At 36.8% G+C, this 144,179-nt stretch overlaps 6 protein-coding genes across 8 annotated transcripts; 5 read left to right on the top strand and 1 right to left on the bottom strand.

The window, feature by feature from the left end:
* Positions 1 to 24,887: 24,887 nt before the first annotated feature.
* neurog1 (neurogenin 1) lies at positions 24,888 to 25,741 on the bottom strand. The gene has a single exon (XM_058397924.1). The coding sequence runs from the start codon at positions 25,636 to 25,638 to the stop codon at positions 25,018 to 25,020; it is 621 nt and encodes a 206-aa protein (XP_058253907.1). The 5' UTR covers positions 25,639 to 25,741; the 3' UTR covers positions 24,888 to 25,017.
* An 8,996-nt stretch (positions 25,742 to 34,737) lies between these two features.
* LOC131357394 (DNA-directed RNA polymerase II subunit RPB7) lies at positions 34,738 to 37,537 on the top strand. The gene is made up of 8 exons (XM_058396361.1): positions 34,738 to 34,868; positions 35,094 to 35,203; positions 35,291 to 35,450; positions 36,209 to 36,259; positions 36,426 to 36,491; positions 36,587 to 36,658; positions 36,765 to 36,798; positions 37,041 to 37,537. Exons 1-8 carry the CDS (start codon positions 34,857 to 34,859, stop codon positions 37,052 to 37,054), a joined length of 519 nt encoding a protein of 172 aa, XP_058252344.1. The 5' UTR covers positions 34,738 to 34,856; the 3' UTR covers positions 37,055 to 37,537.
* A 3,148-nt stretch (positions 37,538 to 40,685) lies between these two features.
* LOC131357342 (DNA-directed RNA polymerase II subunit RPB7-like) lies at positions 40,686 to 43,543 on the top strand. Its single transcript, XM_058396269.1, has 8 exons — positions 40,686 to 40,833; positions 41,084 to 41,193; positions 41,288 to 41,447; positions 41,964 to 42,014; positions 42,181 to 42,246; positions 42,342 to 42,413; positions 42,520 to 42,553; positions 42,796 to 43,543. Exons 1-8 carry the CDS (start codon positions 40,822 to 40,824, stop codon positions 42,807 to 42,809), a joined length of 519 nt encoding a protein of 172 aa, XP_058252252.1. The 5' UTR covers positions 40,686 to 40,821; the 3' UTR covers positions 42,810 to 43,543.
* A 1,721-nt stretch (positions 43,544 to 45,264) lies between these two features.
* Positions 45,265 to 51,054, top strand: eef1g (eukaryotic translation elongation factor 1 gamma). Its single transcript, XM_058397365.1, has 10 exons — positions 45,265 to 45,336; positions 45,981 to 46,139; positions 46,239 to 46,302; positions 46,983 to 47,125; positions 47,236 to 47,379; positions 48,644 to 48,773; positions 49,256 to 49,478; positions 49,642 to 49,814; positions 50,367 to 50,491; positions 50,754 to 51,054. Exons 1-10 carry the CDS (start codon positions 45,325 to 45,327, stop codon positions 50,910 to 50,912), a joined length of 1,332 nt encoding a protein of 443 aa, XP_058253348.1. The 5' UTR covers positions 45,265 to 45,324; the 3' UTR covers positions 50,913 to 51,054.
* Positions 51,055 to 66,144: 15,090 nt separating this feature from the next.
* Positions 66,145 to 102,870, top strand: ahnak (AHNAK nucleoprotein). Of its 2 annotated transcripts, XM_058397241.1 has the most exons (6): positions 66,145 to 66,416; positions 73,084 to 73,135; positions 76,556 to 76,618; positions 80,271 to 80,427; positions 80,547 to 80,752; positions 81,457 to 102,870. In XM_058397241.1, exons 4-6 carry the CDS (start codon positions 80,271 to 80,273, stop codon positions 101,971 to 101,973), a joined length of 20,880 nt encoding a protein of 6,959 aa, XP_058253224.1. In that variant the 5' UTR covers positions 66,145 to 66,416; positions 73,084 to 73,135; positions 76,556 to 76,618; the 3' UTR covers positions 101,974 to 102,870. The 2 variants fall into 2 exon arrangements, with proteins under 2 accessions (XP_058253224.1, XP_058253225.1); XM_058397242.1 differs by lacking the exon at positions 73,084 to 73,135.
* A 153-nt stretch (positions 102,871 to 103,023) lies between these two features.
* On the top strand, positions 103,024 to 129,622 carry klhl4 (kelch-like family member 4). 2 transcript variants are annotated; one of them, XM_058397245.1, is made up of 11 exons: positions 103,024 to 103,184; positions 118,312 to 118,479; positions 118,945 to 119,081; positions 119,364 to 119,560; positions 121,125 to 121,337; positions 122,381 to 122,567; positions 123,246 to 123,470; positions 124,994 to 125,156; positions 126,941 to 127,153; positions 127,748 to 127,919; positions 128,415 to 129,622. In XM_058397245.1, the coding sequence occupies exons 2-11, from the start codon at positions 118,337 to 118,339 to the stop codon at positions 128,472 to 128,474; spliced, it is 1,710 nt and encodes a 569-aa protein (XP_058253228.1). In that variant the 5' UTR covers positions 103,024 to 103,184; positions 118,312 to 118,336; the 3' UTR covers positions 128,475 to 129,622. The 2 variants fall into 2 exon arrangements, with proteins under 2 accessions (XP_058253228.1, XP_058253227.1); XM_058397244.1 differs by having other exon boundaries at positions 103,024 to 106,348.
* Positions 129,623 to 144,179: the final 14,557 nt, after the last annotated feature.

Genomic DNA, 144,179 nt, shown 5'->3' with positions numbered 1-144,179 from the left:
CTTTTACCTGGAAACCTACAAGGTAGAGCAAATTCTATTCTATGAGTGATGTCTTTTTGTAACCACATAGAAGAAACAGTGCCTTAATTCTATGCCAGTTTAAGACAGTAAATAACAAGCTCTGATTTATCATTAAATGAATTTAATCACATTTAAAAGATTAAAAAGAAATCTAAATTTATTGTATTTGAAATGTTTTTCATATTGAAATGGTACAAAAAAGTCAGATACCTGCACACTTGATTGCTTGTAGCTGATAAACTTTAGTAATATTTTTTCTGGCTATACATTTATGAAAAATGTTGGACATTATTGGTTAAGTGTCTAGTGGTTTAATAACTGGAACGTACTGTTAGGTCCAGAGGTTTGTGTTTTTCACTGGCTTTCATTTATCAGTTATAAAAAAGCTATATAAAATATATATTTAAAGTTATTTAAGCAAATGGTGTGTAAATAGGAACAAAAAAAAACTATAAATATATTTATACATCTAAAAAATATAACCAACAATGTGTCTATGTTTAAAATAGCGCTTTATTAAATAATATTTTAATATTATTTTTTGAATCAGTTTTACAAATAATTTATTGAATTAAAATAGTTCTTGGTAGAGTTTGGATCCTAAAATAATCTTTTTTTAATTTAAACATCTCTGAAGTAATCCAAAAATGATGCTAATGGCATCTGTTTTTCCGAATGTCCTTATTCCATCTGTCCAAAACCAATGCAAGCTCCAACTAAATGTGCCTCAAATGTTGTATGAGGACTGTTTTTTTTCCTTTTCTGTTTTAAATTTCTTTTAAAAAACAGACTGGGTGTGGGGGGGTGCTCTTTGAGTTTCTTTGTGAGGTTGGGGTCCAAGGGAAGGAGGGAGAGCACAGACAAGCCCCAACAAGAGCTTAGGGGATTAAGTTCATTCTCACTGCCACTTCATCACCTCCTTGCTGCCCTCTGCCAGGGCTCTCAATGTGCTTCAGTGTTTTGTGATGGCTGATTCACGCCACTGAACAATTATAAGAACCATCGACTCCTCCAAAGGCAGCAGGAAAAATATCCTCAGGGTTGTACTCGCTCACGGAGAACAAGGGCAAAAAAGCTCTAAATCATGAGCTGGTGTGTGAGTTGCTTGGCTGCCAATGAACACTGAGTATAAGACCACTATAGTGTGCAGTTGCCCCTGCAGTCTACATGAACTTTTACATTCCTGACTATTTCATAGGCTCAGTTTTGTAAAGGCTTATTGTTCTGAATTGGTGTATTTGTATTACTGAGTTTCTGATACATTAGAGCATGGATGTCTCACAATGTGCCAGTAGAGGGTGAGTAGGTATTAGAGAAGTTAGAGAAAACAGACCAGTCAAAAGCAATTGTATTTGGACACAAGTGGCACTTGTCCTGTCTTGTCTTTGATTCCTTTCAGAATTACTTTACAAAGACACATGTTGAGATGATGGACAGTTGTCAAGTGATGACACAAAGTTGGGCCTTCTCATACTAGGCAACCTCTTGTGAGCAAACACTTGTTAAATCTGCCTGTGTATGAGTACCCCAGCTCTGAAAAGCTTCATTGAGTCCATGGATGAGTAACCTCACACACTTTGTGAACTGCCTGTGCTCTCTTCAAAAGGATCCACTGGTGTCTCTTTGAAAGCGGACTCCCTTGGCGGCAGCACTCCACACCCATTTGACTGTATGTCAGGAGAGAGCCTCACACTCAAGGTGCCTTATCCAATGGGGAGCTACAAAAAGGTGACGAAACCACAGGATTAACACCAAACAGGATCTCGTTTCAGTCATGACGAGGCCAATGGGGAGTAATTGGGACTGTCTAAGCTAACTTTTTTTTTTTAAGACAAGATGTCCTACCAGACAACCTCCATTATAACTGTGCGTTGGCTTGGCCATATTGAGATTCACACAAGAAACAAACCATTCCTTGACCTTTTTAAGTTGATGCAATAATGTAGGATAACTTGGCTTTTTGGGTTTTTGCATATTTATTCAAATAAATAGTATACAAACTCATCTCAAATGGACTCCTATAATTCTCATTACATACAGTATTATGCATCATCTCAAGTATGATCTGTTCTAGCAGCTAGAATGTCCTTAAAATCTCAAATGAGCTAAAATATAATGTTTGAATGCTGTACATATTTGATTTGATTACAACCAAAAGAAAATCAATTGATTTGACAGTATAGATCTAAAAAGGTTTTAGCTAAATCCACAGGCCCATGTGTTATTATTCTGTCCTTTGCACGTGTTAATGAGTGTATGATTTGTTCCTAGTTAGTTGCCCAAACAGTTACCCACTTAGACAACAATTGCATCCTGTTGGTTGCCCCAATTATTTAAAACAACTTGGGTCTGATTAGATGAGATTGAGTTATGCAAATCTGCTGTGGACTGGCATTGTTGCACACATATCCCAGGAGAGGTGCCCCTGTAAACACCATAGAGGCATTCTTCTCCTGTCCCAAATATCCCCCCAGCACCCAGTCCATAAATAAAGGCTACGTTAAAGGGGTCTAATCCCAGGGATGACCTCGCTTTGTCACGTCACCTCTACAGAGCTGGGGGGTGGGGTGGGGGGGGAGTTAGGACAGAGGACAAAACCGCCAAAAAAAAAAATGGGGAGAAGCACTCCACATTAAATCCACAACAGTGAACAACTAAGCTGTCACCTCTGTAAATGACCTCAGGGTTCAAATGGGGGAAGATGCGAGAAAAGGATACACTTTATAACTCAGTTTTTAGGATAGACTTGAGACTTGGATGGCCCCTTCTTGTATTTTGGCTATGCGGATGGTTGTTGGTGGCTTCTTCTACGTACATTAATCTTCAGGACTCCCCCTTCCATCCCCACACACACCCAGTGTGCCCCATCTCTTCTTGGCTGGCTTGCTCTATTGTAGCCAGCCTCATTGTAATGTGAGCCTGACTCCATCTCTATGCACCGGCAGGCAGGACTGTCTTTTCCTCTGTCCTGCAGTCCTCTCCTCCCCCCTCCTTCACCATTACCCTGCCTTAATTGCCTCAGACCACCAGTATGTAGCGGCTGCAGATGTCTCGCTCCTTAATTTGCGTAGAGAGCACAATCAGCCCCATCTGCTGCAGTTTTTACTTTCCACCACCAACTCCCCCCTCTACCACCACCAAAAAAAAAAAAATCACCTCGGCACTCCCTTAAATCTCTGCAGTAAGCCCACCCACCCACCCCCCGTCCCCCTGCCTGATCACTGAAAAAAAAAAAACACAACTCCTACTCCTCCCAAAGAAAACCTTGTCAGTGGGGCTGGGATTGAAAGCCTATCAAAAAGCTATAGAAGAGTGCTTTGGTTTGGAAGGGCACAATCGAGGATTGGTGCGAAACGAAGGCCCCCTACCAGTTTACTGTTTGCGGCAGTGCTCCCTGTCAGGATTCTGAAAAGAGGCTCAGGCCACAGAATCAGAGGACAGATGGGAGGACTTTGGGGAGGAATAATCAGGCTGCAGCACAGCCGATAAAGGTAATGCGTTTCGCCGCTGTTTATACAAAACAAAATAAAATACACAAGCATGAATCTCTTGAATGGCCTACGGCAGCCTTCCCTTCTTCAGGGTCTGTGGCTTCTACTGTGTAAAAGAACATTTTAAACTACCAACCATCATATGTCATATATGAGGGTTGCTCATATTTTTACTTTTTCACCAAACTTTGAAAAAGTGTGAATCAAATATATATCACTTTTAAATATAATAAAACTGATTATGAAATGTCATAAAACTCTTACACAGACATAGTCCAAAATGATGGATACAGCGATTACTCTTAAAGTGACACATGAACAGGATGGGCATTTGGATTGATGTCTCAAGCTTTTAAATACCTTTAGATTGCTTTAGGCTGGAGACTGAGGCCCAAGGAATGATTGATGGTGCATTGGAAGGCAATAGAACTTCTTTTTGGCTCATTTTCATAATTTGGAGGGGAAACTTTTGTTCTCTCAATCCCATTTCTTTCTATTTTTAAGCCTTTGTCTACAGGCCAAAATAAGGCAGTGAGACGAGTAAGGCCACTGACACCCGCTCCAGCCTACATTGTGGAAGACTCAATGAGTATTCAAGTTAATTCATGTGTGTACTTATCCACGAGTTTCTTTCTTCTCCTTTTTTGTCCTACTACATTTTCTGACTACCTTGCAAAGCTACTAATAATATTTGATAAATGCTTTTAATGATCGCTACCGATTTCAAAATGTTTTCTTGATGTTTAATAAACAAGACTGTAATGTAATACTTTAGCTACACATTATGTTCAAGGAGGAAAACTAAGTAAAATCTGGTGTAGGTAGAGGTGGATTTTCAAAACGGGAACACTTGCGCATTTAATCCCAATGTCAAGTCTAGACTCCGTTTTTTAAAATGTGATAATAAATCACATTGTAGAAAAACTGAGATGTGAAAAACGATGGTCACAATTGCTCCCTGTCTGTGTCGACCGTAACAGTCCATTGACTGTGAACTGTGTGTGCTAAAGGCAGTGAAAGGCCATTGTGGATGTCTGTTTCGCATGTTATCTGTGGCAGCCTCTCATGTCAGTCAGCCGCCCTGAAGAGCACGAAGAGTCTCAGCGTCAGGGGCCCGGAGCACGCCTAGTTACCCATCTCTCAATGCAGCACCCACAAGAACTGGAGTGCAGCCCGCTATGGACCGCCGTCATGCCCCTCTCCAATTCAACGACAGTTTGTTCTCAATTACATTGCTTTGTAAAAAGGTGAATGCCTTTTTTTCTAAATTCCTTGCTGCCATCTGGGGAGGGCTTTCATGGGTATAAAAGATGGCATTCGCAGAATAATACAAATACAAATGTTTTGTCTCAAATCCCAATCCTTTTGGCTAAACTAAACAAAATACATTTCCTAGGGGAACAAACACAGAATTGATGAGTCCCTTTATTATAAAAGTGAACTGTGTTTTGGAGTACTATAATTTGGAAGGCTAGAACGGTGTAAAGCATACAGATTCCAATCTTACGCATTATTTTGGTGCCTATATTGACATTCACTAAACAGTTTAGTCTGGCACAGCAGATGATTTATGCTGCTAAATAAACATCAAATTAAATTCCTATACTATTAATCCTCTCACCATCCTCATTTAATACTCCTTATTTTTGTAATGTGTTATTCCTTCCAGTGTATCTGAAAAGAAGTAGTACTTCCCATATTCCTTGAAAACTTTAGACAACTCTAGGCATTCTTTTACCCTCAAATCACTGCATGCCAGGCAAACCAAATAAGCAAGTCTGTATGTTCATGCCTCAACAGACATAATGTATCTGATAAGGTTTCACAGTGCATTGACATTAGAAATATGTACTGATTATCTGTTTTTGCAGTTTTCAATTTGATATCCTTACATAGCTAGAGTGGATAGAGCAATGGGTTAGTGTATATGCACAACAATTGAACAGAAATATTAATGATGCAAAGATATGCAAACACATGTTCCTGTCATGAGATCACAGAAATTCTAAGGATTTGTTTCTCAGCAGTGTTCTACTGGGAGTCATTATTACATGATCAAGGTGATAATTGTGCCAAAGCTTCTGGATTCCCTCTGAGCTAGTGGCAGTCTGGCAGGTGACTGCATAGGTGAGACACCAGCACAATTGTCATGGGGTTCCGGGCGCCTGGCCTGCTCTCAGGATGTGAACCCCCCACAGAGCATGCTTTGCTGTGAAGCACCGCCTTTTGTTTGCCATTTGTTTACCTTGCTTGCCCAAGCCATAGTGGTGAGCACAATGAGGTCTAGATCAACAGCTTCTTGAATAGGCAGCGGCTTTTTTATCCTCGCTCTCAGAACACTGGTTACCTCGGAGAGGCAGTGATTAAGAGCCCGACGGGCTATCACCAGTTCAAAAGCACAAAGGCACTCCACTTATCCAATAAAAAGAGTCCAGCACTCTGCACCCTGATGCTGCATGCCCTCAGAAAGAGCGGCATGAGCTCCGTTTAACAGAGTGTGGTTTTGGATTTCACTAACTTTGCCTTGAGCAGCATAAATGTAACTGAATTCTTCTCTGGGAACAGATATGAAGATATCTGGAAATTGTTATAAATATTCATTTGAATGATAACTTGCATGCCAAGAAATTTTTCACTTCAACAGTGAGTTTTGTGCTGCCTCAATTTGGGGGTTGGAACAGCTACATGGGGTTTAGAGGAGGTTTGGGAGCGAGATGCCAAAACCAGCTGCATGGCAAAAAATGCCGCCCCTTCCCTGCTTCCCAACAAAAGATGAAAGCATATCCTGCTGGGTGGCATAGACTCCAGGTGACTAGAGCAACCTGATGGGTGAAGCCCAGGGATTCCTAAAGCAGAAAAAGCAAGATCGAGTTGTATGGCAGCCATTGATGTCTTCTAAAAAAGGGGGTTGGTTCTCCAGCCTCTTTAAACACCAGCACATAATCCTTTCCTTCGCCAAACACACAAAGGGGTGGTTTTAAGGTGGCACCTCTGTACCCTTATCCTAACAAGGCAGGGAATTCTGGACCACTGCACACAGATTAAGTTTCACTAGAGAAATCAGGTTTGCTGATAGCTGCCTATCTGACATTTTGTCTTTTGAGTTCATATTAAGGGAGGAGACACAATTCAACAAACTGTGTGGATACGCTGGAACAGCACCCGTTTTATTTTTATAAGACACACAAAAATGTGTTTTGGAGTATTTTAAAATATTTCAAATACTGTATATTTCTTGTCACAGGATAAACCCAGAGGGAGCACAAAATAGGTTTGCACAAAATATTAACAAAATGTCGCATTTAAATATGAAATAAATAAATTGGTCTTCATTTCAATTATATACATTTTCAAAAATCATGTTGTTTGGTTACACTAAAACATGACACTAAAGGGCTTGATTTTCCTTCTCGCTCAAATGAAATAAGTTTTTATATAATATAATATAATATAATATAATATAATATAATATAATATAATATAATATAATATAATATAATATAATATAATATAAAACATTTTAACACACCCCTCTTTGCACTGTGCTGCTCTTTGGTAGCTTATACTAATGGTATAAGAGAAGTACATAATGCTAATGCTACTTTATTTATCTATAATGATGATGCTGCAAATAGAGCCCCAAATTAATCAACTTTAGAAGCAATAATGTTCACAAAATTTGCAAGAACAGACACAACTTAAAGGGAACATTCTACATGTTAAGGTCAAGGTGAGCAACCGACTTTTCTGTTTCATTGTGAAATTCAATGAAATATAACAAATTAAAATTCATATTTAATGAGATTGAAACTTTGCAGCTTTTTCTTCTGTATGGTATTCTATAGACATTACATTCACTATATCTCATCCCATTTAAACACCTTTTTGGACCAGTGTGTTAGAGAGCCCTGTCCATCATTACTCTTTTGGGTGAATGCTTTTTATCCTTCCAGTACAGTTCCGAAAACGTATAAAATGTATATAACATGTATATATGTATGTAATACCTCTGGAGGAATTTTGGACTATAGCTGCGTGAAATGACTGTACATTTCACTTCTAAAGAAAACACAAATTGTTCTGTTTTTCTCGAAATTGAATTACTCTTCAGACAAATCAATACCATTATATACATATAAACATAACAGAGTGAACAAATTGCTCTTAAGTGTGTACATCTGAATTACAACAATAAGGGTAGCTACTGCAACATTAATTAGTGCTAAAATATAAGTGTTTGCATGAAGGGTCTACCCAAAGTCTAGAAAACAATTTAATTGATTTAAACCTTATCACATTTCCGAAATCCATATTATTTTAAGGCAATTTGAATGTAAGTATATTTAAAGTATTGGTTCTTTCAGGCCAGATTTAAATGTATAAGAATAGTTCATTTTGGTCCTCTGAATTTACTGGATGATGCATTTTAAGAGTGTTTATATTTAGTACCACTCTGCTTCTGTGTTCACTACATAAAATTCTAATTGTATCAATAGTTCATTACATTGAAACCATTACTACACATATTATGGGCTGACAGTCAGTCTGTGTATTGCATGGCAGGATATTTAAAAAGTAAATAATAGGTTAGAATGTTTTACTGGGTGAACGGGTATTTTTTCCTTTTTTTTTGTTATTCAATAAAAGGGTTATGGCCTGTTCCTCAAATATAGGCTATAAATGATACCTTAAAGAAGATTATTTATAAATTGATGACATGCTATCAGACAAACAAACAAATTAATATAAGTTGCAATTAATACAGTGCCTCCTTATTATCTCACAAGTGGTGTCCACCAGCGCATCCTAGTGTTACCATGATCACAGGCAGCAAAAGTCTTCTAGCCACAGGTTCTTGCAGCTACCTTTATAAATGAAGACTTGATCATGGTTTATTCAAAATCAGTCCACGTTGTACATTAATATCACTTTATCGTAGTATTAAATGCTAAATAACACTGTGGAAAATATTAACCCTACTATATTATTTGCTGGACTGTTTATTAATTTGTACGGCCTAGTTTCCCCTCCAGTCAGTAAGTGGAATTAAGCTCTCATGCTCACTATTTTCTGAGTTTCCCTTGACTAGTGGGTCTGTGGCTAAAGTTATTTTCTCACTTTTGATGGCATCAGGCAGCAGTCATTATTATACTAGTTGATCAGATTCAGGTAGGCCACCATGTGTGGTACTGACTGTAGCTGAGGATGCTAGGAATCATAAACACAGCAGGTTTTTGATCAGCAAGCCACTCATTGCCCTGTGATCAGCAGTTTTCATCAGAATTTTTACAGTCTTCATAGTCAGGAGTGGTCATATTCTGGTGGTTTATGCAATTGGAGGGGTATTTGAGGCCAACTAAAATCACAACAAAATTCATTCTGGGTGGACTGTGAATGTGTCAGTGGTCCAGTAGATGGAATTTCTGGAAGATGGAATTATATATACAGAATAGAAGTTGAATGGTCAAATTGAATTGTATTTATATGTCAGTTCAGCTCACAAATTAGTATCGGTACAATAATTACCTGAATCCTCCTCCTCCTCCTGTAAACGAGAACAGGCAGATCTACTTAGGTTTTTTTTGGGAGGGGGCATAGTAAAGTGTGTTAATCATTTTCCTGGCAGAGCCATGGTATGAGCCAATAGAAAATCACCCAGTGACAGCTCTTCAGGACTAATGATGAATGCTTGGCCCACTCCAAGCCTGCAGGAGAGTGATCAACGATCTCCCCTGGTCCTACAATGAGCACAGGAAGCCCAATCTGCAAGAGAAGTGTTACGCTGAGAGTGAAGTGAGCTCCTCAGCCATGAATAAGAAAGAGTGTGAGAAGGATTGATCAGCAGCGTTATTGATCACTGCTCCCACTGCTTCTCCAGACAGGAGGCGTCACAGAGACAGCTGAGACACTTCACACTCGTCACACCACAGGTAGAAACAACACTAGTATTAAAAGTGTTGAAAACACCATTAGCTTGTGAGGTATAAAAAACAATATTATTATGATTACCAATTAGTCTAAACGCAAACAATTATGACTTGCATAACAAATGAATCAGAAACATGAACCTAATATTATTATATACTTTAATGTAAGTTAAAAATTGGGTTGTATTCTATGACGCCACCAAAATTCCAAAGTTAATTGCCTTCTGCATATCATAAGGTATATACATGTACTTTGTGTGAAAACCATTTCCCTCCTACATAAATGGCCCTGTTGCACTCATCAGCCTCCTCACTTGCTACCCTGCTGGCATCACAAGGCTTGCAATTATTTCAAATTTTCTAACTTCCCCTGGAACTAATGTGATAAAATTAAAGAAGAAGGCAAGGTGCAAAAAGGAGAGAGACGTCGCCCTGGGCAGGATAGCCACCAAAAGGTCTAAGCCAAGGCAGCAAGTTCCTTTTGGAGCTAATGGGATTTTCAGGGGCTTGCATTGATCTCCTGCATGCTTATTCAGGCAGTCCTTTTGCAGCCGAGCGGCACACTTCGGCCCCCCAGATTTCCTGGATACCCGCAGAGAGCATTCCACACACAGAGCAGCAACTTCTGAAGATGCTTCTGCAGGTGACATTTACAGACAAGGAAATGTCATTAAAACTGAGTTCTGTATGTATGGAAATGCAGTGAGATTCAAGTTGCTGCTACTCTACTGACAGACTACAAAATATCTCTTACAATATTAAGAATGTCATGATGTCAAGTGAAGTCTGATACTTTGTGTATGAACTGAATTCAAGACTCTATTACAGTAAATAACTTCCACTTCTGAGTTATGCCATAATGATGTTATACAGCAAATATAATTTATATATTAAGGGGAAAATAAAGTAAATAAAGTTCTAATGTGCAAATGATCACTCAAAATGATTATAATTCTAACATTAAATCTTTAAAAAATATAGAGTCAAGGCACAATGTAACATGTTATATTTTGTTATACGCCACATTTTAAGGATTCTTTTTATTTTTCAACTTTTATCTTTGACCTGTAGACATGAACCAACATGATTTGGGATTAAATCTACAGTCATTATGCTTGCCCTTGTTTGTTGTGCCCTATTACTGTATCTGAAGTACACACTTGTTCAGTCATCTCCTCTGCCATCTCTGTTACAATACATACTGTATACTGACAAATGAGTGCTTACTCTTCAGTGAGGGGCTTCTTTGTGTTCCAAACAGCTAGAACACACAGAGACAGAAAGAATGAGAGAGAGCGCTCCAGGGCTTGGTTTGAGGGTGGGCAAATCTGACAGCAAGCTTTGAGTCTTTGGGATGAGGAGAGAGGAGGGGAAAGGGGGCCAGAGCTCTGTCAGGCAATCTTCAAGTGGCAAAGCTTTTCAAAGCTTTGTTATCCACTTTGGGTTGCCCCTTCTGACCTTAGAATGGACGCGCTTAGCCCTTCAAGGAAATGGAGAGGGGTCTCGGGCATGCTGTATTGTAGTGCAGGGGAAGCAGGGTTCAAACGCACATGACCAGCATTCCCCAAGGAACGGTAAGGGTGAAGACCCAGCACAAAGGTGAACCAGGGGATTCGTCATCGGACACACGAGAGAAGCAGAGATGTGGAGAGATTTAATGTCCACAGACGACCTCCTTGTTTGGCAAGGCTGTAATACACAGTTCCTATTCTCTCTTTGTCTTTGTATTACTTTCCCTTTAGGGCCAGATCTTGCCTTCCATCGTATTCTGTCCAAACAACGACCTGGTTTCGGACTATTGCACCTGCATTTTATGCTTGGTACATATCTGGATGAAAATGGACTGTTTAGTATTATATTTTGCACATTTTTGGTGTTGTTTGTGAAAAAAGACATGATGCTTAAAGTCCAGATAGGTCAAATGTGAGAGAAAGAAAATGTCTAGTTTTTTGGAATCAGAGTTAGATAAAAAAAAAAAAAAAAAAACAAGCAAGCAAAACACAAGTCTCCTGATGTAATATATTATAGCCATCAGTTTCTTTAGGTTTATGATGCTTACTGTTATTTGGCAATTTCTCAGAACAAGCAAGAGATATTTCTCAGGGTGAGGAACCCCAGGCAATTGGATAACTGATGTACAAATTTGAATCCCAACAGAAAACCTGACCTTTGTGTTGATAAGTACTGTTTTTATTGCTATGTCATGTTGGAACAATGGGATCTTTTTAATCCATCCAAATTGGTCTAATTTGATTAGTTTAGCTTTTAGTTGCCTGAAGGTATTGTCTTATTCGTAAGCTAAACAGACACTCCAGTAACAAAGCTTGCCTTGTAAGTTTCCTTCTTTTTTTAATTTATTTTTTTTTACTCACTGATTTCAGAGGAGAGTTCGCAAATGTACCATGGCTTCAAGGTGTCTAATCCATGCTTTATAGCAATACATACTAATGTTTTAAAGATATCAGTAAAAGTAGATAGAATTCAAATTTAAAGACAAAATGAAACAGTAATAATTTCCCTACAACATCACATGTTTAGGAGAAATATGTGGCAGCATTTTGGCTTTGTCCACTCAGGTTGAATTGGATTTTAGAAGTTGAGTGCTCGAAACAATCTACAGTTTTGGTTTGATGACATCCAGTTAAATTATATGAGTTTGATAGGTAGAAATACTTTAGTCATTTTGTTGATATATCTACAGTATATATGGTAAATAAATAGATAGATAGATAGATAGATAGATAGATAGATAGATAGATAGATAGATAGATAGATAGATAGATAGATAGATAGATAGATAGATAGATAGATAGATTACTATACTGTTATACTGATTACAAGTGTATAGAAATGTTTAAACAGGAGTGCATCATACTGGGAAACATCAATGTAGCTATAATACTGCTTTATTAACCCCATATCATGACCATTGCTGGCTGTGTATGTGAGGATTGGATTAAAGCAGGTGTTCCACAGTTTTAACAATTTTCAGCAAGACACAAAGATGCTACAGAAGAAAATCCCAAATCCAATGGTGGTAAATCCGACTACTTCTTAGTGCAGTGATGAGAAAAAAACGAGAAAAAAACCTTGTGATCCATCTCATCTTATCTTTGACTTAACCTTTGCTTTCAGATACAGGCTGGTGTATGGCTCATCTCTGGCATGGCTGTGACTGAATACAAAACGCAATTAAAGGAAACTGGCTTCTCTTACGCTGTCCCAGACACTTTCACTTGAGGCTTAATCTAAACCCCAAGCTCTAAGACCTTTATGTGATCCAGGACACACGGCTCCTATTCACACTGCTTCATCCCGCTCTTTTGTGTTCTTAATCGTTCGTCGGTATTAAGCAGTGTTGGCAGCCCAATCCCCTTACTAACACTCAGCCATGGCGCTTTGTTACGGCTAGGCCTCATCTCCTCTGTCGCCTCCAGCACTGGAGCCGCACACTATCCCTCTGTTGTCTTTCTCTCGCCTATGAGCCAGCTCAACCCATGTTCCTTCACGTGCCAGTTGTGTACCAGCACACACTGAGCAGAAGACCTGATCTCCTGAAATTGTCCTCCTCATATGGTTGTTGCCCATGAGTCATCACAAGTTGTTATGTCATTATAATATTTTCTGGATCATGCACTTTTTAGTGACATACATTAGAATGCAGCTTTATAATAGGTAATATTTTAGATAATTTAGATTATAGATCGAAATTGAAACATTTTATGGGAACAGCAGCAACTGATTTGTTCAGGGTAAACTTTTTATCTGTATTCAAAATTGTTGCAGTAACATTTTTCACTTCAGATTAAATTGTCCAGGTTTCTTATTTTGAATCAATAACAATACCACTATAACTAAGGATGCATTATAATTCAGCACTTATACTCTTAAAAAATTACTCCAATATCAGCAACCAATACTCAGTGATACTGTGAGATGTAAGGCTAGTGTATGTTGTCAAATATAGAAGAGAAAATGACAGAAATCTCTGTTTAGGATTAATGCAAGCAAAGCAAAGCAGACTACAAACTGTCAATATCAAAAATATCTAAATTATTAAAAAATAAAATTTCAAGAGGAGGAACTACTGTATCTTACTACAATTCATGTAATCTGCTGAAACATCATAAGTATAAAACTCAGCATGAGGAGTTAATAGTGGCATTTAGTGGCAAACATTTAAATTTTTTGGTTTTAATTTTAATGTTCTAAATGTGAAAGTATCCCCCTAACCCTTGATATGACTGGAGATCCTGGGCCTCAGCCCATCCCTGTGTCAATGGGTTTCCAACTTCCTGACAGACAGACCACAGGCAGTACTCAGCACTGGAGCCCCCCAGGGTTGTGTTCTGAGCCCCCTTCTGTACTCACTGTACACCTACGACTGTGTGGCCAAACATCATTAAGTCTGCGGACGATACTGTGGTGGTGGGCCTGATCTCCAACAATGACGAGACGGCCTACCTAGAGGAGATTGGAAACCTGGAGACATGGTGCCAGGACAACAATCTCCTCCTGAATGTCAGCAAGACTAAGGAGCTGATAGTGGATTTTAGTATGAAGCAGGAGAGGAATTACCAGCCCCTCACTATAAATGGGACCACAGTGGAGAGAGTGGACAGTTTCTGTAACCTAGGTGTTCACATTACACGGTACCTGTCATGGCCTTGTCACGTTAACACCCTGGTGAAGAAGGCCCAGCAGCGTCTTTACCATCTCAGACGCCTAAAGGACTTTAAACTGCCCTCAAAGGTGCTGAAGACATGCTACACCTGCACTATTGAGAGCATCCTGATGGAAAGCATTACAGCCTGGTTTGGAAAAAGCACCAAGCAGGACAGGCAAGCTCTCCAGAGGGTGCTGCGATCAGCTGAGCACACCATCCGCACCGAGCTTCCTGACCTGGAGACTATATACAGCAAGCGGTGCTGGACCAAGGCCAGGAAGATAATGAAGGACCTCAGCCATCCTAACAGTGGGCTCTTCTCTCTGTTGCGGTCAGGGAAACATTTACGCTCCTTGAAGGCAACCACAGAGGCCATTCGGGCCTTCAACTAGAATACCTAGGCCTGGACTTTGTGGACTTCCTCACATATCATATTCTACCTCAGCAGATTGTTGCACACACATAACTGCACTACTCTGTACAGGTCACACTTTGTTTTGCACTATGAATTGGATATTCATATTTATGTCTTTTATATCTATATATATTTTATATCTATCTCATGTACAGTATATATATATATATATATATATATATATATATATATATATATATATATATATATATATATATATATATAAAACAGAATAAAAATAAACTTAATGCTAAAGTTCATTATGAAATTCTATTCATGGTAAATTAGAAGTCTGCAGTATAAACAGATTTCTTACAATATTTTGTCATTCAAAGGGATTATGACATAATATGTTTTTTGTGACAGTATTTCATATTATACTGCTGTAACAAAGGCTTATTTTTCTATACTACATAAGAGGGCCATGCATTGTTATTAGGATCTGAGTTTGAATCCCAACAATCCAGCTGTCCTTTGTGGCTGAATTATAGTTCAGCTCTACTGGATACTGTAAGCTCACAAAAAGTACTGGGCAGTGTGAGATCCCTGTAGTGCCCTCATCCTCCTGGTGTAACTGGAAGAATCAGACAGTCAGAGGGTATTGGCCACAATCTACACTGCAGAAATGACTTAGCAAAAATTAAACAAGCCAAGCGAGAACTTGTGTTGGTTCCATCTGAGAAGCCTTGTTAGAAATCTCCTGCTGCATTAAGGTACATTTTGTCCACCTGCTTCAGAGTCTTATTGAGGTCACCATTTGAATGTGTCTGTCGGTCTACACAGCGCATGATGGTACATGTAAGTGTTTTAGTGTCTTTTGTTAGTACACACTATTAGAAATGCTTCCTCTTAGTCTGCACATGAATGACACCTACAGTAATTCTCTGCACTTTAAGTAGAGAGGCAATGGGCCCATTTTTCACTACTTTCTCTAGCCGAAAGGAAAGAAAAGGATACCCCCCCTTCTTGTCCAGTAATTCCAGAGACTTAAGGGACAAGCATTTCTATATTATTAGAAATGCTTACTCTTGGTAAGCACATGAATGACACCTACAGTAATTCTCTGCACATTAATGTCCGCATGCCCACACTTCCCCACACATCCCATTCCAGACTTTAATAAGTGGCATTTCATTGATGTTGCTCTTTCTCCTGGCAAAAGCTCAAACAAAAATACAGCTGAGATCTATCTATACCAAAAAATTAATAATGATCATATTCAGTCTGAGCACAATAGTAAACACATTACCTTCGTCAGAGTCACAGTAGATCTGGAGCCTACACCTTGGATGAGACTGCAGTCTGTTGCAGGGCATCATGTACACATGCATGTGCAGATTGAAATGCAGACAACTATGTAACAGTTCATACATGTACTGATTTGCACTTTAATATGCTCTTATATAAACCCACAAACTCTGGTGACCGGCAGACAAGTTTTTAAGGACTTTTTGAAGGACTATTTGCTTCACTTAACTTGTTATTAATAATTTCCAAATACTAAAATGCATTAAAAAAAATTAATCAAAAAGAATTTACATCTGAGCATCATCTGAAATCTGTATATTAAAATGCCACTATGGTGAATAATAATGCTCATTATTAAATTTCATATTAAAATTAAATGAAATATATAATATTAATATAATATATAATATAATATATAATAAATATATAATTATTAAAATATAAATAAAAATTAAATATTGTAATTATGGAATCAGTTGATTGTTTAATTTTCAATCATTTTAGTGATTTGGGAATTGAGATCAATGTTGCAAAAATGCTATTTTGGACTGTTAATATTGAAAAATGTTTTCTAATATTTTAGAAAGAAAAAAACATTTTTATATTAGGTACATTATAAGATTATGTTCTGTAGGTATGATGTACATTTCCCGATAATAAGACCATGGTATTGCATAGTGTATTAATTTCTTTTAATCCATTCTACTTTTTGGAGAGTTGTTAACTTCAACAAGTAAGAAAAACAGAGGACATTCTAAAGACCATTAAAAGAATATTTTACCCTGTCTTTGTTTTTACTTCTCTCTGTCTGAGTGCTTCTCAACCCTGCCCTGATCCACACAAACAAATGCAAATCGCTCTGAAAACTTTACATAATGTAACTTGGACCCATTTTAGAACTGCAGCTGAATGGCTTTTAAGGGGGGGGTCTAATTAATCTAAGTATAGAGGCAATGGGCCCACTTGGAATTTTTTCACTTCTTTCTCCAGCCGAAAGGAAAGAAAAGGATCAAGCCCCCCTTTTTTATCCAGAGAAAGGTCCGCCTCATTGCACTATTTATGTTAACATTACACAGTTTTATACCCCGTGAGTGAAGGGAATCAATCACATTATCTCAGCCTTCGCTCCGCTTCAGCTTTTAGAAAATGTGTGATAAGGAGTGTTAAGGAGTAATTCCAGAGACTTAAGGGACATCGAGAAATATGCGCCGTTATTTCAGGCCTGCACTTTTTAAGCAGCTCCGTAAGCCTGGTACTAGAGTTGTCAGGTGCTTGGCTAACTAGGCAGAACAATAGGGAGAGGAGAAGCAGAAGGCTAGAGATGAATGCTTTGGGTAAATCAGTAATGGAGCTAAAGGGCATACGCCTGTGGGGAATTTGCTGGCTTATAAAAGAGCTTTAAGAGGCCCTCATTCATATGGACCCAAAGAGATTTGAATTGCCCCCTTCACAATCACTTGAAAGGCTGAGCTCAGGGTGTTCCGAAACAAAGTGGAAATCACGCTGCCTTTCAATGGTTCTAATAAGCTTTTAACTATTTTACATTATGGCGTTACCCTCTTCTTCTCCTCTCCACAAGGCATTGTTTAGCCGTGCAGCAGGCCAGTCTAAATGTCTGATTTATACTTTTCTTCATGGTGAATTTAAACCAAAAAACTTTCAAAAACTGAAAGAGAAATGAATGGGAGGCATTCACTGTTTTTATACAAGGTATAAAATGGTGTTCATTATTGTTCATGTTTGGACATTCATTGAAAAAAAAGAGTGTGAAGCTGGAATAGCTTTTAATATTTCAATTGAATTTTATTTCATTTATATTTAATATTTAAATTTACTAATGCAGCTTGATGAATCCCTGTTGCATAGTTTTGCATAGTTAATGAGTTTTTGGAACAGACATTACTGTTCAGATAGTAAACTGTATAAAATGTTTTTCTTTTTCAAATCTTATTCATATCCTTTTCAACATCATACTGTGAAATGGTACTAATAAATTATGTTTAATGACTTCACTGAAATAACTTCTTAAGGATTCTGGTGACTTCAAGGCTGAATCTGGCTAAGCTACAGGCAGCATCTTGGTTGCCATGGCTATTTTTACTGCCCTGGAAATTGCTGCCATGCGCAGGCTGCAGGGGTCATGAGTTCATCAGCAGCCTGCTTGCACCATCCACCTTAACTCAGTGGGGCTGAGTGTGGTGGGTGGAGAGGAGGGGAGAAAGAGAGGTGCACAGCCAGAGCCGTCGCCCTCTGGATGACACCCCAAAATTTGGGGAACCCTCGGCAGTGTGGACACTAGGAATTTCATGGTAATTGTTCAAGACAAGGAGGAGGGCTTGACCTTCTTTGCCCTGATTAAGTTCTCATGAAAAAAGTCATGGCCTGGCCCCAGTGATGACCCAGACAGTAAAACTCAGATGACTCCTCTGAGGATGGTGAGGCAGCAGGCACTAGCGGCAGCAGACCTCCTGCATTGAGAATCCTGTTTGTACTGGATGATAAATACACTTATACAGTATCATAAAAACAGTGAGGAGCCCTATAAAAATTATACAGAGTATATTGTAAAATGCACACTAACCCACATCTGCTTACAAAAGGACAACTCAATAACCTGCCGCACACTATGAGAGGCTACTTAAATTGGAGAACGCAACATCCTAACAAATTGTATACACTATCTTAATTACCCTCACACCAAAGTTACATAAAAGTCTCATGTGACTTCATGCAAGTTTTCACAATTGCATGTGCTTTTATTTTCATGTGTGATTTTTTTTCTTTCTTACACATGATTTATTTCTTAGCTTAACTTTTTAATGCAATTGTGTTTCAGATGCTTTTCCCTATATTATTCACATAATCACATGAAAAACTTGTCTGAAATGTGTGTGCTTTTCATGTAATAGTAATATTATCTGTAGGATTTTAATCAAACCACCAAGCGGTATGTCATTCATGTCTGCATTCCCTCAGATGCTTCTTACCATCAGCCAATTTTCTTTTCTTTCTTTCTTTTTTTTCTCTTCTTTTCTTTTTTTTCTTTTTCATTTTTAAAAAAATTCCATCACACAGTAGAAACGCACAGGATCTTGTAAGTAACTCCCTTTGCTTGAGTGGGCATTTTTTGTAATGGAATCAATCAAGTGAATATTTCTCTGTCTGTAATTATAGGTCACCAGAGACCAGTGCAGAGGGGAAGCCATGTCATCAGTCTTGTTGCAAGTGGTGTCGATACAGGTGCAGAGCCACTGCAATAGGGAGAGAGAAGGGGAAAAGGTTATCTTGTTTTTCAGAGAGAGAGAGAGAGGGAGAGAGAGAGAGAGAGAGAGAGAGAGGGAAAAATCACATCTGTTTGTCTAAAGCACAAGCTTGGATTGAATTTCCCTGATTTTTATCAGCAGTCTCTGAGGAACTGCCTCCCCAGAGTGGGGAGTGGAGCAAAAAAAGCCATCTATTTACAGGGGCAAGTCCATATAGTGTGCATAAGGGGCATCTGCATGGCTACCCTTTTGATTGACACTTTCCTGCCACGGCGAGCACTGGGGCATCTGCTTGTTCCTCTTGGCCCCAGAGAAAGGTAGTGCTGGAGGGGGGACAGATTGGTCGGAGGTGACAGTGCATAGCGATCCAGGTAGATGGTGCTCCACCTTTGTCAGCAGTCCTACTCTCCAAGCCACTCCAGGCTAATGAGACACCACTTAACATGCTCCACAGCACTTGTAACCTACTGCCAACCACTTTAAAGCCACTTTTGACGAGCATCACACACACACACACAGACACACACACACACACACACACACAAACACACACAAACACACACACACACACACACAAATACACACACACACGTTTGTCTAACTATCACTATCCTTGTGAAGAATGTCCACTGGCATAACTAAGTATTAATGCAGTTAATTAAAGCTATGCCTTTAAGTAAATCTTAACTTAACCTCAGTAAACCAAAGGAAGTATTTAGCCACTTTTTTTCACTTGTTGAAATAAATGTTGCCGTTTTGGCAAATGTCTCCACAAGGTCAAAAGTGTTAAACCTTTTGGGGACACACACATAGTTGGGCACAATACAATTCGATTGAGGTTTTTCAGAGTCATTCAAACTCTTGATCATTGCAGGAGTATTTTGCTCAAGAAAAAAAAAAACCAATACCAGTAGATCCCTTTTCCTTTTCTTCACACACAATAGTTTACCTATAAATGGGGAATACACAGTGCACGGGCAGTTATACAAAGGAAAAGTTGAACTATTGAAATGCGTGTTTGTGTGAGAGAGTTAGGAGGCGGAGGCTGGCCGTAGGTGTGTGTCAGTGGCTTTCCATTACAAATGAAGACAAGGTATCTTTACATACTGCAGGCAGCCACCCGGAACAGGCTGCCCTCAGGCAAGTGCCCTCTGTGTCTTTGTCTGCCTCTCGTTCTAAAGTGGATATTTTTAAGCCTCAAACCAGAGGGCTGGCCTCTTCCTCAGGTTATGGATGACATATGCCTAATCTGCTACACAGGAACATCTGCACTCACAGTACAGGTGGATGTGCTTCTCAAATGACTGAACCAGTGATGCAGCTAGTGGAGCAATGCATTATGGTGTAACTAAAGCACCAGAAACACATAATCAAACCACACTGCAAGTGAAGTGCTACATGAGTGACTTTTTCTATTTCAGTGCTCAGCTCTCTAGAAGGTAACACCAGACAAAAAAGTTAAACAACACAATCCTGCAAACATTACAAATAATGATCCATGCAATATCTGATTTTTCAAATACATATCCCCCTGATATCTGTTGATATTACACCTTGTATTTTGACATCCCCCATCTCAACAATGTTTGTTTATTAATTCATTTGCAAATAAAAAAAGACCTTTTCTTATTAACATCCCAAACACTCTTGCCAAATTGGAGAGCATGCAGTATGCTTTAGGCCAACATGTGCTATCCACCTTCATTGCAGAGCAAGGTGTAAAACACTAATTGATCCATTTCCACCTTCACACACACAGCAAGCAAGGACAATGAAATCTTGACTGTCTATGCTGAAGAATGCAGATTAGGGGGAGACTCATGGCAAAAGAGGAAGAAGCCCCTGCCATCACACTGAAGAGACCCAAGGGGTCTTTACTCTTAGCATTCCTGGCACACTGTGGTTCCACTGCATGGTCAAGAGAGCACACAAAAAAGGTTTCTGTATCGTAAAACTGACTGTAGGAGGGTTGTGAAGCAGGGGGGACTTGAGATGAGGGCATCTTTAGTTCTATCAGACAAAGAATCTAAAGTGGGTGTACAAATTGAGAACAATGTTAAGGAATTTACAATGAGATCAATACTGTTCTTTTGTGCAGACTAAAAGAACAGATTAAAACCTCCCTGTAATGTTACAGTTTGTACCTCACAGATTAGGGAAGATTTCTGGAAATAATACATGTCACCACTGGTCGTATTTCTGATCTAAAATTAATTAGTGCATTTTTCATTATTTTATTCATATTTGTATTTTATTATCCCGTCATTTATTTTCATATTTTTGTGACACATCATTCAAATTTGTACATAAATTATGTAAAAACAGTTAATCGCTTGGGCAGTGCCAAATAGTATGTGTCAGCTGTATACCCAATTACACTCAAAATAAGCCTCTATTTCCCCAACAGATCATTAGTCACCTTAATCACTCTGCACTGCTGTCAGAAGCTCTTTCAGGTTTCTTCAGGAGTCAAGGTGTGAAGCTTTCTGTTTGCTAAGGGGAAGGATTGTACTGATCTGAAGGTGGATTTTGTGGCGGGCAGGTCTAGGGAGTTGTCAGCACTCATCGACTAATCCCTGTTTAAGATAAGGCCAGAGAATTAGGCTCAGAAAAGAATCCAGGCATGCCACTGTTTCTACTGTCATCCAAAGCACAGAAATGTCTATTTGCATTAGCCAGCTCTTGATGTCAATAATAATTAATAATAAAAATAAAATAAACAGAACAAAAACACTGACACCTTGAAACAAACTACTACTATAATATGCTTCCTGCATTACATTATTTGGAAATATTAAAGCTTTGAATTATTGATTTGCTCTATGTTGTCTTGTGTATGAGCTTCTATAGGATTAATAGAAGTCTACACACATCACTTATTACCCTACCATCCCACCTTCTGTTGGTCATTAACTTGTAGTTATTGTTTAATTGGTTTTTCCATTGAGCTTTTCGGACTACCTTGTGACACTCTGGGTGTCTTAGGATTGCTCATCCATCTTCTGTCCATTCTTTTTAATCTCTCAGAAGGAGTCACTTTTCAGGCCCAGAGTGCTGTTCTTTGCATCTCTGGCTGAAGGAGAAGAGGAAGACAATACATTTAAATCATTTATTTGTAGTTGCTGTTTCAAAAGTGTTGCACCATAATCAGTGAATATATTAAAATGTCAAAAGAAAATATAACTAAATATTTTACTCATTGTTTAAAATGCATCCTTTTCCTGTGAGCAAGACCATCTAAAGATGTGCTTCAAATATGCAAAAACAAACAAACAAACAAACAAAACATGTAGTAATCACAACTTTATCTTTTTTTGTGAACACTGATTATGTTTGAATTCTTGCTGAATAGGTCAAGTCAGTATGGATCCAGTAATGTCAGTGACTGAGTGGGAGGTGTAGCTGTGTGCTCATGGCTGTACAAACATGAAGGACGTTTTGATGTTTTTATGCCCAGTGACATGAAGGCCATCTCCTTGGGATGTGAGAGGTCCCTTGCCCCTAAATGACCTGTGACCCATGTGAGTCTTGCCACACTGATACTGGTTTTCAGCCCTGAGGGGATGAGGGGCCTGGAACAATGCACAGTTATGAGACTCAATTGTAGGCATTTTATTAATCTTTCAACAAGCAAACATTAAAAATGATTATTTGAAATGCTTAAGACTGTATCAGTGTAGAAATAAAACACATTAATTAAATAATATTTAAATAATAATTCTAAACGGAAATAATGTGTGAAATAGTGGAGTGAGTTATGGTGATGAAGAGGATCCAATCTGAACTTGACGAGTATAAAGCAGTAACAAAGTCACATCCAGATAAATTTAGTAGTATTTATTTATTTATTTATTTATTTATTTTACTTTATTTAACTGTATATGTAGCAAAAATGTGGTTATTATCTGCTTGTAAATTTTGATCCTGTTGTTGTTGTTTTTGTTTTTGTTTTGCCTTAAGCTGCCATGTGCCATGACCAGTACTGGCCAGTATGTACTCTTTTTCTAATGAGCGTAGTTTACTGGACTGGTAATAATGTGATTGCAGATGCGAGCTTGCAGTGAATTTGATTCATGCTGAAAATTATTATGGCTCTGTGCTTGGGAACAAAGACACACAAAGCTCTTCATTAAGAGCGCACTTTTATCACCACGCGTCGCCGTGATGCAGGAAGCATCATTATGGAGCCTGAAATACTGAGGGAAAACCGCAACAGGTGCCACTGCTGTAGTGTTGCCAATGTGCTGCCTCCAACCATGCAAACTGTCTGTATGTATACGGCTTTGGTGCCTCAGTGCCGTGGGCTTGGGTCTTTACCCTTCCCGAACCACCTTCTGTCTTTTATCCCGATGTGAGGGGGCATGCGCGTGTCCCGGAGGCTTTGAGCGCGCGGTATTGTCCCCGCCGATCCCCGACACGTGCAGTTACAAGAGCCCTGGCTGGACCTCACGCGGAACTCACCAATAGAGGATTTAACCCGAACCCCCTTCCAAATCCACACAGCCGCCTTCACAAAGCGCTTCTGAAAAGCTCAGACCCGAGCCTGTGTTGCTCTCAAAAGCCTCAAAAGAAATTCTAATTCTAAAAATAAAAATGGGATATTATAAACAATATCAGATCAATGTTGAATGTTGCATTTTATTAACGATTTATTATTTATAATAACGAAAAAATTATTATGCCTTTTTATTTAAATCAATTACTGGATTTGACTCGCTCCTATAACGAATAATCTAAAAACATTTTAATCTTAATTTAAAACGCGAAAATACCTGAAATTTCCTTTTAAATAAAGACCAATTTTTTGATCAACGACACTTAAAACAACAAAACTTCAGTTATGTTATTGGCTGGATTAATTTGAAATATTCTATATCCAAATCCCTTTAAAAATAAGATGCAATTATTCTGATATAGAAATGGGAAATGGTGTTTAAAGTAGTAGGCTAATAGTAGCTTTTGAATATTTTTGTGCTTATATTTATTTGATTTTATATACATTAAGCTGAATAATTTTAGCCTGTGATTAAACTAATTATTTTATATTGCACTGATATTTGTAGAGATTAGATGCAGTTATGTTGGATGATGGATGATGTAACGCTTCAGTTAGCATAAAGCTTCATCACCTGCTGCATATGGACGCTGTGACCGTTATTAACTTCTGAATGCGTCATGACGCGTCTTTGTCCCGTCGCGCGCAGGGAATCGGAGTGACGCTCCAACAGCCAAAAAACTCATTACCAGTCCGACAATTTGTGTTTGAAGGATGTGTGAGTTAGTTACTGATTGCAAAGAAAACACCTAGAAGTATGCATGATCTTTGTAAAAAACAATTATATTTATTCGTACAAAAAAGTACTGTAACAACTTATACTTTGAGGTAAATACATAATAGAATAAATCTCTTTATATACAATAAAAATACAATATCATGAAAGCAATGGGTTTAATAAATAAAAAAAAATGTAACGGTAAGAATTCTTCCCTCGTGTAAAAGGGTCTTTCTGTACACTGAAGAGAACAGTATTTCCTGGGGTCAAAATACATAATGCATAAGGCCAGTTACTTGTCTTTTTGACGGCCTTTCATTCTATTGTCATAGCGTTCAAACTGCATTTTCACGCTCGCTTTTCTGCTCTATCAGCCTAACAAATTGTAAAATTGACTTTTCACCTCTGACGGCTAAAAGCAAATCTGTCTTCTCAGTTCACAGCATCATTTTCCTGACTGGCACTGAGGTCGAGCTGGAAGAAAGAAAGGTGGAAAAAAGTGCAAAGGTACGGGAACCTCTTAAGTTCAGCAATACAAAACGTACAAAAATAAGAACATTCTCATTCACGAAACTGGCGGTAGTTAAGGCAAACAGTGAACATCTAATCTGTCTCTGTCTCTGCCTCTGCACTCTTGCTTCTAATAAAGGGCAAAGGAAATGTCATTTTGCCTTATTAGGCTAGCTACAGAAGGTTTGGGACTAAAAGATAGCTTAATAAATGCCAGGGTAGCTGTGGTAGCGGTAAACGACGTCTGCTTGCAGAAATCCATAATCGTCCATAGCCTCCGGGCTGCCGGGGTTAGAAGAGCTATAGGATGGAGAGGAGGCGCTTGATGCCCATGAACACGCATCGCTCCCTGGGCTCGGTACTTCCGCCATGCAGTTTACGGCCGCTGAGGAGTCTCTCGCTTTGTTCCCGCGCTGGTCCGCGATGCGGATGGTTTCGGACAGTGCCCAGATGTAGTTGTGAGCGAAGCGAAGAGTCTCGATTTTGGTGAGCTTGGTATCGTCCGGGAAGGCAGGCAGCACACTCCGCAGAGCGTCCAGCGCATCGTTCAGGTTGTGCATGCGGTTCCTCTCGCGGTCATTGGCTTTCAGCCTGCGGTTCTTCTTTACCACGTGAACGGCGGCCTCGCTGCGCGCACGGCCTCTGCGCTTCTTTTTCTGCTGCAGCTCACCGGCGTCCAGTGCGTTTCCCGATGAGGCAAGCGAGGATGCAGGCGAGGCGGCATGCATGCTGCCGCGAGAATCCTCATCATCCGTGTGAGGAAAGGAAAAGTCGCAGCTGGAGCTGTCCAGATCAGAGAACGCACTCTCCATTGCGGTGCACATCGTTCGCGATCTATGGAAAATGCACGAAAGAAACGATTAGTACCTTATCCAGATTAACTCCTGCTGGGGCACACTAGACTGAAGACATATTCTGCATCGCATACATACCTGTTGACAGTTCGGGAGGTACGTTAGAGGGTCAGAGCTCTCGCTGGGAAGCCAAAGTCGCACAGATAAGTTTGTGTTGAAGTTTTACGGCACGCGTCCGTCTCGTTCTTGCTCTTCAATCAGCTCGTGTGAGCCAGTGAGCCTGGCACACGACTGACCTCAGTTACCTTATATACCCTGATAAGACAATGAACGCACCCCCCGCGCTTTGGCATTTCGGTGAAGGATGGATGAATGGGTTGCATCAGGTCTGCCCCGTGCCGCACGGCGATCTCATTAGCATAATTTATGCCAGTTGTTTGTTCACCCTCTGAAGCGTGCCTGTAATCACCGCTGGCCAATCAGAGGGCGAGAACGCTTCGAGCCACGCGAGCTCCACTGTTGCTATCTGTCCTCGGAGGAGTAAGTCCGCTTTAAGTTAAACCTCTAAAGGAAAATGAAAAGAAACCCATAGCCAAACTCAGTGGAGTACATAGACCCCCGGGCTAAGGCACACGTCCTTAGATTGGCAAGACTTGTTTTAGTATGGTTCGTACCTTTAAAAAAAAGCAGGCTACTGATCTCTAGAAGTTATTAATAAATATATCTTAACCTGACATACACTGTTATGAAATCTGTAAAACTACACTATAAAGAAAGATGTCAAATTATTCTATTTAACGTGATTTTCTTGCTTATAAAACATGACCTGCGTTTGGCACCGGATTAATAAAGAATGACATTATGTTTTATGTTGGAAAGTTTGTCATGCAAAAGAATTTAGATACTTTTATTTAAAGACAGTTAAAAAATAAATAAATAAAAATGTAAGATTCAGTGCTGCAGGTCGATGTAGTTTTGTTTTATGGTTTCTATTTTGCCCATGAAAAAAAAAAAACAGATGTGGAAACACACTGTCCAATAACGCAGTGTTACAACTCCACAAGTGTTGCACTTAATCCACTTTTCTCATTTGAATTTGAGCCAGATGAAAGACGCCGTTAAATCATACTGCCCCGCTATGCGCAATTTCTTAAGGTTTATTTAAAGACATCTTTATGAGACAGCCATACAATTGACCATTAATTATTCAATTTATTCAATCGCCTGCATCTTGCGCCCCCTTTAGAAAGAAATAGAAAGGGGGCACTATTTAGGAATAGTTGGAGGAGAGACCTGCAGCGCTTTTCTCCTTGCGGTATTATGAGGACAGGGGGACAGTCATTTATAAATAATTACACAATGTTTAGAGTCTTCAGGCATGTATAATATATCAAAGCGATTATAAGGTGAATTGTTCCATTGTGCGTGTCTCCCCGCTCTCCTTTTCAGCTCTACACGCCTTGTCCCCCGTCCAATTTTTGCGCCTCTGCGCTTTTGTCACTCATTTTCTCCTCGGCCTGCAACACTCCAATAGCATTATTCTCATTCAAATCGTCCCAGCATGAACAAAAACACCCTGCGCTCAGAGGCACTTCGGAGCTTTTGCTTCGTGGCCTGAAGTTAGTGCCAGTTTTAAAAACGTATATGTGATATAAGAGCTAGGCCCACATCTTCAACGAATGGAACGAGACTAGGTGGGATTTTTTTCTTTAATCAAAATCATTGTTCGAGAGCCAATAGATTTCTCTTTCCTTTCAGGCTCTGTGCTCTAGGCTACTGCACTAGCAGTGAACTTGTTTTATTGCTTTAGTTTTAAAGGGGCCTCCGGTGGCGCTGCTGCATCTCAGACACTCCTGTCGGAGGAAGAGGTCGATTTTATTATTACAACACCAACCTGTCAGCAATAACTTCAAAGACGCAAAACAGCTTGAATGCCCATTCGGCTTACTTAGGACATTAGTGATCTGCCTTAAACGTGCATCTTATTGCACATATAAAGCGACTTATTTCCATAAAAGTGATGGATGGAAAATGGGTTTTGCAAGGAAGGGAGTGGTGGGGGTGGAAGGGTGGAAGTTTTTTTTGCCCACAGTTGAGAGGGGTTGCCAAGGAGATTTTGACAGGATTAGGCACAAGTGCACGGGATCTTATTGCATTTCAATAGCAGAAACACGTGAGAAAATGAAACAAGCGCATTACTCAAAGAAGCTTTGAGCTGCTCCTCCGAGGCAATCTTTACACACAGCTTAAGATGCAGACAAAATGTAGACTAAAATCGCTAGATAATCAATGGCTAATGCAAAAAGTCTTATTCACACTTTAACACGACACCTCCATTGATCTAAAGGAGAAAAACGCACAAAAAAAAACATAACGTTATAACGGATATATATGATTTCGCATGACAGGTGCGCGGGCGCGCGCGTGTGTGTTTGAACCTTCACCTTCTCGTCCCAGGCAGTCCAGTGTCACTTATTAAACACTGCAATGGGACGTGTGTGGGAGAGACATCTTTTTTTTCTTTGCCTCTCCATTTATTTCATATCTATGTGCGCAACTCGAATTAAAATTCAATTTCGGGTCTGGCCCAGCATTAATCCCCGGGTATTAACGCGATTACTGTTCGCAAAGGGTCTTTGAGTCAGAAAGTCTGATAGAAGTTTTCACATGGTAATCCTACGAATAATCCCTTCCCCTCTCCTGAAGCCTGTGGACCCTTTTCTCCTGCTTCCAGACCCAGGCAGTGTAGAATAGGGCCATTACTCTTGAATGATAATTCATTCCTTACTCCAGTGCCTCAATTGTACCAAGACACCACTCCTCACAGCAGAAAATCACCCCCCTACACACACACACACACGAAAAATGAAAACAACTTTGTCATCAACTTTGTCACTAACTTGTTGTTTATCACTTGCTGTGTCACTAATTTTAACTTTCTGTAGCTAGCAGTGATTTATTATGTTATGTTGCCTATGCAAGTATGTAGTTATGTATTTCGTTATAACAGCCTTATACATATTTATTTATTTATTTTTTCATTCAAATTTTCCTATTACTATTATTAAAATGGAATAACATTAATATCCAACTCATAAAATATAATAAATTATGTTTACAGTATTATTTCTAATAATATTATACTTTCTCAAATTCACTCAAATTTATCCTCAGTCATCATTTGCAGAATTAGTAGACAACTGTCTTGGGCAAAAAAATTTAAATAAATTAGGTTCTCTTTATAGATCAGATATCATTCTCACCCATGAGTTTCACTTCATCTATTCAATCAATTTATTTCCTGCATTTACATCCTTTCAAAACAGGTGCTATTATTAAGATGTTTTGGAATCTCATTACAGGCTATCTAAATGCTAATTTGAGGTCTGTATTGTCAACTGGACACAAAATGTACCAGTATGTGAACCTTACACTATCAATCAGGTGCCAGAGTTTAAAGACAAACCCTGCAGCGAGGCATTCACTTGTCTTTGCGTGTTTGTGCAAGTGCATAATTTACCTCTAGTTTACCCTGCATTAGTACTCACAATAAGACCTGTGTCTCTAAAGACTTTATCATTCAAAGTAACCAGGGCAACTACTTGGCAAAATGTGAAGAAGCTTTGCCTACGTTATACCATCGTTGAAAGAGGACAAACGCACTGTGCTGCCCTGATTAATGATAACTACCCACACCTGACCTTGCAGGACTAACACATACATTACAGGGGGCTTTCAGCAGCCTAGTGAACTGTAGATGTGTAACTAATGGCACGTTCTCTACTTCCTATTTTGGTTCCTTTTATTCTCCCCAGCCTTGTGCACTGGACTGTCTGTATGCACATCTCATTATGTCCCACTTGCTTTAATGCTTTATTAGCTATAATGCTGTTTTAAAATCAAGCATATTTAAATGAAAACTAAATGTAGTATCACCACACTGAAAACATATTCTGTAATTTCTTCATAAAATATTATGTTCAGACCAATATATCTTCCCTTGTGTTTGCCATGTGTGTTTTTTACTATAACCCACTGCTATTCTGGGTAAACATTCACAGTATTCAGATTATAATGGATCAAAGAACCTTACAGTGTAGCTTCAGATTTATTTCCTTGACTATTCCATAATAACACAGTGAATAATACAATATGATTTCCTGTACTTTAAAACTGTGCCAAAGCATTTTTTCATTTTATTACATCAGTTGTCATTTTAAACATTAAAAGAAAAGCACAGCTTCAATTAATTGAGCAAAGTAGTGTAAGATTAAAGAAGGCGTATAGATAACTAACTAACTAACTAACTAATTCAGTATATATTAATTATATTATATACATGGCAACACTGCTGCCAGTATCATTCATGATACTTTTTTTTTTAGTTCTTGAAGCATTCGAATAATTTTGAATACATACAAAAACATACACAGATATCCAAAAGGATTTATAATGTTGTAAATTTATTAATCAGAATACCTTGACTAGTACATTATGAAACACCTATTTTTTAATTAGCTGTCAGTAATTACAAACAGGCATCACATATTTTTTAATAACAGGCCTCTGTAGTCCCACCCTCGTTGTTTTGATTTGTTGTCAATGCCCACTTCTCTAACTAACTGAGGCATGAAGCTGGGTGATGGCATCACTTGTAGGTGCTCAAATAAGCCATATGGTTTGAAGTGCAATAACTTGAAGCTGGAGGCAACAATGGAGTAATTGAGAAGGGGAAGAGGTCCGAGCTTGACTCGGCAAAGCTGCAAAAACTCCTTCTTTCACCCTAATGAAGCTGTTGTCTGGAGATTCTGCATTGGGTTGGGAGGATGGTGCTGGACGTGATTTGTCATACAATCTGAATCTTTAGGAGGGCCAGAGAAAGACCTCCTCTCCATATGTCTGCTTATTTTGCATCTGAAAGCTCCGGGTGGAGATGGGGGCAGAGAAGGGGACAGAACGGAATGAATTGAAGCACTGGACTAGGACTTTTCTTTCAGGCAAATCAAACCAACATTAAACATAGAATGTGTTGCTCTTAGCATAAAGGACATTAGAGAGGTTTCTGGTAACTTTATATTCACACTAGGACATATATTCTGGAAATGATACACATGTTCAGTTAATAGATTAAATGGGTTTAAATGCATATGCTGTTTGGTTACAGTAGATTTGTTCTTAAATGAGTAAGCATTTATAAACTAAGCCATTATAAAATAGAAACAAAGAAAGAAAGAAAGAAAGAAAGAAAGAAAGAAAGAAAGAAAGAAAGAAAGAAAGAAAGAATAGAGAATAGCCATGTTGTATTTACATATTGTATAACAGTGTAATGCTTATTTTTATGATGTAATATAATGACTTTTTAATTATTTCAAATATTACTTTTGCAACCCAACTATGCTTATCACAGGTGTCTTCAACTGATCAAAGAAAAACAACATGCCCTTGCAAGACTAAACCAAACTCAGAGCAAAACAAGAACCACTTGAAAGAATGTGACCACACAATGAGGAGCTTGGAAACAATGGCAGCACTTTTGCGTTAGGTGTCACTAGTAGAGAATTCGGACCACCAAGTAATGAAAGAGCACTGGCACTATACAAGTGCAATTATGCCAGGACAATAGCTGTATTGCTTCCCTCAAGTCAGTGGGCATAGTGCTGTGCACTGGAATGGTAATGGTCACTCTGAGTATACAACATCTTTGAGAACAGGTGTGAAAGACAAGAGTGCAGAGGTTACATTCACTTCTACTGTGTTAGATCTGTTACTTTGGAAATGCTTTTTATTTTCCTCTCATTTTGTCTTTCAGCCTCTTTAGATTGAAGTGGTCTAGAGATGTTCAAGAGAAAGGGAAATTCGAAATCTCCTAGTACTGCTGCATTTTAAAGCAGAAATCATTGTAATATCAGTAAAAGGAGGTTTAAATGGGAACCATCACTGAGAATGACAAAGCAAATGCCTTGGTTTTCAAATCTGTGAAGCATTTTGTAAACCCTGATACTTTGTTAATGTACATTCAATTCAATAAAAAAAAAAAAATCTGATGCAGATTAAATGAAAAAATTAAATAAGAATAAGAACAACAACAAAACTATTAACGGTAGGGAGTACTAGTGCAGAAAAATAGTTTTCTATTTTTAATTCTATTCTATTTTTTTAAAAGTATTTTCTTTTGGTGAAACAGCATGAATGACATGACAATTCAAATAAATACAAAACAGTACATTTATTTATGCATAGTTATATCGTTTGTTCATGAAATAGTCTGATGAGTTTACTAACGCCTTATGCTCCTTTACACTATTGCCCCTAATGCCAAATTATTGAACTAATATTACAGTATAAAAGGGAGTACTGGAAGTGTGAAGCCACCCATGAGTCTTAATATAGAATACAGCAACTGGAACTGATTTTATCTATGAGCAAGAATGAGATAATATTTGGGGTCTAGTCTGTATTCAAAGACAAAGAAGAGTCTGCTGTACACAAGAGTTATGAACTTGTCACTGTAGAGACATCTGAATATGTTTTCACCCCCGCCTGCTCTGATATCACGGTTAATGATATAAGTGCCTCACGCTCTGCAAGAATGCAGAGCAGAGAAAATGAGGAAGTCCCCAAGGACTTCCATCAGTTTGGACAACTCATTTTAATGCAAAAACCACGCACTGCACTCAGATATTCGTGGACATCTGCCCAGGCTCATCAACATGCATGGCCTCAGTTTCAGGCTATCTGACCTGCCTGAGCAACAATGGCGTTGCAGTCTGATCTATGGCACACCGCTGCTTCTGCCTTTATACACTTGTCAAAGAAGAGCTTTTAAAAACTGGCCTTTAATGCTAGGAAAACCTGCTACGGTACCACAAGGGATATAAAGAGTGTTTCCGCTTCTGCCTTCTCAGACCCTTTCTTGCATTGCCACATGCAATTTCTCTTTGTCATTGTCTTTTAGTAACTCTTATTATAGAGGAGCGTCAGGGCTAAAGGAAAGCTTTCTGGAAAGAGGCCCTGGTTTACTTACTTGTGAGGTGCATTCCAAACACACAGATTTGGCAAGCTTCACTTACATCATTTATTCATTTGGCACATGCTTTTATCCAAAGCGACTTACAATTGGGGAGATACAATCCAACCATATGGTTGTTAACAGAGGAGCAAAACTAAATTTTCAACAATAGACAAGAAACAAGTAATACATATTGCAGGAAGAACAGAAAGACACACCATGATGGATGGAGGCAGTTCTATCTGGTCTTATTGTATCTGGTCTTAAACTCCATATTCAGGTACAGTTGTGGCCCATAGCTGACCCAAGATGAGGTCTGTGTTTACTGACTGTGTGTGTGTGTGTTGATTCAATATTTATAATGGAAAAATATATAAATATCTGTTTCATTTATGTAATCCCAGTGTAAACGGACTAGTTTTGTACATACTGGTATTATTTTTTCACATACGCTACAAAATGAATCTTTTTCCATTCTAACATAGTCAACAGTTTCATTAGGAAAAAAAAATCTAAACTGCGTCTTAGCGCACAGGACTATCGATCTTTTCTGCCATCTTGTGGCCAAGCAAGGAAATACAGTTGGTAAACATTAAATTTGTTATTGCTGTTGTTGACATTTACAATTTTACCGTGTTACTAAATTGAGTCTTGATATAACTATACATAACCACACAATTAAGCCACAATGATAACAGTATAATTGTAGGAAATAAATAATGAAATAATTAATATAAATTCATATTATAATATAATTTGTGGCGAATAATACCTAAAAAAGGGTCAGAACAAAAAAGTAATGGCTTGACCACCTTAAAGCTAGTCTTATAATATCTTTCAATTTGACATTAAAAAGACATTAAATGCTACGATGCTATAATAAGATTTGTAACAGAATTTTCTACTGTAGGTGGAATTTATTTAAAATAAACCATTAAAAAAATAAACTTTAAACAAAGAAAATAGGATAATAATAATAATAATAATAATAATAATAATAATAATAATAATAATAACAATTATTATTATTATTTTTAAAAAAAATATAATTTATTTAAATTGCTGAAATTGAAGTTGACATCCATGTCTTTCAAGAAATTTTCAATAATATATACATTCCTATTCTGGCCACTTGTCTGATTTATATTAATAAACACTTCCCTCTGGTGTCTATGTAGCGTTACTACAGTCGGGGAAGGCCGTGTATATTCAGTCTAGAAAAACACGTGAAATTTTCAGTGTCATAATCTAAAATTGGTTATAACCTTGTTTTATTATTTATAATTTTAAAACTACTTGTTGGAATTTCATATCAGAAGATTAGACACAAAATTAGCTAAAAGAATAAATAAACGCCGTTTAAAACAAGGTTAATTTAATTATTGAGATTAAATAGACAGTAAATACTGTCTAACAGTAAAAAAAAAAAAAAAAAAAAAAAAAAAAAAATATATATATATATATATATATATATATATATATATATATATATATATATATATATATATATATATACACATCACGTTCTGGGCAGAAAACGTTCAGCTTTAAGGAAAAAAAACTGACATAATGACACGAGTGACTCTTACTCCAGATTAGTACCAAAATGTTGAATGTCTTACGTGATAGATAGATAGATAGATAGATAGATAGATAGATAGATAGATAGATAGATAGATAGATAGATAGATAGATAGATAGATAGATCTCATCAGGAAAATTTTTCAATTTACATACACTGCATTTCTACATACACATTCTAAAGATAGTAAATCTCAGTTTTTCCAAATTCCACACATTCCATGTTCTCATACTTTCTTTGGCATGTCAATTAAAGCATCTAAATATCATAGATGATTTTTAAATAGTTAGAGTTTTATTTCAGGTTAAATTCACTATAACAGAATTCTAGTGGGTCAACATCTACTGTGTGGACCAGGGACCACATACACTATATCGTTCATGAAGGATGCATAAAAAAAAACCTCTCAAGATAAAGGGTCAACTGCACTATAGATAGAGAAAAATATTTATTTAATTTCATATTTATTTTTAATATGTTATATTTCAGATGAGGTATAATTTTGGAATTCAAACTAAACGCTTTTATTTTGAAATCGCCTTCACCCGGAAGTGCGACAGATTTCTGCTTTGTTCGGGAGCTTGGGGTTCTAAGGCGCCTAAATACAGCCACTTAATAATCTTTACACAGTTTTAAGGGTGTACCACGGATTAAGATATGTTTTATCACGTAAGTTGCCAATTTATTGATCGAACTTACTATAGATTGATCCACTTTACTGACTTAATGTACTTTTGCAGCTCGTTAATGAAGTGAAGTGGCTAACGCTCGTGCGCTGCCTGCTCAGCTGCTCAGATAACTAATGTGGTTGATAATGTAGCCATGTATATGTAGTTGAAAAGATACTGAAGGGTAAAAATTGCTGCCAAAAATGACGTGATTTTTATTTTTTAGATCTCTCTGGAACATGAGATTCTCCTCCATCCTCGATATTTTGGGCCAAATCTGTTAAACACAGTCAAACAGAAGCTGTTTACAGAGGTGGAAGGCACGTGCACGGGAAAGTAAGTCCTGACCAACTCCTCAGTGGAAATGAGTGTCCCCTCTTGTGTATGGTATTTACTGGTGTCTCTTTTTTCCCCTTGTTGTAGATATGGCTTTGTCATTGCAGTGACGACAATAGATAATATTGGAGCAGGTGTTATACAGCCCGGCAGGGGTTTCGTCTTGTACCCTGTCAAATACAAGGCCATTGTGTTTCGTCCTTTTAAAGGGGAGGTTGTGGATGCAGTGGTCACTCAAGTAAACAAGGTAAACTTCTTTATCAAGGCTCTCCTTTATAATTCCAAAAGATGGATATAGACAGATTTTACAGCACAGTAAGGTTGAGATTTGTTTTATTTGTTATTAATACATAAGACAGAAAAGAGAGAGAGTCTGATGAGGGAATGTGTATTTATAGCTGCAATAATGTGAGTGATAACAGGACCTTACTGGTTTTACAGACCTTCCACAATGTAAAATGGAACTATAAGTGGATGAAAAAAACATTTATTGTTGTTCAGTAATAAGTTTAAACATGTAACTGATAGCAAATGTCTGTAGCATAAGGGGAATAAAACACATTTGGATGTCTTGGTATAGGGAAATAATCACACCAAACTTCTGTTGATAACACTATGTAACAAATTTTTACTTTTTTCTTGTTCCTGGGAAGTAAGTGTTATTTCCCCATTCTTTGTAACCCAAATAAAGAGAAAAAAACATCTTAGCCATGAAAGTTTGGGCTAGTTTTGGGCAGTTCTTTTTGTAAAATGGACTAATTTTGAGGTTTTTGTTCTCTTAAAAGCACAAACCCAAACTTTAAGGGGCTTAATGGCTTTTTTTTTTTTTTATCATCATTGTAACATTGGAAAATGTCATTCACTACCCAGAAACAAAATTTGTTACATAGTGTAATTTTCTTATGCACATCTGATCTTGTGTTACATATAATGTGCATAATCGCAGCAATTTTGTGCTTCAGAATTTATATTTAGTATTTGAAAATTCGTGTCATCTTTTTACAGGTTGGACTGTTTACAGAAATTGGCCCAATGTCTTGCTTTATCTCCCGTCATGTAAGCTGAAAATTTTACTACTGCTACAAGTGTTTTGAATACCTCAGTATCTTTCATGCAGCCTTGTAGACTCACAACATTAAGTTGTATATGATTCAGATATGAACCCAGTCATAACAGTCAACAGCCCACTATCTTAATATTATTCTGTCTTCTTTTTGTGTAGTCTATACCATCAGAAATGGAATTTGACCCAAACTCTAATCCTCCCTGCTACAAGACGGTGGATGAGGTAAAGTGGAGTAGAGATTTTAATTCTACATTGTTTTAAGGATTTATTCCGTCTTTTATTTTGTAGTTTACTTGTAAATGTTATTTCTTATATAGGACATTGTAATCCAACAAGATGATGAAATTCGACTGAAGATTGTTGGTACTCGAGTAGACAAGAATGATATTGTAAGTAAATTGTTATTTCATATTGCTATAAATCCAGCTATATTAAATATTGGTTGTTTTTTACCCTCTGTGTAGTCACTATTCATTCTCATTTACATTTTTTTAGTTTGCCATTGGATCCCTCATGGATGATTACCTTGGTAAGTATTTTGGATACTGTTTCTGAATAGTTGCTTTTCTAGAGCTAGTTTATTCTTGGTGCATTAGTGGTACTCTTAAGTCTAACTGAATGGACTAATGGTCTTCATACAATGAATGTTAATTAAATTGGACAGGCTTTTCCCTAATGTCAAGGATAGTTGAATGTTGGTTAAAAATAACTTTAGTAGTTTGACATGTATTGCTAAAATGAAAATAATGTGCCTGTTTTTTGTCTTTTCAGGTCTTGTTAGTTGATCTGTCTAAGAGCAGTCATCTTGCAATGTGCTTGTACATATATATTTTTTTTTTGTTTCACTGCATTTTTTAGATTGAAGTGGTCTAGAGATGTTCAAGAGAAAGGGAAATTCGAAATCTCCTAGTACTGCTGCATTTTAAAGCAGAAATCATTGTAATATCAGTAAAAGGAGGTTTAAATGAGAACCATTTTCACTGAGAATGACAAAGCAAATGCCTTGATTTTCAAATCTGTGAAGCATTTTGTAAACCCTGATACTTTGTTAATGTACATTCAATTCGATAATAAAAAAATCTGATGCAGATTAAATGAAAAAATTAAATAAGAATAACAACAAAAAAGCTGTTAACAGGAGTACTAGTGCAGAAAAATAGTTTTCTATTTTTAATTCTATTCTATTTTTTTAAAAGTATTTTCTTTTGGTGAAACAGCATGAATGACATGACAATTCAAATAAATACAAAACAGTACATTTATTTATGCATAGTTATATCGTTTGTTCATGAAATAGTCTGATGAGTTTACTAACGCCTTATGCTCCTTTACACTATTGCCCCTAATGCCAAATTATTGAACTAATATTACAGTATAAAAGGGAGTACTGGAAGTGTGAAGCCACCCATGAGTCTTAATATAGAATACAGCAACTGGAACTGATTTTATCTATGAGCAAGAATGAGATAATATTTGGGGTCTAGTCTGTATTCAAAGACAAAGAAGAGTCTGCTGTACACAAGAGTTATGAACTTGTCACTGTAGAGACATCTGAATATGTTTTCACCCCTGCCTGCTCTGATATCACGGTTAATGATATAAGTGCCTCACGCTCTGCAAGAATGCAGAGCAGAGAAAATGAGGAAGTCCCCAAGGACTTCCATCAGTTTGGACAACTCATTTTAATGCAAAAACCACGCACTGCACTCAGATATTCGTGGACATCTGCCCAGGCTCATCAACATGCATGGCCTCAGTTTCAGGCTATCTGACCTGCCTGAGCAACAATGGCGTTGCAGTCTGATCTATGGCACACCGCTGCTTCTGCCTTTATACACTTGTCAAAGAAGAGCTTTTAAAAACTGGCCTTTAATGCTAGGAAAACCTGCTACGGTACCACAAGGGATATAAAGAGTGTTTCCGCTTCTGCCTTCTCAGACCCTTTCTTGCATTGCCACATGCAATTTCTCTTTGTCATTGTCTTTTAGTAACTCTTATTATAGAGGAGCGTCAGGGCTAAAGGAAAGCTTTCTGGAAAGAGGCCCTGGTTTACTTACTTGTGAGGTGCATTCCAAACACACAGATTTGGCAAGCTTCACTTACATCATTTATTCATTTGGCACATGCTTTTATCCAAAGCGACTTACAATTGGGGAGATACAATCCAACCATATGGTTGTTAACAGAGGAGCAAAACTAAATTTTCAACAATAGACAAGAAACAAGTAATACATATTGCAGGAAGAACAGAAAGACACACCATGATGGATGGAGGCAGTTCTATCTGGTCTTATTGTATCTGGTCTTAAACTCCATATTCAGGTACAGTTGTGGCCCATAGCTGACCCAAGATCAGGTCTGTGTTTACTGACTGTGTGTGTGTGTGTTGATTCAATATTTATAATGGAAAAATATATAAATATCTGTTTCATTTATGTAATCCCAGTGTAAACGGACTAGTTTTGTACATACTGGTATTATTTTTTCACATACGCTACAAAATGAATCTTTTTCCATTCTAACATAGTCAACAGTTTCATTAGGAAAAAAAAATCTAAACCGCGTCTTAGCGCACAGGACTATCGATCTTTTCTGCCATCTTGTGGCCAAGCAAGGAAATACAGTTGGTAAACATTAAATTTGTTATTGCTGTTGTTGACATTTACAATTTTACCGTGTTACTAAATTGAGTCTTGATATAACTATACATAACCACACAATTAAGCCACAATGATAATAGTATAATTGTAGGAAATAAATAATGAAATAATTAATCTAATATAAATTCATATTATAATATAATTTGTGGCGAATAATACCTAAAAAAGGGTCAGAACAAAAAAGTAATGGCTTGACCACCTTAAAGCTAGTCTTATAATATCTTTCAATTTGACATTAAACAGGCATTAAATGCTACGATGCTATAATAAGATTCGTAACAGAATTTTTGACACACCTTCTAATTCCATGGTCTTTCCTGATGTTTATTTCTTTCTAAATTGTAAAACAATGCTGAAGGCAGCCGAAATACACAATAGTGTCCTTTGAACAGTTGATATTGAGATATGTCTGCTACTGATGCTCTGTAAAGCCTTCATAACCGCTCTAATCTGAGGTGCTGTTAATTGGTGATTTCTGAGGCTGGTAACTCTAAATGAACTTCTCCTCTGCAGCAGAGGTAAGTTTTGGTCTTGCTTTCCTGGGATGGTCTTCATGTGAGCCAGTTTCATCATGGTGCTTGATGGGTTTTGCAAATGCACTTGACAATACTGTTCTTGCAAGATCTATTCCAGAACACCTTGACCTTCGTGTCTTAAAATAACAACTGACTTTTTTTTGTTGTCATTACATATGGATTACTTAAGTCCATGTGTGTTATTTCATAGTTTTGAAATCTCCAGTATTGTTCTAGAATGTAGAAAATAAATCCCTAAACAAAAAACACTGAATTAAAAGGTGTGTCCAAACTTTTGACTGGTAGTCAAAAGTTTATATATATATATATATATATATATATATATATATATATATATATATATATATATATATATATATATATATATATATATATATATTATTTATTCCTATTCGGGCCACTTGTCTGATTTATATTAATAAACACTTCCCTCTGGTGTCTATGTAGCGTTACTACAATCGGGTAATGCCGTATATATTCAGTCTAGAAAAACGTGAAATTTTCACTGTCATAATCTAAAATTGGTTATAACATTGTTTTATTATTTATTATTTTAAAACTACTTGTTGGAATTTCAGAGGATTAGACACAAAATTAGCTAAAAGAATAAATGCCGTTTAAAACAAGGTTAATTTAATTATTGAGATTAAATAGACAGTAAATACGGGCTAAATAAAATATAGCATATATATATATATATATATATATATATATATATATATATATATATATATATATATATATATATATATATAAGAAAACTTTCAACTGACATAATGACATGAGTGACTCTTATTTTTGAATGTCTTACGTGACGATAGATAGACTATATTGATCTTATGAGGAAAATTTTTCAATTTACATACACTGCATTTCTACATACACATTCTGAAGCTAGTAAATCTCAGTTTTTCCAAATTCCATGTTCTCATACTTTCTTTGGCATGTCAGTTAAAGCATCTAAATATCATAGATGATTTTTAAATAGTTAGAGTTTTATTTCAGGTTAAATTCACTATAACAGAATTCTAGTGGGTCAACATCTACTGTGTGGACCAGGGACCACATACACTATATCGTTCATGAAGGATGCATAAAAAAACTCTCAAGATAAAGGGTCAACTGCACTATAGATAGAGAAAAATATTTATTTAATTTCATATTTATTTTTAATATGTTATATTTCAGATGAGGTATAATTTTGGAATGCAAACTAAACGCTTTTATTTTGAAATCGCCTTCACCCGGAAGTGCGACAGATTTCTGCTTTGTTCGGGAGCTTGGGGTCCCAAGGCGCCTAAATACAGCCGTTTAATAATCTTTACACAGTTTTAAGGGTGTACCACGGATTAAGATATGTTTTATCACGTAAATTGCCAATTTATTGGCCGAATATAATATAAATGGATCCACTTTACTGACTTAATGTACTTTTGCAGCTCGTTAATGAAATGAAGTGAAGTGAAGTGAAGTGAAGTGAAGTGGCTAACGCTCGTGCGCTACCTGCTCAGCTGCTCAGATAACTAATGTGGTTGATAATGTAGCCATGTATATGTAGTTGAAAAGATACTGAAGGGTAAAAATTGCTGCCAAAAATGATGTGATTTTTATTTTTTAGATCTCTCTGGAACATGAGATTCTCCTCCATCCTCGATATTTTGGGCCAAATCTGTTAAACACAGTCAAACAGAAGCTGTTTACAGAGGTGGAAGGCACGTGCACGGGAAAGTAAGTCCTGACCAACTCCTCCACTCTTGAGTGTCCCCTCTTGTGTATGGTATTTAGTGGTGTCTCTCTTTCTTTCTTTCCTTCCTTGTTGTAGATATGGCTTTGTCATTGCAGTGACGACAATAGATAATATTGGAGCAGGTGTTATACAACCGGGCGTGGGTTTCGTCTTGTACCCTGTCAAATACAAGGCCATTGTGCTTCGTCCTTTTAAAGGGGAGGTTGTGGATGCAGTGGTCACTCAAGTAAACAAGGTAAACTTCTTTATCAAGGCTCTCCTTTATAATTCCAAAAGATGGATATAGACAGATTTTACAGCACAGTAAGGCTGAGATTTGTTTTATTTGTTATTAATATATAAGACAGAAAACAGAAAGAGTCTGATGAGGGAATGTGTATTTATAGCTGCAATAATGTGAGTGATAACAGGACCTTACTGGTTTTACAGACCTTCCACAATGTAAAATGGAACTATAAGTGGATGAAAAAAACATTTATTGTTGTTCAGTAATAAGTTTAAACATGTAACTGATAGCAAATGTCTGTAGCCTAAGGGGAATAAAACACATTTGGATGTCTTGGTATAGGGAAATAATCACACCAAACTTCTGTTGATAACACTATGTAACAAATTTTTACTTTTTTCTTGTTCACATCCAATTTTCTTATGCACTTCCCATCTTGTGTTACACATAATGTGCATAATCGCAGCAATTTTGTGCTTCAGAATTTGTATTTAGTATTTGAAAATTCGTGTCATCTTTTTACAGGTTGGACTGTTTACAGAAATTGGCCCAATGTCTTGCTTTATCTCCCGTCATGTAAGCTGAAAATTTTACTACTGCTACAAGTGTTTTGAATACCTCAGTATCTTTCATGCAGCCTTGTAGACTCACAACATTAAGTTGTATATGATTCAGATATGAACCCAGTCATAACAGTCAACAGCCCAGTATCTTAATATTATTCTGTCTTCTTTTTGTGTAGTCTATACCATTAGACATGGAATTTGACCCAAACTCTAATCCTCCCTGCTACAAGACGGTGGATGAGGTAAAGTGGAGTAGAGATTTTAATTCTACATTGTTTTAAGGATTTATTCCGTCTTTTATTTTGTAGTTTACTTGTAAATGTTATTTCTTATATAGGACATTGTAATCCAACAAGATGATGAAATTCGACTGAAGATTGTTGGTACTCGAGTAGACAAGAATGATACTGTAAGTAAATTGTTATTTCATATTGCTATAAATCCAGCTATATTAAATATTGGTTGTTTTTTACCCTCTGTGTAGTCACTATTCATTCTCATTTACATTTTTTTAGTTTGCCATTGGATCCCTCGAGGATGATTACCTTGGTAAGTATTTTGGATACTGTTTCTGAATAGTTGCTTTTCTAGAGTTAGTTTATTCTTGGTGCATTAGTGGTACTCTTAAGTCTCACTGAATGGACTAATGGTCTTCATACAATGAATGTTAATTAAATTGGACAGGCTTTTCCCTAATGTCAAGGATAGTTGAAAGTCGGTTAAAAATAACTTTAGTAGTTTGACATGTATTGCTAAAATGAAAATAATGTGCCTGTTTTTTGTCTTTTCAGGTCTTGTTAGTTGATGCGTCTGTCAAAGAGCAGTCATCTTGCAATATGCTTGTACATATATATTTTTTTGCTTCACTGCACTGCTCATCTTTTAAGCAGTGTAGAGCTTGAATAGATACTTTTTTATTGTCGTTTTCCTACAGAACATGTTTAAACATTATTTTTAAGCTGGACCCTCAAACAAAATTGGAACAAGCTGTAAGTAAAGGAACCTTTTAACTGAATTTCAGATCAGCACATGCAGTCTACAATATTATTGGACTTGGCTATAACCTGGAAAAAACTAATGAGGGTCTACATAACTGATGAGTAAAAGAAAGCATTTTGCCATCTATGCATTTTGATGATCAGCTGTAGTCAAGTTTATTCTGCTGTCTGTTAAAGACATCTTTCAGAAAGCTGAGCCTGCTTATTTGCTATATGTATCTTTGGTTTAAATGCCCATCAACATCTGTGTCCATCTTATGACTGTGCTCTACCAACTAAACTGGTATTCTTATATATTGCATCATTTGGTGACTGTAGGCTTTGTTGAAATACAGAATTGATTGTATATACTTATATATACTTATAAACAAGTTGTATATACTTATATAACCTTATAAACAAGTTGTATATACTTATATAACCTTATAAACAAGTTGTATATACTTATATAACCTTATAAACAAGTTGTATATACTTATATAACCTTATAAACAAGTTGTATATACTTATATATACTTATAAACAAGTCTTGTGACCATAACTGTTTTATTGTCATATTTTTTTGCAAGTTTGCTTAATCAAATCATTTCAGAAAATGTGTTATTTGGGTGAAGTAAAATCCCAGATGGATATACATTTATCAATAAGGTGAAAGACTAGGATAATGTTAGTCCCAGTCTATTCCATCAGAAGAAATATTCCACTAAAATGAGCAATGTCCTGTATATACTGTACATGAGGTATAGAAGTGGAAAATGGTTTTAGTTTGACAACATGCATACGAATACAAACTATATTCAGTCTAATGCACAAAATAATGATCTAGGTATTAGTGTTTGTGAAAGCATGAAATTATACTTATTTACTTATACAGTGTAGTGTAAATACTGTTATTCATTTCTTTATGGTATCTTACTTATATCTTTGAAGTCTTCAGTGAGTCAAATTATTTGGCTAAACTTGTTCATAGGTCAACTAAAATGTTGTGATGTTAAAGTTGGTATGTCATGAGGATGCTAGATATGACTTAATATGGTAGTTCACGAGGTTGCTACAGCTGAGGCTGAGATTCATAGATAGATAGATAGATAGACTATATTGAACTCATCAGGAAAATTCAATTTACATACACTACATTTCTACATACACATTCTAAAGATAGCAAATCTCAGTTTTTCCAAATTCCACACATTACATGTTGTTATACTTTCTTTGGCACATCAGTTAAAGCATCTAAATATCATAGATGATTTTTAAATAGTTAAGAGTTTTATTTCAGGTTTAATTCACTATAACAGAATTCTAGTGGGTCAACATCCACTGTGTGGACCAGGGACCACATACACTATATTGTTCATGAAGGATGCATAAAATAAAAGGGTCACCTGCACTTCAAGACAACACTAAAGGAACTTGTGACAAAAATAGTACTGTTTAGCTGTAATGATCAGTGTTCTATATGAAGAAAAGGTGAGGCTTTTAATATGAAAACACTTAACTAAGAAGGGGTTTCAGGTTTTCCCAGAAAAAGGGCTGGTGCGTTTCAGAAAATACTGATGTCATAAAAACCTCATCCATCATCCTAAAAAAATCTAATTTGTTTGCAGCTGGGTCTTCTAGGAGGACCGGACAGTTGAAGACAGGAAAAACATCAGTTAAAATGACCGCTTATTGTGATGTAAAAATAAATAAATAAATGATCAACAGAATTCAAGTGAAAAACAAATAGAAACATTTTAGAAAAAGAAAAATGATCTGGTTCTGTAGGTGCATATACAATTTCATTAATATTTTAAATGTTTTAAACTTTGTTTAAGCACATTTGGGTTGTAATACAGCTTTTGGTCATTTTTATATGAGTTTACCAACCCAGCATATCTTGTGCAATTGTAAAATCAATTTTCCTTGCAGAAATGCTCCAATTTTATCTTCCTTCTTCTTTCTCTCTGTACAGCTCGCTTTAAGTCCACGGGTTTTCATAGTGTCCATTTGTGATGTGTACAATTTTATTTTGCAAAACACTACAGAGTATTTTATTATAGAATGGTATTGAGTTTGATCACGAATGGGTGTTTAGGTGGATGACTCAAATAAATTAATTCACATTATATACATTTTACTATATATATATATATATATATATATATATATATATTTTTTTTTTTTACTATATATATATTTATATATAGTAAAAAAGTCATAAGCGCGATTACTAGGATAAAAAGACCTCTTGTCGGCTTAGATGACGCATTATTTCAGCGACCTACCTCTGCTATACGACATCAACGCGCGCCCTCGCTCTTTCTTTCTCTCTTCCTGAAGATGGCGGCAGGGGTGAGTAAGATGGAAGAAAAGCCGTTTTTCGGAATAGCCTTAAACCTCCCTTTACAATCTTACAGTTATCAGCTCCATCCTCATTCCTGCTGAGTTTATTGTCTTGAAATTACTTTTTGTAAGGTCTATTTAAGCCATAGCACTGTTTATTTTATTATAAAACGCTGCCCATGGCGTCAGTAGTATGTATTATGAATGGGTAGCTGGATGGGAGTAGCACTGAGGCTCTCGGTTTGTGCCACGTTACACCATAACACGCATGTAACGCTTCTTTATCACTGCGGACTCCATCTTAATTCGAATTTATACAGTCTTTAGACATCATAATTATGGTTTAAACCTAGTAATAATTTTGTTTTATTAGTTGACTTGCTCTGTTTAGGTTTGGATGCTAGTTGGATAACGTTAGCTGTGTCAGACTATGGCTGTGTACCAACTGGAGCAATACTACCTAAGCAAGTGCTCTAAAATATTTTACACCCTGTATAATTAACTACATGCCTAACAAGGAGCCATCTGGCTTTACATTAATGCATTTGTAGTCATGCCCCCAAAGATATGAGTTTATCACTGCATAGTTTTTTTTTTTTTCCCCCTGTAAAGCTCATGTTTGCTTTGTGATACTAACATACTGTTGTCCACAGACTCTCTACACGTACCCTGAGAACTGGAGGGCTTTTAAGGCCCAGATTGCAGCCCAGTACAGTGGGGCTCGCCTGAAGGTGGCAAGCTCCCCCCCTGCCTTCACCTTTGGGCAGACGAACCGCTCCCCTGCTTTCCTCAGCAACTTTCCCTTGGGCAAGGTTGGCACATGCTCTGTCTTCAGCCTGTTTGAATGTTCTCTACAACGGATTTATTTTAATTTCTTACTTCATTTGTTTACTGTTTGCCTTTGTCTTTAGGTTCCAGCTTACCAGGGTGATGATGGTTTCTGTCTGTTTGAGAGCAATGCCATTGCTCATTACTGTAAGCATCATCTTACATTTATATTTGACATTTGGCAGACGCTCTTATCCAGAGCCATGTACAAAAGTGCTTTGAAGTCTCTATCAATGAATACATTAACACTGGTTCAGTAGGTCACAGAGGTAGGATACCATTAGCCTAAAAACTGAGTTGGTTTTAAGAATGGAGTAGCTCTGAACATGTGTAGCTAAAATTGTTTTTTTTAAATGTCTTTTATTAATCTGTGACAACCTCTTGCCTGACATCAATTGGTTTAAATGCATAATTATACAAACCAGGTTTTGTGTCTGTAATAAGATTTTTGTTTTTCATTGATGCAGAGTGGACAAGTAGGATAAAGTTCTCCTCCCTATTGACATTCTCAAACAAGTTTTTTATTTGGTTTAAACGTTTTAATTGTTTGGCTGACTAACTAGTTCTTCTAATTTAGATAATTACTGTCTCCTGCATTGTATGTAGTTGTTTGTCATTCATTCACACTAATAATTCAACCTAGTAAGTAATGTTCTACCACAGTTACTTGAGCTTCAGGAATGAGAGTGAGAAACACAGATGAAACTAAATGCAGCTCAGAGCTTCCAATTGTCTGCATCATGTCCATGATGTACTGAAATACTGCTATTTATCTGGGCATGAACAGTATTTTGATGTTTGTATTGTCCATTCTGCTTCTCTGGTAGTGAGCAATGATGCCCTCCGTGGCAGCACTCCTCAAGCGAGTGCCCAGGTACTGCAGTGGGTCAACTTTGCTGATTCTGAGATCATCCCTCCTGCCAGCGCCTGGGTCTTCCCAACACTGGGCATCATGCAGTTCAACAAACAGGTCTGTAGTTTTTGCTGTTTTGCTTCTGGAATTAGATTAATAATAATTCATACCACCTTATTCCAGTTTTATTACAAATTGTTCCCTTTCCTGGGTTTCTATGTGTCTAGGCCACAGAACAGGCCAAAGAGGAGGTGAAGCGTGTGCTTACTGTTCTGAACCAGCACTTAAACACTCGCACTTTTCTGGTTGGCGAGAGAGTCAGTCTGGCTGACATCACTGTGGTGTGCTCTCTACTCTGGCTCTACAAGCAGGTAAAGTTTATAATGTTTTCTTTAAGGTTTCTTTTGACTTTTTATGCGCTTGTAGAATGTGTTCAGTTTCTCCAATTGGCTGTGCTACAGGCTGTGCTAGAAAAGCATATTAGACATCTGTACTCTCACCTGGCAATCTCTGGTAGAATAATTCTAGTTAGCTAGTTTTGCATTGGACAGTATGGTGGACAATACTGACTAATCTGAACCCAGGACTATGTATCCTGGCTGAGTGTGTTTCCCATAAATACTATGAACTTTGTGGTGGATTATATTTGCTCTAAAGAAAACTCAAGCTAAGTTGTAAAAATGAGTAGCATCATCATCCTGCACATGGTAGTATGTTGATCATGAGATGATTGATGATCTTGGTAATGAATGTCCCCCAGTGCAATATAACAGGCTGTTTAGGTTAATTTCAGTCAAAAGAATGCATATTTAACAATTTTGTTTCTGTATGGTCTGAACACTGTCATTCCTGTGACTGGTTCTCAAAATGCTGTGTATTGTGTAAACTATGTTGTGCTGTTCTTATGCCCTCTGTAGGAAATGCATTGATTTAAGGCTTTAGAATCTTGTGGAAATTGTTGATGGGAACAAGTAAAAAATAGATTTGGATCAGAATATGGATGGAAACAGATCTGAATCATACTAACTGTAGATAATTTATTTCAGGGCTGAAGCCTTTCGTGCAAATATTCTGCTACAAATAGTCAAATAAGGCAGGAGTTTGAGTTCTGTTGAGTAAATAATACTGGGAGAAATTATATTCACAGTTAAATTTCAGGAAATACTGCAATACTTGTTTTATATGGATGGTGAGGTATATTGTGCATTTTGTTTTGTGTGATTAACTCTGCAGAACATTTTTATAAAATCCTTCTCATCTAGAAGTTTTGTGGTGTCAAATTGATATCCATCATCTGGGCTGTTTGGGTTTTTAAAAAAAAAAAATTTTAAAACCATAACTGTTCTGTTATGAAATTTTTAAGCTGTGAGCCAAACTAGTATTAATTGCTGTTTCTGCTCTGAGTCTGTTCCTGTGTAAAGAATGCTTGCCAGCTTCCCATACCCAAGAGGCTAGGACAGATGTAAAAGTGCTGTGCTGTTAAACCTGTTAATACACCTTTGAACATGTTCAGACTGACTTGCTTTGCTTAATTAAAGGATATGGTCCAGAACTGTGGGAAGATATTCATTTCCAGGAAAAGTAGTCACAGTTAGGGTTTACAGGCAACCATTTGATATTTCTTGCTTTTCATAGGTTCTTGAGCCTGCCTTCCGTCAGCCCTACCCCAACGTCAATCGCTGGTTTGTGACCTGCATCAATCAGCCCCAGTTTAAAGCTGTTCTTGGAGAAGTCAAGCTCTGTGAGAAGATGGCTCAGTTTGATGGTAATATGCTATGTCTGACTTGCAGTCTTAGCTGACCTTAGCTGGACACTCAGTCTATTTAGTTTTTATATGATTATTTGATCCTAAGAACTTTTATTTAAAAATGATGCTTGCATTCCTGTTTCAGCAGCATGGTCAATTCTGCTGGAGTAAAAACAGGAATTTACACATACAGGCAACTGGCAGATTGCCTCAGATAGCAGTTTTCCCCCCTTTATTTTCTTTCTTTCTTTTTAAACTTTGCGTTCATTTTTTTTCCCCTCACACTGTAAACACAAAATGCGTACAGCATGGACTGGAGGAAAGTTTTATTGCTGTGGGAAAATGATGGTTAATTGTGCCACACAAGATCTTTGTTAACTTGTATATTCATTATTAAAAATTAGTTGCAGTTTAGCTGACCTAGCCCAACTAAAATTGCCCCTATGTTTCACTTTAGGCTGGAGAATTGCACTCAATTTTTGGTTCTGTTTTTTTTGTAGCTAAGAAATTTGCAGAGAACCAGCCCAAGAAGGAGGCTCCATCCAAGAAGGAGAAAGCTGGAAAGGAGGCTGGTAAGCAGCAGCCCCAACAACAGCAGGAGAAAAAGGAGAAGAAGAAGGAGGAGAAAAAACCTGCCCCTCCAGCTGAGGAGATGGATGAGTGTGAAGCTGCACTTGCCTCTGAACCAAAAACCAAGGACCCATTTGCTCACCTCCCAAAGACGTAAATTAATAATTTTGTTTTTGGCATATAAATACTCTAAATATTGATTTTGAAATACAGACTGGTATAGGAAACATTGTGTAATACACTAATATGAAATGTATAGTGGTACATAATTCAGGGTTTTTGAAGCCTGACCCACTTTTGTTTTATTTACCCCCAGCTCATTTGTGTTGGATGAGTTCAAGAGAAAGTACTCTAATGAGGACACACTGACTGTGGCTATCCCGCACTTCTGGGAAAACTTTGACCGTGAGGGCTTTTCTATCTGGTATAGCGAATACCGCTTTCCAGAGGAGCTGACCATGACCTTCATGAGCTGCAATCTTATCACGGGTATGTGCAGGGCATGCTGACAGCAACTTCATGTTTTTGCTGAGCTTTGAATGTTTCTAGTTTATATCAAGTCACTTGAATCTCCAGATTCTACCAATTAGTACTGTGAAACTGAGACTTTGCTTGTTGTATGTCTTGTAATGTATGTCTCGTGAATAGGGCTGATCAAGGTGATGCAGCATTAATGCTGTGATCAATAATGTATACTTTTGAGATGGAGACAGTCAGTGGGGAGAAAATTGCTTGTAATTTAAGAATGTTATATTGTATTTATGACCACAGTGGTGCTTTCCTTCTTTTTTTCATGTTTATGTAGAAATAAGATTCATCACTGAACTTTCACATGTCAGAAATGCCACTGGGGTTGAAACAAAAAAAGGCCTTCCATTAATTTGCTTCACATCACTTGAAATGTTATCTTAATGGCATTTTGCACTGTTAATATGTTGGTATTGATTTATTTATTTTTTTTAATTTTTGGGCATGACCTGTGTGCATGCCCTATTGGATTAATAACATGTGATTTAAGTCACCCTGTTTGTTCTGTTTTAGGAATGTTCCAGCGGCTTGATAAACTGAGGAAGAATGCTTTTGCTAGCGTCATTCTGTTTGGCACGAACAACGACAGTTCTATCTCTGGCATTTGGGTTTTCAGAGGCCAAGATCTAGCTTTCACAGTAAGTCACTTCACTTTTTTTTTTTTTTTTTTAAGTTTTGGGATTATTTTAGCAGATTGCTTCATCTGCAGCAGTGATATTTGCAATGTTCTTCCTAAAAAAGGCTTTTTGGTTTTGCTTGGTCTGTTTTTATAGGTTTACCGCTTGTAGTATTGCATCTTGTGGTGTGTGTTGTGAATTTTAATTTGTCCAGTTAATGGTATGTCTTATTCATATAAATGAGCATTCTTAAAGTGCTTATTCCCCTTTTTTCTTGTTTCAGCTGTCTGACGACTGGCAGATTGACTATGAGTCCTATAACTGGCGTAAGCTGGATGTGGACAGCGAGGAGTGCAAGACCATGGTGAAGGAATACTTTGCATGGGAGGGCGAATTCAAGCATGTAGGCAAACCTTTCAGTCAGGGCAAGATCTTCAAGTGAGCTGTGGTGGCACTTAGCAACTATCAATACCTGAATCAGAGGACATGGGGGGGGGGGGAAGGAGGAACTGAAATATCAAGTTGGAGGGTGTTGCATTCTAAGGTGTTGAATTGAGGAAAAAATAAAAGTACTTTTCACAATCCCATTTGGTTTATTTATTTCTTTTTATACTTTTATAGTTTTGTTGCATGCTACTCTAAAAGGGCTGAATGTTAAAACTGAGTGGAGATGACTGTGAATATATGCATGTGGCAGTGTATATAAGGTAGCAGGTTGTTTGAGTATTGCAAGGCTTTTTTAATTTGTTAAATAATTGCAAAGGACATGTAATTGGTCAAATATGTGAAACATGTAACTGCTGACAAATTCTGTTGACGTTTACTAAACACCCCTTATAAAACTAAACACTTAATGCTATGTAGTGGCTCAGCTTGGTACAGGTTTGTAGCAATTTTTGCACTACACAGTTGCAGCTTTCCATCTGCTCAGCTTTGCTCCTCTCATGGCTGTTTACTTTCCAAAGAGTTAACACAGATCATGTGTCATGCGAGTCATTATTCCTTTCCCAGTGCACACCCATGCTTAACCACACCCTACCTGCTTCAAGGGTATTATAACATAATTGTAATAAAATGGATATGTTTCTGTAAAGCAGCAGAGGGCGCTCAAAGCTGCAAATAGGAGGATGCGTCTCACGCTCCTAAAATGGAGACCAGCTCTTAAGAACTAAAGTTACTGACTTTGTGTTCTTAAAATGGAGTTCATACATGGCTTTTAAAAGTCGAGAAGCATTTTTAACTTTGCAAATGTATTTAGTCTTTTCAAAGCTATAAGTGAAAGGTTAATGGATTCTTGTGAAGAGTAAAATTGATCTTTTTCAACAGTGAAGCTTTATTTTCTGGAAGCATGAAATGAGCTATGCTTGAATATGGGACATAGTTGTTTTAAAGGTTATGCACATAACACATTAATCAGGCTTTGTGATAGTTTTATTAAATGTTGCACAAACATGATACAAGCTGTGACAAGTATCCCCATCTCCACACTTATTCATGATTGCCACCTTGAATTATTTATTATATAGTCCTCTGTATGTGTTGAAATGTGTGCATTGTAATTACTACAATTTAGACCTCCCTAGGATCAAAATAATTCACTTTGTTTTTTCTTGTCCCCAAGGCTGATGGGACACACCTAAATTAAGAAGTAGTTACCTGAATCACATGTCTACAGTGCTGATAAAGAATTAATGTTTTATTGGAGTGACAAACAAAAGCTGATATAAAAAAAATCCAGTATGCTCCATATGCCAGACATTAAACCAGTACAAATACAATAAGTGTTCATGGTGGAGTTGGGTTGCCCGTTTACCCCCAAGCATAGAGTAGTTTGCATAAAACAGGCATGTCCACTGACACACCCTGGAGCCTGGTGGAGTCACAAGTAAGCCTGCAAACCACAGGAATAAGATTCCCATTCCTTCAGGACTGGTGTACATGTATGCATATGACTTGTAGACAATATACATTTACTTTTCTGTCAGTTTGTCATTTGGAGCAAGAAAGAAAAAAAAAACTGTTATTGCAAGTGCATATGGTGTACACATGGGGGTGCAAGAACTTGGAATCACTGATGTTACTTTAGTTTGCACACCATTTTATACCTCTCCAGGTATGCTTAAATACTTGCTTACACTTTATTGAAATGCTTTCTTATACACTATACCACCTTATCCTGTGAATGTGAAAGCCTGTCTGTATTTTTAGGTTTGTTCAGAAATGCTGCAAGCCTTCTACATGTCAAAGCTGATCTCGTGATGGGATTAGGAATTACCATAACTTTTATTCATTGTAAATGCACAGTAGTTTAACCCATTTTCATTGCCACATTAAAGGGGAGTCTATGTGAATGGCCAGTGCTGAACAAACATTAAATCAATTCATTGAGATGAGTGTTAGGAAGTCGTAATCCTGCACCTGTAATCACAAAAGGTCAGTTCTGTGTGTTGATATAATTCTCAGGAGGTGGTGTGTTTCACAACCATTTGGCGTGCAGGGAGGGACTGGATTTCATCAGCTGTAGCAGACTCTTTGAAAGGTAGAGCTCTACCTTTACCATAAATAATTTCAATGGTTATCAAGGCTGCAAGCTTTATGCCATACTGAGATCCAGATTCTCTATGAACAGTAAAAGCAGAGATCATTCTACAGGATTGCTGCTAAACCCATCAGTTGAGTTTCATGAATTCAGTCTTCTCAATGTTGTAGTCTATAAGCCTGAATGTATGTTGAGATCTATTGAGCAAGATTTGAATTAGGGCTCTCCCCACCAGAATGAATAACTTTGCCTTGGCACTCTCTTAAGGTGGGGCTGAGATGATGTCAGAATATCTTGCAACAATAGACGTTCCAAAATGCAACACAGTCACCAGAAAAGATTTCCCCCATTAATTATGTCTAATGGTATGCAGACTGTTTCACTATACTATAAATCTAGGCATCTCAGCAGCTGTAGCACTTCCACCATACTTTAAATTATTAACCTTTTGAAACTGTAGCCGAAAATGTGTATTCTGTAGACACTTCAGGACAAGGCTAATCAGTAGCAACACTTCTTACCTTGTGACTACATTTGGGAGGAACCTAAGTACCAGGAGAAACTAGATTAACCTGGTAACTATATTCACCTAAAGGTTACTGCACTATATATTGAATGTATACTTTATAGTATTTAAGTACTTTAAGTAATAATTAACAGTGTACTATAAATGGCATAGTCCTATTTGCACATTTAGCAATTATTTGTGAAAAAATGAACTGCTCCAAACTTTTTTAGGGAGTTTCCTGTTAGCTGTGGAGCCTTGAGCAGCTTCTTATTTCACTCATTAGGTAAAGCATATTTAATCAGTACCTGTGTGACTATTGGTTAAAGAAGTCTGAGACACATCTAATTGTTCATTGAAGGCCAAGATTAACTGATTAACCTGGAGTCAGGTGTGGCTCCTTATTGGTTGGACCAAAAACCTGCAGCCAACTTTTGTGGAAAACTTTGGATGTCACTCTAGAGCAGGTTGTGGTAAAAAGTACCAAGAGATATAACCAGTCAATTATTGCATGGGTGGCTGCAGGTTTTTATTCAAACCAGGCAGGAGCCACACCCAATTCTACTTGTTTAATCATCTGGTCTCTATGTTCAGACCAGTAGATTAGATTTGTTTGGTGTGTGCATGCTTTGCCTACAAACCTACAAACAACATTGAACACATCTAGGTTAGTACTGTAACCATCATTTATCACAAGGTTTACAGATGATCCTCCTTGCTTGAACTTGCCAGATTTCTAACAAAACTGCTAATTAAACTAGATTATGATTTGAGAGACTGTCCAGTATCATAAACCTTATTTTGTTCTGTCTAGTTAAAGCCAGTAGTGTATGGATTGTCTTTAATTTAGAAGTTAAAGGCAAGTCTCATTCAATTTGTTATTTGATTCTGGGGTTATATAGAACCTCAGGGGAGGGTGGAAACCTGTGAACAGCAAGGGAAAAAAAAAAGAAAAGGGGAAGTGAGTGATGGAACATATGCCAAAAACTCCCTTGGTTTTGGAAAGCTGGTCATGGCTTCCTCTCTGCTTCCTTTGTATTTGTTCACTCACTTCAGAGTTTAAATGGCTTCTAAAAAAATCTTCATGGCTTGTTTGAGTTATAATCTTGAATTTCTCACCTCTATTCCCATATCTGTCAAACATGTGCACACACACGTACACACAAGCCCAACCAGTTCCCTTCTGCCTTCTTGGCTGCATGAGGTTGTCCCCGCCCATCTCTTTCCCCAGCACATACCTCCTGTCTGAGATCTGCTGGTCTGCAACAGGCTGGTGCTAGGAAGTATGACACTGAGTGAGCATGACTAAAGCTGTCTGAATTATACATTCACTTTAAATATGTCCCACGTGAAGGCACAACTGTGGTATGCATATGTTTGACACATCTAAAAAGAGAGAGGTCATGGACAACTTCAGAACTTACAATGCCTATTTTGAATTACGTGGAGAACTATTTTATGTTTACAGTGTAGTTAAGTTACACTTTTTGAACGGCAGCAGAGCTAAAGCAGAGATGACATTCCTCTTGATTTTTCTATGTACCTTAAAAATAAGCAATTATTAAAAGCAAATTTTAGATTCTTGGAGCTGTTTAAAGTGCAGGGGGAGGGGGGTGTATGAGAGGAGAGTCTACATAGTATATTATCTCTGGAAGTAGTTTGCACTGTGTTGTTCTGATATTGGGATTTTCCCCTAGAGTCAGTCACCATGCTGTTCTGCCAGGAAAAAATAACAAGCCTTGTTTGGAAGCAGGTCAAGAAAAACTGTGTTGAAAAAACATCTCTCCAACACTCCTGTTTAGAATCAGATATAAACCACCTAATCTTATATACAGGCTTTAAATTGTGTTATAGTATACATTTCTCTGGTGTTAATGTTAAGACTGTGTGCTGTGCAAAAGTCATGTTTGTATATGCGGATAAACAAGGCAGAAAAAATGCCTTTCTAAAATATTTTAAAATTCCAGAAAAGGGGTTGGAGGTCAGGGTCCTGCAGGGAAATATGTGGAAGGCAACTCAACTTGAATCGTCCCCTTCCATTAAGCAAATGTTGAGTTTTCAAACACTTTGGCTTACATTTTTAATGTTATTTTGATGCATGGCAAATGCTTTGTAGTGTTCACCCCTAAAAAAGGATTTTGCTGGATGATTAGAGGCATTAGAGAGAAGAGAGAAAACAGACAGCCCCTGCATGTTGGGACTTGAGACCCCATACATAGCTGTTTAAGCTCAGATTACCAAAGGGGGAGGTGGCGCACAAGAGTGCGTGGTCCTATCCACAAAACTTCTACAATACATCAAATTGTCAGAGAAGAAAAGTTGAAATTGGCTAAAAAGATGTCTTGAACTTTATGCTGGTCTAATCTGTGATTTAATAAGCAAACAGCAGCATATTTCTTGAGTATTCACAATGTACATCATAGGTGCACACACTCCCATCTCAAATATTTGCAGCCAGAACCCCTTAACTGTAAAATAAACTCCATTAATCCCTTCAAGATTTATTTTATGAACGTAACCTATTCAAATACTATGTTTCTTACTTAAATTTGATAATTATTTGATATTTGATAATTATAATAATTTGGAATATGATTTAGGTCCTATTAGAAATGGCCATTACATTGCAACCTTGTACATGAGGCACACCTTCTCAACTTTATCATTGTCACAAAAGCTTGACAATAGTGTAAACACATCCATCATGATTTAACCCAGCATGTGCCAGTATTTTTGTGGTATGAATGCAGAGCATGTCAAGAACAGCATTACATAGGCTAATCAGCAAACACCTGCATGTATGCTTTTACAGATTTACATCTGTAAATAAGCATAATTAGACTTTTTTCACTGTAGGGTGGTTGATTATCATCTGACTCAGTGACAGATTAATACTTTAAATAATTTTGTATGTAACCAGAATAGTAATGTAGTAGTTACCTCACGCATTTGCCAAATCAAAACGGTCACAATCCAAAAATGAACATGTGTAGAATTCCCAGTTCAATATAACATAAAATATCAAGTGAAATGATTCCTTCTATCATGTTGTGTCTAATATGAGGTGCGGTCCAAAAGCTGAGCACGCTGTATATTTTGAGTTGAGATATTGTTTACTTTACCACATTGCTTCAATAAGTGGTTAGGCAAGTTACTGCCCAAGGATATATGCTACTCAAAGCATAGGGCCTGTACCAACAGAGTACCATGTGAACATGTAAAACTTCTTATTAAATGAATACAAAGTCAGTCAAATGAATACTACTTCCTATTCTTGCCATTTAAGTTTTTTCCTTTCACTATTTCCTAAGGTTTATCTTTGTTGTAGACGATGCAAATACAAGTACTTGGGAGGTTGGGTGTGGCGCTGATTTAAATGGGTCACATTAACGTGATCTGAAAGTCTGACTTCCTCTTTTGGGTTTTGTGTAAACTGGTTTTTGGAAGCTTTGTTGTCACTCCATAGCAACTGGTTTTTATCATTGAATGCAACTTTAGTACAAAACACATTAGCAACACATTACAGCATATTCATATCAGTTAGGATGGTGGTGGTGATGCTGGAATTGGGGTGGTACTAACCTGAACATAAAATTTATTAAAAACCCTGAAGTGATTTAAAATGTATTTATTTATTTACTTATTTATTGAAAAATAATTTGACATCATTGAATCTAAAAAAGCAAGAATTCAACAATTCAAGAAAAAAACTTGAATAAAACAGTAACACATTTGAGTTTCAGCAAATACACAAAATATTTTTAACTACCATGCATATTAAATATTAATTTTAAATGCATAATGCATATTAATGCATATTAAATTTAAAAATTAAATCAATTCAAATTAATTTATTTATCTAAAACATGCATGCAGATTGTTGTGAAGGACACTACCTAAAGTATTCACATTTAATATCACCGTGACACACGACACCCCAATCGTGGAATTGCCCGTGACAAAATAAAAGGAATCTGAAACTGCTGTATACTTAGTAGCTTCCTTTTTCAGGATTATGGATGAATCATTCTGTGCCACTCAGCATTTACCACAACTTTCAGAATGTCAGATTTTTGTCTAAATTTGTTTGCATTGTTTCTTTCTACTGGAACAAAGATTGAAGGACCTGCTCAGGTTTTTAATGAAAGGCATTGTTCTTATGTTTTATGTACTTAACAGGGTGAAACCTAATTGATGATGTTTTTAGGCTCATCAGTTTATCCTTGCAAGTTTAACCAGTTTCTCAAAAGATTGGCATACCAAAATCTTGTCAGTTTGAAATGATTATCACTCTGTATGCTTCTGACGTAGTGCTCAAAAACTAAAACTTTGATAAATATCAGAGTTCACCACTTAAGTCTTCAAATGTCCTGCACTGATCTCACACTACTCTGTATTCACATTATGTACTCCTGTGTCCCATGTAGTATGTATTGCACCATGATCCTGCAAAAATGGCATGCCATTCGACATGTAATATACAAGTCATATGAAAGTTATTTAATGTTTACAGCAGCATCTTTAGATAATGTTGACAATTTTGATGACGTTCTCTGTCCTTAGACTAACGTGCCTTTTCAAATGATACATTGTAAGTCTTGTGTTAACCTGTGCAAGATTTGAGGTGTATACCATTCACAGCAGATTGAAACTGTCAAAATGAAACTATGGCTGGAATGGAATGCTCATAGGAGGCCTCTTGTTAAAAAGAAAAAAAAAAACGAAAAGGGAGCAAAACTGTAAATAAGAGGCAGTCATATACTGACTGCTTATATTTTATTTAAGAAGAGACTAATTCTCTTGGTACTGTTTAAAGGTCTTAAACCACACAAGTGTTTTGCTGTACAACATTGTAGATTAATTACTATTCAATATTAATATAGTAACAGTAACAAAATAAAAGTGCATTTTGCAAGTTATTATATTTTGTGTGATTCCTAGAAGAACATGTTTGCTTTGCAACCCTCTGCTTAGGGGAAACTCAGCTGTTCTTTGCGTTTGTTAAATTCCACCACCATCTCATCACTCACTATTCGTTGATGAAGTACGTCAGGTGTGTTAGTGCTGCAACATTTGTTAACTGGATGGAAATTACAAATACCAAGGTGTCACGCAAAGAGGTTTAAAATGACAAAGCCAAACATTTGTTGTTATTGTCCGTGATAAACAGTCAATCAAACTAAACATTTACAATGTGATATGTAAATGACCATGCAGAAATTTGTGAAAGTTGTGTGTATATAATGTAGCATAAGACCCCAAAATGTCCTGAATCATAAATTTAATCATCCCTTAATTTCCATTAAAAGACGGTAAGAAATAAGTTGCTTGCTTAGCATCTTGGCATCATTTTTCCTTGTTAGGAAAAGTATCAGTATGTCAAAAGAATCAGAGAAGAACCCTACTCCCTTTTGTGAAAGGTTTTGTGAAACACAGTTTGTGGGTGCATTTCAAACCTACTATAATTTTGTTTCACCGATGTCCAAAGCAATGGAAAAATTCTTACTTTGCATTATTTATTTAATTCGCTCAATAATAACAATATATAAATGTTTTTTTTTTTAACAGACTCCATAATTATTTAAATTTAGGCCTCTATCAAACAGCTGCCCTATCGGCTTGAGTTAAGTTAAAAAAAAATTGTTAATGAAATATAGTGACTCTACCAAACGGTCACACAGAACTTTAAAGGGTTAATGTAGGTGGTACATTAATGGTTGATATAACCAGATGATCTGGACAAAACAATGATTAATATTGAGGAATGAAAATATAAAATTTAGGTTATTTGTGCTGTACCTTTAGAGAAGCATCGACTATTAAAACAGTTTTCACCACAGTAATGTCAACCACAAACATGCAACCAGCACAACATAAGATCTATTTAGAAGTGTGATGGGGCACTTAGAATGTTAAATGAGACTGTGGGGTACCACGGACAGGGAAAAAACAGCCAAGTCCTTTATGCTTGGAGGAATTTACCACAGCTCTATACCCTTTGGGGAAGGGTCAATCAAGAATTTTTAACGGTTTTTTGGTTTGTCCATGTGGACAATCCTTAATGTTTCTATGTAAACCCCCACAGTATCATAGAAAAAGATGCTTAAAAAATAGGATTAATCACCCAAAGAAATCTTGAGGACCTTTTTTCTAAGAGTTGCACCTTTTAATAGAAGCTGTATAAATACTTTGAAATAAAAATCTTTTAGTGTTGTATTAACGGTTATTTCTGTCTATTCTAATGAATGTAAGCTATGAAATGGGATTGCCTTTAACTTTCTCAGGTGCCTTAAGATGTTTTCACAGAATCTTTTATTTATTTATTTGTGGTGTAAACTACACTTGCTATTGTATTTTCATGGCTTTCAGAGCAAATATTAAAATGGAAATGTACATTAGAAGTTATTTGTAGGAATTCAAGGTGCAACAGCTGTTGAGCAATGTGCTGATAATAACTCTTTCGTGTTAAGAGAAGTGCTACATTGTTCTGTGCCACTCGGGCAAAATTAGAGATGTGAAAGTTCTTAGTTGAGTGAGATAAACGGCATATCAGTTCAACTCGGCTGTTATTGTAAATATAGTAGTCATCCACAATGGCTACAGCAGTGAAGCTTGTATTGCAGACTAAACATGCTTTACGGAAAAAGTTGTAAGAAAAGTTTTAACTTGAAAAGACTCTTGCAATCATCCCTTAAGCACCACAATGCATTTGGCTGCACAGTATCCAATTTTTACTACTTCTGACCTAGTGTTTTGGAATCCTACATTTATACACACACACACATACACACAGGCCATTGCTATGGAAACATCTAGTCAAAAACCCTGCCCCTTTGCTTATTATGTTGCCATGGCTGCCATCCCAGAATAGTCCTTTTTTGGCCCGTCCCTCCCTCGTGTTGGTGAGTCATAATCTGCAGGGGAAACCACAATTCAATCCATCTGACATTCTACACTCTTCTCTCTTTCCTCTTTTCTTAGTGGACGTTTTGGAAAAGCTATACCAAATCACAAGATTTTGATCAGAGGAACCCTGGGGTAACAACTTGCGAAACACTGTGGTCATAGCAACGGCCAAGGTTAATAAGCACTTCTGTTAGGGACAGCGTGGCCAGAGGTTTGGCATCCCACTTTAATTAAAATTTAAACTACTTATATAAAGCTTACAGTAAATTGGTGTCTCTCTGATAAAGCAAACAAAATATGGAAGGGAGTAACAGAAGTATACATTCTCTTTTTCACAAAAGGCATGTGGTAAAGGAAAACCATATCCTTATGTACAAATTCCTCTACTCCACCTATATGTGTAAGTGAATAGAAAGGTACATACCAGTGGTATAGTGAGCATTCTTCTCTGAAGCAGTAAAAATGTGCTTTACTCAGTGAAGTTGATTCAAGTATTACAAAAGGTGCTAAACCAGAATTCAGTTCTCAATTAAGTTTTTGCTAAGAGCTCTTTTGAAAACAGTCATTTGATGTTCTGGCTCCTTTGTCCAATTCAAAAGGCATGTGATGGCCTGATTCCACAGTTCTCCTGTTGTTCTCAGGAAAAACAACCAGCTAATGAAATTCACATGTGGCCATGATGACAGGATACAATATGGCCAAAAAATGTACATCACAAGAAAAAAAAATCAAATCTATTTGTCACATAACAATGAAATGGTCCAAAGTTTGGTTGGCTGCCTCAAGTTGGAAAAGATCATTAATCAGGAAAATGTCAAAACACATATCTCTTCTTTGTAAAAATGTGCAGAAATTATGGCTTTGTTTTTTGGTTGTTTCTCGGTGATGTTAGGACAGACGGTGATGATATATCCCATGATATATCAAATGATATGAAACAGCAGCACATGCTCCTCCTGTGCAAATACAGTGCTTGCTTTGTTGGTGAGGACAGGAATTTGTTTTGCACTGTCTTTGTGTATCATTATGCCTGGTGAAGCCGTTTCAAGTTACAAAACAGGATTTGAGTATAAACTTTCTATACTTATTCTTTTTTTATTCTCTATTGTTTATCTTACTCTATGAAAAAAAAAAAACTTTAAAAGTTGTTCCTCTTATCCTGTGAAGTTGATCCTAGGACACACCCTAAATATTCAGCCTTCTCTGCCCCTCCTTGTTCTTTTCCTTTGCTTCGCTCTCTGCACAAGTGGCACAGCGTGTATTGTAGTCATACAGGATGACTCATCCTGACACACCAACATTTTGCTGTAGTGCACACAAGCAGACACACCTATGCTCTGCTCACCAGGAAACACACCCTTTCCCACATATAAGTATTAAAATATTTGAGAGGTTTAGTTATTTAGTTACTGCTGAGCTTTATGTACATTATGTGCATACACAGTTTGCAAGAGCTAAAAGCATGGATTGCTTGGAGTGACGAATCTCTTCGAATTGCCCCAGAGTGCTCATTCTTCCATTTGCAATAGCCTGAGTGAATCTACTCAACACCATGCTTTTGAAAAAAATTTTTTTGAATGTTTTGTTCTCTGGCATTTTCCCCCCCCATTTTGTAATCCACATGATGGTATTCTCAAGAGACAAAAGTTTAAAGTATGAAAAAAATAAACTAACAAAGAAATATTCATACAGCGCCAACTGTTGCTGGCTTACATGCAGGATGAAGTCTTTTTCTCTGATCTTTGAAAGCAAACCTTTTCAAGGTCTTTTTGAAGGATAAGAAATCTGCCAAGAACATTTCTTCATTTTGTTTTTCTTCACCTATAGGGCCTGCCACGCCCTGTTGTTCTCTGCGAGGACAGGCTGTATAACAACTCCTGTTTACTAAATTCATCTGCTGTTTGCTACTTCTCTTGTGCTGAATATGGGTGTGGCATGGATTTGTTGAAGGAGTGCCTTTATTCCCCTTTCTCTCTTTTCATCTCTCACACACACATTCTCTCTCTCTTTCTCTCTGTCTTTATCTCTGTCTCTCACTAACTCACTCACACACACACACAGACAGAGACATAACCGAGAAGAGTACTGTATGTCTGTATATGTATGTCTCCTGTAATGTGTCGGTATCTGGCCAATAAGTGGTATGAAGTTTCTTCTCTGCTCTGCAAGTACTACAGTATGACGCAGCAAAATGTTTCGCAAGACCATTAAAATTTTGTCTTCATTTTTACAAGAAGGCATGCTTGAGAAATGGATATATTGAATACGTACTGCTGGGTTCAATGTACTTTGTAGAATTTGTAGTAGGCTCTGTAACAAATTTTTGCATTGTTTTTGCACCAATTTATCTGCACATTGTTTGCATATAAAACATTTAGCTGGACAGAAAGCTATAACTGTTTTTTAAGGAAGGTTGGAACAATGGAACAATCTGTTGAGGTTTTGAGAAAGCAGCAATAAGGCCTTGATGAAAGACTAGTGGAAGCAGACAATGTGCTTGGCAGCTTGAAATGGACAATAAAAAGTACAATGTAGAGGCGGCTGAAATGTTGACTAGCTTTACAGATATGTATCATTTAGGTATATAAAACTTTTAATGTACAATCCCTTGTACTTTAATGTACGCTGTGTTGGACTGTTGACTTTTAGTTTTGCTTTGAGTGCAAGAGTTCTCAGTATATTTTTGTCAAACGATTGTTCATTTCAAATATTGCTTGTGTTTAAAAATAATACAACCACTTCAAAAAGTCCTCATAAATCCTGTAGACCTTTCAGTTCATGTTCAATTCTAAAGAAAACGATGCTCATATTTGTCATAATCGCATATTCCCTATTTTGATTATTATATGAAATAACTGTGTTAAAATTTATATATGTTAAAAACCACTTTATGTAGCTGCTGGTTATGTTGCAAATTAATATCTGATGCCAAGAGTGAGAAAAAAAGAAAAGAATACTTGTAATAAAAAAAATCACTGTCATTTGAATTCTCTCTCTAACAGGTTATATGACTTATTGTGCTTAGGGAAAGTTACCTCCAGATAGGGGAATGCAGGGTGCATTAAAAGGATCTGGCAGAGTGGGGTTTTCTTTGTTTCAGTATTTCTCTACAAACAAGTGTAGGAGTGAGGGTTTTTTGATTATTAATTCATGTTAGTTCTGTATGAAAAGATCAATAATTTAACCTATTGTTTTCACTAGTTAGCAAAAAAGGATACTGACAAAACCTTTATAATACAGTATACCAATGCAATTTAATGTACAGTATACCAATGCCTTTTTAAAATACACAATGGCAATAAGATTATGAGGAATAAGAACATTTATTGAGCTTTGGTATTCCTGGTGATACTCATCTTATTGCAGAATAACTGTACATAACCTGCATGCTATAAATGCAACTTAAAAAATAGAGAAAATTATACATAACATTTAATCCATTAAATGTAATTGATAATTTAGACTCATACTTGGGCACAAGGGTAAAAAACTTTTGTAATGTAATCCAGCTGTTTGTTGCATGCTATTTCACAAACTGTATTAACATTACTAAAAAAAGTAAAATATGTAAAATACTTTTAACACATATTGTACAAACTCATTGCCACATCAGCGTTCACTTGTTTGTCTGTGATTCCATATGCTGATATATTTCCTTCTGAAACTAAATTAGGGTCTTGGGGGGTTTACATATTTCAACAACTGATAACAGCAGAACATGCAATGACTGGGTAATATGATGAATTACTTGTGGAGTCCATTGTTAAATACACAAACAAGTAGCTGATTTGATGGCAGTTCTTTTTTTTGGTTTTACAAGTAGATTCATTATGTTTATACTTCTGAATGTTTAACTAGTGATCTTTCTTCAAGTGGCTAAGCAGACTTGAAATGGCAGCACAAAAAAAACCCTGTTGTCATACATACAGTATTTTACGATTGTATTTTTCAGTTGTCCTGTACTGGCCCAGTAGTGCCCACCTCTGGGATAATCCAAACCAAATAAAATAAGGTAATAGTTTTTGTGGCTATGGTCTCAATCTGAATAGTAGTCTTGGACGTAATCTTTTAAATTATAGTTATAAAGATGTTCCATATTTCCACCTAGCTTACAATCTGCCACCTTAGCTGGATATCAATCTCAATTTTATAGGGGATGATTGTATGCAATCAATTTAAAGAACATTTTAGAGGACGAAAATTTACCTTTGACGTTCAACCACAAAGTTGCTGCTATACATGCAATTGTGTAAAGAAGATATCATTTCCTTTCTGAAAGTGTTATAAATAACCAAAACTAAATAGAATGATTTGAAGGCTCTGCTCAGTAACTTAACCACAGATCTACTGATGCCCAATTTAAATTGCAATCATTTGCTGGTTTTGATCTCAAGATACATACACAGGATAAGGTTTTACATTAAATAGCTCCATATACATGCATCATAAATAGAAATAATAAATTAAAATGATCATTATTAAATGCTTAATATTATATGATTAAGTATTAAACATAGATAGATGCACTTTACTGATCAGTGGTGAGCCTTCCAAGTGATAATACAATCCTGTTCCTTTGCAAATTGAATAAAAAAATTCACATAATCAGTCATTAGACTGGATACACCTGCTTAGAAGGGTTTTTACTATAATAATGAAAAGTCACAATAAAATGACAGATGAAATGAAGCTGTATGAAAGAGTGCTCGATAAATCAAGATTTTCTTTTTTTTAAATTTTCAACAGTATTCCTGATGATGCTTTGCACATTTATGGCATCTTCTCAATTAGCATCATGAGACGTGCTCACCCAGGAAACTCTTCTTAAAGTTCCTAAAGCATCTCACTGCTTTTCATTAGTTTTCAATAAATGGCCTGTTTGTTAAAATGCAGTGTTCCCCATCAGTAAAAGGTATTTCAGAAAGTGACATGCCCCTATACTTGATATCCATTTGGAGTGATTTATTAGAAAAGTAGTCTAACTCAAAGTAGAAAAACTAAGCACACATTGTCCATATAACAAATTAAACAAAATTTAAAAAAAAAAAATACCCGGAACTTTAAGTTTAGTGTTATTTGGTTTGAATGAAAGGGTCACAATTTTTGTTGGGTATTTGGAGGAGACACAAAATGAACCAAGTATGACAAATATTGCTAAACCCTAAACGTTTCACTGTTGAGCTATTAATAGATTTTAGCCTATCATGATGGGAATGTCATAAACAGCAATCACTGTTGTCTAGTATCCAAATGCGAGTTTTGTTTACCACCTGAGAAGAAGCAAAACCAATGGTATAACCAACCTTGTAACCACGACAATGGGCAACATAGGCCATTGATTGGCTGTTCAAGCTTCAGTCCGATCTTAACTTAAGATAGTACGAAGAGGTGAACAAAAGCTGGTAGTGCAGGTGAAGTATTTAATTCAGGTGTCTAGCTGCGCAACAGGCAGATAACTTAACTTATTCTATAGTTTTCTTCATATAATTTAGATATGCATTGTTAACACTTTTGTATAAAACTACATATTGTGAACGTTTAGGCCCTAAACTAAGCTTAGTGATTGAGATCATTATTGCAATTCTGAATGCGTGGCGACTACACGGGTGTGAGAGGAGCAGTGGGTGGGCTGAAGCCGACCACTCCCTGCTCCATTTCCCTCCCTCCACTCATCCCTCCCTTCTTCCCTCCTTCCTAGTGAAGAGCTTTGCCGTGCCCTGTACTCAGCCATTCTCCACAGCCCGAAGTTACGACCACACTGCAAAGAGAGAGAGCGGGAGAGAAAAAGTGAGAGGGAGTGCGAGAGAGAGAGAGGGAGGGAGAGAAGAAATAAGAAAAGTCATTAAAGGCAAAGAAAGTTGTTCAAAAACACCACTCGGAGAGCATTGAACAGTTGGGACAGAAAACTTTTCGCGGCTGTGGCAGAAAGGCATGAGCGACGGAGGATGCTCATGCCAAGGTGTTAAACCTTTTTGGAAGCAGTGAACTGCTCCCAGGTAGGAAAAAAAACTCGTGTTTATGTTTCATTAAAATTATAACGACTTTACAAACACCTATGCAGTTTGTAATTCGGTATACATGTGTAGTATGTATGATGTAGCGCAAATTAAGGAGGTAATGAATAGTGCGCAATGAATAGAAAGCTATTCATAAACGCGCATATAGGAAGCCCTCAGGAGGTGCAGCTGTGAACACGAGGGACAGTGGGTGTGTGTGTTTTCACAATTGACATGTTTGTTGCGCACCTTTTTTCCGCCACCTATGCGACTGAAATGAAATTCATTTTCTTTTGGAAACTGTGTAACTTGCAAAAGTAATAGTGATAAAATCCTATTGTAGAGGGAGAATGAGCGCAAGAAGTGCCTTAAAGTTTCTAATAGATGACGAAACGCTTTAAGCAACCCCTACCCAAACATGTGCTTTGCCAACTAATTGTAAGGGAAATTTTTTTTAATACTTTGCATGCCATGCAAATACTGTACCCACACCCCTGAAGTCGGAAAAAAAAAAAAATCCACGTCCAGTAGTTTTCTTCAGCGTGGCGGTGCAACGTGGATGAAGTCGGTGTGGCTCGCGCGAGTTAACTGCGCACGCACTTACAGCTGGGACCGAAAAAAAGTTTATAAACTTTAAAACTCAAGATATTATGTCATATTTCTTGTTTAATCAAAAGCCTGTCTTAAAGCATTAAAAGCGGTGTCTTTATTTCTGTCATGTATAATATAAGCTGTTCACTCGCACAGTTGACCAAATGTGGTTACAGCCCCCTCCCTCCTTTTTTTTTTTTTTTTTTTTGATATTTTTCTATGTTTGGCTAAAGCTAAATACCTTTAAAAGTGTGAAAATAGCCATTGTTTCATTAGCCGTGTCGGTTATAGTATAATACACGTGGAGAGGTTTTGTTAAAACAAATGTAATAAGTGTATTTTAACCGTACCAAAACGGGTGGAGTTTTGATAGTTCTTTCCATTTTATTCCTCGATTCTTCTTGCCTGAGGATTGTGTCCAGGGTGTGGGGAGTGAGAGAGAGGAGGAGGGGCAGCTGGAAGAGGGCGGGTGGGTGATGGAATGTAGTGGTTTGGAAAGACTTACTAATTGAAACCAGGTCTGAAGCACATAGGGGAAAAAAGCACAGCTTGCTAGAAGAAACAAAAATGGGACATTTTATTCACACTTCGCTTTTATATTACTTGAAGTTCAGACAAACTGGCCAAAAGGCAATTTTTAAGTAAGAAATGTGTCAGTCAGCAAGCATAAGCAAGAGAATCAAAATTGCAAAAGTGGTCCTTTTGAAAACGTCAAAAGTCAGTCTGAAATGGAGAATCATTTTTATTTGAAACTATATATACATATATATGTTTATTTTTCGGTAAAATATTGGATCAGCTGTGGAACTGGAAATTCCGATCCCATCCCCCTTCACTGCCACACCCTTGTTCTCTTTTGCAGTCAAACCTATGCTATATTACGATGCCTGCTGACCTGTTAATAGTCTTTGCAAGATAAATAAATTATTTTTATTTCAGAGGGTGATTTTGCAAGAATTTGTCATGGGTAATTTTGTATGAGGTCATATGACAATTAGGGATTCGGTCAAGATTCAACAGTTGCCTATTATTACCCTGATGATATTAGGTTGTTGACTGTTTGTGTCTTAGTACTACAAGATCATCAGATTACATATGATTTATACTGACCTTAAATACTGCTGTTTTAATTCAGGCTCTGAGTTGTGGCTGGAACATCTTTGCACAATGGAACTGCTCTAAGATAGAGTAACCACTTTCTCCTGTGGATAGTATAAAAAGGATGGGTGCTTTTGAGGAGTTTGCTGTACCACTGTGAAACGGAAAGAGTTCGGACATTGCACACTTCCTCTGACATTTCCTTACAGACTTGTAGAGGGTTTGCTGTCTTCACAATTTGGAGAACAGTAGATGAGGTCCAACCCTCTTAATGACTGAGTAGTGTTATTACTCTTTGTCAATTTTTAAAGGATCAGATAGTCCCATGATTAATGGGAAAATTCAGGCATGCAGCCATCTAGAAACAAGTCTTTATTTCGAATATCTGTCTGTTTGCATGTATAAATGTATGGGGATCAGCCAAGCATTTGAGACTTCTGCCATTGTTGCGTTTTTTCACAGTGTTTCTGCATGTCCAGACTAAGCCTTGGTTGAGAAATACTGACTCTGAATGTTAGTAACAGTTGATCATCTTAGTGACTCAGAACCACGCAATTTTCCATGTCCTCACAGTTCTTTTGCAAGCAATAGTCTGGACTGTACGATGGAATAAGAAATTTGAGGATCAGTTTTAAGTACATTTAGTGTTTTTTGCCCCTGTATAATACTCATGGCCAAGGAATGAAAATGAGGTTTAAATGAGACAAAGTGTAAATATAGTATTCTCATGCAGATCATGTAATCTGCTTTAGATCTCATAGCATAGAAAAAGATAGCTAGATACAAACCATTGCATTTATCTGTTTGGTATAAAGGGGTGTGGTAGCATCTTGGGTAGTACAGAATTGTGGGCCTATTCCAAGCAAGAATAAACATGAACAAAAGATTAGAATAGCATTTAGTCCTTCACAGTTAGCCAACATATGAATGTTGTAAAGGATCCACATTAGCTCTTTCACAACTTGCATCATCATGCCTGCCTGATTTATTGACAGAACTGTTGCAACAAGATGAACATAGTATAATGTGTTCAGTGTTGATAGATTCCAGTGGCAGCATGTTCAACACCTTCTCCTTGAAAATCATTTTAGTGGTCCCACTTAATCCACTTTTGATTACTGGATTACAGAAATTGTGTGAGAGAGTATGAAACAATGAATAAAGGTTGTTAGGCACAGAAGTCAGCAGACTTGTTTTGCAGGTCTATGCTGTATTTGCTGTAGGTTATCAAAGCTATGAAAGTTTTATTGAAGAGGTAAAGGACAGGGACTTGTTTACTCTAATTCATAGGCGGTTATCTGTAAGATTTACGAACATTCCATTCACAAAACCTCTGGTATGTACAGAATTAAGTTGTCTGTAATAGCATGGTGACTGACAGTAGGCATGATGGAACAAGTATTTCCTTCTTTTCTTTTTTTCACATCCAGTATTGCAGAACAAAATGGTGCTAAAAGAACCTTTCTGTATATCAGTTATGGTGTAGTTTATAAACATCTAGCTATGGCTAGGTATTTGGCTAATAATAAACTTATCAGCAGTACACATTAAATGCTAACAGTAGTGTGCATTTGTGGTCAGTATTTAAAATATTTGCATGTCTTAGAGACTTTGTTATGATTAAGAATGATGCATTTCACCTTGAATTCTGTATTCTCTTCATTGTAATGATCTATCTATCTATCTATCTATCTATCTATCTATCTATCTATCTATCTATCTATCTATCTATCTATCTATCTATCTATCTATCTATCTACATACACGTGTGTGTGTTCTGAAATATATTTAAACACAAATTTTAATATATTGTGGCATTCTATAGGATCAGTCATAAGATAGTGTTTGACACTAATTAGTTAATGCTAATTAACTGTTCAAACTAGCCTCAAGGCCACTCTGCTGCTCTTCCTTTCAAAAACATTCATTTGGTGGGTTTCACTTCTCTTCAGCATAGTAGTATACATTGTTCTTTTTTAGACTCTATATGTTACTGCCTCAGTAAAATGTTACCTTATGGCTTTCTATGTTTCCTCTGAACTATTTTTATGAGCCTAGTGATGATTGCTGTAGTGCACACTGCATGCACTCTGCTCATTGTTTTTTTTCTATTCTGTGTCTACAGAAGCTCTTTGCAAAGGATGTTGTTGATGTGGGTTAGCTCGTCTGGCAGAGCAGTTAAAGTAGTGATTATTCTTAATTTTCCATAAGTGACTAAGCATGTAATATGGAATATGTCACTGAATTACAGATGCTTTTTATGTCATAGCATTAACATCATAGACCTAGTCTCTTCACATGAGGATGCATGTCTTTCATGGTCAGGTTTTAATAACAGAATAAGAACATCTCATTTTGATGATAGATTTTAACTGTGTAAGTTATCAGGAGTGTAGCACGTTGCTTTTGGATTTGGTTAATGTAGGAGAGGCTGGGCTCTATTCCAGCTGGCCTGACGGCTACATTGAGGAATGTGTGGGACTGGAGGCCTGGGTGGGGCCCTCAACTCTCTTTGCAGTGAACTCTGAATAGATGGCGTGCTCATGGCTGTGCTGTTTTTTTTTATTTTTATTTTTTTTTTTTAAACATGGGGCGTGTTCTACACTTTAGATGCAGGAGGTGATTTGTTGGACCCATCGTCCATTGCTTACATGTCACTTGTTTACCTCTTTATGCAAAATGTGTATTTGACCTTACATTGCCCTATATATTTTTATGTAAGATTTTGCATTGTTGTAATTTTGTTGGCTTTAGCTTTAGAACAGTAGCAGCAGAATTAATATAAATGAGTAGAAGTCTCTAGTATGTCAGTCTTTTGAGTGTACACAGCTGCTCTGCCTCATGTTATTCTATGCAAACACAATGACAAGTTCATCCAGCCTGGCCTTTATCACCAAACATCCATGTCTATTTCAGTCGCGGCTCTGGAATAACTAGCATTATAATGAAATGGCAGTATAGTGAGAGGTTCTGACTGTGGTTTCATAATCATGGATGATATTTAAGTTTGCACAGTTGAGACATGAGCACAACAGGGACATTCCTCTCTGTTGTTGTCGAAGAACAATTTGGAACTGTTGATAGTGCTAACATTTTGACAGCCACCCATTCCATTCACTGAATCTGGATAAGGTGTAAAACCTGATATAACTAATGAAATAGTCCTCATTGCATTTTTCAAAATAAAACAGATTTATATCAGGATTATTAGGTGAATAATTATTAGGATAATTAATTAGCTTATTATAATAATAAGTAATGCATTTAAATTTAAAGAAAACCTATGCAATTATTGTAAACTAAACGGGTGTTTCTATTAATTGTATGTTAAAATTCTAGTATAGGTCTTTAAGAAGTAGAGTATGTATTTAAGGTCATCCAGATTGCTAGTTTCTCTGCATTCTGAATGGTCATTAGGAGGTAAATAGAAACCACAGTGGAGAGACTTAATTACGGTTGTTCTGCAGTACACTCATGGGCAGGTCTCCACTGGCTAATACATGCCTCTGCTGACTGCGGCATTTGTTTTCATTGTCAGTGTATGTTCTGCTGTGTTGTGTCTTTTCTATTGCCCCAGCTACAAAAAAAAATGGAACAGTTGATAAAATGGAACAGAAAACACCATGAAGGCGTCCTTAAAACTTTAATCACTTATTTGTTTGTTCTTAGACATAACAAATGACAAATTACATTTAATATTACCAAAGTAAATATTGTATGCACACAAGTATGAATATATATAAAAGATATGATATACACATATACATACATTACTGGTAGATATAACTATAGCATAATTAAAAGTTTCCACATTACATTAATTTAATCTATAAATAAATTCTATACATTTTTCGAACATGCACTAGCGACAACCACTAGCAAGATTTCTTTGTTGGTGGTAATCATATAATCATGCAATATATATCTTGATCATGTTATATATCTAGCTTATATCCTAACGTGTCAAGTTTTAATTACTAACAACTATTTAAAAAAAGAGCCATATTCACTTGACATTACATTGCCATTTATTGTCACTTCATCTCCCTCTATACCTTATCAACTACTTATGTATAGTGTTTTGTGAAAAAAAAAAAAGTTTCTGTAATCCTTTGTAACTGATAGTCTTTGCTTTGACTAGTTGCTGACGTGGCATTGGTTTTGCAAAAAGATTGGATATGCAAATATGGGATAAGCAGGTTTTGATACGTGTGATTAGAATGATAGGTAACAAGTGATGGCTGTTATATGGAGTTATTGGCTATATTAACTTGAATAAGTTGATATTCGTTTCATGAATTGAACATTAAACAAGTTCTATTAACATTTAACCAGGCTTTATACAGCTTTACACGTTTTTAAGAAACTCTATTCTTAGTCTATTGGTTTTTAATGGGACTGGGTTGTAACCGTTTGCTCTTCTACAATACAACAGGTGAACATATTTATTTATAGGGTGTATTTTAATTTATCTCAGCATTCAAATGTGTTGGTAGCCTGCTTAATAATTAACAAATTATTTATGTGGGAATTTTATTAGTGAAAAAGTGCAACAGTTGTTTCATAAAACATTGGAATGGGATGTTTGGGTGTGGGTATCTCAGATAAAGGCTCAGGGTTGTGTAAAGGAATGCTGTCTGTATTATGTCTGTGCAGGATCTGTTTCAGTCACTGTCGCCCTCTGAGGGCAAAGCAGAGAAAGTGGAGAGCAAAGGGTGGGGTCCTGTTTTGAAGGAAAAGGAAAAAAGTCTGTTTCAGTAGCCTAAAGCACTACAGTATTTTTCAGATTTTTACTGTATGTGCATTATTAATATGAAAAGTATTGATGACAATTGTTTTGTTGATTTCATAAATTCATTACCACATTTTCAACACTGGATAGTAGGGGCATTTTTTAACCTTTATTTTATGCGTAATCTTTGTAATCTCTAAGTGTAATATTATTATTCACATTTTCCTTTTACATTTGTTTTTTCAGAAAACAAGAGAAGTGTGGCAGAGGACAGTGTCTGATAGTGCTTGAGCTCCTGGTACGTTATTGTTTTTTAATATTCAAAAAGCTTTAGATTTTAGAACAGTGGAGTAACAACAGACATTTTGTACCATGTTATAAAGTGTTAAAATCATCTGATCAAGTGTCATGCCACTAAAGCATTTAAAATATCACACAGTAAATCATAGGTTAATTATTAGACCAAAACTTGGAATGTTGTCCATAAAAACCGTATTTGACTGCAGTATAAATCTTGCACTTGGAAATATGACACTTCTTACCCACTCTGCTCCCCCCTGTACTATGACTTAGCCACCTGTTCCAGAAGCTTCCCAATGTGAAACTGTTTGCTTGAACTTAGAATTAAAGCACAATTCTCCCACTTAAACAAATAGTAGAGAACAGTACATGCATCCCAGGAACATCTAGACCTATTCTTTGTGAATTTCATACCATACTTATTCAAACTATTTCTTGTATGTTCTTGTATTTCAAACCTTTTTTTTCTGGCAGTTATTTCTCATTCTTCTTTTTGTTTTCTTTTTAACTCCTCAGTTTCTTTTCATACTAAAATTATTAGCTCAAATTTAGATGATTTAGGGCTTAAATCTCAGTCATGTTCTTATTTCTCCTCCCGATTATAGTACTTGGACTTATTGCCAGGAAATTTTTCAAAGCCATGAAAACATTACGTTGGTTAGAAGAGAGGTGAGGAGACATTCTGGCATTGTGACAAAACATGCTTGAAACAGGAGAGGAATAATAAGCCACCCCTACACTTGCAGGGAGTTGAATTGCAACAGTGCTTGGTTTTGCCTCCTGTTGTTTTTTGTAAATACCCATGCCATACATCAAATAATGAGCCTTACTTCAGATGGGGAATATGCAAATTCCATTGGTTACTTTCAGTTGGAAGATTCTATAGTCTATTATAGTTATTATAGATTATTATAGTTTATAAAATGTTTAATAGAATAGAGAGATCAAAAATAGTTTAGGATGGAGAGTTTATCCATTCTGTAGACTGCAGCTAATTTGCATAGCTTTCACACTAGCATTGCACTAGCATATGTTACAAGATGCCGTATGTTGCTTATTTGTTGTAACCCTATTTTGATGGCAGACATCACTATATTTTGTCTGCAGTCTTGCAGACCTGCTAACCTCCATACATTTTAGATAGGAGCCACAAATATCTCTCTTAGGAAAGTCATTAAAACCGTGAAAAATGACACTTTTGGCATAAAAGGGTGTCTATAGTCTATAAGTTTATAAAACACAACACTACAAAAATTTTAATTGAATTGATAATTATTATAATTTAAAAATGTTGTTTTCACTCAGCATAGTGAGGGCTATTGGGGTAGAAATGGAGTGTGTCTGTGTACAGGGATTTTATGGTAACCACCAGGCCAGGTGCTTGGGGCTGGTAGATATGAGTCTTGCATGTCTGGTTGTTGAGAAGTTACTTGAAGACTTGTTAGTACTATAAATAATTGTTTTATTTTACCTAGTACTTATCAAAACTTAAATAATAGTATTATGGACTGAGATTTGGTAATAGACTTTGACATGTTCCCCAAGTTTGGTTGCTTTAGATTATAATTTACATAGTGGCATGGATTATGACTGACTGGTGCCCTGTCTATTGAGCACTCCTGCCTTGCATCAGTTTTCCTAGCATATGTTCTGGATTCTGACGTCCCAGGTCAGAATAAGTGGTCATTGTAGACTACTGAATGAATGTGCGGTACATGTTAAGGTGTGATGCAATAATTGAAACTTTTGTTCGTCATCCTGAGTTTCCGTGCTTAAACCTCAAAAAGACATCAACTGAAGATTGATGTGTTTCACGAGTTGTTACCATAATGGTATAGTTCTGGTTTATTAACCTTTAGGTCACAGCCCTCCTGTGGGGTGTGCTGGTACTGCACATGGTCTCTCTCTCTCTCTCTCTCTCTGAAACCTCTATATTATAAATTTTGGGTTCTCACTGACTTTATGGAGCTCTTTATTTTTTACAATAGATATGTTATAATTATATAGATTTACAATATTTATTTACGAAATATCTTATCTATGAGATGCTTCTGGCCTCAGAATATATGACCCATGCCAGCTAGTTGGTTGTTAATGGAACCTTATACAGAGAGAAAGGAGAAAGTGCTTTTAATACAGAAAATCAGTTTAGAAAGGAATGAGAGGAGGCTATCCCCAGTGAACAGCTGTAGTTCTAACTGTGGTCACAAGCTGGTAGGTAGATAACTCCTTACCATGTTCATGTTGGCAGAAGTGCACAGCCAAGTTTTTATTGCAATAAGATGGCTGTATTTATAAGAATCTTTGAAATATCTTGGCATGTACTGTATGCATTCTTTATATAAACACACTTTATATGTATAGAGCAGTGACTAAAGGGAAGAAAAACACTACTCTTATATTTTGGGCTACCATGAGCCTCCAGAACAGCTTCAGTGTGCCTTGGTGTTCAAAAACTGTACTGGAGGGATGAGCACCATTCTCCAAAAAGACAATCCATTAGATGGTGTTTTGATGTATGTGGGCATGAAAGGAGAGCTCATAACCTTGAGGAAAGAAATGATGAAACAATTAACTGTTTGACCATAGAATGAAGGTGATCAGTTAGAATAATTTTGTATTGATTTCTATTGATTTGGTAACAAGTGGACCATAACCATTGCATCATAAACATTGCACCATCACAGCATAAAGGAGCCTCTGGAGTTTTCCTTAAATTTGGTGTGTATATGTAAGCATAAGTAGAAAGGAAGGGCGTAAATCTCAGAGCTTTGGAACTATTTACAGTTCAACAATGAGCTAAATACTGTTTTTAATAACTAATTAGTATACTGTTGTCTGTATATTTTACAATTTTTTTTTCAGTAAATAAGACTATACAGGAACATTCAGAGAAACAATTTGATCCAGACTATTCTGGTCATTGTGGATGGACTGCTGAAAAACATTTCACAGTGTTGTAAAAAAATATGCATGTAGGTGTATTCACAGTCAAAAGGTCTCATTTAGCTAATAGATGAGTGGATGGTTGAGGGGGTGGTACTAATAAAACAATGAAATGTCTGTGTTTGAAGTTGGAATGGCAGGCCCACATGTTTACTGTGCAGTCCTACAGAAATACTTATTACACATTGGATGCCTAGTAATACAATTGTTGTTTATTTTGTATGAATATTTGAAAGATTACATGCCGAAACTTGTACTGAACTGATGTGACCTCACTTGGTTGAAAACTTCTTTATTGTACTCCAATTTTTAGAAAATGTACATTGTTTATGCTGAAATCTTTATATATTTAATATTTGTGTAAAATTCCATTTAAACTGTAAAGCCTTCCACTCTTGTATTGGTGTTTTTAAACATAGACCCATTTAGAGAAGTTCTGATCCTTTTTTTTTTTTTTTTTGTATAATTTCAGGGAGACTTGGGATAAGCCCATTCGGTGGATAACTCGAGGGAAAACAGAGCTCAAGGATTTGAAGTAAGCATGCATGTTGTACATCAAATTTTACAATTTAATCACAAAAAAAAGAAAAGCATTAGTCTGTGCAATTTAACTATACTATTAAATTCTTAATTAAATACAATAATAAATAATAAATATTTTATGATAATAAAAATGGAAAAATATAAAAAAACACGATTTTCCCCCATTCTGTTTACTGTGAACATTACTTCAAGCTCTTGACTTGATTTCATGCAGTGTGCTGCTGCCACATGATTGGCTGATAAGATAACTGCATAAATGAGCAGGTGTATGAATGCATACATGCGCAGATACATACACACTATATATGCATACATGCATACATACACATACTGTGTTGTATGTATATGTGTGTGTGTGTGTGTATATATGTGTATGTGTGTATATATATATATATATATATATATATATATATATATATATATATATATATATATATATATATATATATATATATATATATATATATATATATATATAAATTGTGTGTACATGTATGTATGTGTATACAGTATGCAGTTGTTAGCATTATATTACATAATGTGTGTTTGGCCTTACACACAGATAAACATAAATATACACATAAATATAATTTTGTAATATCTTTCCCAAAATTTCAACTCTGAACCCCAAATGGAAAGCACGCTAACTTACTAGCAGGTCTCTAGCCAGATAGCTAATTTAACTGATTCAAATCATATTGGGCTATTTGGGAGATCATGGGGTTATTTCCTAAATTCACATTTATTTACAGGAGTGGACAAATGATATAATCATTAGCTGACCCACAGGGGCATGTAGGAGCTCCTGGTCTGCTGCTCAGTTCTGTTTTAATTACCCAAAAGCCTAACTGACTAGACTAAAATGGGGTAATAAAATAAAATATATAAATGCCCATTGAGGGAGTGACTGAATATACACAGTAATTATCCTCTACATTTGAAGTCTTTTATGTAGCATATTTATTTGTGATCTTATTGTTATTGGTGTTCGTCAACATTTTAGCATTTAGAGATGGTTCTTTCCTAACATCACATGTAAAAAATATTATATGAGTCTTTATCTTTTCTTATCTGTAAAGTAACTATAAGGTGCTAGCTGAAGAGTTATATGGGAGCTTTTGGTTGCTAACTGGCAACACACAGCAAATAACAACAACAAAATAATGGCTACTTGTCCCAGGTGCCCTGTCTAGTGATTGGCCTACCAATATTGTATAGTGTTGTCCTGTGCCTTATGTGCTGCTCCAAGACCCTAGAGAAACTTAATTTCACTCCAATTAATGCAAGTTCTATGGTGGGATGAGAAGAAAAAAATCAATTACATTTTGATATTCAAAAATTCTGACAGTTGTTACAGGATAAACATTTAAATTCAAATTCATTACATCTTTTATATACTGTCTCCTCTCAATGTATTAGAACAGCAAGGCCAATTCTTTTGGAGATCAAAAGATGAATGAGATGATAAATGAGAAATTCAACTTTTATTTTGGGGTATATATATATACACTATATTGCCAAAAGTATTCGCTCACCTGCCTTGACTCGCATATGAACTTAAGTGACATCCCATTCCTAATCCATAGGGTTCAATATGACGTTGGTCCACCCTTTGCAGCTATAACAGCTTCAACTCTTCTGGGAAGGCTGTCCACAAGGTTTAGGAGTGTGTTTATGGGAATTTTTGACCATTCTTCCAGAAGCACATTTGTGAGGTCACACACTGATGTTGGACGAGAAGGCCTGGCTCTCAGTCTCCGCTCTAATTCATCCCAAAGGTGTTCTATCGGGTTGAGGTCAGGACTCTGTGCAGGCCAGTCAAGTTCATCCACGCCAGACTCTGTCATCCATGTCTTTATGGACCTTGGTTTGTGCACTGGTCCACAGTCATGTTGGAAGAGGAAGGGGCCAGCTCCAAACTGTTCCCACAAAGTTGGGAGCATGGAATTGTCCAAAATGTCTTGGTATGCTGAAGCATTCAGAGTTCCTTTCACTGGAACTAAGGGGCCAATCCCAGCTCCTGAAAAACAACCCCACACCATAATCCCCCCTCCACCAAACTTTACACTTGGCACAATGCAGTCAGACAAGTACCGTTCTCCTGGCGACCGCCAAACCCAGACTCGTCCATCAGATTGCCAGATGGAGAAGCGCGATTCGTCACTCCAGAGAACGCGTCTCCACTGCTCTAGAGTCCAGTGGCGGCGTGCTTTACACCACTGCATCCGACGCTTTGCATTGCACTTGGTGATGTATGGCTTGGATGAGCGAATACTTTTGGCAATACAGTGTGTGTATATATATATATATATTTATATATGTCTAGTTGTGTTAACTGAGGATATCAATTTTGGACCACAGACTCATCATGCAAATCTTGTGGCATGATGAAGTTTCCAATTTGATTGGATGTGTTTCTCATGTATTTGGCATGAATTGCCAGAAGGTTTCTGTAGATTTCTGATTATTAATAAATATCTGTGAGCCCATTCCAGAAGTAATGTTTCTTTATACTTTGGTCTTTCCATCACTTTCGTTGCAGTTAATCTTTTGTTAGTCTTTTTTATCTGTATTTCTTCTGGCCTTCTGATTATTATTGCTGACCACAAAATGATTTGCATTTTATATGGCCTCTGTATTACTGTTCTCAAAGTCTTCAAATGGTGTATTATGATATCCTCACGCCTGCCCTGTGGACATTGTTTGTGATGTTACTGACTGATGTTTGGATTTTTCTTCATAACTCCCACAATATTTCTGTTATCAATTACTGTTGTCCTTGCCTGACCGGTTCATTGTCTAAGTAGTTGTATTTGCTATACCCAGTGCTTTTCTCAGCTTTAAAATGACTTGTTTTTGTCCCATAGATAACTCTCTGGTTATCTAGTTGGTTTAACAAAAAATATATAGTTGAAACCCTCAGGGGCTCAAGTAGGCATTCAGATCTATTAATTGTTTAAACAGTTAATCTTACAGGGCAGACCTGGACAATAAGAAACGCCTGTCAGGCACATATTCCAATAGATTGATGATTTGAAAAATAGGTAGGTTCAAACAAAAGGTGCCATGTTCTAGGTTTTTTTGAAATAACTAGTTATATACTTTGAGATAACTAGTTATATAACCAATCATGTGGCAACAGCAAAATGCACAAAATCGTAGATCAGACAACACATACATACACAACTCGGTATTTCAGGTGAGCATGTACAGTACATCGAACCTTGAGGTGGATGGGCTACAACAGCAGAATACCACATTGGGTTCCACACCTGGCAAACCAGAACAGGAATCTGAGGCTGTCATTGGCACAGGCTCACAGATCCTGGGCAGTTGAAGATTAGAAAGAAAAGTAGTCTAAATGTCCAATTTTTGTGAGTCTGTGCTTATGATGGTCTCAGATTCTTGTTCACGGGTTACAAGGTATGGATCTTGGTCTTTTGCTCTCATTGCCCCTCCACCTTAAGGTTTGATCCCAAGATGCTTTTCTGCTCACTATAGTTATAAAGAGTGCCTGTTTGATTTCAACAAAGAAAGACCCTCCACACAAGATGCAGGGGTGTACAGGTGTTGCAAACAAAGTGGATGTGTGTGAAAGTTGATGGTTTTCATTTGTTAAATAGCTTTTTTTTCTCCTTTTCAAGATGGCTGACGAAGAGGACACAAGAGAAGTGCTCTTCCCTCAGTGGATGGGTCCTGATAAACATGGGCTTACAATAGAGCAAAAGGGTCATGGAGAAATTTTTGTCAAGGAAGTGAAAGAAGAATCCCCTGCTGCTCATACTGGGAGAGTATTTGAAGGTAGATGATTGATCATCTACAATCTTGCTCATTCATAACACCTGGGAATTTCATTTTTCCAAAAAGAATATGCATTTGATGTTGTCTAATTAACGTAATCTAATGTCTTATTGTCAAAGGTGATCAAATTGTTGGTGCCACGATCTACTTTGAGAATATGAGCTCAGAAGAAACAGCAGAGTTATTGAAGACACTTAACAGACACAAAGTTGGACTAAAACTACAGCACAAGGCAGGAGACAAATCACCTTGTCGCTCTCCCATGGGCACATTGTCATGGGAAGCACGAACTGGATTTGGAGGTTCTAGTCCTGATATCATCCTGGTATAATTGAATTTTGTTACTTTTGCTTTTCAAAAATCCATCTTGTATTATATTGTAGGCTAATGATAGATTCTCATGGTACAGCTTCTTCAGTGTCAGAAATGCCAGATGTAATATACTCCTATTTAAAGCCGTAAATTTAAAAAAATTAAAAAAAAAAAATCAATCAGCCTCCTGAATCTTTTTCAACAGACTGTATAGGTCTATGACTTCTGTTAAATTATACTGTAATTTTAGTTACATTTACCTGTTTATTGTTGTATCATATTTGATTCTGGTTCTAGTTATAACTGAGACTCAAACTCTCTTAAATGGTAATTACAATTTTGAAAATGTATGTGTTCATAAATGCAGACAATTTTAATTTTCAAAATAACGTCAACACTGGATTCAACTTCTTAATTTGTTTAGAGTCCAATACTACTTTTACTGAAATTATTATAATATTTACTAAATAATAAAGATGAATAGTTGAATAACAAGCCAATGTGGGTCACTGGGTAATTGTTACTTATAAACAACACTGACAAGTTGATTTGAGTTGAGAATGACCAACCTCAGTATTTGTTTACCTGTTAAGTAAAATCTTTAATTGCCTAGTTAACAAGGAATTTAGTAGTTTATGATAAATTAGTATATAATTTTTGTTTGTGTTTAATAAAGTATTACATGAAACTATTTACCATTAATCTGTGTCTCTGCAGAGTGGGGATGATGAAGAATACAGAAGAATCTACACTAAGAAAATTAAGCCCAGACTGAAATCTGAGGACCTTGCAGAGGGAGTTGATGTACGTACTGAACGTCACAGCAGCACGAGCAGTGATGGCAGCACCATTACAACCATTACCCGCCGTATCACTACGTACACTGTGGACATTCCAGGGGGACCTGGCCAACAACAGATTGATATTTCAAGCCCAGAATTCAAAGTTAATGTTTCAGAGGGGAGCTCTGCTCAAATTAAATTGCCTCATGGAAACATAATAAGCAGAGTCAGTGGGCAAGAGGCTTTAGATCTTGGAGAAGGTAGATTAAGAGATTCAGAAGGCTCCTCTGAGAAGCACTGGAGTACAGCACATGTCAAAACATCATTTACAACAAAAGGAACAGAGGGAAGTGGAAAGGATATGAAATTTAATATATATGACACTGGATTGTCAGCAGCAAAAGCACATGGGGGGGGAGGGTCTTCGGAATTGATTCAGCATGATAGTAAAAGTGACCAAAGCTCATTCACATCAGACACAAACACAGGTCATGCCGATCTCTCAGTTAAACTTGACATAGGGACAGATAAGAATCAGGTAAGCAGTAGTGATCAAATGTTGAAAATAAAACACGAGGTTACCATTTCAGGTAAAGAAGCTGAAAAGGATATCAAATCACCCAAAGTGAACATTACAGGTGCAGAGGAATCAGAAGGAGGAATGAAGATGTCAAAAATCAGCATGTCATCAATTGAAATTAAGGGTCCAAAGGCTGCCAAGAGCGATGCAGACAAACTTTTACAAAGTGAAATAAAAGCAACAAAAATGGATATAAAGGCTCCTGGTATTGTAGACCCTAAGCTGAAATTGTCACCCATTTCAGGTTCAGAAAAGGCTGAAGTGGATGTTAATATTAAAGGTCCAAAGGTGAAAGGTGAAGCTGACATGAAAGGACTTGACATAGACATGTCAACAGATGTGAAGGGACCACAATTCAAGATGCCATCCATTGCTGGTCCAAAGATCTCCATGAGTGATGTAGATGCAAATCTTAAAGGCTCTAATATTAAATCAGATGTTGATGTTTCTGTTGCAAAAGTTGAAGGGGACATTAAGGCACCGAAATTAGACATTGAAGGTCCACATGTTAATATTGAAGGACCTGAAGGAGGATTCAAAATGCCAAAAATCAACATGCCATCTTTTGGAATTAAAGGTCCAAAGGGGGAGGGCCCTGATGTTGATGCTAGTCTTCCCAAAGCTGAAGTTAATGTTTCAGTACCAAAATTTGAAGGAGACATCAAAGGTCCAGAAATTCATATTGAAGGCCATGAAGGTGGAGTTAAAATGCCAAAAATAAAAATGCCATCATTTGGACTTAAAGGTTCAAAGGTTGAAGGGCCTGATGTAGACGTAAACCTTCCAGAAGGTGAAATGGACATCAAAGGACCATCCATAGATAGCATGGCACCAGATGTTGATATTAAGGGACCTGAAGGAAAAGTGACGGGTCCAAAATTCAAAATTCCATCAATTTCTGGTCCAAAGATCTCCATGCCAGATGTGGATTTCAACCTCAAGGGCCCTAAGGTGAAAGGGGAAGTTGATGCTTCAGTTCCCAAACTTGAAGGAGATATAAAATCGCCAAAAGTAGACATGAAAGGTCCAGAGGTTGATATTGAGGGTCCTGAAGGTGGATTCAAAATGCCAAAAGTTAAAATGCCATCATTTGGACTTAAAGGTCCAAAGGTCGAAGGGCCTGATGTAAATCTTCCAAAAGGTGAAGTGGACATAAAAGGACCATCCATAGACATCAAGGCACCAGACGTTGATATTAAGGGACCTGAAGGAAAAGTGACGGGTCCAAAATTCAAAATGCCATCAATTTCTGGTCCAAAGATCTCCATGCCAGATGTGGATTTCAACCTCAAGGGCCCTAAGGTGAAAGGGGAAGTCGATGCTTCAGTTCCCAAACTTGAGGGGGATATAAAATCGCCAAAAGTAGACATGAAAGGTCCAGAGGTTGATATTGAGGGTCCTGAAGGTGGATTCAAAATGCCAAAAGTTAAAATGCCATCATTTGGACTTAAAGGTCCAAAGGTCGAAGGGCCTGATGTAAATCTTCCAAAAAGTGAAGTGGACATAAAAGGACCATCCATAGACATCAAGGCACCAGACGTTGATATTAAGGGACCTGAAGGAAAAGTGACGGGTCCAAAATTCAAAATGCCATCAATTTCTGGTCCAAAGATCTCCATGCCAGATGTGGATTTCAACCTCAAGGGCCCTAAGGTGAAAGGGGAAGTCGATGCTTCAGTTCCCAAACTTGAAGGGGATATAAAATCGCCAGAAGTAGACATGAAAGGTTCAGAGGTTGATATTGAGGTTCCTGAAGGTGGATTCAAAATGCCAAAAATAAAAATGCCATCATTTGGACTTAAAGGTTCAAAGGTTGAAGGGCCTGATGTAGACGTAAACCTTCCAGAAGGTGAAATGGACATCAAAGGACCATCCATAGATAGCATGGCACCAGATGTTGATATTAAGGGACCTGAAGGAAAAGTGACGGGTCCAAAATTCAAAATTCCATCAATTTCTGGTCCAAAGATCTCCATGCCAGATGTGGATTTCAACCTCAAGGGCCCTAAGGTGAAAGGGGAAGTTGATGCTTCAGTTCCCAAACTTGAAGGGGATATAAAATTGCCAAAAGTAGACATGAAAGGTCCAGAGGTTGATATTGAGGGTCCTGAAGGTGGATTCAAAATGCCAAAAGTTAAAATGCCATCATTTGGACTTAAAGGTCCAAAGGTCGAAGGGCCTGATGTAAATCTTCCAAAAAGTGAAATGGACATAAAAGGACCATCCATAGACATCAAGGCACCAGATGTTGATATTAAGGGACCTGAAGGAAAAGTGACGGGTCCAAAATTCAAAATTCCATCAATTTCTGGTCCAAAGATCTCCATGCCAGATGTGGATTTCAACCTCAAGGGCCCTAAGGTGAAAGGGGAAGTTGATGCTTCAGTTCCCAAACTTGAAGGGGATATAAAATCGCCAAAAGTAGACATGAAAGGTCCAGAGGTTGATATTGAGGGTCCTGAAGGTGGATTCAAAATGCCAAAAGTTAAAATGCCATCATTTGGACTTAAAGGTCCAAAGGTCGAAGGGCCTGATGTAAATCTTCCAAAAGGTGAAATGGACATAAAAGGACCATCCATAGACATCAAGGCACCAGAGATTGATATTGAGGAACCTGAAGGAAAAGTGAAGGGTCCAAAATTCAAAATGCCATCCATTTCTGGTCCAAAGATCTCCATGCCAGATGTGGATTTCAACCTCAAGGGCCCTAAGGTAAAAGGAGATGTCGATGTTTCAGTTCCCAAACTTGAGGGGGATATAAAATTGCCAAAAGTAGACATGAAAGGTCCAGAGGTTGATATTGAGGGTCCTGAAGGTGGATTCAAAATGCCAAAAGTTAAAATGCCATCATTTGGACTTAAAGGTCCAAAGGTCGAAGGGCCTGATGTAAATCTTCCAAAAGGTGAAATGGACATAAAAGGACCATCCATAGACATCAAGGCACCAGAGATTGATATTGAGGAACCTGAAGGAAAAGTGAAGGGTCCAAAATTCAAAATGCCATCCATTTCTGGTCCAAAGATCTCCATGCCAGATGTGGATTTCAACCTCAAGGGCCCTAAGGTAAAAGGAGATGTCGATGTTTCAGTTCCCAAACTTGAGGGGGATATAAAATCGCCAAAAGTAGACATGAAAGGTCCAGAGGTTGATATTGAGGGTCCTGAAGGTGGATTCAAAATGCCAAAAGTTAAAATGCCATCATTTGGACTTAAAGGTCCAAAGGTCGAAGGGCCTGATGTAAATCTTCCAAAAGGTGAAATGGACATAAAAGGACCATCCATAGACATCAAGGCACCAGAGATTGATATTGAGGAACCTGAAGGAAAAGTGAAGGGTCCAAAATTCAAAATGCCATCCATTTCTGGTCCAAAGATCTCCATGCCAGATGTGGATTTCAACCTCAAGGGCCCTAAGGTAAAAGGAGATGTCGATGTTTCAGTTCCCAAACTTGAGGGGGATATAAAATCGCCAAAAGTAGACATGAAAGGTCCAGAGGTTGATATTGAGGGTCCTGAAGGTGGATTCAAAATGCCAAAAGTTAAAATGCCATCATTTGGACTTAAAGGTCCAAAGGTCGAAGGGCCTGATGTAAATCTTCCAAAAGGTGAAATGGACATAAAAGGACCATCCATAGACATCAAGGCACCAGAGATTGATATTGAGGGACCTGAAGGAAAAGTGAAGGGTCCAAAATTCAAAATGCCATCCATTTCTGGTCCAAAGATCTCCATGCCAGATGTGGATTTCAACCTCAAGGGCCCTAAGGTAAAAGGAGATGTCGATGTTTCAGTTCCCAAACTTGAGGGGGATATAAAATCGCCAAAAGTAGACATGAAAGGTCCAGAGGTTGATATTGAGGGTCCTGAAGGTGGATTCAAAATGCCAAAAGTTAAAATGCCATCATTTGGACTTAAAGGTCCAAAGGTCGAAGGGCCTGATGTAAATCTTCCAAAAGGTGAAATGGACATAAAAGGACCATCCATAGACATCAAGGCACCAGAGATTGATATTGAGGGACCTGAAGGAAAAGTGAAGGGTCCAAAATTCAAAATGCCATCCATTTCTGGTCCAAAGATCTCCATGCCAGATGTGGATTTCAACCTCAAGGGCCCTAAGGTAAAAGGAGATGTCGATGTTTCAGTTCCCAAACTTGAGGGGGATATAAAATCGCCAAAAGTAGACATGAAAGGTCCAGAGGTTGATATTGAGGGTCCTGAAGGTGGATTCAAAATGCCAAAAGTTAAAATGCCATCATTTGGACTTAAAGGTCCAAAGGTCGAAGGGCCTGATGTAAATCTTCCAAAAGGTGAAATGGACATAAAAGGACCATCCATAGACATCAAGGCACCAGAGATTGATATTGAGGGACCTGAAGGAAAAGTGAAGGGTCCAAAATTCAAAATGCCATCCATTTCTGGTCCAAAGATCTCCATGCCAGATGTGGATTTCAACCTCAAGGGCCCTAAGGTAAAAGGAGATGTCGATGTTTCAGTTCCCAAACTTGAGGGGGATATAAAATCGCCAAAAGTAGACATGAAAGGTCCAGAGGTTGATATTGAGGGTCCTGAAGGTGGATTCAAAATGCCAAAAGTTAAAATGCCATCATTTGGACTTAAAGGTCCAAAGGTCGAAGGGCCTGATGTAAATCTTCCAAAAGGTGAAATGGACATAAAAGGACCATCCATAGACATCAAGGCACCAGACATTGATATTGAGGAACCTGAAGGAAAAGTGAAGGGTCCAAAATTCAAAATGCCATCCATTTCTGGTCCAAAGATCTCCATGCCAGATGTGGATTTCAACCTCAAGGGCCCTAAGGTAAAAGGAGATGTCGATGTTTCAGTTCCCAAACTTGAGGGGGATATAAAATCGCCAAAAGTAGACATGAAAGGTCCAGAGGTTGATATTGAGGGTCCTGAAGGTGGATTCAAAATGCCAAAAGTTAAAATGCCATCATTTGGACTTAAAGGTCCAAAGGTCGAAGGGCCTGATGTAAATCTTCCAAAAGGTGAAATGGACATAAAAGGACCATCCATAGACATCAAGGCACCAGACATTGATATTGAGGAACCTGAAGGAAAAGTGAAGGGTCCAAAATTCAAAATGCCATCCATTTCTGGTCCAAAGATCTCCATGCCAGATGTGGATTTCAACCTCAAGGGCCCTAAGGTAAAAGGAGATGTCGATGTTTCAGTTCCCAAACTTGAGGGGGATATAAAATCGCCAAAAGTAGACATGAAAGGTCCAGAGGTTGATATTGAGGGTCCTGAAGGTGGATTCAAAATGCCAAAAGTTAAAATGCCATCATTTGGACTTAAAGGTCCAAAGGTCGAAGGGCCTGATGTAAATCTTCCAAAAGGTGAAATGGACATAAAAGGACCATCCATAGACATCAAGGCACCAGACATTGATATTGAGGAACCTGAAGGAAAAGTGAAGGGTCCAAAATTCAAAATGCCATCCATTTCTGGTCCAAAGATCTCCATGCCAGATGTGGATTTCAACCTCAAGGGCCCTAAGGTAAAAGGAGATGTCGATGTTTCAGTTCCCAAACTTGAGGGGGATATAAAATCGCCAAAAGTAGACATGAAAGGTCCAGAGGTTGATATTGAGGGTCCTGAAGGTGGATTCAAAATGCCAAAAGTTAAAATGCCATCATTTGGACTTAAAGGTCCAAAGGTCGAAGGGCCTGATGTAAATCTTCCAAAAGGTGAAATGGACATAAAAGGACCATCCATAGACATCAAGGCACCAGACATTGATATTGAGGGACCTGAAGGAAAAGTGAAGGGTCCAAAATTCAAAATGCCATCCATTTCTGGTCCAAAGATCTCCATGCCAGATGTGGATTTCAACCTCAAGGGCCCTAAGGTAAAAGGAGATGTCGATGTTTCAGTTCCCAAACTTGAAGGGGATATAAAATCGCCAAAAGTAGACATGAAAGGTCCAGAGGTTGATATTGAGGGTCCTGAAGGTGGATTCAAAATGCCAAAAGTTAAAATGCCATCATTTGGACTTAAAGGTCCAAAGGTCGAAGGGCCTGATGTAAATCTTCCAAAAGGTGAAATGGACATAAAAGGACCATCCATAGACATCAAGGCACCAGACATTGATATTGAGGGACCTGAAGGAAAAGTGAAGGGTCCAAAATTCAAAATGCCATCCATTTCTGGTCCAAAGATCTCCATGCCAGATGTGGATTTCAACCTCAAGGGCCCTAAGGTAAAAGGAGATGTCGATGTTTCAGTTCCCAAACTTGAAGGGGATATAAAATCGCCAAAAGTAGACATGAAAGGTCCAGAGGTTGATATTGAGGGTCCTGAAGGTGGATTCAAAATGCCAAAAGTTAAAATGCCATCATTTGGACTTAAAGGTCCAAAGGTCGAAGGGCCTGATGTAAATCTTCCAAAAGGTGAAATGGACATAAAAGGACCATCCATAGACATCAAGGCACCAGACATTGATATTGAGGGACCTGAAGGAAAAGTGAAGGGTCCAAAATTCAAAATGCCATCCATTTCTGGTCCAAAGATCTCCATGCCAGATGTGGATTTCAACCTCAAGGGCCCTAAGGTAAAAGGAGATGTCGATGTTTCAGTTCCCAAACTTGAAGGGGATATAAAATCGCCAAAAGTAGACATGAAAGGTCCAGAGGTTGATATTGAGGGTCCTGAAGGTGGATTCAAAATGCCAAAAGTTAAAATGCCATCATTTGGACTTAAAGGTCCAAAGGTCGAAGGGCCTGATGTAAATCTTCCAAAAGGTGAAATGGACATAAAAGGACCATCCATAGACATCAAGGCACCAGACATTGATATTGAGGGACCTGAAGGAAAAGTGAAGGGTCCAAAATTCAAAATGCCATCCATTTCTGGTCCAAAGATCTCCATGCCAGATGTGGATTTCAACCTCAAGGGCCCTAAGGTAAAAGGAGATGTCGATGTTTCAGTTCCCAAACTTGAAGGGGATATAAAATTGCCAAAAGTAGACATGAAAGGTCCAGAGGTTGATATTGAGGGTCCTGAAGGTGGATTCAAAATGCCAAAAGTTAAAATGCCATCATTTGGACTTAAAGGTCCAAAGGTCGAAGGGCCTGATGTAAATCTTCCAAAAGGTGAAATGGACATAAAAGGACCATCCATAGACATCAAGGCACCAGACATTGATATTGAGGGACCTGAAGGAAAAGTGAAGGGTCCAAAATTCAAAATGCCATCCATTTCTGGTCCAAAGATCTCCATGCCAGATGTGGATTTCAACCTCAAGGGCCCTAAGGTAAAAGGAGATGTCGATGTTTCAGTTCCCAAACTTGAAGGGGATATAAAATTGCCAAAAGTAGACATGAAAGGTCCAGAGGTTGATATTGAGGGTCCTGAAGGTGGATTCAAAATGCCAAAAGTTAAAATGCCATCATTTGGACTTAAAGGTCCAAAGGTCGAAGGGCCTGATGTAAATCTTCCAAAAGGTGAAATGGACATAAAAGGACCATCCATAGAAATCAAGGCACCAGACATTGATATTGAGGGACCTGAAGGAAAAGTGAAGGGTCCAAAATTCAAAATGCCATCCATTTCTGGTCCAAAGATCTCCATGCCAGATGTGGATTTCAACCTCAAGGGCCCTAAGGTGAAAGGGGAAGTCGATGCTTCAGTTCCCAAACTTGAAGGGGATATAAAATTGCCAAAAGTAGACATGAAAGGTCCAGAGGTTGATATTGAGGGTCCTGAAGGTGGATTCAAAATGCCAAAAGTTAAAATGCCATCATTTGGAATTGAAGGTCCAAAGGTCGAAGGGGCTGATGTAAATCTTCCAAAAGGTGAAGTGGACATAAAAGGACCATCCATAGATATCAAGGCACCAGATGTTGATATTGAGGGACCTGAAGGAAAAATAAAGGGTCCGAAGTTCAAAATTCCATCAATTTCTGGTCCAACGATCTCCATGCCAGATGTGGATTTCAACCTCAAGGGCCCTAAGGTGAAAGAATTTGATGTTTCAGTTCCCAAACTTGAAGGGGATATAAAATTGCCAAAAGTAGACATGAAAGGTCCAGAGGTTGATATTGAGGGTCCTGAAGGTGGATTCAAAATGCCAAAAGTTAAAATGCCATCATTTGGTTTTAAAGGTCCAAACATTGAGGGTCCTGACATTGGTCTGCCCAAAGGTGAAGTTGATATAAAAGGACCACCCCTAGATATCAAGGCACCAGAAATTGACATCGAGGGACCTGAGGGAAAAGTGAAGGGTCCTAAAGTTGAAATAGAAGGGGCCAAAATTGACCTTGATGTTTCAGGACCGTCAGTTAAGAAGTCTAAGTTCAAAATGCCAAAATTTGGTTTGAAATCACCCAAAATCGAAGGACCAGATGTTGATGTTAAAGTACCAAAAGGCGATGTCACTGTAGAAGCCAAAAGTCCAGAGGGCGGATTTAAATTGCCAAAGTTCAAGATGCCAAAATTTGGTTTCAAATCCCCTAAAGCAGACATCCCAAGTACTGATGAATCAGATTTAAATGTCAACATTAAAAGTCCATCTGTTGATATTGAAGTTCCAGAAGGAAAAATCAAAAGTCCAAAAATTAAGATGCCAACTGTTTCAGGGCCAAATATTACTTTACCGGATGTGGATTTTAATCTTAAAGGACCGAAAGTAAAGGGGGATGTGGACATCTCAGTTCCCAAAATTGAAGGTAACCTTCAAGCCCCGAACGTTGAAATTGAAGGTCGAGATTTGGATGTTGATGCATCAGCAGGAGGCTTCAAGATGCCTAAAGTCAAAATGCCAGCATTTGGTGTCAAAGGTCCGAAAGTTGAGTGCCCTGATATTGATGTAAATCTTCCAAAGGCAGATATTGATGTGAAAGGTCCTAAGATTGATCTCCAAAGCCCAGATATTGACATCGAAGGACCAGAAGGGAAAATCAAAGGTCCCAAATTCAAAATGCCCAACATATCAGGTCCAAAGGTCTCAATGCCTGATGTGGACTTTAATCTTAAAGGCCCTAAATTAAAAGGGGATGTGGATGTCTCAGTTCCCAAAATTGAAGGTGACATTAAAGCACCGAAAGTTGAAATCGAAGGTCAAGATTTGGATGTTGATGCATCAGGAGGAGGCTTTAAGCTGCCTAAAGTCAAAATGCCAGCATTTGGTATCAAAGGTCCAAAAGTTGAGGGCGCTGATATTGATGTAAATCTACCAAAGGCAGATATTGATGTCAAAGGTACTAAGATTGATGTCCAAAGCCCAGATATTGACATTGAAGGACCAGAAGGGAAAATCAAAGGTCCCAAATTCAAAATGCCCAACATATCAGGTCCAAAGATCTCAATGCCTGATGTTGACTTTAATCTTAAAGGCCCTAAATTCAAAGGGGATGTCTCAGTTCCCAAGATTGAGGGTGACATTAAAGCACCAAAAGTTGAAATCGAAAGTCCAGATGTGGATATTGAAGGATCAGGAGGAGGCTTTAAGATGCCTAAAATCAAAATGCCATCATTTGGGTTGAAAGGTCCAAAAGTTGAGTGCCCTGATGTTGATGTAAATCTACCAAAGGCAGATATTGATGTGAAAGGCCCTAAGATTGATGTCCAAAGCCCAGATATTGACATTGAAGGACCAGAAGGGAAAATCAAAGGTCCCAAATTCAAAATGCCAACCATATCAGGTCCAAAGATCTCAATGCCTGATGTTGACTTTAATCTGAAAGGCCCTAAATTAAAAGGGGATGTGGATGTCTCCGTTCCCAAGATTGAGGGTGACATTAAAGCCCCAAAAGTTGAAATCGAAGGTCGAGATTTGGATGTTGATGCATCAGGAGGAGGCTTTAAGATACCTAAAGTCAAAATGCCATCATTTGGTGTCACAGGTCCAAAAGTTGAGGGCGCTGATATTGATGTAAATCTTCCAAAGGCAGATATTGATGTGAAAGGTCCTAAGATTGATCTCCAAAGCCCAGATATTGACATTGAAGGACCAGAAGGGAAAATCAAAGGTCCCAAATTCAAAATGCCAAACATATCAGGTCCAAAGATCTCAATGCCTGATATGGACTTTAATATTAAAGGCCCTAAATTCAAAGGGGATGTCTCAGTTCCCAAGATTGAGGGTGACATTAAAGCACCAAAAGTTGAAATCGAAGGTCAAGATTTGGATGTTGATGCATCAGGAGGAGGCTTCAAGATGCCTAAAGTCAAAATGCCAGCATTTGGTGTCAAAGGTCCAAAAGTTGAGTGCCCTGATATTGATGTAAATCTACCAAAGGCAGATATTGATGTGAAAGGTCCTAAGATTGATCTCCAAAGCCCAGATATTGACATTGAAGGACCAGAAGGGAAAATCAAAGGTCCCAAATTCAAAATGCCCAACATATCAGGTCCAAAGATCTCAATGCCTGATGTGGACTTTAATCTTAAAAGCCCTAAATTAAAAGGGGATGTGGATGTCTCAGTTCCCAAAATTGAAGGTGACATTAAAGCACCGAAAGGTGAAATCGAAGGTCAAGATTTGGATGTTGATGCATCAGGAGGAGGCTTTAAGATGCCTAAATTCAAAATGCCATCATTTGGGTTCAAAGGTCCGAAAGTTGAGGGTGCTGATATTGATGTAAATCTACCAAAGGCAGATATTGATGTGAAAGGTCCTAAGATTGATCTCCAAAGCCCAGATATTGACATTGAAGGACCAGAAGGGAAAATCAAAGGTCCCAAATTCAAAATGCCAAACATATCAGGTCCAAAGATCTCAATGCCTGATGTTGACTTTAATCTTAAAGGCCCTAAATTAAAAGGGGATGTGGATGTCTCATTTCCCAAGATTGAAGGTGACATTAAAGCACCAAAAGTTGAAATTGAAGGTCAAGATCTGGATGTTGATGCATCAGGAGGAGGCTTCAAGATGCCTAAAGTCAAAATGCCAGCATTTGGTGTCAAAGGTCCGAAAGTTGAGTGCCCTGATATTGATGTAAATCTTCCAAAGGCAGATATTGACGTGAAAGGTCCTAAGATTGATCTCCAAAGCCCAGATATTGACATTGAAGGACCAGAAGGGAAAATCAAAGGTCCCAAATTCAAAATGCCAAACATATCAGGTCCAAAGATCTCAATGCCTGACGTGGACTTTAATCTTAAAGGCCCTAAATTAAAAGGGGATGTGGATGTCTCAGTTCCCAAAATTGAAGGTGACATTAAAGCACCGAAAGTTGAAATCGAAGGTCAAGATTTTGATGTTGATGCATCAGGAGGAGGCTTTAAGATGCCTAAATTCAAAATGCCATCATTTGGGTTCAAAGGTCCGAAAGTTGAGGGTGCTGATATTGATGTAAATCTACCAAAGGCAGATATTGATGTGAAAGGTCCTAAGATTGATCTCCAAAGCCCAGATATTGACATTGAAGGACCAGAAGGGAAAATCAAAGGTCCCAAATTCAAAATGCCAACCATATCAGGTCCAAAGATCTCAATGCCTGATGTTGACTTTAATCTTAAAGGCCCTAAATTAAAAGGGGAAGTGGATGTCTCAGTTCCCAGGATTGAAGGTGACATTAAAGCACCAAAAGTTGAAATTGAAGGTCAAGATCTGGATGTTGATGCATCAGGAGGAGGCTTCAAGATGCCTAAAGTCAAAATGCCAGCATTTGGTGTCAAAGGTCCGAAAGTTGAGTGCCCTGATATTGATGTAAATCTTCCAAAGGCAGATATTGATGTGAAAGGTCCTAAGATTGATCTCCAAAGCCCAGATATTGACATCGAAGGACCAGAAGGGAAAATCAAAGGTCCCAAATTCAAAATGCCCAACATATCAGGTCCAAAGGTCTCAATGCCTGATGTGGACTTTAATCTTAAAGGCCCTAAATTAAAAGGGGATGTGGATGTCTCAGTTCCCAAAATTGAAGGTGACATTAAAGCACCGAAAGTTGAAATCGAAGGTCAAGATTTGGATGTTGATGCATCAGGAGGAGGCTTTAAGATGCCTAAATTCAAAATGCCATCATTTGGGTTCAAAGGTCCGAAAGTTGAGGGTGCTGATATTGATGTAAATCTACCAAAGGCAGATATTGATGTGAAAGGTCCTAAGATTGATCTCCAAAGCCCAGATATTGACATTGAAGGACCAGAAGGGAAAATCAAAGGTCCCAAATTCAAAATGCCAACCATATCAGGTCCAAAGATCTCAATGCCTGATGTGGACTTTAATCTTAAAGGGCCTAAATTAAAAGGGGATGTGGATGTCTCAGTTCCCAAGATTGAAGGCGACATTAAAGCACCGAAAGTTGAAATCGAAGGTCAAGATTTGGATGTTGATGCATCAGGAGGAGGCTTTAAGATGCCTAAAGTCAAAATGCCAGCATTTGGTGTCAAAGGTCCGAAAGTTGAAGGCCTTGATATTGATGTAAATCTACCAAAGGCAGATATTGATGTCAAAGGTCCTAAGATTGATGTCCAAAGCCCTGATATTGACATTGAAGGACCAGAAGGGAAAATCAAAGGTCCCAAATTCAAAATGCCAAACATATCAGGTCCAAAGATTTCAATGCCTGACATGGACTTTAATCTTAAAGGCCCTAAATTCAAAGGGGATGTCTCAGTTCCCAAGATTGAGGGTGACATTAAAGCACCGAAAGTTGAAATTGAAGGAGCAGACATGGATGTTGAAGGATCAGGAGGAAGCTTTAAGATGCCTAAAATCAAAATGCCATCATTTGGGTTCAAAGGTCCGAAAGTTGAGTGCCCTGATATTGATGTAAATCTTCCAAAGGCAGATATTGATGTGAAAGGCCCTAAGATTGATCTCCAAAGCCCAGATATTGACATTGAAGGACCAGAAGGGAAAATCAAAGGTCCCAAATTCAAAATGCCAAACATATCAGGTCCAAAGATTTCAATGCCTGACATGGACTTTAATCTTAAAGGCCCTAAATTCAAAGGGGATGTCTCAGTTCCCAAGATTGAGGGTGACATTAAAGCACCGAAAGTTGAAATTGAAGGAACAGATGTGGATGTTGAAGGATCAGGAGGAGGCTTTAAGATGCCTAAAGTCAAAATGCCAGCATTTGGTATCAAAGGTCCAAAGGTTGAGGGTGCTGATATTGATGTAAATCTACCAAAGGCAGATATTGATGTCAAAGGTCCAAAGATTGATCTCCAAAGCCCAGATATTGACATTGAAGGACCGGAAGGCAAAATCAAAGGTCCCAAATTCAAAATGCCAACCATATCAGGTCCAAAGATCTCAATGCCTGATGTGGACTTTAATCTTAAAGGCCCTAAATTCAAAGGGGATTTGGATGTCTCAGTTCCCAAGATTGAAGGCGACATTAAAGCCCCAAAAGTTGAATTTGAAGGTCCAGATGTGGATGTTGAAGGATCAGGAGGAGGCTTTAAGATGCCTAAATTCAAAATGCCATCATTTGGGCACAAAGGTCCGAAGGTTGAGGGCCCTGAGTTTGATCTGAATCTACCAAAGGCAGATATTGATGTCAGAGGTCCAACGATTGATCTCCAAAGACCAGATATTGACATTGAAGGACCAGAAGGGAAAATCAAAGGCCCCAAATTCAAAATGCCAACCATATCAGGTCCAAAGATCTCAATGCCTGATGTGGACTTTAATCTTAAAGGCCCTAAATTAAAAGGGGATGTGGATGTCTCAGTTCCCAAGATTGAAGGCGACATTAAAGCCCCAAAAGTTGAATTTGAAGGTCCAGATGTGGATGTTGAAGGATCCGGAGGAGGCTTTAAGATGCCTAAATTCAAAATCCCATCATTTGGGCACAAAGGTCCGAAGGTTGAGGGCCCTGAGTTTGATCTGAATCTACCAAAGGCAGATATTGATGTCAAAGGTCCAACGATTGATCTCCAAAGACCAGATATTGACATTGAAGGACCAGAAGGGAAAATCAAAGGTCCCAAATTCAAAATGCCCAATATATCAGGTCCAAAGATCTCAATGCCTGATGTTGACTTTAATCTTAAAGGCCCTAAATTCAAAGGGGATTTGGATGTCTCAGTTCCCAGGATTGAAGGTGACATTAAAGCACCAAAAGTTGAAATTGAAGGTCCAAATTTGGATGGTGATGCATCAGGAGGAGGCTTTAAGTTGCCTAAAGTCAAAATGCCAGCATTTGGTGTCAAAGGTCCAAAAGTTGAGGGCGCTGATATTGATGTAAATCTACCAAAGGCAGATATTGATGTCAAAGGTCCTAAGATTGATCTCCAAAGCCCAGATATTGACATTGAAGGACCGGAAGGCAAAGTCAAAGGTCCCAAATTCAAAATGCCAAACATATCAGGTCCAAAGATCTCAATGCCTGATGTGGACTTTAATCTTAAAGGCCCTAAATTCAAAGGGGATATCTCAGTTCCCAAGATTGAGGGTGACATTAAAGCACCGAAAGTTGAAATTGAAGGAACAGATGTGGATGTTGAAGGATCAGGAGGAGGCTTTAAGATGCCTAAAATCAAAATGCCATCATTTGGGTTCAAAGGTCCGAAAGTTGAGTGCCCTGATATTGATGTAAATCTACCAAAGGCAGATATTGATGTGAAAGGTCCAAAGATTGATCTCCAAAGACCAGATATTGACATTGAAGGACCAGAAGGGAAAATCAAAGGTCCCAAATTCAAAATGCCAACCATATCAGGTCCAAAGATCTCAATGCCTGATGTGGACTTTGATCTTAAAGGCCCTAAATTCAAAGGGGATTTGGATGTCTCAGTTCCCAAGATTGAGGGTGACATTAAAGCACCGAAAGTTGAATTTGAAGGTCCAGATGTGGATGTTGAAGGATCAGGAGGAGGCTTTAAGATGCCTAAAGTCAAAATGCCAGCATTTGGTGTCAAAGGTCCAAAGGTTGAAGGCCCTGATATTGATGTAAATCTACCAAAGGCTGATATTGATGTGAAAGGTCCTAAGATTGATCTCCAAAGCCCAGATATTGACATTGAAGGACCAGAAGGGAAAATCAAAGGTCCCAAATTCAAAATGCCAAACATATCAGGTCCAAAGATCTCAATGCCTGATATGGACTTTAATCTTAAAGGCCCTAAATTCAAAGGGGATGTCTCAGTTCCCAAGATTGAGGGTGACATTAAAGCACCGAAAGTTGAAATTGAAGGAGCGGATGTGGATGTTGAAGGATCAGGAGGAGGCTTTAAGATGCCCAAAATCAAAATGCCATCATTTGGGTTCAAAGGTCCGAAAGTTGAGTGCCCTGATATTGATGTAAATCTACCAAAGGCAGATATTGATGTGAAAGGTCCAAAGATTGATCTCCAAAGACCAGATATTGACATTGAAGGACCAGAAGGGAAAATCAAAGGTCCCAAATTCAAAATGCCAACCATATCAGGTCCAAAGATCTCAATGCCTGATGTGGACTTTAATCTTAAGGGCCCTAAGTTAAAAGGGGATTTGGATGTCTCAGTTCCCAAGATTGAAGGTGACATTAAAGCCCCAAAAGTTGAAATTGAAGGTCCAGATGTGGATGTTGAAGGATCAGGAGGAGGCTTTAAGATGCCTAAAGTCAAAATGCCAGCATTTGGTGTCAAAGGTCCAAAGGTTGAAGGCGGTGACATTGATGTCAAAGGTCCTAAGATTGATGTCCAAAGCCCAGATATTGACATTGAAGGACCAGAAGGGAAAATCAAAGGTCCCAAATTCAAAATGCCAAACATATCAGGTCCAAACATTTCATTACCTGATATGGACTTTAATCTTAAAGGCCCTAAATTCAAAGGGGATGTCTCAGTTCCCAAGATTGAGGGTGACATTAAAGCACCGAAAGTTGAATTTGAAGGTCCAGATTTGGATGTTGATGCATCAGGAGGAGGCTTTAAGATGCCTAAAGTCAAAATGCCAGCATTTGGTTTCAAAGGTCCAAAGGTTGAAGGCCCTGATATTGATGTAAATCTACCAAAGGCTGATATTGATGTGAAAGGTCCTAAGATTGATCTCCAAAGCCCAGATATTGACATTGAAGGACCAGAAGGGAAAATCAAAGGTCCCAAATTCAAAATGCCAAACATATCAGGTCCAAAGATCTCAATGCCTGATATGGACTTTAATCTTAAAGGCCCTAAATTCAAAGGGGATGTCTCAGTTCCCAAGATTGAGGGTGACATTAAAGCACCGAAAGTTGAAATTGAAGGAGCGGATGTGGATGTTGAAGGATCAGGAGGAGGCTTTAAGATGCCCAAAATCAAAATGCCATCATTTGGGTTCAAAGGTCCGAAAGTTGAGTGCCCTGATATTGATGTAAATCTACCAAAGGCAGATATTGATGTGAAAGGTCCAAAGATTGATCTCCAAAGACCAGATATTGACATTGAAGGACCAGAAGGGAAAATCAAAGGTCCCAAATTCAAAATGCCAACCATATCAGGTCCAAAGATCTCAATGCCTGATGTGGACTTTAATCTTAAGGGCCCTAAGTTAAAAGGGGATTTGGATGTCTCAGTTCCCAAGATTGAAGGTGACATTAAAGCCCCAAAAGTTGAAATTGAAGGTCCAGATGTGGATGTTGAAGGATCAGGAGGAGGCTTTAAGATGCCTAAAGTCAAAATGCCAGCATTTGGTGTCAAAGGTCCAAAGGTTGAAGGCGGTGACATTGATGTCAAAGGTCCTAAGATTGATGTCCAAAGCCCAGATATTGACATTGAAGGACCAGAAGGGAAAATCAAAGGTCCCAAATTCAAAATGCCAAACATATCAGGTCCAAACATTTCATTACCTGATATGGACTTTAATCTTAAAGGCCCTAAATTCAAAGGGGATGTCTCAGTTCCCAAGATTGAGGGTGACATTAAAGCACCGAAAGTTGAATTTGAAGGTCCAGATTTGGATGTTGATGCATCAGGAGGAGGCTTTAAGATGCCTAAAGTCAAAATGCCAGCATTTGGTGTCAAAGGTCCAAAGGTTGAAGGCCCTGATATTGATGTAAATCTACCAAAGGCTGATATTGATGTGAAAGGTCCTAAGATTGATGTCCAAAGCCCAGATATTGACATTGAAGGACCAGAAGGGAAAATCAAAGGTCCCAAATTCAAAATGCCAACCATATCAGGTCCAAAGATCTCAATGCCTGATATGGACTTTAATCTTAAAGGCCCTAAATTCAAAGGGGATGTCTCAGTTCCCAAGATTGAGGGTGACATTAAAGGACCGAAAGTTGAAATTGAAGGAGCAGATGTGGATGTTGAAGGATCAGGAGGAGGCTTTAAGATGCCTAAAATCAAAATGCCAACTATTGGCATCAAAGGTCCAAAAGCTGAGGGCCCTGATATTGATGTAAACCTACCAAAGGCAGATATTGATGTGAAAGGTCCTAAGATTGATCTCCAAAGCCCAGATATTGACATTGAAGGACCAGAAGGGAAAATCAAAGGTCCCAAATTCAAAATGCCAACCATATCAGGTCCAAAGATCTCAATGCCTGATATGGACTTTAATCTTAAAGGCCCTAAATTCAAAGGGGATGTCTCAGTTCCCAAGATTGAGGGTGACATTAAAGCACCGAAAGTTGAAATTGAAGGAGCAGATGTGGATGTTGAAGGATCAGGAGGAGGCTTTAAGATGCCTAAAATCAAAATGCCAACTATTGGCATCAAAGGTCCAAAAGCTGAGGGCCCTGATATTGATGTAAACCTACCAAAGGCAGATATTGATGTGAAAGGCCCTAAGATTAATGTCCGAAGCCCAGATATTGACATTGAAGGACCAGAAGGGAAAATCAAAGGTCCTAAATTCAAAATGCCAACCATATCAGGTCCAAAGATCTCAATGCCTGAAATGGACTTCAATATTAAAGGCCCTAAGTTAAAAGGGGATGTGGATGTCTCCATTCCTAAGATTGAGGGAGACGTTCAAGCACCGAAAGTTGAAATCGAAGGTCCAGATTTGGATGTTGATGCATCAGGAGGAGGCTTCAAAATGCCTAAAGTCAAAATGCCAGCATTTGGTTTTAAAGGTCCAAAAGTTGGGGGCCCTGATATTGATGTAAATCTGCCAAAGGCAGATATTGATGTCAGAGGTCCTAAGATTGATGTCCAAAGCCCTGATATTGACATTGAAGGACCAGAAGGGAAAATCAAAGGTCCCAAATTCAAAATGCCAACCATATCAGGTCCAAAGATCTCAATGCCTGATATGGACGTCAATATTAAAGGCCCTAATATAAAGGGGGATGTTGATGTATCTATTCCTAAGATTACAGGTGACATCAAGGCACCGAAAGTTGACACTGAAGGACCTAATCTCAGTATGGATGGAGCAGAAGGTTTTAAAATACCCAAAATCAAAATGCCATCCTTTGGAATTAAGGGGCCAGTAGTGGAGGGTGCTGATGCTGAAATAAATGTTCCCAAAATTGAAGCTGACATCAAAGGGCCATTTGTGGATATTAAAGGCCCAGGTCACAGCATTGAGAGCAATCTTGAAGGGCCTGATGTGGACATCAGTTTGAAGGGAAAGAAGGGTAAATTGAAAGTGCCCAAGGGAAAAGGAAAGATGAAAACTGATATTACTGTTGATTCTAAAACTGGCAATGTTGAGCTAGCTACAGGCTCACCTGACTTGCATCTTAAAGGACCTAAGGTTAAGAAGCCATTGTTTGGAAAATTACATTTTCCTGATGTGGAATTTGACATAAAATCCCCAAAGGTTAAAGGCGGTGGTTCAGTTTCTGGAAATTCAAAATCAGTTGAATTTGATTCATCACCCGGAAATCTTAAAGCAGATATACCTGGTGTTGATATTCAGTCACCAGTTGTTAGCTTGGAGGGTACAGATGTCAAAGCTAAAAAATCCAAAATCAAAATGCCAAAGTTCTCAGGATCCAAGGTCAAATCTGCTGATGTTGACATCAATGTTCCAAAGCTACAATCACCTGAAATGAGTATGAATCTGGGTGCACCTGATGTTAGTTTGGAAGATCAAGGCATAAAAGTCAAGGGGAACACTGATGCAGAAGGCTTTAAAGCTGGATTTCAAGGTATAGATCTGAATATGCCATCTGCAAAGCTTAAAGTACCCCATGTAAGTTCTTCACAAGAGCAAACAGGAGAAATAGGCATGCATACAGATGTTGCAGTATCAAGTGTATCAATGGAGTATACCGAGGGTAATGTAACCTTTCCTAAGCTTAAAGTGCCAAAATTTGGTATAGCTTTGCCTCAGGTAGAAGGAAGGGAGATGGCTGTGGATGTAGGGTCAGGAGAATCAACTGCTAGTGGTAATGTTGGTTCAAGTGTGGAAGTGCCATGTCCAGATTTAAAAAGCAGTGGTGCCAAAGCCAAAGTCAAAAAGCCACGATTTTTTGGCAAGTCTAAACCTAAGGGTGGAAGTGCAGCTGATCTTACATTTCAGGGACCTGAAGTTGAAGCTACAATTAAGGGGGGTGCCAAAGTGTCTAAAGAATTAAGTGCAAGTTCTGGGGAGCTTATGAGTGGAAAGATGTTAGAGGGGGCTTCTGGTTTAAAGATTTCACCTAAGAGTAAATCTGCTTCGCTTGATCTTTACAAAAAAACAAGGCATCGTTCTACATCACTCAGTGATGAAGGAGAACTTGCTTCTCCCACTTCTGTTGAAGGGCATTTACAGACAGAAGGTGGTGACATTTCAATGGATGTTGGAGGGGCTAAAGTGAAAGGCAAAAAAGGAATGCTCAAATTTGGCACATTTGGTGGATTTAGTTCAAAATCCAAGGGTTCATATGAAGTGACACTTGGAGAAGATAGTGAAGCAAAGATTGAAGGTGCTGGAGGAATTGTTTCCCCTTCGAAGAAGTCTAGAGTATCATCAACATCTAGCAGTGATAGTGTTTCAAAGGGTGGTTTTCGCTTCCCAAAGGTTGAAATTGCTGTTTCACCAAAGAAATAATATGTTGGGATAAGATTAAAAGGCACTGGTGTTTTGCCTTTTTATATACTATGAGTTCACATACAGTCTAATGCTTTATACTAGACAGCTACTTTATATGCCTCATCTAACTACAGTGCACTGTCATAAATTTTGTCCAATTTCCTTTTGCCATTCCAAATAATAGTCCTTTCTTTTTGCTGGGGTACATGTCATGGCTTTTAACTGTAAATAAGAGAAATCTGTATTGTAATTTTCATCATCATTTGTAAATAGTAAAAAAATTAGTCTACCATCACATTTTCTATTCACTGCCACAGCAATGTTGAAATGGCATATGTGCATGTGGTTTTAACACTTTTTGTGATATGATAATTATATTTTTGTATTTGGTAATCTTTAGGGGAAATGGTTTAGCAAGCATCTGTCACATATATGTTAACTGTTTGTATGTGCCTTTAATATACAATTTCATTCAAAGCAAACAAACCCAAAACATTTAATATAAGTAAGATTTTATAATTTTCAAATCAAGTCTGTATAATACTTAAAAGTGAAATTTTAAAAGTGACGGATCAATCAAATGACATTTTATATTTTAGAGCTGTAAAAATGTAAATAAACTGCTGTTACACTGATACATTAGGAAAAAGTCTTTTAGTGCCAAATAAACAATAAGACAAATCATGCAATCTATGCACACATTACAGAATTTATATTTGAGGAGACCATGAACTTGCACAAATCAGTAAACCAATAACTGCTTTTCAGACATTACTATTTTAATGAACATTTTTAGGTTGCTATGATCTTCTCCCTTCTCCAGCTTTCTCATTTGACCCAGTGAATGGCTGTGCTTGAAATTGTTTTTATTCCCTGTCATCTGCAAAACCAAATAAAGTGTTCAGTTATCATGTGTATATGTATTGAATTTATGTATGTTGTTAATCAGAACTTAGAACTGATCTTAAAATACGACCAACATCCTAACTCATTTATGAAACGTTGTGTAAGCAAAGGAAACAGGACATGATGCAAGGTTTCCTGATTGCTTTGACTCAACCAGTGAGACCAATGTAGAGGAAAGAACACTTTCCAGAGGGAGGAAATTGCTTTATAGTCTGTGTTACCACCGAGGCATAGAAAGAAAAGCAAAGTTTTATTTTATTTACCAAGATACACATGCTGTACTATTAGTAAGAAAGCAAAGGCAACATTCTTACATTTGGAAGGTAAGACCCCTCTCCTTATTATTAGTATCCTACTTGGTACTATGATTGAAATCACTTTAAATCACATGCAAATGGATGAAACTTAAAAGGTTTATAATTTATATCATTTATTTGGTCTAATTAACAATGTACAATAATGTGAAACCAAAATAATTAAAAGAATGTAATGATGGTATTGATGAAGAGAGGGGAAAAAATAAGTTTAAGGACCTGGTTTAAAATGTATTCTGGAAGACGGTTATCCTGGCTTACAGTGTGAAATGTATGCCATTTGTGAAAAATGTCTGCCACCTATTTCCAATAATAACAGGACACTTCTTTATGCAAGTTCAGTAACAAAAAGCAATATCCCTATTAGATTAAACAGCTTTGCTCACACAAATATTTATATTGCATTTATATTTATTATATAATATTGAGACATTGTAGATAAATTTTCCTATAAGATTACTGTTCTTTTTCATCTAACTCTATATTTGGATATCTATTTTGACTTATATTTCTATTATGCAAGATATATAGCTAGACTGCATAGTGCAGTTAAATGGGATACATCATTTAATTTCAATCATACAATATTTTTTCTTTCTTTTTAACATTTGTACAATTTCAGTTTCTTTGTAACTTACTTTCATTGCACCTTCTGACTATAAATCATGTAGCATTATACAGTATTGCTAAAAATACTATATCTTGCACATACAAAACATTTGTTTGTAAAAATGGATGAAAGATTAAATCTCTCTCCGGAAAAGCACTTTTCTTTACGGTAGTATTTGAATGCAGCTTAAATTGAGTGTCACATTGACTGCTATGAGAAAAGAAGTACTTAAATATATTTTTATGTACTACAATGCTACTACATTTAAACATATTGAGGGTTACATGTATTAGGAAATTTGTTGTACAGTAACTTCCAGTATATTAGAATATATTTGTTTCATAGAGTTTGTTATTGCAGTAACATTCCAGCTACTTTTAAGTACTAGCATTCCCTATGGCAGCACATTAATAATGTGATTTCCCCAACAAGTAATTAGCTAAATACAACAATGTGGGGAAAAAAATGTATGAAGTTGATAGTCATATGCTGTCACTAATCATAACAATGCATAAATAACTCACAGCAATATTGTGTTTGTATGTATGTGTATATATATATATATATACAAACTGAAGCCAAGAAATTACAGTAAATAAGAATTAAGTAAAAAAAAATCATCAGAAACATTTTATGGAATTAAGTTTATTAAGTTTAAGTTTACTTATACATTAAGTTTGTGAACACCCTTTAATTGGGGACATATCTGTGTTCAGAATGAACCAATCATGAGTCTAATCTCATGTTTAAAAGTATTTATCTTACAGCTGTTATCACTGAAATTATTCTGATTATCCTCAAAGAAAGATCTACTACTTTTGTAGGATTGCTGCCACACGATTGGCTGATTTGATAACTGTACAAATGTGCAGATGTACATGTATTAAAGTGGACAGTGAATGTATACATCTGATTTTACTTGCAGCAAACACTACATTATAGCAAGAATAAATTAAATTCTTCTCTATGAGCCAAGCCTTCTAAAAAGTAAACTGCTCTCATATTTTTAGACATATGAGACATTTTTAGACATTGTTGCACACCAAAAAGTCAACTTAAGGCACACCACACACAGTCCATGAATCACTGTCCGTATCAGTGGTATATGCTTTTATATCTTGTATATTTACTGTATGTTTGTATGTATAGTGTACATATCTTTATTCATTTTTTTAGGCTGCATGTAATAAACAATGTTTTCTCAAGAATAAGGATTAGAGAAGAAATGTTTATTGTGAAAAAGACTTCACTGAAGAATAACCTTATATATGACCCATTACATTCATTTCATTTATATAGTCTTTAACCCAAACAAATAAAAATAAAATAGTATTCCCTTCAAATTATTTCTATTTTTGCAATAAAAACACCAGCCAACATATAATCTCAAAATATATTCTTCAAAATTCACCTTATTCACTAGCTCAGTGAGGATGCATGAGGTTTGAGGCTCACAGACTGATCATATATTTTTTCTGGATGGTTTCTTGCAACGAGAGATTGTCCCATGGGACCTCATCAGATGAAAAGACTGTACTGTGTGTGTGTGTGTGTGTGTGAGAGAGAGTGAGAAAGAGAGAGAGATAGAGAGAGAAAGCGCGTGTGTGTATGGGGGGGGTAAGTGTACGTGTGCATGTGTGTGAGCATAAAATAGACCTGCAGAGTGCAAGCTGGAGGAAAAGAAGATCTTGCTTGAGGAGGATGACAGTGCTGCTGCCTATGCTTTCCGTGCTACATAATTTACTTCACTAGGATCTGACCTCTGTGTTTTGTCTCTGTTCAACATCATTAGCTGTTGGAAACTGGGCTGGGCTTTAGGAAGTGCTTCTCATTTTGGTTTATTTCCTCTATGTCTGTTCATGGGTGAATGCAGAAAGGCACAGAGCAGCAGAGGAGAGGGAAAGAAGGCGATAGACAGAGTCTATCATGCATGTGCTATAACTGAACAGCGGGAGCAGCAGACAGAGTTGGAAGGGGGGGTCTCAGACAAAAGCTGCAGACACTGTTCGCTCACCGACAACAACGAGCACCAAAAGACAAAAGAAGAAGGAGAATCTACTGAATGTAAGAATCAGGCTTTCTGCCTCCTTATTGTCAGGATTCCATGATCTATTGGCACCACATTCAGGGCATATAAGATGTCTGTGTCAGGGAAGAAGGAGTTTGATGTAAAACAGATCCTTAGACTTCGCTGGCGCTGGTTCGGTCATTCCTCTCAGACATCAGCAGGAAATGGGGGGTACATTCAGCAAGAGGGATTCGAGCATGGGGGCACACCAATCCAGAGCCGCTTAAAGAGTCACTCCCGGGATAGAGGAGGACTTCGTAAGAGCAACAGCCCGGTGCACAACATTCTGTCTCCCACCTCTGGCCCAACACCTGTCTATGTCAGGACGGGCAGTCAATCATGGCACCAGCAGAACATCATCCAACACCTCCAGGCCAGTGAGGAGTCTCCAAAAAATGGTTCTCTCTCTAGTGCTAGTAAAGAGGATGGCAAAATCAGCCAGGAGAATCTGAAGAGCAACCCAGAGGAGCGCCCTGAGGAAGAAGCCACTGACAGGTAAAACCACCAGAATGAAAAAAAAAAGAGCAGAAATAGAAACTGAGAGTCAGACCTGTGAAGATATGCCTACAGCTAACTAGCAACACAGAGGAACCACTTATGTTACACCTGGAGTTACACCTTTCTTCTGTTTTTATTGCATATTGTAATATATTACTCAATCTACTGGCAACATTGAGTGGCAGAGCTTATGTTCTGGCAGTGGGTGGATATACAGTAAGATGCATAGAGTGTCAGACATGAGTAAAGGCTAATGAATTTTACCACAACTTCAGTGAAACTGATTATACCAGTCACATGAACTCAATAGTGACAGGGTTTGTTTTATTGTCATTTGCTGTGTTTACTACTTGGCATTGCTAATATCGTGGCTCCTCAGAGGTTATCATTTTCCAATTGACTACCATGCAGCTGCCACCACTGTTCACTGGGGATAGTTCATTCACATTGCACATGGGGTGTAGAAACATAGCTCTTTGAAATATCTGAAGATAAATTATTCATTAGGCCGACATCTTGCTGGCAACAGCTGAGGCAATCCATGCTTGTGCTTTTATCACACATATAGCACATACTGTAAGATGAAGAGCAGAATATGCAAGGGGTTTTGCCATTTTGTATCTAAAATCTCTGTAATTTCAGATTTCAGTGCATACTTATGCATTCCTGCGCAGAGTTTTAAATGTTGCAGCAATAATACTACTGCAGCAGAAAGCACAGGACTAAGTGCTGTAAATCTGGGAAGGACAAAACTATCAATTAGCTGTAGAGGACAATGGAGTTTCAGTATAGTTCAGGAGTTATTACTAAAGAGATCATTATTAAAGAGTAATAAATTTCTTTAATAGAAAAACTGAAATGAATTTTTGTCTCCCATGCCTGCTATTATCCATGCTTTGTGTACCTTGGCATCAAGGGAAAATGGCTTTTTATTTATCTTCTTACAGGTGACTTTAGCCGAATGTCTAGTGTAATAACATCTAATATTGCAGGATTCAATCTCATTTTGATATAGAGGTGTTGTCACCTGCTATATAAGGGGATGTCACTAGAGCTATGTCTAGGAACATAGACTATGTATATGTGTATATAACATATGCAAGCATATCATGCATGACTTGGTACATCATTACGAACAAAAGTAGTGTTATCATGCCTGTTTAAAGTAGCTGTTCAAATAACTGTTATTTGGGGTGGAGCTACTTCAGCTAGCACCTGGGCAAACACAAACACGGCAACATGAGCAAAATTATCCATGAAAACTACATTTTTACTTTGGTAAATAATGAACCTATTATAGTTACGGACTTATTCAGGTATATTTTTGCAATATCTTGTAGATGCTAAATAATATGCATATTATAATATAAACAGCATCCTTGATACTATAGAATTAATTTTGATAGTAAACTCAACAATAGATTATCTGCATCAATGTGCAGATAATAATAAATAATAATAATAATCAAAATAATGAAGTCCAAGAGAAGCTCGTCAGTATTTTTATTGTATTTTTGTCCCTAAAGCCAACATATAATTTCAATTTCAGTAGGCAAATATAGAGAATGGCTGATAAAATATTGAATGGGCCACACATTTTTATATTCATGAGCGAGAAATGGTCTAAGCGACTACTATGGTTTGACCCTTTAAAAGCACATGACAATTACTACATTGGCCTGAAAGCCTACATAGTATTAATGGCCTTGACAGTTGATTGATATCACTTGTAAGCCTCACCAAAGGAAATGCCATTACATCACTTTTATTAAAAGAGTGAGCCTTTGTCATTACTTTGCACACTTAAAGATGTGAAAATCTCTTTAACTATAATATTTGTTCTTAATATTGTTTTGTAAATTAGTACTGAATATGCATTTACAAAATATATAATTTTATTCAATATTTCCTTTAATATTAGTAGTAAATAAAGAAATACATTTCCTTGTAGGCACAAAGTAGTTGCAGTGAGGCCACAAAGACTTTTTAACATGTCTTCCGCATACATAGATAACTATGGACCAAGTGTATGATTTATGTATGACCATCAGGTCTTGCACAGGCTGAAAATATCAAGCTAGTGAGAGTGTACTGTAATAAGCAAGCTGCAAAATGCACTTGATTATTCTCTCATGCTATTAGTTACTAATATATAAATTTTAAAGGTGGCTTAAGTGCACTGATAAATAAATCTTTGCAATGGCAGTAAGTAAGGCTGCCATTCAAGACTACATAAAAGCAAATCTGGACAGTGAGACAGTTTGGGGGGTTTTGTTCTAGAAGTAATGTCAATTATGCATTTAGAGAACATTGAGAATTTGGTATTATATAATTTCAAATTGAGGAATGAGATTAATGAGAAATGACTTTTTCTGTGATGTAAAACAACCTGCATTATATCCGGTAAAGCACTGGAAATTTATAATATATGCTGAGGGCAATGTTTAGAATGTTTCTGTTGATCTATACTAATCCTGGTAGGGTTGAGACCTGATCCTCATGAATTTTTAAAATGAGCTCCTCACACACATGGGGACAGAGGGAAAAGGGTAAATGCACAGTATGCTGATAAAACAGCAGCAAGAGGGAACGTGATAGCTAATCTAAGAGGCAAAATAATGTAGTGGAGGATGTTCAACTTCTGTCTCCTCTTTATGGGCTGATCCCTGTTAATAGATTTCATATTGCAAGCACCAAATCTCAAAATCATTCATTAAGTATTGTTTTTGCCATTAGTCTAGTCACAGATTAACGGATAACCACTGAGAAACACAGACTGATAAAACTCGAGGTCACTTATAATAGCGACAGCTGATACTGAGAGGTTTATGGGATGATCATCTTTTAGTTATCTGTATAAACAGTTCAGGATGGTAGCTAATCATCAACCTTTATATACATGTTTCAGCAGATGTGTTCTCAAGAATCACTAATTTGCTTTGACAGCTGGGTTTCCAGTAAATCTCTCATTCGGAGATGCATGATTTGTCATAGTCCAGCATAGTAGTTTCACTAGGAGGCATGATACATTTTCCTTTCTAGCCATGCTGATGAGAGCGTCTCTCTCTGTCTCTGTCTCTCTCTTAATCTCTGTCTCTCTGTCTGTCTCTGCCTCTGTTTGTCTGTCTCTCTCTGTCTCTGCCCCCCCTGTATGTCTGTCTGTCTCTGTCTCTGTCTCTGTCTCTCTCTCTCTCTCTCTCTCTCTCTAAAAACAGCCCATAGTATCCTAAGGGTGGACCTTCTAAAAGCAAGGCAGGGTAGAGATGAACTGGGGATTGTTTTCCAGCTCTGTCATATCCTGTTTGTGGTTGGAGTCTCACAGGAAAAGAATAAAAGCATCTGTCTTTCCTCTTTTTGATGTGACAAGCCAGAGATTTTTGTGGCATCTTCTCTGAGGTTTTCTCTTATACTGGTTTCACATGTTTAGCACTTCCTATCCTGGTGTATCCTTTTTTTAATTTTTTTTTTAAATATTTATATATATATATATATATATATATATATATATATATATATATATATAAATATTTACTCCAGTAAGATATACATTCTAGCTCACAAAGACATATGGGTTTTCCAATCACCTTCTGTGAGTTGGCATTTGTTTTACTGGGCTGTCAGTCTTGACAGTAGGTTAGTTTGCAACAGTCCAAAAGAGACAACAAAATATAATGTACCATGTAAACATAATCCCAGCTGGAGCTTGCTTATAAAATCACAGCTCAATTGAATATTACATTTATCATTGTAGCAACATTTCTGCAATGTTAATGTGTATTTTTTACATAGTAAAAGTGGTTGCTTGATGGTAGAGGCATTAGATTGTGAGTTCAATCTAGTCATGGAGTCATGGAACTGCCCAAGCTGTCACTCTTGGGCTCAAGGCTTTGCCTTGTATGTCACTTTGGAAAGAAAGCATCTAGCAAATTAATGTCAAAAACAAACAACAACAAAAAAAGCCATAAAAAGGTCAATAAAAGGCCTATGATTTGTGACTGTTCTGGATTTTATTTTAATAATTAGTCCGTTTGTGTGTAATCTTAGTATATATAATTTTACACATTGGAATTTAATTAGACAATGAATGAGACACAAAACAAAGGGATTTTTGTTCTCTAGTTGAAACTGAATGTTCAATGGCTTTGTGGCTCAAAAGCAAAGAAATAGAAGAAGTGGAATCAAAGTGTTATATGTTCCCTGAAGCAGAAAAGTGAATGGAAGAACCGCAAAGGAATACAGACACATATACCACATACTGAGTATACAACTGAGTGAGGTTTACAAGAAAATAAAAAATAATATGGATGGCATTAGGCGACACTGTGGTGCAGCAGGAGCATGGCTGTTTCACAGTTCCAGAGTCCATGGTCCGATACTGAACTATATGTATGGAGTTTTGCTTGTTCTCCCAATGTCCATATGAGTTGCTTCTGGGATGTCTGGTTTTCTCCCACTTCCCCCCAAAACAGGTGTATGTATTTATATCTGGGTAGTATATATATATATATACATTCTGTATATATATTGTTACATACTGAAAAGATCAGAAATGTTAATTGGGATGCACTTAGAGTGTTGCAAGTCAAGTCAAAACAGGATGGATCCTTTTTATTATAATACCTGAATGAATTTCTGAGCTCAATTTAATAACGCACAACTAACATACATGTTTGCTATTAAAAATGATTATTTTTTGGGAATGCCTCACAGAGATATGCAGTATTATAATGAATAACGAATAACTTTTAAATGAATAATTTCTTTCACTAATCTCTGCATTACAGTACAGTAAGATGAGTGGCATTATATTCAGTTATATCCTCTAATGAACTGCCCTGAATCCTGAGTGAGAAATTTTGCCCTTTAATAAGGGGAAAGTAAAGGTTTGAGTCAGCAGGTGTTACTTTGAATTATACCTCAATTCCCTCTCAAAAATAATGACACTAGCTTCCTCAAGCAGGAGCAGTAAGTCATGTGTGTTCTCTGAGCTTTATCTCAAGAACAGATTTATCATGCATCCTTGAATGTCATTGACCAAGTTTAATGAAGTAAAATATAGTAGTGTTGTATAGAATTTTTCAAAGTATGATGCCTTTGGTAACAAGTGCAATAATAGTGATTTAAAATGCTGCTGCACTGCATAGTAACTATTCTGTCATGGAACAACACATTCAGAAAATCAAAGCCGGTTATCCCTTAGCAAGGTCTGTAATGAGGACTGAGATAAGAGAACATCTTATAACTGTTTTCGGCCTAAACACTTGTTCTGGTTCTGTGAGTAATTAGGAAAAATTGCATATGTAAGATTTGACTGCAATGAAAATGGGAAGGTATAATCTTAAATAAGGGGCCATGAAAAGCAAATCAATGAAGAAATATGTTGTGAATAAAAATGTTGTGCTCTTTTTAAAAGGTAATATGAACAGTCAGTTGGTGTAGCTGGGTTAAAGTGTATGTCGCTTTTTCCCTCCTGATGGTAATTGCTATATATAAGGCTTATCTACAGTAAATATATATGTGTTTTCATTCACACATTATATTACTAAATATGGACACAATATATATTGTTCAGCCCATTAACAGATGTTTATATAACCACTATGAATAGAACTTAATGGGTAATTTTATTCAAATTCAACTTTCATATTTTTCCACATGGAGTGAATGTAGATATTTACAATGCTGTAGTTAAAGCTATAGTTTTCATAAGAGGTACAGTACCTATAATATCCCATGTACAAGATATCTAAATGATGCATACTCAAAACGTATATTTACATGCGCTTTTTAATATGAAACCTTTAATATACTGTTGCAGTAAACCCTTGTCTCCTGCAATGCAGCTGCTCCACAAATTATTGATGCGTCAGGACTTCTTGTCATTTGAATTTAATAAGCTAATCCCAAGCAATAAATTCTGCTGCAGTCATGGCTCCACGTTAAATCAAATTAGAAATTTTTCCACACGTCCATTAGCCTCAACATAATTGGTACCTGCCCATAATAGGGAGCTGCTGATATTGTAATATCAGAAAGACATAACATGCAGATGTATTAGACACCTGACTTTAGACATTGTTTAGAGAATATATGAGGACATCTAATTTGTACATATTCAGCAGTTACATAGATATGTTCTTTATCTAAACAAACAAACAAACAAACAAATAAATAAATAAATAAATTAAAAAACTATATTTGAAACATAATAGCATTACAGGTTTTCGGCCAACAGCAGCAGCGAAACTGCCTTAGTGACAGGCAAGACTCAGTAGATGGATACCTTGAAAAATCCTTTCATCTTCTTACCCATCTGGCATGGGGTTCTGCCTGAGGTTGTTTTCAAAACGTGCACTCTGCAGTGCAGATGTAGTCTATTCACCACTAGTAGAATCTTTTATTTAGTACAAATTAGTTATATACATCGCAATTTTTTATTTTATTACCTAATATGAATACGCAGTAACAACATTTTATAAACATTCTGAGAAGTATTTTTTCACATTTTTAGTAATTAATTGTCAGTAAAGTAACGTGTTACTTATGGCATTTTTTTTTTCTCAGCTTGCATTCTTCAGACATATTTGTCTAGTTACCAATTCTGCACCTGCAAATTCTAGCCACAGTATGGTGGAACTGGGGTATGCATTTTATATAAGTGGCATCAAAAAAAGTATTTGCAAAAACAGCGGCTTCAGTACACTGATATAGCACCCTCAGTGTATTCTCAGGCTCTACAGATTCTTTATTTGCCTGTAAGGACAGATAGCAAAAGAGCTGAAAGGAGCCTTGTTGTATAGAACCAGTAGACCTTTACAATCCTTTTAATAAATAATTTACTTTTTTTCTCCTTGTACAAACCCATATTTTCCAAAATGTGGCACAAAACTAAAGTGAAAATCCAACTACAGATAAAGTAAATTTAAAACAAACATATTTTTAACCATTATTCATCCAAACCAGAAATCATGGTTATATGATTTTTGCTTAATGACAGGTAGATTCATAAACAGCTAGGATGTATGTTGAGACAATAAGTTATTTTATAACTAAAACAGAAGCAATTTCTATAAGGAATCCAAATTGTTTTCTATAGCTTGCAGGTAATCCCACTAAACCAACTAATCAAAGCAAAACAAACAAAAAAACAAACAAAAAACATTCTGGTCTGTATGTGAAAATCTTTTATTTCTGAGATGGCTCCTGCTGAAATGGCATTTTATGGCAGCATTCAATTCACTTTCATCAAACAAGATGAAATCTTTATTCAGCCCATGCTGTATTTCAGGCATTACTGACAGACAAAAGAAAATGATAAATGCCTCCAGCAACACAGAGCTTTCTTTGAATGCTCTCGAATAGAATTATCTCTACAACATGCTAAATGATCTGAATGAATATAATTCTTTGAGCATAAATTCTAGGGATTCTATACCCTAAATACAGATTCTGTCTGAAAGAGAGATTGAGCCTTTCTGTACACAACACATCTGGCTGCAAAGCACAGCAGGACAATGATCAGTAGGAATATGCACCCAGTCAAGCTGTCTGGGTGATAAAGTCTTTCTGTAACACTCTGCTGTGAGGTGCTGCAGGCAGACATAATCCTCTTATAAAAGTAGCCTAGGTACATCATCTTCCAGGTTCTGTATTTTTGCTTTCTTTTTTGGAACTCTGTCTTTCAGGCTGACAAGATAGTTTATTGAGTTCTATTTTATTCATAACCTAATTATGCAAGTTTTCTGCTTCCTTTATCTATTTATGTTATTAAGAAGTAATAACATAACCTTTACTAACAGCAACATACATTTTTAAAGTCTGGATTTTACTGGTATGCCAATATGACTTAGTAGTAGTAAGGTATGTATCTTTAAAAACAGAGCATGCTTAAAATCATAAGCTAGTGGCATGTTTGTTTTTCTTTTATATCATGAGGAGTAAAATCAGAATGGGGCTATATGCAGTATATAGTTCATATCAGTTATAATTTTGCAGATTCAAACAAATCTATGCTTAAAGCAGAAGAGTGGACTGATAATAAAATGAACACCTAGCTGCATTGCTTTTACTCATTCCAGTTTGAACTAAAGTACAAATTTGCACTTGCCCTCATGCAAAATTCTCATGCACTATTAAAGAAAACTGTAAAAATGAACATGCTTTAAACATAATGAGTGGAAATGTGAACAGTAATACAGCCAGTGAAACATTAGTTCCAGTCAGCCTTGATGTTTCTATGCAAAATGTGTTCTATTACTTAATACAGTCCATTATTTAAACAAATACAAAAATAGTGAGTCACAGTGTACCATAGTGTGCCTTTTCTACACTAAATTATTGCCATAGTGTGCCTTTTCCACGCTAAATTAATGCAACTGTGCCTTTTCTAAATTATTGCTATGGTGTGCCTTTTTTAACTAAATACGTGGCATAACATGCCTTTAATACACTAAGTTATTGCTTTTGTTAGCCTTTTCTAAACTAATTAAATACCACATTGTGCCTTGTCTGCTCTATATTAATACCATGGTGTAAATATTCTGCTCTACATTAATACCACTGTACCTTTTCTGCTCTACATAAATAATATTATATAAATCATCTGCTGCACATTAATACCATAGTGTAGATTTTCTGCTCTACATTAACACCTTAGTGTGCCTTTTCTTCTCACACTCTAATGCAGTAAGCATATAACATAAAATGCCTAAATACATTTGCATACATCTGTAGTTTCTCCAACTATGCTGTGTGTCACCAGAAATGCAGCTGACCATACACCAATGGGACAGTAACATTTTATGTTGCATTTTGAAATGACACACTAGAGAACAGATGTGTTATGAGTCTAATATTACTTGTAAAATAGGGTAATTAAATAATATTTGCTTGCTGGTGGCAGCTGTTTTATTAAAAACAATATAATAACTGTACCTTGGATAATTGCCTGGATAATTTTCTTTACACAGCCTTTATTAGTATATGGAGATAAATGGAGCTACATCATTAATTTTCAAATGAAACTAATGCATTTATCAATTTCTTTGTTTTGTTATAGCAATAAAAAATTTAAGTTTTGCCTTGAGTCAAAGTTATGTGAAAGTACTAGAACTTATAAAAGACATGGAAAAGTAATATTCATAAATATTCCAAAAGGTTCATACATGTCTCAAACTTTATGAATATATATTAACTTGGAGTGTTTGAGAGAAATGTTTAATTTGTTTTCTAACATTGTTATCCAAATTGGATGCATATTTCATGTTAATGGTATGCATTGTCCTTCATAAAGTAAAGCCAAGGAAGAACATAAATGTTTCCTGCAAATTTATGGCCTCTGAGAGAGTAATACAAAAGCTATTGTGTTCCCAGATAGTGGGAGACATAAAAAAAGTCATTTTTGTATTCCTTGAAGCTGGCAATAAAGTAATACATGTTTACAGCCACCACCTTATACCACCTCATTTTTTTATTCAGTAAACACAGCTTTATGCCAGGGAACAGATATCAGCAGGACAATAAATTACCCATATATATAAAGTAACAAGAAATAACTCAGTTAAGTGCATATTAAGTTATCACAAGAGCAAGATGTTTTCAGCATTGGAGTAATCTTTTGAAACACTGATGTTACTCTGCTATGTGTGTTATTAAATACAACATGATATAATGCATTTGAACAAAATCTGACATGTAATTGCACTGTAAACCTCCAAATACCCTCTGTATAAGCAGCAACCATTAGCCTTAAAATATTAATGACTTGGGGACCCTGGACATGTAGTAAACAATGTATGCAAATCATATACACAGTCTCAAGTGAACAGAATAGCAAAAATTACATTCAGTCTAAGCAGTACTGATATTTTCCTTTGTACCTAAGAAAATGTTATTGGTTGTCTTTAATCAAGGTGGAAGGTAATTGCTCACTGTGAAATAATGGAATGTTTAGGCAAGCAGATACATGTAGCATCCAGATTTTAGATATTAGATCTAGCATACATAGATTTTTGTTTTTTTGTTTTTATCTGACAGTGTTCGTCTGCTTTATCTGGGTACGATCCAACCACCATGTCTCTGTACCAGTATTATCTGGATTTTTGTCTACAGAGATGTGATATGTGATATGCATGACGATCACCTTGAACTAAAACAGCAGTTACATCCTTTTTGCCACAAGGAGACCAGATCACAGAGAATAATTAAATTCAGCTAAAAATATAGAGGGTGTGAACTCTGTAATCAAGCTAATTTGAGCTGCAGTGTGCTTGTGGTTAAAAAAGAAAGAAAGATGAATTATGATGGTAGTACACGTGTGCCCTTTAAGTCTAGGACACTGCTTGAAGTATAAACTCTCTAGTTAGAGTCATAGTTCATAAGCCCATTGCTTCCAAAAAACAGCCTTCAGTGAGATTTACTATGTAATTACATCTTTAGTACCACAATTTAATAGAGAGACCATGTTCTTATGTATTACACGGATGGTTCATATTTCTTTTTGGATAGTATAGCAGTATATTTTTGATAACAGTACTACATTGGATATGGATTACTTAACTAGGTAATAGGGATTAGATTTTATAGACCATCTATAATATTACTGTTTGGTCAGTTAAACAAATCAATAATCAGTTCATCCAAGAGTTTATCTTTGACATTAGTTTTGAAATCCAAAGGTCATTTAAGTAAGGAATTAGACAAGATCTGTCATGCAGTTATATGACAGTTTTCAACTACTGGGTGCTGTGTTGATTTAATGTTGTGGAATGACTACGACTTACATTTGTTCCTGTTATTTATAACACACAGAAACAGTCACTCCCTCACCAGCCTCTTTTTGACTCTATACTTAATTAAATAAGACAGAAACCTTTGTCTTGTGACAGAGACACTGTCCCATGTCAGAATTCTCACAGAAAGCTTTATCATATAAATAATTTCATATACTGTATTTTGACCATTTATGTGGAACATCTGTCTTATAAGTGCCTGTTTAAATACTCACTATATAAACAAAAACATAATGCAACAAGCATGCTGTATTTTAACATATAAGCATATTATATAAGCATATTAACCTTGTATAAGTATATAAGCATGTTAACCTAGCACTCTGCATCACTGCAAGCTGTGATGTTATAAAAAATGAATTGACACCTTCTGACAAATGAGAATCAAGCATTTAACAGCTCTTCGTTATAAATACTTCTACTGGTAACAGGACTTTAGAAAGAAGGACATACTTTGGACTAGTTTAATGTCAGTGATGGATTTGCTCTATGAAGGGCACCAAAATAACAGTTTAGGATTGTTTGCCACGGTTTTGAAGGATTACTGAGATGCTCCACAGTAGCATGTAATCTACCGGTCTGCAGGGAGAGTAGCTCAGAATTAACATGATCACAGTGCTGGGAAGAAGCCAGATGCCATGCTGAGCCCATGTCTAGCCACAAGAAGAAGTTTTTTTTTTTTAATGGTAAGCTGCCCCCTTGGTATATTATGCTTCTCAATCCACTTATTTACAGAGTTCAGCTCTAATGGTTTTAATTTAAGAGTGTGAAGGACAAGTGTGAAGGAAAGAGATATGGACTATTATGTTTTTCTAAGTGGGATGTGCTGAGGAAAAATATTATTGCATTTACCTGCTTGGCACTGGCTACACACTTACAACAGCCCTTTATTGGGCTAACAAACACCGCACTTTAGACGTAAGTACATTACACAAATAGCACACTTAAAACAGCCATTATCCACTTTTCATATGCAAGTAACAGCATTCATAGCTGATAGTTCCATAAAGGTGTGTAATAATAAATCCCCTGATAGACATTAACTTTGTTCTCACTGACACTTGTCAGTGAATGTATGTCAAGTAGCAAAGCTAAATTACTAGATCCACTGTGTGTCCTCTTATCTCTTATTGGTTTGGACTGAACCTCTGGTCGTCTGGTTCTTTACAGGTTGACTTTGAGTAGTTACACTAGGATGAACACCAATTGCTCAGATGAGTTTTTCCAGGCCACGAACCATGCAGAACAGACCTTCCGGAAGATGGAGACTTACCTGCAACACAAACAGCTGTGTGATGTGCTTTTGATAGCTGGTGATCACAAGATCCCTGCACATAGGTAAATATTTTCTCAGCCAAATTGACACTACAATCTTTATGATTGAAAGAGGCCTGTAAAAGAGATACAATAGGGAATGATACATGTTATAGACATATTACCTAAACATATTTTTCTGGCTAATGGAAAACAATTTAATGCCTATAACATACTTTCATCACATCACCTTTAAGAGACTATACATACATTTCACCAAAATGATGTGATTGTGATTGATTTGGAGTAACCAGACTTTCCAACTTTACTTAAAATGCATATACAATATACCATGTTATTTCCAGTTTTGCATGCAGTTAACTGGTTAATGAAAGCATACACACACACACACACACACACACACTAACCCTACTCTGAATGGTAGTGTGTGATTAACATCTCCCTCACAAAGCAAGTAACAGAGAAGCAGTTCTTCAGAGAAATCCCTTGATGTTAATAATTGGTTTTGTATTCTTTTCTTAATGACAGGCTTGTTTTAAGTGCAGTTTCAGACTACTTTGCCGCCATGTTCACCAACAATGTGCGGGAGGCAAAACAGGATGAGATCAAAATGGAAGGTGTTGATCCGGAAGCACTGAGATCATTAGTTCATTTTGCATACACTGGTTAGTATCTAGTTTATATGTTTACTTAAACCTTGCAATATAATATAATATAATATAATATAATATAATATAATATAATATAATATAATATAATATAATATAATATAATATAATATAATATAATATAATATAAATTATGACATAAAATAATACTTAGGAATACAAACAGCTTATTGTTGGCTGTTTTAGCATTACTGGCTCTATCAAGTAATAAACCTAAAGCAAGTAATAAAAATAAAGGAATTCTGAGATTTCTTTCTCCTACTATTTTCTTCTTTATAGGTGTACTTGAGTTAAAGGAAGAGACAATTGAGAGCTTATTAGCTGCAGCATGTCTTCTTCAGCTCTCACAAGTTATTGAGGTCTGCTGCAACTTTCTAATGAAACAACTTCACCCATCCAACTGCCTGGGGATCCGCTCATTTGCTGATGCTCAAGGATGCATGGATCTGCTGAATGTGGCACACAACTACACCATGGTAAGACTAGTACTATGTTTGGAATAGCTACAAGGTTATTAAAATTGAAATGTACATATCTTTTTAAATAAAAAAGTGAAATGCCATAGACTATTGTTCTATTCAACTAGTTCATTTGTAACACTTTCCATTCTAGGTAACTTGTGAATAAACTATCATTATTTCCCATGATTTATTTTTCCACTAAGGTGGCTTAGTATGGAAATCCAGGTCTCCTGATGTTTTTCAAATGTAGCACAAGATACTTTGTGAAATGCCAGCCAATGTCCAAAAAACCCAACACATCTAACACATTTAGTATTCTCTGGGGCTTCAGGACCCACCACACACATTTGTCAGATGACATGCCACTGCCAAAGTGCGGAAACAACTTAGGAGGATGACTGTTATCTCCAGAAGGACATCTGCTGAGGCTGTTTACACAGTCCTTCCCCAGATCAGTGAGATTAATCTAATCAGAGAGCACAAGCAGGGAAACTTCCTTTTCAATCACTTCCCTAATGGACAGGGGGCGAAAAGGGCTTCCTGCTCCACCATCTATTGTGTTCAGATTAAAAAAAAAGTTTTATTTGGATAAGCTTGTTTTTGTCCTTTTCCTGTGCAATCCTGACATCCTGTTTCTTTGTATAACACTGTCAGTGTGTTAGTAACCTATGTACTATGCTATTCTGTAGTCTCAATGAGAGATGTTTTTGGTATTTAGCTGTCTCACGCAAGGCAGAAGAGTGTCATATGTTTGCTGTGTACATGAAAATAACAGAAATATTTAAATGCCTCTTACTGAAGATTAGAAAGGCAAAAGTCAATGCCTCTTTAATAATAACATATTTAGTAATTTTCCTAATAGTATAATTATAGTTATTCTACTCTTAATTCTCAGTAATTACAGAATAATATGCATTAACATGAACAACTGAATAATACACCTGGAAATAAGAGATTTACCAATCCTCCCACTATGTGTAAACAGCTTGTGCTCCATATTAATCTGTTTTTAACACAGCATTGTGAAAAAACTGTATTAATATGTTCAACTGTCTGTGATTATTATGTCCTTTTAATGAATAACAAACACCACCGGAAGAAGGACTAAAATCCATATTGAAGAATGGCTAAAAAATCAATACATGCATGCATCTAATTTCCATTAGCTAAGCTCTAAAAGCCAATGGACAAATTTAGATGTGCTACTTGAACATCAAAGATCGAACCAATTTTTTTACATTACACATTCAAATAAAGTACATATCACAGGTTTATAAGCTGTTTATTACCTTATATGTTTTTTTTTTTTTTTTTTGCTTTTGTAACTTTATAAATTGTTTTAAAGAACAATCTTTGCAACAATCAGGCAAAGCATTACATATCAGGCCATTTGACCAGACTGTAAGGAGATCGTTTCAGTTTATGCACTAGATTAACATTAGGGCTTCTACATTATAAAGTAGAACAAATGAATGGAAATATCTCAAGAATAAATCATGGCTTGGTGAGGTTCAGTGTAATATAGAATATAATATACACTGCAGTGAAATTTTCTAATAAGACCACATTCATTTTTCAGGAACACTTTTTAGAAGTCATTCAGAACCAGGAGTTTCTCTTACTTCCTACAACGGAAATAGTCAAGCTACTGTCCAGCGATGACATCAATGTTCCAGACGAAGAGACCATTTTCCAGGCACTGATGATGTGGGTGCGCTATGATGTGCAGCATCGGCAACAAGATCTAGGATTGTTACTCGCCTACATACGCCTACCCCTTCTGCCGCCTCAGGTTTGCTTATGACATACCATCGGACTCTGTGATCTGTGGAGCAGCAATTGATTTAATGCAATCACTCAGTACAGAGAAAAAGGAGGAAAATTTTTTACTCAAAATTACTTTAAGTGCTTGTAATGCTACAAAATCACTTACTGGGATTAGTTGAACGGTCATGGGTAAAATAACTGTGCTAACAAGTCTAGGCTAAAAAGGCATAAATAAAAGTTTGGATTTTGGCATGCATAATAAATTATTATTTTGTGGCATAACCAATGGTCAAAAGAAAAATACACAAAATGGTATGAAAAAGTGAGGCTGGGGGGGATTTATTTCTAGCCAAGACTGTAGAACTGTACAACCTATCAGCAACAATCATGTCAGGGTGAAACATCCCCAAGATTTAGATCACAACCATTTTTTGTACATCCTATCCTTACTGTGCCCATATAATAACCTCTTTTGGGAAGACTTTCACTAGATTTTGGAGCATGGCTATGGGGATTTGCTCATTAAGCCAAAAGAGCATTAGTGAGGTTTGACACTCATGTTGGGTGAGAAGGCCTAGTATGCAGTGGCCATTCTATTTCATACAATAGGTGTTAGGTGGGGTTAAGGTCATGGCTTTGTGCAGGCCACTGGAGTTTTTCTATTCCAACCTTGGCAACCCATGGACCTTGCTTTGTGCACAAGCGCCTTGTCATGTTGGAACATGTTTGGGCTAGGTCTCAAAAAGACACTAATGTGTTTTAATTTAAATGAAAAGGTTATGATATTGTTGTTAGAAAAATTTTGAAATCTGAGCTTAATTGTGTAAAATTGTCTGCTTAACATCATTCCTACCATGTCATTTATCAGACCTTGTGATATAATACAGTGCTTAACACTAATAGTTTTATTGAAGAACTATTGAAAGATGTTAGATTTTAGTCCTTCCATTTAATATCACAGGCAGCCGTCACTGTGAATGGAAATTGTAATATGAATATAAAATATTAAAGGCCTATATAACCTTTCTTGTTTGAATGTTGAGAGTTTTGCCATTATGTGTGTTGTAGCTTCTTGCTGATTTGGAAAACAATAAGATGTTTTCTGAAGATTTGGAATGTCAAAAGCTGCTTATGGAGGCCATGAAGTACCATTTGTTGCCAGAGCGTCGGCCGATGCTACAGAGTCCAAGAACCAAACCACGCAAGTCCACTGTAGGGGCTCTCTATGCAGTAGGAGGCACTGATGCCTCAAAAGGTGGACAAACTTTTTTTTTTTACTTTGAGTTGTTGCTCATACAGTAATGCACTATTTAAGACCATATGCCACTCTGTCACTTGTCACACAGCTCATATTTACAAATTGGCTTTTATTAATGTGTCATATAACAAACAATTTCTGCATTTGTAGGAAAAAGATTATCACCAACATAGTTCCAATGAAAAAGAAAATCAGAAACATTTTTATTTTATAAATAAACAAAACATTGTTGGTGGCTGTATCACACTAAAGGTGGAAGCAGATCTGACAACCTTATTTTGGTTTCAATTTTTACCTTACACAAATTAACAAGGGTGTGAAGACCTTTTATATGTACTGTATTTAAGATTTTTAGGAAAATAGAACACTTTATGTTGAAAATGAAGTACAGCAAACAATTATTAATATTGATATATTAATTCAGCTTAGAATTAACATCGCGTTACATTTTTTCATTAATTTTTTATTACCTTTTTAATTCTAGAGATGCAGCTTTACCACAGAACCTGATTTATATGATGTTATTCTATAAAGCTTTCATTCAGTCCTCTTTACCGGCTGCCAATGGAAAAAAAACACTTGGACCTGAATATTTAAGTCAAATACAAAAATACAATAATGAATTACTTTAAAAGTTACTGATTATGGCAATTAACTAAGAAACTATACTTTTAGGTTCTACAACAATAGAGAAGTATGATCTTCGCACTAATACTTGGATCCAGGTTGGCATAATGAATGGCCGGAGACTTCAGTTTGGAGTAGCAGTCATCGATAACAAGCTCTATGTGGTAGGGGGAAGGGATGGCCTCAAGACATCCAATATGGTGGAGTGCTATGATCCACTCACTAAAGTGTGGTCCACCATGCCTCCTATGTCAACCCACAGACATGGGCTAGGTATATACTTTGCCTCTTTCATTAATGTTTTCTTCCTATCATATAATGCTTTCATACATATTTTGATATGAGTTGTGTAATAGGAAATGGATTTGCTGTACTCTTTAAAAGGCCTTGAAATCCAATTATAGAGCTTGTATAACATTTTTGTGGGAAGAGAACATAATGGCTTCTTTATTATTTTCCACGACCATGTTTGACAGCCTGGTAAAACCCTTCACATGGTCAAATTCTGACATTTTTGACATTATGTATAGTTCTAAAAAATTGCAAGTGACAGGCAATGTCTACAAACTGAATTGATGTTCATTTTGATATGCCACATAGCTATCCAACGCCTTTTCAAAACATTACATCTACTACATTTTCAGGCAGTTGGGCTGCATTTACTGCTGTTTTTTTGTTTAAACTGGCCCCTTTTCCTACTCTATGTGATCACTGTAAGTAGACAGCCATGAGAAGGTTTGAAAGTAACCAAAATAAAAACATTTCCATGTCATTTTGGTAAAATAAATGTATTTTTGCAAATGTCTTTGTAATATAATGGCAAACAAACTCAATTTTAGTTAAAGCCCGATTTTTCATTTTTGGCTGTCTGCTAGAATTCAAACAAAGTGAAATCTAACAGGTTTTCCTAAGCTGCATCATAAGTGTCTTCCTGAATGTTTACTAAAATTTGTCTACAAAACAAAACTGACCTATATATATATATATATATAAATAATATAAATAATATATAAAACTATTTATATTTACAAAATAACATGGATGGCAAAAAAGCTAACTTAATGCAGAATAAGCAACACAGGAGATGCAACCTTTTTAAGAGACCACATCTATTTCCTTAATGGCACTAGAAGCAAATTGGACATGATTAAGACCACTCCATTAGCTTGTCTGTGTACATAAATCTGGTGACTGTACAATCTACTACCAGTACACACTAATACACGTGTAAGCAAATCAAATAAGAGGACACATCTGAAGTACCTGACACAAATCAGCTGATGCCAACATAGTGAACAGCCGACAAGAAAATATTCGTCAAATACATGGCAGGCAATTTTGTAAGAAAATTGACTGCAGTGTTCTTCAGTGGAATTTACAGCACCTTCATAAAACGGACGCACCATGAGGTCGCCACTACAGCGCAGTGTTAGAGCCAATTCAAAATGGGGTTCAAAGGACAGTTTATATGTCGAGAGCCAAAAAGCAACAGCCGGAGATTTATTACAGAAGCATGAGGGACCTTTCTGCAGCGGAGGCGGCAAGATGCTGCATGAATACTTAATGGCTGCTCCTCAGGGCCAGCCACTGGGCAATCTATTCAGCTCCTGGTGCTTTGTTTAAGAGAGAACCTTTTGATTCTCATCTCAATTAATGCAATGGCAGTCTCATTTAAATTTTGCCATTTTTGTAGCTCGGCTTATAATAAATGGAATCTGCTAAGAGATAATATTAAGGAGATACATACCATTACAGGGAACAAAAGCACATGTTCATTCTTTCTTTTATTTCAAAAGGCATCGCAGTCTTGGAAGGGCCTATGTATGCAGTGGGAGGGCATGATGGATGGAGCTATTTGAACACAGTGGAGAGGTGGGACCCCCAGGCAAGACAGTGGAATTATGTGGCCAGTATGTCCACTCCTCGCAGCACAGTGGGAGTCACTGCTCTCAATGGAAAGTAAGCGAATTTTATTTATCTCCCTTTTGCAGATACAAAATAATTCATAATAATTCACATGCATTGTGCAGCTGTATTGGATTTAAGATTTGTTGACTGGTAGAAAATCTGAAATCAGTTTTTCTTGTAAGATAGCACAGTGTCACAGTTCAGGGTTAACTTCATACAAACATATTATTCAGATTGAACAGACATGATCAAAAGATATTTCAGATACAAAACCGATAGAAATACTTTGTATGATATGCTTCATTTCAATTTAATTTAATGTGAGGCACATAATTTATTTAATTTATTTAGATGCATTTTATGCTTATGTTTAATTAGATACACTTTTATGTTTACTTTTAGGAATAGAAACGAAAAGATCATTTAATACAGAGCACTACTTCATTTCTTAGTGCCATTTGGACCCTCAAATCCTACCATAGCTACCTTAAACAATATCCAATATTGAGGTCAGAGTTTTATTTGTCCTGTTTGCATCTCACCCTAGGGCATTTTTGAATTCAGGGGAAAAACACAACCTTGAAACTTCCCTTCGAGGCATGCATGTGTCCTACATTTCAAAGTGATTCATTGAGTGCCCTTTCCAATACTGAATAGTTAAAAACAGGATGTATGACGCAGCTGTTATAAAATGACTTTTTGGGATGATTGTTATCTCTAAATTGTCTGTAGTTTGTGAGTGCGTGTGTGAGTGTGTGAGGCTTGAGCCCCTAGTCCCCTGGGATAGGCTCCAGGTTCCCAGTGGGCCTGTGTATGATAAGTGTTACAGAAAATGTATGGATGGATAAATATAATTTTCATATACCACCACATATTTATTCATCCACCTTTTGTGACTAAGATACAGATTACATAACCAGAATTATTTATACCCATAAGCAACTTAAAGAAAGAAATCACTTACCATTAGTTGAGTTATATTCATATATATTCATACATATTCTAATAATTTGTATTTATTATTTGCTGAATTCTGACCCATATTATTCTCAATGCTTTCTCATCAGAGATTTCATGTTAAGAACTTCGCAGGCCCTTAGTTACCCCCTGGTAAACATACGAACATTAGCTCTAAATGTTTTATTTATTAATGAAAAGTCCACCCTAAAAAGATATATGCTTATAGTGAACTATTTGTGATGCGTTTAGATATTTTGGCATTAATTTGTTTGTGGTTGGTGCATTTGGTTAAGGTTTGAGCAGAGATGAGTGAGTAAGAGAGCTTGACAGACTAATGGACTAAAGCTCTGCTGCAACACTCTCTTTATGTAGCAATGAAACAGCAGCTAAATCCCACTGGCACCACTCTCAGTAGGTAGCTGAATGACATTGTGGTTGATGCATGCTATTAACCAAAGAAAACAGATGAATATGTTTGTGAAAGAGGCTTACACTCAAAAAGCAGACTGATGATCACTTGTTAATTAAGACGTTCAGGGTGTCAGGCCTCTGCTTATTTTCTGCAATTTAAGCTACAGCTGAATTTAACATTAATTTGAGTTTAGCAATTGTGTTTAGAACAGTACATTTTAAATTGCAAGGTGTATTTCATATAAACCTTAAACTTTATCCTCCCAACCTTTTTAGGTGGGCCGGTGGAGGCTTGTGGCTGTCATTTGGGATAGCCAGACCTTTATGACACTGTGAAATGTGTGCTTCCATCAAATGCGCAATATTCATGAAGAATATTAATATTCCCTTTGAGGATTAAAAAAGGGGTTTAGCCATTGCGATTATTTGAAATATATCATCAAGACTCTCATCTATTGTTTCAGACTGTTCGCGGTAGGTGGACGTGACGGAAGCTCGTGCCTGCGCTCCATGGAATGTTTTGATCCCCACACTAACAAATGGAGCATGTGTGCACCAATGGCGAAGCGGAGAGGGGGAGTGGGCGTGGCCACCTACAATGGCTTTTTGTACGCTGTCGGCGGCCATGACGCACCAGCTTCAAGTCAGTCTTCTCGCCTCTCTGACTGCGTAGAGAGGTAAAAAGTAGCAGCAAATACATCCCTTTTCAACACAGACCGAAACAGCTTCCAAAATGTTTAAGGCTCAGTTACCGGAAGGGCTAAAATTCCTTGAAGGATTTCTATGTGCGCAGGCAGGCACGCCTTTCCTTTTCGAAAAAAAGGAAAGAAACCGCAGTTACCTTACCGCTGTGGAATGTGGTGCTTAGAGTTCCAATGAACTGACTCCATCCTCCCCCTGCTGGTCACACAGAGGAAGTGCATGTTTAAAGTTAGGATTAGATTTAGGTGTAGGTATAGCATTAATTAGCTGCTTTAATACTTATTATCATCAGAATTATTATAAGAATTATGGACGGTTCTTACGTAGATATTAAAATAAACGTATTTCTTACCAATAACAGTTTTCATTATCAGTGCCAACTAATCGCTTATTGTTTAAGTTGCATGAGTATGAGTACAAACAATTTGGTGGTGCTTTTTATAATGCTGATCTCAAAATCACACAGATATAAATCTGTGAGCAAGGAATAAAAACCTCCCAAGTAATAAAGACCACTTAAGTTATGTTTGCTTACAAAATTTCACAATCCTTCTGTGTTGTGCTGGCAGGTATGACCAAAAAACCGACACGTGGACCGTGGTGTCATCCCTCAGTGTTCCACGTGATGCAGTGGGAGTGTGTTTGCTTGGTGACAGGCTGTATGCAGTGGGTGGCCATGATGGCCAGTCTTGTCTAAACAACGTAGAATCATATGATGCACAGAATAACGAGTGGACTGAGGTAATTTTGAACAGTGCAACATTGCGCAATGCGTTGCCTTTGTCACATTACTCAACATTTGACCTCAACCTTGTTTTATTTATTTTTGGAGGCTTGTTGATTTCACACTTTATGTTTTAAAAGAAGACTATTTTATTTAATGTTGCCGGTACTTGAACACCCCTGAAAAGTAAACTGTGAATGTTTTCAAAGCACACGGATGATTAACAGGCATTGAGAGGAAGCAAAAGGCTTTCCTTTTATTAAGGACTTTTTCCATCATGTTACAATAGCAGTGAACATGCTATGACTCTTCAGTCATTCACAGAGCATGTGTTAACCTCTCATTCACGCACTGAGAATGAGTTATGCCTCACCACTTAGTCACACACTATTTATAAGAAAGACCTGCAGTATAAAGGGATAATGTGAGCGTAAGAAGGGTGGAAGGGTGAATTCAGTTGGGCCACACTTGTGGATATTGGCCATTAACCTCTGTCCCTTTTGCTGTTCTAGGAGGTGCCGCTGAACATTGGCAGAGCTGGAGCTTGTGTGGTGGTGGTGAAATTGCCTTGAACATTTAGGCCATGCTCTTACAGGAGACACACCAGCAGTGGAAAACAGACGTTTGATGTCAACTGGAATTTTGCATTTTAGTGTTCGTTCCTGTTTTGCTTGGATGACAATAATGTGAAGGCCCTCCTTGTTGAGTATTGCCTAATAGCTGAATATTGCAATAGTAGACACTGAAAATAAATGTGAATGTATCAAATCTCTGCATATAACACTTTAACGCTTTGACTTTAGAAATTAAAATTCTTTCTTTCTTTTTTTTTTTTTAACATAAATATATCTAAACCAGTCAATTAAAAAAAGAGTGGTTTAACTGAATTGTTTTGATGTATTCATTTTGTGTCATTATGTATTAATAATATTCAGCAACCCAAAGTAAAACAGAACATTTATAGAACAGGATAAACCACATACTTCTTTATTTAATTCATGTGTTTTAGGAAAAATGAATATTTTTTGACTCTTTGACAATGCATTTAAAACACTGTGAATACGTCTAGTTGTGCGCTTGCATCCAGTTGTGAGTTATTATGCTCAAAACAGTTTTGGAGATCATTCACACACAAATGCTATAGACTTTTTATGTAAGCCTAGACAAAGCATGAAACTACTCAAAAGACATTTTATAAGAAGCTTTCAATGAAGTAGCTGCAAAACACCAAAGTATCATGTGATAGTAGTCATGACTTTTAATGTTTACAAAATAGTGAATAAACAAATATATCATATTGATATTTCACATTAATGTATAGTTTTTGTAAGTCATGTATATATTTCCTGAATCAGTGTTATAAATGTATTTTCTGATAATTTTTTTTTCTGGCATGCTGCTTGGGTATATTTGAATGCCACACTGTAATGCTTTCATATGTTATCAGATCCATTTCCAGAGGTCAACACTTATGAGTTTGGATTAAGGCAGCGTTTATATGTATTGACCTCTTTCCATTGCCATGTAGGTGAATATTTCACAAATGACACTGACAAAATTTCGGAATTTAAACATACTTATACCGAGTTCTCGAACGGAATTTTTATTTGTATTTAGTGATTTGCTATTTGTAACAAGCAAGATTTACAAATACATGTATTTTACTTTTCATCATTTTCTATAGCATGTAAACATTAATAAACACTTTTCTCCCTCTTTATCTATTCTTCTTCCTCTCGGACCATTTTAGTGACCTTCTGTGCAATGTGCACAACTTGTTTTGTCCAAGACCTCACAAAATCTTTTTAGACACACCACATCAGTGTATTATTATTTCATTAAATGTTCACGCTCCTCAATGTGGAGTCTGTGAATCATGGGTCTATGATGGAAATCACAATTCAAAATTACTACAGTTATTATATTTACTACTGAGATGCTGTAGTTATTAATCTATTTGATCTGGGTGCTTGAATTGGTTTCATCTAACTTAATTTTAATAAAATATATCTTTAAAATATTATTATTATTATTATTATTATTATTATTATTATTATTAATATTAATATTAATATTAATATTAATATTAATATTAATATTAATATTAATATTAATATTAATACTACTACTACTACTACTACTACTACTACTAATAATAATAATGTTGGTTAACAATTGCTAATTATGTTTTGTTTCTTATTAGGCAATTTTATTTTTTTAAGAATTTCAAATTTTACCTTTTTTAAAGGAACCATTTTCACACTCATGAAGCTTATAAAAATATGCATAATGTATGTGGCCACCAATTAATTTTAATGAGAGATGTATTTCACTCTGGTAGAATTAATTAAAGCTTGCAACAGTATAATACAACAGTAATATTCAGTGAATAACAGGCTTGTGATATTTCTGTGGGAGCCAACACTGAAATGTTATGATCACTTACATTACTTAGGTTTAGCGCCTAGGTTTAAGGTTTGTGGGTGTCATGTCACCTTTTAATCTTTAATCTTTTAATCAGTTTAATCTTTTGAGAAACTTCTGATCTGATAGTCTACAGTAGTCATACTAAATACTGCCATCCAATGGAGACCTGATGTAAATTAAGCTGAGACTTCATTTACTTGAAAGAATATAAAATATGTTGTGAAAGAGACTACATTAGTTATGATAATGTAACAAAATGCATAATTGATCTGATGTTATAGTATTGACCATGTGCTTGAATGCCATTGGGTTGTAATTAAGACTAAATCTATTTTTGATTACAGTATTTTAGAGCAGTTATTGTTCATTTGATCACTCATACACACAAGTCACATCACATATGGGTATAATGGCTAATGTAATTCAGGACTATTAATGATGCATTCAAGTTACTGGCCATTTAGTAGTTCCTAATAATCCTAATGCATCTCTCTTAAGTTTTATTGGCCCTCTGAGAAACTTGTGGAACAAAGCAAAGCACAAAAAGCTATTGTATTCTAACCTTTAAAAAATTAATGATTTATTTGTTGATATTTTCAAATGTCAGCAGATAAAACTGATGTGACTGACCTGCTGAAGGAGCTGGTGAGATGGCCACAACATGCAAAGACAGGCTGTGGTAAAATAGATTGCAGTTGCAGGCTAGATTGCAGTTGCAGGCTTTGTTCTTCACATATGACAAGAGGCAATGGGCTGGATGTTTCAAAGGGATTAAAATGGACTATAAATGAAGAGTGATGGCTGCACCACATCAAAAGGGAACAAGGAGAGTGCAGGTGTTGTTTTGGATCTAGTGTCTGTTGGAGATAGTACCATTTGAAAGGTGCTCTGAAGACACCTGCCCTCCAATTCATGACCTCATGGAGTGATATATCTAGTACACTTGTGGTTTTAAATCCTTACCAAGCCAACATGAAATAAGCCATATAATAAATAAATTTTCAAAAGTGGCACCGTCAGATCTGCCAATGAGAAAAAATGATATAATCTTAATTTTTTCTGAGTAGAGTGATTAAAACAACCTTAACTCTAGGGAAACTGCAGAATATATATATATATATATATATATATATATATATATATATTGGATATACTGTACTAGGGGGTACATTGTCTTAGTGGTTTAAAATCTTTGCCTTGCACCTCCAGGATTCAGGGTTTGATTTCTGCCCCTGAATTGAAGACAGATTGGAATCTCTAAATTGTTTATTGTGTTTGAATGGGTGAGATTGTGTGCATGATTGTGCCCTGCGATGGGATGGCATTGTGAACTCTGCATTGTGCCCCAAGTTCCCTGGGATAGGCTCCAGGCTCTTTGCAACCCTGCATAGGATGACCGTTACAGAAAATGGATGGATGTTCTATGTAAATAACTGTAAAATTAATCTATGTGACTTATTACATGCCTTCCATTTCAATTCATATCTAATGTACTGGATATTTACTCATTGGCATAATAATAATAATAATAATAATAATAATAATAATAATAATAATAATAATAATAATAATCTCTGTGTGGATGTTCATTTGTTAATTGGACCCTTCTGTTACTGTAACAGTAAATAGATAAAGAATTATAGAAAACCAAAAGTTATATTACTATATTATATTATATTATATTATATTATATTATATTATATTATATTATATTATATTATATTATATTATATTATATTATATTATATTATATTATATTACCCACTCTAGCTCATTCCTTCTGCCATTCAGAAATATATACTCACTCACGTTTAGTAACTGCTTAATCCTAATTAGGGTTATTGTGTGCTAGTGTGGAGATGAGGAGAACAAGTACAGAAAATAACCCAAGGTCAGGACTGAGGGACAATGTGTGAGGCAGCAATGCCACTGTGCCACCCTAGAGGGAGACACTGGAAGCCAAATATACTTCTTGAAACCTAAATATACTATAGGTGACAATTTACAATTCTATGAATATTCTGTTATACCTAACACATATATGTGTTAATATGTCATGAAATATTATGTGCAAATATTATGAAATTTGAAAAGTAGGCTAATGCATGGTTTTGATGATTTTCTGGAGCTCTGGGAGAACCAGAAACATTTACAATGCCAAATAGGATGCACTGGATTTCCATCCAACCATCTTCTGTATCACTTATCCTACACAGGGCCACAGTAAGAGTGAAACCTTTCCCAGGAGGCACAATCGCACTCTCACTGTGGAGAATTTTGGAGAAATTATGGAGAACATGTAAACTCTGCATGCACTGGGAGGAAATTGAACTAACAAACCCTGGGGTGTGAGGCAAGCACGCAAACCTCTAAGCCACTGTGCCCCCTGCATTGCATATTCTTAGCTTATTTAGAAGCTGCAAATGTTCTGTCCACTTACATCAACTTATATGAAATAATTTGTTTATAACATAGCTACACTCCTACCTGCTGTGCCTCCATGCCACACTACAATATGTCTTAGAACATAATATAAAGCAGGTTAAATTGAGCCTTAATAAAAATGATTGCAAATAATTTACTTGTAAGTGGTACAGTAGATAAATTACTGCAGTGTGTAGGAAGGTACGTTAATTCCTTATTAAAAAAAAACAAAAAAACATTCATTTTCAAAGAAAAAAACAACTCCATCATTTTCACATCTTTAATTTAAAAGTATTTACACAATTGACTACACATACACATAAATGCACAATATAATCACACTCTCCGCTGTCACCCACATGAGGATGGATTCCCTTTTGAGTCTGGTTCCTCTCAAGGTTTCTTCCTCATACCATCTTGCCACAGTCACCTCAGGCTTGCTCACTTGGAATAACATCTATGACTGTTTGTCTGTTTATATGTTTGTTGTTTTCTTATGTAAAGCTGCTTTGAGACAATGCTCTTTGTTAAAAGCGCTATACAAATAAAATTGAATTGAATTGAATTGAAGTATTTTCTCCTCAGAGGCTCGAGAGCAGAGAACAGAGAGCGCTGTTGCACTGCAGCAGTCTGACTGCCACTAACAATAAAAAGAATCAAAGGTTAGCTTTTCTTGTGAACAACAAATGTCAACAAACATCAGCCAGGTCAAGGACAAATATTTGTGTTAATAATCCTGCATAATTGTTGGGCCAGGCTGATGAAATAGGAAGTAAAAGCATGCAGAGAACCTCCCCTGCTGACATCTAAGTGGAGTTATGCATCAAGCTGAAAAGCATTTGATCAAAATGCCTCAGCAAGCTACAACTTATCCTGCTCAGGAAAAGACAATATTTTGACAGGCATAACGCTCATGCAATGCTTAACACTATTAAGCAGACAAAAAGCTGCTCTTAGTGCACTGGAACAGGAGTGCTTTCACATCAATAAAATGAAGTCTGCAGTGCACACATAACATATTCAACCACTGGTGCCCACGCCCATGTAGTATGTGCTGCTTATCATAACCAGATGGGAGCATTGAGAATTGATAGGTCAAAAAGAAGTGAGGTTAACAGAGCGAGGATGGTGCATTGTCAGTTTAGAAACTGCAAGTCACTCCTACACTTTGCAAAAGAGGTAACCTTGCCTTTGATACTTGGCAGAGCTTTTTGGCAAAATGAGTCAGAGTCTGCTGTGAATCTGCTCAAGCAGCATCATTAAACTAAAAAGGCAACAAGAGACATTCCTGCTCTCTGCTTACAAAAGACAAAGAATCAAGAGAATATTATATATTTTGGAATTTGTAAAAGTGGAATTAAAACTTGATGTCCAGCAGGACATATGCACATTCCACTAGGGGGCACACTGATTAATGTGTTTGATCATCTTAGAGCCAAACAACACTTAGATTAGGCTCACTCTGGTCTACTGAAGGAATGGTGTGGGTGAGTGTCTAAGAAATCGATGAACAAAGGTATTGATCTCACAATATCAGGCAGACCAGAAGGATCTAAAACAGTACTTCACAAGACTGCTACTCCCAAAACACTTGGCATCAAAGTTTAAGATGTTTCGATTGTAACTACAAAGTGGCATGTCTCATAAGAGAAAATGTTTTTCTACCACTTCTTTCTCTGTTCCCTATAAACATAAAAAGAAAGAAAAAGAGAGAGAGATCAAAATGAGGACATGAGGACAAAATGTTGGACATGGGAAATCCATAAGATAGCATTTGTATTTTTATAAAGCATTTCACTACAGGAGCAGAGTTGTAAGGATCATGCTGCATACCTTAGATTAATGCACACCACAAGTTACTTATGTTTTGGGAGAGATTTTTTTTTATCCAGTTTTGTCCAAATTCCAGTTAGCTATACCCATTAGCTAGTTCTCCTCTATAAGAAACCATGTTAGCTAACTAACTGTTTAGTTCAAAAAACATGTCTAAATGGTGTTATTGAACTTTTAGATATGGAAATCCAATACTGAATGATTAGATTTATACTTATATGTTAGAACAGATTCCTGTTTATCTCATCAAAATATATGTGGTAAATAAAATATTTAATTTTGCAATCAATGCTGGATCAGTTGATCTTTAGTGCTGAATTTTAGAAATTAACCCTTTGCCCAACAAGTAGATTATGTTCAGGATTGGCCAAGGCAAGCTTTGAATGGCAGTCAATATACTGTATGTAGCAATGATTGCCATACTTCCCATTTCTGGAGCAGGCTCTACTTGGCATCGCTGATTCCAGGCAAGCCTTGTGAGATTATTGTTTGGAGGAAATGTTTAGGGGATGAGCAGATTCAGGTGTATTATACAGAGCACAAGACTCTACTGCACATGTTTTGATTTGTATGGCAGGCCAGAAGTGACTGAGGTTCAGGAAGTGTCGCAGCAATACTAGAGAGATTATTTCTTAATTTTCCTCCCATGCTTATTTATGTTGTTAGGGATAGTTCGTACTGATGTACAGCATTATTTTATGCTATGGAGGGCATTTTGCTGGCATGGTTTAGGTCCCTGAGCCCTAGAGATGAGTCAGTCAAATCAATACAAAGTTATTCTGATGGATCACCTTTATCCCATGCTGAAACCTCTCTATTCTAATAGGAGTGGTCTCTTCCATGATAAACATGTCCCTATCAACCGGGTACAAGGAATCACTGTGAGGTTTGATGAGTATTAAAACAATGTAAATCATATGCTATAGTCTTTGCAGTCTCCTCACCTTAAGTCAACTGTACACATATGAAAGATACATAAGCTAGTCATTCTGTAAAACTTCTGACCTGAAATTGTTTTATATAAATAAATAAATATATTAGAAGCATGTAATCAAAAACAGAGATATAGAGATATCAGAGATGTAAAATCTATGCCAAAATGCATTGTAGCTGATGTTGGCCCAGCCTTGCCACAATTGTCTGCTGTCTGTGTATAACATTCTTAGTGCAGGAAGACACTTGGTAATTAATATGGCTTATGCTATGCAGCCTTCTCTGGTAGTGGCTATAGTTATTTAAATGCTAGTACTTTATTCTACATATCACAATTTATCCCATAAATTCATGGCTTTAAGTGCTCCCATGATCTACTGTAGCTCTACCAGAACATTACAAAAGAAAAGTACAAATATACATTGTGGGTATGGATTTTCTTTCTTTCTTTCTTTCTTTCTTTCTTTCTTTCTTTCTTTCTTTCTTTCTTTCTTTCTTTCTTTCTTTCTTTCTTTCTTTCTTTCTTTCTTTCTTTCTTTCTTTCTTTCTTTCTTTCTTTTCTTTTCTTTTCTTTTCTGTTCTTTTCTCTTTTCTACAGAATTAGAGTATCGTTTGAAAGCTTTACAAGGTAATAATACAAGGCCAGATTCTGTTTCCAGCAGTGAGAAATTCTTGTGTCATTCTGCCAGAGTTTGTAGTGTAAAATCTAATCATGTAATTTGTGGAGTGGATTGAAGCTGGTTGTAAGTGAGTTCATGTCATTTATAATCCATACTTCTCTATACAAACAGCTTTTGCAGTGTTGCAGTGGAGACATCAATGTATACACCTATAGTCTAAAAAATTACTGTCACATATTAATGCCAACATTATCAGTATTTGATTCTTTTTGCTTTTTTTGTTGAAATGTTGAAAAAATTTGCTTAGCAGTACTGACTCATATAATGAGGATCTACAATAGCAAGTTCATTTTTATTTTTTCATTCGAAACACATTTGTGCCTTGTCTGGTAGTCTGGTACTCTTGCCAATGAAAAAAGTTTGAGTGCTTCTGCTCTAAATACATGAGAATGATAATGTAAATGTTCCCAAATTTTTGTATTTGTTTCACTGGCATTGGGCAAATAGCACTGCTTCTTTGTTAGTAGCCATACCTCACTCTTTTTGCCAAAATTTATTTACAGATTTATTCCCAAGGTGACAATGGGTCTAACCACTGATTGTTCCTACTGAAATTTTGCATTCTAGGCTTGTCTCCTGGTGACATTTGATCTGAAAATTGCTGTTCTTTTTGTCAAGATTTACATTTGCGTTCTTATTCCTCAGAGGCAGTGCCTGTCACACAGGCTGCTGCCAAGTTACTTAAGAGCCCACATTCAACATTTACAAAATGCAATTAAACTGTGTTGTGGGAGTACTGTCTTTCAGCATAAACAATGACACAATGCAATCTATCATTTTAATGGGCCTTATTTCCATAGGAGAAATTTTTACAATCAAGTGATTATATGTACTGAGTTGCTGTTTTAAATAATAAAAACACACACACAAAAAAAAACACAGTGACACTGTACTGATTGCTGAGTCTTATCACTAATTTCTTGATGGAATGACATATCCTTAACATGTTTACTTAATATACTGTCAGTCGTAAATTGAGTAGCATTTCAACTCAAATATTTCAGACATTTTTAGTGGCAAGAACATAAGACCTGCTTAATCTAGCAATATATGAAGCCTCATGTCATGTTGAATGGAAAGTAATTAATGCTTGTTTAACGCTATGAAAAATCACTGCTTAAACTTTATCCCAACATAAACTTTATCAATTCCTAACATTTCAACAAGCTTTGTTTAGGTGACAAATATAGATTTTATATTATGAAATCAGCTTGTCATTCTATTTGAGCAGACTTTATTCTTTATTATTTTATATCAGAAGGAAGAACAGTTATCAGCCTCATTTTAACTGAACCATGCTCAAAAGATCCAAAATTAAGCAAAAGTGTATAAAATTACTGCCAGCCTCAAAAACACACTTCATCATTACAGTGTCAACCACGATAACAAACCCAAACCCATCTTACATGATTCAATTCATTCATGATTTTATATTTTTACTTCAACTAAGATCTGACAACTTTGCTCTTGATATGAGTAAATGATACATTTGCAAGTGAATTTCTCTGCAGGTTTCAGACGCTGCAGTAAAAATAGCTTGGGTTAATTTAATTACCTTCACAACTGGTTTAGATGTAAGTTCCAAAGTACACTGACATGCATCACAAAAGATATTTTTAAGTTTGGGGATGAAGTAAAATAGAACTGAGTAAGAGCAATAGCTGAAGAAAATCATTTCTCATGTAGTTGGTTTTGAGGCTAAACAAACCGACAAAACAAGTTAGTTTTGAAAGTCACTCAAGGTTAATCATTGGCAAATTTACCAAGACAATTTGTACAAACTAAATGTAGGCTTGGACAGTAGTTGATGGGATATCATGAACAGCTCTCCCAACAATTGTTCAGTCTGTACAACATTTTGTGGCAAACAATTAAGCGAATTTAATCACTAGTGTTAATGAAAAGGTGAGCTTTCTTCTGAGACCTTATTGTTAGATGCTTTTGTTACTGAAGATGAACTGCACATGACAATTAAAGTTCCAGGCCATTACTCTGTCAGGCAATCTGTTACACTGATTGCCTGACAGTCTTAAAAAAGAACCCTGCATTTGTCCTAGTCTTTGTGTTTGCTTTTTCCTTTTTTAGAAGAAAGGGCATACAGGCTTCCAACAATGTTTTTAAAAAGATACTGGCTTATTGTGAGTTTGTAGTGTGGTGTGATAATGTGTAACATAACCTTAATTTGAGATCGACTGCATGAAACGATCATTTATAAGGGAATAAGGCTTTGAAATCTCCAAGTTGAAAGGAACATTCTGTGTGCACTTTATTCACACATTCTGACATTCAACCTGCATGTTGTCTAATACCGCAACCTACATGTCCTTGAAAGGAAAACCCCCACCATGGTTGACATACAACCTTCGTAAGGCCTCTCACTGCTTGAGACTTGCGTGACCTTAACCCACACATTGCCTCTGGCAAAGAACTAACGTGTACACATTAATCTTTTTGCTCAACACAACTTTGAGTTTTCACAAGGCCTAAAAATTGAAACACATGGCAAAAGTGTGTGCTAACTTCTTCAAGGGCAACAAACTCAAACCGTTAAAATAACAAATAGGCTACAGTTCTGAGAAGTGTTAATATGGTTTCCACTTATAAAAACACATTTTAGTGAGGTGTTAAAGGAGTCTATTCAAGGAACAATTTTAATGGTATTGACTCATAAATTGGTTCAGCTTTGGAGACCATAGTCTTGAGAACTACACTGTCAGAGATATAGCAAAGTTTTCTGAAAAAGTGTAGTTACAATATATGCCAGCCAAAACATAATACCATAAGATAATATTGTTCCTCAAATAATAAAAATACTTTAAACAAACTAATATTACAAGAGGTGATTAATCTAAATGATGCTATTACAGAAGGCTTACCATAACCTGTTCTAGGATCCATAGTAGCTCATCCATTGGGACAGGTATCAGCCATTGACTAGTGAGCAGCATGTTGTCTCACCTATTTAGTTCCATAGAGTTAATATGCCAGTTAATAGACACCAATTGTATCATAACTCATGCTGCCCCATGATCCCTCTATAAACATTTTCAGTGGAAGAGGAGCAGTAGACAGGACAGTTAATGACTGGGTCACAAGAGTTATGGTTTCTGGCTAGTTTCAAAATACTTATAGGATATTTTTATAGCAAATAATCTGAATTAATATGGGTGTTAGTATGTACAGCTATTGCAAGATATATTGGAAAGATTGGAAGAGGGAAATTATGGAAGTGGAAAATGTTCTTACATCAGAAATGTTTTGGCACCATGGTGACCTTCTTTCCAATGCTAAGGTTAATAAAAAATATCTATTTCCCCATTTTCCAGTGCCTGAATATTTTGGGCTAGATTCAAGTCTTTTTTTGTGTTTTTTGAAATTTTGTGAGGCTGGACATTTTGTTGAAGACAACCTTGGTTAATGAAATTAACCTCTTTTGTGTGCACCTCATACACTGCTATAGATAACACAACTGCTGTACTGAGTTGTACATTTAAAACCACTCAAAATGAGCTGCTAGATTTTATGCTGAATGACAGTATGTAAGTTGTTGGCTGATGCCTGTCCATTATAGGATTACTATAAAAATACACTAGATAGTAGCTTACAGCATAAGTCATGTGTGACATCAATATAATTTTCTTCGTTATGCTGTTATTAACGTTGTCCATCAAAATCTGTGGTCATGAGATGCTGTTGCTCAAGACATGATGACTTAAGTCATGGGACCAGAAAGCATGCTCTTGCTGCTATTCACAAGCAATTGCCTTGTACAAGAGCTTTGATGTTGTCAATGTCACAAACAACAGCATTTAGCATCTTCCTTGACACAAAAAACCTTTTTCTCAGCGTTTTATGGCAAAAGCTTCTCAAAAACACATTATACATCATTTTAGGAGTGTTATCTTGATCAATCTTGACCATGTTGGGCTATGAAAGCCATTTGCAAGTTATGTACTAATAGTACATAGAACATATGTAGTAATGTTCAGTACTGTTTGACTGCAAGTGATAATACAGTTCACAATTATGTGTTACATATAAATCTTAAATAGGAATTATAAAACAACAACTGTACAGAAAGATGGCTAGGTGTGGTCTCAGGAAATTATTTTAGGGCATTTAACCAAGCACTCAGAAATAATAGACGAATAAACAACAACACTGTAGCAGAACTGTAGGAGAAAAAATCCTGGGCAGCTTCTATAGCAGATCCTCTGCTGAAACCAATTGCATTCATTTATGTAAATTATTTGCCTATTTACCTGAAGGCAGGTCAAGAAGGAGAAGAATTTTCTTTTAATTTATTTCATATAACATTTCATTCCAATTATTTCATATTTGATTTGTGCAGATGTACAAAAAAAAAGACAAAGACAATATATTTACAATTGTAGACAATTGTATAGACGAGTATGCATTCATTTTCCATTCAAAACAGACATGTTTAAAGTCTATGGTGCTAGTCGAAAATGGTAATGTGAAACATCAGTGAGAAACAAAACATAACCTCTTTAAATTCTGATTAATAGCCAAAGACTGGTTAATGGTTAAGCATTGCAACTGACATTCAGAACATGATTGAATTCAGTAATGTTAGCTTTCTAAGCACAGAATTTAATGTAGCTGGAGTTTTATTTGAATCCCCCTGATCTATAAGAACATCATTCTGAAAAGAAAACATCACAGTGATCTGAAGTTGTTCAGTGCTAAGAACATGATCTGTAGTCCAAAACAGGTTGAAATAATCTCCCTTGATATGTGCAAGGCAGGTCAGTGAATGAGACAATTGCTCTTGTAACAGCTTTAACTATCTTCATAGACACTTCTGAAGGTAAGGCTTATTCTCAAATCTGTTCCCAGATGCTTAATCATGTGTCATGTAGAGAATGATGTAACATAAAGACACAGCAAAACAGCACAAGAGGTTTGAAGGACTGACTCAAAGGAGATGATTACAGAGTAGCAGCCAAAATGCAATACCATCAACTATATCTGACTATAACAGATAACAGACAGTTTGCTAACTTTCTTTACAGAAATAGCTCACAATAGCCCTGTAAGCGATCATAACATTTTAGTGTTGGCTCACATGGAAAGATCACAAGCCTGTTACTCACTGAATATTATTGTTGCATTATACTGTTTACTGTTTATAGCTTTAATTAATTCTACCAGAGTGAAATATATTTCTCTTCAGAAATACTTGGTGGCCACATACATTATGCACATTTCTATAAGCTTCATGAGTGTGAAAATGGTTCCTTTTAAAAGGCTAAATTCTTGAATATAAAATTGCCTATTAAGAAACAATACATAATTAGCTATTGTAAACCAACATTATTATTATTATTATTATTATTATTATTATTATTATTATTATTATTATTATTATTATTATTATTATTATTATTGGTGGCAGTAGTAGTTGGTGTAAAAGCTTAGGTTGCTCACAATTCTTTCATTTTGAATGTATTATGTATTGATATTCTTTTGATATTCATTTCTCTTCATCAGAATTATTTCTTCAACATTATGGCTAATGTGTGTTTTAATTGTATATTTTTTACCTTACTCATTAGGTAATGTATATATCCATTCCCCTTTACTGCACTGATGATGTCTTCTGATAATAGCATTCCACAAGATGGCAACATTGATTCATATTATGATACTGTCACTGTTGGGAGACTCATCTTTCTTCCATTTTGCTTCGCGTGAAAGAAGAAGGAAAACACAAATAGCTTTGTTCTTCTTTGTGTAGCTTTTATTTATGAGTATGTCAAAAGCACTGCAATATTCACTTGCTTGATATACAAAAAAGTGCAAAATCATGAGACAGACAATACACCTTCGCTTAGTAGAAAACATAAACATTGGCTATGTGCCAGTCTGAAAATGATAAAAAAAAAAAAAAATGAAATAAATCGCAACTTATATAGTAATTATTACAACATGTAAAGAATTTAATTATTTCTACATGCTATTGGTCATGCTGCAACTAATGCCAGTGTAATACTTTTAACACAAAACGTTCTTACAAAGCGTCTTTTACATTACAGGTTTACATTTGGATACATTATAAGCATGCCAGAGGCAACCATGGCAAAGGAAAAACTCCCTGAGACAAAACTCCCAGACATGAACTAGACTCAAAATGAACCTGTCCACTTCTGGTTACACTGGCTAGCGGGATTACTGTAGCTAGTGGGGGTCTTTATGAACACAGGAGAAGTTCTTAGAGGGAAAAGTAGATTACTTAAATACTTTATGTCTAGCAAGATTGTCTATAAAATACAAATACCATAATATCTATGTCAAAGAAAAACACAGACAACAGCAACAACATCTTGACAAAGGGCAAAGGGGCAGAAGGACCACAGTAAATCCTCTGGCACCCTTGAATTTACCTATATCTTGATCATATAACAACCCAGTTCTACCACTTGATCTCTTTTAACACAATGTAGACACAGGTTTCATTACCCAACATTCCATGTATCATAACACTACTATATATGGAATACACAAATTACAGAACTGAGAGAGAAACTTTTCAGTTTAGTGAGTCTGTGGAAGCAGTTGGAGCCTGGATGTATGTGATTAAGTAATTAGCAGCACATTAGAAAGAACTTCTGAAGTGCTCACAAAAATGGTTTTGTTTTTCACTTCACATATTCTAAAGAATCATCTTCTTGTTCTTGGTGAGGCTAGAACTGTTCTGAGAAAGAGAGAAAGAGAGAGAGAGAGAGAGAGCTCTGTTTTCAATGTCGTACCTCTCTGATGGTTTTAAACAATGCTCCACGAGTTCTTTCAGTAAAAATCCTTTAACGTTCACACACTCGGCTTGTCACATGCTGTTGCCTCCTGGCACAAAACAGTCCAGAATAAATAGTAAAAAAAAAAATCATGACTCAAAAGCATTTCCAAAGCAATAAAAGGGAGATGGATGTTTTTCTTCATCTACTTTTTGACAACATTGTTATATGTTGACTAACACCAGAGTTTTCTTGTACAAACCAGGTATTTTGGAATGATATCTGGCAATTAATTGAGTAAGGAGATCTGTGCAGATCATATAAAATAGACCGTTTTAATGTATGCAGTGGATGTAATTAATTAAATATATATGGCAATTATTAGAGATCCCATATATTTACAGTAAGAAGCCTTCAAAGCTAAATATTGATAACAGCAATCATGTGTTAATCAAGATTGATATACAGTAGTATGCTTCATTGTTATGACAGGTGCTTTCTGTTCTGTCAGTCACCACCATCCTTGCATGGCATCTTTTGGTGGTCTATTGCACTGTGTAACACAGTACTATTGAGTTCTCCAATCTGATTGGTCAGAACGTGTTAATTAATTTTCTGTAACAGTAGTTTAACAATAATAGCAGATATAATTCAGATCACAGATTTATATTTGTGGTCTTGTTATAATCTAAATGTTATCATTCACATTGGCTGTGTTGTTATTTAACAAAAAAAAAAGGAGATTTATGGAACATTAAGTGAAGGAGTCAGCACTTTTTATCCACCAGAGGTAAAGCTGGCACAAAATTTACAACATGGGACAGGGGACTTTTCACTTTCTGGATTCTCTGTAACATGACAAGGTGCGTTTTTGCCTTAGCAAGAAAGCTGTTGAAGAAACAATGGTTATTGCTGCTATAATGTAACTGATAACAGGGAGTAACTTTTCTCAATGATGTTCCACAACATTAAATTTAACAATAAATCGGAATTGTCTTCCAGTCAATGCATTCTAGTAATTTGAACTAAAAACAACTGTGTTGTGAATTCACAAGTAACTATATTTTCTGTCATGTCATTTTGTCCTACATGGTGAATGTGAAATGGGAAAAAGGCTATAGTCAAGCGCCAGCTTTGTGCATTGTTATTGTATCATAATAGCTAGTGGATGTAAATGTGAAGTGTGTGATTGACAATGTTGCTCTAAACCAAGATAGGAGTACCT

This window comes from Hemibagrus wyckioides, linkage group LG08 (assembly GCF_019097595.1).
Source record: "Hemibagrus wyckioides isolate EC202008001 linkage group LG08, SWU_Hwy_1.0, whole genome shotgun sequence".
In the NCBI taxonomy this organism is placed as follows: domain Eukaryota; kingdom Metazoa; phylum Chordata; class Actinopteri; order Siluriformes; family Bagridae; genus Hemibagrus; species Hemibagrus wyckioides.
This window is presented reverse-complemented; position numbering and strand designations above follow the sequence as displayed.

Excerpts from the sequence above, each read along its gene's own strand:
- neurog1 (XM_058397924.1), bottom strand. The coding sequence starts at position 25,638 with ATGTGCACCGCAATGGAGAGTGCGTTCTCTGATCTGGACAGCTCCAGC.
- LOC131357394 (XM_058396361.1), top strand. Across the intron at positions 36,260-36,425 it reads CTTGCTTTATCTCCCGTCAT|TCTATACCATCAGAAATGGA; the intron begins GTAAGCTGAAAA and ends CTTTTTGTGTAG. Across the intron at positions 36,492-36,586 it reads GCTACAAGACGGTGGATGAG|GACATTGTAATCCAACAAGA; the intron begins GTAAAGTGGAGT and ends TTTCTTATATAG.
- LOC131357342 (XM_058396269.1), top strand. Across the intron at positions 41,194-41,287 it reads GAAGGCACGTGCACGGGAAA|ATATGGCTTTGTCATTGCAG; the intron begins GTAAGTCCTGAC and ends TCCTTGTTGTAG. Across the intron at positions 42,015-42,180 it reads CTTGCTTTATCTCCCGTCAT|TCTATACCATTAGACATGGA; the intron begins GTAAGCTGAAAA and ends CTTTTTGTGTAG.
- eef1g (XM_058397365.1), top strand. Across the intron at positions 48,774-49,255 it reads GAAGATGGCTCAGTTTGATG|CTAAGAAATTTGCAGAGAAC; the intron begins GTAATATGCTAT and ends TTTTTTTTGTAG. Across the intron at positions 49,479-49,641 it reads TTTGCTCACCTCCCAAAGAC|CTCATTTGTGTTGGATGAGT; the intron begins GTAAATTAATAA and ends ATTTACCCCCAG.
- ahnak (XM_058397242.1), top strand. The coding sequence starts at position 80,271 with ATGGCTGACGAAGAGGACACAAGAGAAGTGCTCTTCCCTCAGTGGATG. Across the intron at positions 80,428-80,546 it reads TACTGGGAGAGTATTTGAAG|GTGATCAAATTGTTGGTGCC; the intron begins GTAGATGATTGA and ends TTATTGTCAAAG. Across the intron at positions 80,753-81,456 it reads CTAGTCCTGATATCATCCTG|AGTGGGGATGATGAAGAATA; the intron begins GTATAATTGAAT and ends GTGTCTCTGCAG.
- klhl4 (XM_058397244.1), top strand. The coding sequence starts at position 105,924 with ATGTCTGTGTCAGGGAAGAAGGAGTTTGATGTAAAACAGATCCTTAGA. Across the intron at positions 122,568-123,245 it reads AGGCACTGATGCCTCAAAAG|GTTCTACAACAATAGAGAAG; the intron begins GTGGACAAACTT and ends CTATACTTTTAG. Across the intron at positions 127,920-128,414 it reads AGAATAACGAGTGGACTGAG|GAGGTGCCGCTGAACATTGG; the intron begins GTAATTTTGAAC and ends TTGCTGTTCTAG.